This window comes from Molossus molossus, unplaced genomic scaffold, assembly GCF_014108415.1.
Source record: "Molossus molossus isolate mMolMol1 unplaced genomic scaffold, mMolMol1.p scaffold_m16_p_33, whole genome shotgun sequence".
NCBI classification, from domain to species: domain Eukaryota; kingdom Metazoa; phylum Chordata; class Mammalia; order Chiroptera; family Molossidae; genus Molossus; species Molossus molossus.
Genome location: NW_023425370.1, coordinates 1,243,902 through 1,361,134, shown reverse-complemented (window position 1 = coordinate 1,361,134; position 117,233 = coordinate 1,243,902). Strand labels below are relative to the sequence as shown.

The 117,233-nt window shown below is 64.2% G+C and overlaps 2 protein-coding genes across 2 annotated transcripts; one reads left to right on the top strand and one right to left on the bottom strand.

Moving 5' to 3' along the window:
* Window positions 1-24,868: 24,868 nt before the first annotated feature.
* On the top strand, window positions 24,869-84,499 carry ADGRB1 (adhesion G protein-coupled receptor B1). Its single transcript, XM_036281306.1, has 30 exons — window positions 24,869-25,643; window positions 34,960-35,121; window positions 35,995-36,105; window positions 36,509-36,673; window positions 36,842-37,001; window positions 37,267-37,445; window positions 38,138-38,302; window positions 38,488-38,589; window positions 39,182-39,288; window positions 39,495-39,689; window positions 39,870-39,938; window positions 40,537-40,645; window positions 42,588-42,731; window positions 43,050-43,125; window positions 43,258-43,360; window positions 44,298-44,341; window positions 58,482-58,623; window positions 63,944-64,047; window positions 66,467-66,569; window positions 67,220-67,370; window positions 67,756-67,825; window positions 69,065-69,131; window positions 70,939-71,024; window positions 75,477-75,648; window positions 79,511-79,606; window positions 79,829-79,868; window positions 81,779-82,470; window positions 83,055-83,090; window positions 83,202-83,306; window positions 83,787-84,499. The coding sequence occupies exons 1-30, from the start codon at window positions 24,869-24,871 to the stop codon at window positions 83,982-83,984; spliced, it is 4,728 nt and encodes a 1,575-aa protein (XP_036137199.1). The 3' UTR covers window positions 83,985-84,499.
* A 5,979-nt stretch (window positions 84,500-90,478) lies between these two features.
* Window positions 90,479-109,653, bottom strand: LOC118643263 (maestro heat-like repeat family member 5). The gene is made up of 22 exons (XM_036281224.1): window positions 109,578-109,653; window positions 108,948-109,123; window positions 108,733-108,855; window positions 108,563-108,639; window positions 107,647-107,776; window positions 103,196-103,291; window positions 102,489-102,593; window positions 99,758-99,893; window positions 99,534-99,628; window positions 98,164-98,313; window positions 97,479-97,633; window positions 96,413-96,557; window positions 95,934-96,118; window positions 95,446-95,583; window positions 95,205-95,316; window positions 94,829-94,972; window positions 94,206-94,382; window positions 92,929-93,084; window positions 92,235-92,357; window positions 90,878-90,980; window positions 90,658-90,732; window positions 90,479-90,579 (listed from the first exon to the last, which is right to left on the bottom strand). The coding sequence occupies exons 1-22, from the start codon at window positions 109,651-109,653 to the stop codon at window positions 90,479-90,481; spliced, it is 2,778 nt and encodes a 925-aa protein (XP_036137117.1).
* Between the last annotated feature and the right edge of the window lie 7,580 nt (window positions 109,654-117,233).

The following is a 117,233-nucleotide window of genomic DNA, read 5'->3' as shown; positions in this document are numbered from 1 at the left end:
GAAACGAGGCGTCCGGAGGCAGAGAGGTGGGCACATGGACACCCCAGGACCTGGTGGTGCTGTGGCCCCAGGGGCTCCCTGGCCCTGCTCTGGACCCTGGGAGAGATCAGGAGTCTCCTTCCAGAGCCCAGGGGAACCCCAACACCAGGGGGGTGCAGTGAGCAGATCCCTCCCCACATTCTGCCCTTGGCCAGGTTGGGCCCAGACCATGCTGGCTGCACCAGGGGCTGCGGGCACTGGGCTGCAGGGACCATGTGCTGGGCGGAAGGAAGTGCCAAGCACCTTCAGATCAGCTCTGGGCTCCAAGGGCCCCCATCCCGAGCCAAGGAGGGGCAGGGGCCGAGAGAAGGCCTGCACTTTCCTCCTTTGGGTGTGGGGAGCAGCCTCCCCGCCTGCTCAGGGCCTGGGGAGCTGCTGCTCATCACGCCTTCTAAATCTGGGGCCACGGGTGCCAGCGGCCATGGGCTAAGGAGGTCAGCCCAGGGGGGACGGCTCCACAGCCGTGGCCCCATTTGTGACCCACATCACCAGCCTGTCCCATTCTGGGCACCACGGAGGGCGTGCTGGTGTGACTCTGGGAGTGGGTGGGTGCAGGCTGACTGTCACCTCCTCACACCAGGCACCCTGCTGTGCTGCCCTCATAGCCACTGCCCGCTAGCCGCAGGCCCCTCCCCCCCACACCCCATCCAGAAGCTGGGCTCTGGGCAGCCCCTTTGTGGCAGGTCCCGTGGTGTCCCCCGGGGACATGCCTGGGACTCCCATCATCCCCCCGAGTCAGCATCACCCCAGCCCCTGAATGCCTCCTGTCCTCACCACCAGCCACAGTCACCCTTCTCTGAACGCGGTGTCACCTCCTCGGACAGCACAGCATCCCACCAGCCCCCAGGTCTCCATTCCCGTCCCTCACACACGGACCTGGGCGGTCACCATGCAGCAGCCGGCTCTCCCTCCCAGGCCCGAGGCGGCAGCACTGTGCCCGGGCAGCCGTCCGCCAGCTCTCAGAGCCATGACAGCCACACGGCGCGCTCGGGGACCTGCACTGGGGCCGTGCGGGCCTCGCCCTGCGACTGCCAGCCCTGCCCTGGCCCCACTCCCTGCCCAGGCTGCGCGGCTCCGGTGCGCCCAGCCCGGCGTGGCCTGCGGTCCCCGGCCGTCCCCCCTGCCCAGTCCCTGAGTGAACAGCACGAAGCCTGGCAGCTGGGTTCAGTGTTTGCCGCCCGTTTATTTCCCCTGCGCTGGCCCGGCCGGGACCCACCACTCACCCTCCTGGTCCCGTTTCGGCGGGCTCTCCCGCTGCTGCCTTAATGATCTAATTTGTAATATTTCATCTCCCCTCTCTTTCATCTTTCCCCAAACACCCCGACCGGCTAAAGTAAATATGTATTTTTAATTTTGAGGCGCCTAATTTAGTCTGGCAGGCAATGTTCCGCCACTCACCAGCACAGGTCTCTGAGCCGCAGCCCCGGCCACCAAGCGCCCGGCCCCCCGTCAGCGGCTGTGGGAGTGGCTCAGGGCCTGCACCCCGGGAGGCAGGCCAGGGTGGGAGGACAGGGCCCTGTGTCCCACGGGGGCCCGGGTCTGGACAGGTCATGGAAGAACACATGGAATCCCGCAGGAGACTCCTGGCCTGAGATCAGGACCCAGGTCAGCTCAGCCCTCCGACCCCCTCCAGTGCTGGCCCAGGCTCCAGGGAGGGGCTGCTGACAGGTGAGGGAACACTCCCCACATGCGAGGGGGCAGCAGGGGACAGTTCACCGGAAGATGGCGAGCACACAGCCTCGTAGCACTGCTCTGAGTTCTGTGCAAACGACTCATTCAGAGTCTGTGACACCTGGGAGTGGGGTCAGGGACAGAAGACTGGATAAAGCGCTGGCCAGCCCGTGATGGAGTGTCTGCACATCTAAGCCCCTCTAACGGGTTTAGGGAACCAACACCCAACCTTCCCAGGGAGATCTGACTCCACCTTCCATCTCCCTGGGGCACTGACCTCTGGCAGCTCCCGGGAAGACTCAGGCTGGTCAACACTCAGAAAGGATCCGTGTGCAGCCGCAGCTCCCTCCCTGAGAGTGTACCCATCAGGGGTCCCCGCAGAGGCTGGGGGGCACTCAAGGTCACCTGGGATGCAGCAGGGTGAGCAGGATCCTGGGTGCAGGAGCACAGACTCGGCTGAGCCCTCTCTGCCTGGCTATGTGATCCAGCCCCTGTGTGCCAGGTTGTGTGCGTATGCGAGTGTGTGCTTGTGTACTCAGTTTGCACACATGCGTGCTCACCCAGAGGCAGGGAGCCTGGCACCAGCATGAGGGCAGAGGAGGCAGGGGCAGGGGCCAGCCGGCCTGGGACAGGGTAGTGGGAAAGGGAGAGGGCTGCAGAGTGATGGAGGTTCCTGGGGACCGAAGGAGCTGTACCCCGTGTATCTTACTGTGTCCCCACATCTGGACCCATCAGGCAGCACTGAGCAAGGGGCTGAAATCGATACCAAAATAAGGGTGCTCCAGGCTACGCCCCAAGAACCGGGGGACGGACAGCACAGCCAGGAGGGAACAGTGCTGAGAAGGGAGCACCTCCCCACCCTCCCAGAGCTGCCGACTGGAGAAGGGCTGGGGAGTAACCCCTGCAGAAGGACATGGCATTAAGTCAGCCAGCCACCGGCTCTGGAACATTGAGAAAAAGCCACCAGAGTCTGGTTCCTGAAGCCGTGAGTCATCCAGACCAGGAAGATCTGTTCTCAAAACATCATCGAAATCACCTTGTCATCACCATCACCAACAGCACCATCATCACACCAATTTCACCATTACTACCACCACCACCACCATCACCATGACCACCATCATCATCACCACCATGACCAACTCTATCACCGTCATCACCATCATCACCATCACCATCATCACCATCATCACCATCATCATCACCATCATCATCATCACTATCACCATCATCACCATCACCATCACCACCATCACCATCATCACCATCACCATCTCCACCATCACCATCATCACCATCACCATCTCCACCATCACCATCATCACCATCACCATCTCCACCATCACCATCATCACCATCATCACCATCACCATCATCATCATCACTATCACCATCATCACCATCACCATCACCACCATCACCATCATCACCATCACCATCTCCACCATCACCATCATCACCATCACCATCTCCACCATCACCATCATCACCATCACCATCTCCATCATCACCATCATCACCATCATCATCACCATCATCATCATCACTATCACCATCATCACCATCACCATCACCACCATCACCATCATCACCATCACCATCTCCACCATCACCATCATCACCATCATCACCATCACCATCATCATCATCACCATCACCACCATCACCACCATCACCATCATCACCATCACCATCATCACCATCATCATCATCACCATCACCACCCATCACCATCATCACCATCACCACCATCACCACCATCACCATCACCATCACCATCTCCACCATCATCATCATCACCATCACCACCATCACCATCATCACCATTGTCATCACCACCATCCCCATCATCACCACCATCACCATCACCATCATCACCATCACCATCATCATCATCACCATCACCACCATCACCATTACCATCATCACCACCATCACCATCACCACCATCACCATCACCATCATCACCACCCATCACCATCATCACCACCATCACCATCACCATCATCACCACCCATCACCATCATCACCACCATCACCATCACCTTCTCCCCCTGTTAGTTTCCGGACAGAGGACTGTCTAAGTCAACCTGGGGCTAGTGGCTGAAGAGCCAGGCCTCCTGGGCAGTCAGCTGGGAGGAGCAGGAGGGGTTGCAGGACCCAGATCCTTGCTTGTCATGTCACCTTGCGCATTGATTGCCTATCGCTAAGCCTCACTCTCCCTCCCCCACTACCTCTCTACTTCCAATGTTATTTGACAATAAAATAATTTGAAATATTTGATTTTGTTATGTAAATTGTAAAGTGCTGAGCAAATGTTATGCGTTATTATCACCATGTAAAGTCCGTTCCCAGTCGGTCCCCGTCTCGGCCCCCATACATTTGCCAGGTCTTGGGAGGCTGCAGTTCCAGGAAGCAACCCCAGGAGCTGGAAGATTGATTCCACCTGTGACTAGAATGCAAATAACATGCAAATGCCATGCAGATTCCCTCTGCTCCTGCGGGAGCCCCCAGCCTGGTGCTGGGCTGCCCTGCTGCACTTCTGGCTCAGACAGGCAGGGAAGGGACAGGGCTTCGAGGCTGGAGGAGGAAGGAGAAGGTGTGGGAACATCAGCCCTGTGCTCCCGCCATGGCTCTGTTACAAAAAATGGCAACATGTCTTTACAGAGGTGCAAGCGTCCCTTCATTGTCTCCAATGTCAGCACCTGTTCCCACAGGTCCCTCTCTCCTCCTTCTCCCCTCCTTCCCTCCCTCCCTCCCTCTCTTCCTGGGCACTCTTGCAGGTCCTGGGTTCTGTCTCCACCAATAGCACTTGAGCTTCAGGAAGAGAGACAAACAAGAGGTGACCTCCACCCTCCCCATCCCACCCTCGCCTCCAGGAAAAACAAGAGTCCTTCCCGAAGGTGATATGGTCCAAGGAGTCCAAAGGGGGAGGGTCTCCCAGACAGAGGACAGAGCAGACAGGGGCTTCCCAGAACAGGAAAGGACCTGGCTCAGGCAGGCATGGCAGGAGGGATGGGCAGGAGGGATGGGCAGGAGGCACGGGCAGGAGGGGTGGGCAGGAGGGGTGGGCAGGAGGGATGGGCAGGAGGGATGGGTAGGAGGGATGGGCAGGAGGGGTGGGCAGGAGGGGTGGGCAGGAGGGATGGACAGGGCTGTCTGTGCTTGGGATGAGGCGGGTGGTACCCAGGTAGACCAGCACCGGCCTCAGGGCTGGAATGAGTTGGGGTTTCTTTGGAAGGAAACGGGGAGCCCCTGAAGGCAGTGGAGCCCAGGAAAGACTCTGTCACACCTGCCACTCAGAAGGGGGCACACCTGCCCTGGGAGGGGCCAGGCTGGCGGAGGGCCAGCGCTCCTGAGAGCCCTGAGGATGTGACCCAACCTTCACTGAGCACAGAGGGGAACTGAGGCCCAGGTGAGGAGGGACTGCCCACAGCCAGGCCTCAGGACTCCCAGGCCCCGAGTGCTCTCTGCCCCTCCGCAGGCAGAGGGTGCCTCCTTGCTTTGGCCCACGTCACCGAGGCCCGTCATCAGCCTCATCCAGCGGGGGTAGGGGGGGCACAGCAGGCTTGGGGCCTCCTGTGGGCTTGGCCACATGGGTCCAAACACCATCACTGGAATCCATCCTGCAGGTGCCACAGCTCACGTGGTTGGGGGGACACATGGGCACCTGTGGGAACGGTGCAGCCTTAGCAATGGGGGGCCGCTCAAGCACACAGACCCTGCTGGGACAGGTTGATGGGAGCTCAGGACCACTGAACAGCAGGGACAACTCAGGGCACAGAGTGGGCACAGTCCGCTAACCCAGGTCCAGCCTCTGTTCTCCCCAAGTGGGTCTCAGACCTCAGGGCTGTGAGGACCCCTGGGGCCCACCCCCAGAATGTCACCCCTATGGGGCCCAGGGGCCTGAGACCACCCTTGAGAAACCCTGGTGTGGAGGTGATGTATCTATTGCCCTGAGTATCTGGCTGGCTGGCGCCCACCCCCACCCTGGGCTGGGCTGTGTCCTGGGGTGCCCGGATCAGGCCCCCCACTCAGTGATAGCTGGAGATAGTGAGGCCTCCTGATGGGGCTGTGGGGTTCAACGTCAGGACCTGGGGTGTGGGGAGGCCCAGTGGAGACCCAGGCAATGTCCAGGGTCCCCGTGGACCCCTGGGCCTCTTTGGGGCTGGCTGTGCCGAGCACGCAGAGGCTGTGACCGTGCGGAGCACACCTGTCTCGTGGGGAGCCTGGGCACTGGGGGGGGGAGGGGCACCTGAGAGGCCAGGAGGCCACGTGGAGCCACCGTGTGGAGCCACCGTGTGGAGCGCGGCAGGAGCACAGGGGCCGGCGAGGCCACCTCCAGCCGCTGCTCCTGTCGGCTCCCCGATGTCTGACGGTCTGTATTGACTTTCACCATGCTGTTTATGAAATGCTTAATCTCCCACCACTAAAAGCTCCCAGAGTCTGCTTGGCATCTTGCTAAGCCAGAGGGAGGGCCTGGCGGGGATGCGAGGGCACCAGCCTGATGTCCACACAGCCTCTGCCTTGGGAACCAGGTACGAGCAGGTGCCAGGCCCCATAAGAGGGACTTGTGGAACTGGTCAAATGATATCCATCCTTAGGATGTGACCAGGGTCAGGACTCAGTCTGTGATTATGGATCAGGGCTCAGTGATCAGGAATCAGGATCAGTATGTGACCAGAGTCAGGGCTCAGTCAGTGATCAGGAATCAGGATCAATGTGTGATCAGGAATCAGGATCAGCACGTGATCAGGAATCAGGATCAGTACGTGACAAGAGTCGGGGCTCAGTCAGTGATCAGGAATCAGGATCAGTACGTGACCAGAGTCGGGGCTCAGTCAGTGATCAGGAATCAGGATCAGTACGTGACCAGAGTCGGGGCTCAGTCAGTGATCAGGAATCAGGATCAGTACGTGACCAGAGTCGGGGCTCAGTCGATGATCAGGAATCAGGATCAGTATGTGATCAGGAATCAGGATCAGTATGTGATCAGAAATCAGGACTCAGTCAGTGATCAGGAATCAGGATCAGTACGTGATCAGGAATCAGGATCAGTATGTGATCAGGAATCAGGATCAGTATGTGATCAGAAATCAGGACTCAGTCAGTGATCAGGAATCAGGATCAGTACGTGATCAGGAATCAGGATCAGTACGTGATCAGGAATCAGGACTCAGTCAGTGATCAGGAATCAGGATCAGTACGTGATCAGGAATCAGGATCAGTACGTGATCAGGAATCAGGATCAGTATGTGATCAGGAATCAGGATCAGTATGTGATCAGGAATCAGGACTCAGTCAGTGATCAGGAATCAGGATCAGTACGTGATCAGGAATCAGGACTCAGTCAGTGATCAGGAATCAGGATCAGTACGTGACCAGAGTCAGGGCTCAGTCAATGATCAGGAATCAGGATCAGTATGTGATCAGGAATCAGGACTCAGTCAGTGATCAGGAATCAGGATCAGTACGTGATCAGGAATCAGGACTCAGTCAGTGATCAGGAATCAGGATCAGTACGTGACCAGAGTCAGGGCTCAGTCAATGATCAGGAATCAGGATCAGTATGTGATCAGGAATCAGGATCAGTATGTGATCAGAAATCAGGATCAGTACGTGATCAGGAATCAGGATCAGTACGTGATCAGGAATCAGGACTCAGTCAGTGATCAGGAATCAGGATCAGTACGTGATCAGGAATCAGGACTCAGTCAGTGATCAGGAATCAGGATCAGTACGTGACCAGAGTCAGGGCTCAGTCAATGATCAGGAATCAGGATCAGTATGTGATCAGGAATCAGGATCAGTATGTGATCAGGAATCAGGATCAGTACGTGATCAGGAATCAGGACTCAGTCAGTGATCAGGAATCAGGATCAGTACGTGATCAGGAATCAGGATCAGTACGTGACCAAGATTGGGCTCAGTCCGTGACCAGGGATCTGGGCCAGCATGTGACCAGAGCCAGGCTCTGTCAGGACACTGTGAGGACTGGAAAGGGTACTTTGAAAGTGTCCAGTGCAGTTCCTGGCCCAAGGCAGGCACTTTTCACACAACAGCAACCCCTCCCTTTCTGACGTGTCAATCTTGAAGACCCCGCCCCCCTTGAAGGACAGGCCCATGATTCTGGGTCCCACCCTGGTCAGAGGGAAGGCTTTGGTGTTAATCCTAGTTCCTGGCTGTGTGACCCTGGACGAGTCACCTCGCTTCTCTGAGCTTTGGAATGGCACCGCACCCTCACCCTCTGGTAGTTGCCATGAGGGCCGAGGGAGACAGGATGGAGTCGGTGTGGCCAGGACAGCAGTCGCGGAAATGCCAGGAGACTACGCGCAGGGGGTCCCCAGGGGCCCAGCTCTGGGAGCCCAGTGGCACTGGCTGGGGCTGCCTTTGGAGAGCCTGGCTGCATCTCCTCCGCCAGGGCCCCAGAGGGTGTTAGGAAAACCCAACACTGACGCCTGGTTCTCACCCGGAGAGTTGTGAGAAGGAGTGGATGGAAATAACCTGAGACTGCCCCAACCTCACTCCCGGGTGTGGGCAGGGCCACAGGTCACATGAGCTCACCGGCCTGTGGCCTCGCAGGAGGCTGAGCCCTCAGAGTCAGCCACACAGCAGGAAGGAGGGCAGGGCAGAGGTGGCCTGGGTGGAGGTGGCCTGGGTACAGGTGGACTGGGCGGAGGGGTGCCCTGGGCGGAGGGGTGGCCTGGGCGGAGGTGGCCTGGGCGGAGGGGTGGCCTGGGTACAGGTGGCCTGGGTGGAGGGGTGGCCTGGGCGGAGGGGTGGCCTGGGCGGAGGTGTGGCCCGGGCAGAGGCCCCGGAAGCTCTGGCTGGCAGGCCCTGGCCCGTGGCCTGGGAGGGGCCTGTGGAAGACCATCTTTCCAGAGCCTCCCAGCTTGTCCTGGGGCCTGAGCACCTGATGGGAGAAACTCTTCAGAGCATTTGGTCCCAAGTCCCTGCTCCTCCACAGCCTGCCTGGGGTCCCACAGGGGTGGGGGGGCGGGGGGCTGGGGGGGCATGCTGTGTAGCCTCGGCCAGTGCCCTCCCTCTCCGAGCCTTTCCCACAGAGCTCAGTAGTGCCGCCGGCTCAGGAAAGGGCAGGTGCGGTCACAGAGGTGGGCTCGCAGAGTCCAAGGTAGGACTGGCCACTCCCCCCCCCCCACCAGCCACCTGAGCTCTCCCCTCACTGCTGACCTGTCTGGTGGCGGGGCCAACTCTCAGGAGGCCTGTGTGCCCCTGGGTGCCCACCCCGGGCGTCCCATGGCTGCGACACTATCCACAGAAGCAAACACCCTGCCTGATTGCAGGAACCTGTCTTTGCAGGCCTGATGTCCCCCAAGTGACCCCTTCAATCTGTGAGATGAGGTAACACCCCAGGACCAGGGAGGGTCCCAGAGTGTCAGACTTTGTGGCTGGGCCGAGAGAGCTGGCAGAGACACTGGAAGGGGCCATGCATGCCAACAGGGAGATGGGAGGGAGGACTTCCTGGAGGAGGGGGCACTTTTGAGCCTCCTCCTTTAGACTCTTGTGGTTAGCCAGAGGAGCTGGGAGGGTGGTCCTTCCTCAAAACCAGCCCTCCCCTTTTCCCTTCAGTCCCATTTTCACAGCCTGGAGGGACTAAAAACGAGGGGGGCTGGGGGGCCGAGTGCAGGGACATCCACAGGTAAGTGTTGTACTTGTGAATCAGGTACTTCCTCGGGTGTCCGGTGTCCGCACCTACACGCCCCCCCCCCCCCCGGCCTCTGGCCTGCAGATTCACTGAGAGATTCACTGAGGGGTTAGAGAGAACCTCAGGCATCCCCTCCTCCCAACCCCCAGGTGGCTGAAGACCCTGAAAAGAGTTGAGGACTCTAAGGACCCTCACTCCACCTCTGTCCCAGAGCCTGGGAGTCAGGGAGTTTGCTCCAGAACCAGCCAGCAACCCACACGATCTCAAACCCCCCCTCCAGAGCCCCCACTTCCTCTAGGAGACGGCCTATGTGAACACGGTTGGAGAGACAGACTCTGAGGTGTGCTTCCGCTGCTCTGCCCGGGGGTTCTCTGAGACCCTGTGTTCCTGTTCCCACCCTTTGGGGTGCCTTAGGGTCTACACAGCCTTGGGACTGAGCTGGGTTTGTGCAACTGTCATGGGGTCAGGGCTCAGAGTATGACCAGGACCAGGGCTCAGAGTATAACCAGGGTCGGGGCTCAGCGTGTGACCAGGGTCGGGGCTCAGCGTGTGACCAGGGTCGGGGCTCAGCATGTGACCAGGGTCGGGGCTCAGCGTGTGACCAGGACCAGGGTTCAGAGTGTGACCAGGGTCGGGGCTCAGCGTGTGACCAGGGTTGGGGCTCAGCATGTGACCAGGACCAGGGATCAGAATGGACCAGAGTCAGTGATTAATGGCTTCCAAGTCACTTAGAGGTCACAACTGAGTCAATGACTATGGTCAGGGATTGGTTTATGGCCATGAATAGGGCTCTCAAGGTGACAAGGGTCAAGCTCCTCTGGGGCTGAGTGAGGAGGTTCTAGTACCTAGTGTCCAGCTGTCCAGCAGGGCCCATCGACGGCCACTGCCTGTGCTGAGCCATCCTCAGCTCCTTCCAGCTATGGCCAGGCCCTGGTTTGGGTGCGAGACGGCAGAGTGGTGAGGCTCAGGGGTTGGACAAGTGTCGGTAAATTGGTAGAAAAATCTCAGGGAGAGTGGCCATCGGTTCAGGGTTCTAGAACCCTGGAGTATCTGGGCTGCAAGAAGCTTTCAGAACCTTTCAGTCAAGATACTCGTGTACCAACAGGGAAACTGAGGCTGCAGCAGGTACGTGTGACCCTCATCTTCTCCAAGCACTCAGTGGGAGCGGGGTGTGGGGTCCTCAGGCAGAATTCCCCACATCAGAGCAGGGGGCCGTTGGCTCTTCTCCCGCCCTAGGGAGGAGCACGGGGGGGGGGGGTCCTCTCTGCCTCTCCTAGTGAGGCATCTGGATTAGAAACTGGGGCAAGAGGACGATTTTCTAAAAGAAGCAAGTCCGGGGGTGGAAGAAAGGAGTCCCCCGAAAAGGGAGGAGGAAGGCATGGCCCTGTTGAGACGCTCCAGTTGCAGGGGACACCACTTCGCCCTTGGTGGCCGGTTTGGAGGAGCCCCAGCCCTGCCTGGTCCCACAGCAGAGGAGCCGGGCTGGCTGTCACCCTCCCCCACAGCGGAGAGAAGGGCGGGTGGCAGGCGGCAGCTGAAATCCTGACTCAGAGCTGCCTGCACCCTTGGCGATTCCTCGTGGCCTAATATCAGAGGCCCCCTGGTGGCCACGGGCTGCCAGTGCAGTGAGGAGCCCAGGCCTCTGGAGTAGCTGCAGTGAGGACCTGGGCACAGAAGGGTGGGCAGGCGCGCAGCTGTGGGTTCTGAGGCAGCCCCCCGGCATCGCCCCCACATCTTCCTCCAGACTTGGAGAAGTCAGCCCTTTTCCCGGAGGGAGAGGGAGCAAGAAGGCTGCCCAGGGGGTTGAACTGGGAAGGGGCCCTCTCCTGTTCCCTGACTGCCTCACGGTGTGTGCCTCCGTGGTCCTTGTGACCGGCCCCTCAGGTCACCCCTAGAGGTATGGGCCACAAGCTGGCTTATGAGAGCGACTGGTTTGACCAGCGCTCCACCTGATGAGATGACCTATGTGCCTGGGCGCTGGGCTGCCTTGAGTGGCCTTCCTCCTCCCCTCCCCCACCCGGAGGTGATTGGTGCTGGTGGTGGGGCTGCTGACAGGGACCGGCGATGGTGGGGACCCGCACCGGTTGGGGGTCATAGTGATGATCATGAGTAGAACAGAATGGGGATGGGCACCAACGTTCCAGGTGGAAGATGGTGACAATGACTGTGAGTTGGTGTGTGATGGTGACAGTGATGACTCCCTGATGGAGCCTCCTGCCGAGTCTCCTGAGAAAAGCCGACAGGTGGAGCTTGGGCAGCAAAGGCATTAGTGGGCTGCGAAGACGATAAGTGTGTAAAGTATTGGATATTCAGGCAGAGGCAAAGGGGATCTTACATTCAGAGTGGACCACAAGTTATGAAGAAGGAGCAAGGGTCTGGGAGGCAGAGCATCCTAGTAGAGAAGGATCCTGAGGTCATTTCCCTAAAGCCATTCCTCCAAGATTCTGGATTTCATTCCAGAGAGGCCCCCTCAGACAAAGAGGGACTATGGGTGCTTTAAGATGGGGGGGGGGTGAAGCAGATGAAAGGGCCATCTCCATCCGCTCATGGAAAATCAAATCCAAATAGGGGACTGGGTGTCCCCAACTGTCACAAGTCAGAGGATAGCTGGGGGATGGGAAGGAGGAGAGGGTGACTGAGACAGCCACAGGCAAACGGTGGGCTATTCCTCACTTTCAAACTCTCCTCCTTCTGGTTCTTCTACCACGTTCCTCCCTTAGCATCTCAGGAGTCCCCCTGAGGCAAGACTGGACAAACCCAACCTGGGCAGTTCAGGTGGGCCCGTCACCAACCTCTGACCCTCTTGGATGGGCTCTTGGATGGGCTCTGCAGTCTGTACCTCTGACTCCCCTGCCCATTGTCCAGTTCACCTTCAACCACTCACCCACCTATCCCCGCGCCACCCTTCCATCTGCACAGCCCTCCGCTCAGATGCCATTCATCCATTACCCACCCACCTGTCCTGGCCATCCTCACCGCCTCGTTCCTCCCTCCCAGCCCCTCCATCCAACACCCCACCGTCTCTCCAGGCATCTGTCCATCCATCCATCCTTCCTCCTGCACACCTCCATCCACACCCACTTACCTCATACCGCCTTCCACCCATCCCATCACCCCGTGCACCTATATTGCTGAAGCACAACCCCTGTAACTTCCCTCCATTCATTGCTGTTTGTCCATCCGCCCATCCCTCCGTCAGTCCATCCACCCATCCATCATCCAGCCAGCCACCAGCCTCTGCTTGGCTCCTGGAAGAGGCAGAGAGCAGAGAGCCCCAACTCCTGGCTTTCCTGCCGCCTGGGGCAAGAGCCGGGCTTTCCTCGGCGCGAGCGCCTGTGTGCATTTTTATCGGCCCCCCCACCCCGTTATCTCGCTCCCCTCCCCCACACCCCGCCCCCCGCTCGCGCTCCCCTCTAACGTGTGAGCTGGAAGCTCTATAAAGCCTGATGTAATCCGTAATGCGGTCTCTGGCTCCCGATTCGGGATCCAGTTTCAGAGAGCGAGAGATTGGGGAGCGCCGGCAGCCCAGTGGGGGAAGCAGCTCGCCTCTCTCCTCCTCCTTCTCTTGGTCCTCGGCCTCCTCCTCCTCCTGCCCGCGCCGCCCCGCCCCCGGCTCGGCTCGGCTCGCGCCCCCCCTCCTCGGGAAGGGGAAAAAAGGCGAGAGGAGCGGGGCAGGCGAGAGGAGCGGCGCGGCGGCGGCCGGAGAGGGAGCGGCGGGCGCAGGCAGCGGCGGCGGGCGCGGCGTTGGCGGCGGCCCCGGCGAAGCGAGCTGGGAACCCGCGAGCCAGGAGCACAGGCGGCCGCGCCGCGTCCTGGCCGGGCCCGGGCCCGTGCGCCCCGCATCGCCCGCAGTCCGGGCATCCGGACCTCCCCGGCGTCCGGGGGGCTCCAGTACACTGGGGGAGGGGAGGGGGCCTGCGTGCGCTGGCGGGGGCGCTCCGGGGAGCGTCCGGCTAGGCCTGGAGCTGGCCGGGGGCGGCGGCGACTGGAGGAGCATCCCCTCTGGTCGGGCACCCAGCTCGGCCGCCGGCGACAAGGGACGCTCCTAGGGATTTGCAACTCGCCAGATCAAGTCTTCGCCGGCAGAGCCGCTGCTGCTGCGGAAGGTAAGGAAGGCTCGGGCTGGGGGCTGGGGGCGCGGCGAGAAGGGGCGCAGAGAGGGTGGGGGCCGGGGGAGGGGCAGGCGCCCGGACTTCCTAACTTCGCCGTTTGGGGCTTCAAAGCTCTTAGGTTTGCTCTGAGAGCTCGGGAGTTTGGACCCCCTACCCCCACCCCCGGCCCCCAGCCCCTGCCTCTCCCAGCGGCAGCAACGGAATCTGGCAGGTCTCCTAGCGCCCGCACCGGGCGGGCTGAGGAGGGGACGACCCTGGACGTGGGAGAGGCCCTGCGACCTGCTCACCTCCCCTCAATCCACACGCACGAAGCCTGGCCAGGCTGACAAGCTGGGCTGGGGGAGGTGCCCCCTCCCATCACATGCACAGACCCAGGGCAGGCTGGGGAAGGCGTTCTCGTTGTGTCCCCAGCACAAACAGACACTGGCAGTATAGCGTCTTCGAGAGCCCCAGATGTGACCCCCACAGCCATACAGACCCAGATAGGCTGTGGAGAGACACCCCAGTTGTCCCCCTTCCTGTAGTCACATCCGGAGCCCCCTACAGACATTTTGTGGCCGGAGATGTCTTTCCCCCACGCACGGAGCCTGGGGGCGTGCGCAAGAAGCCCCCGGTTTCGCTCTCGCAGCCTTCACCCACAGACCGGGCATTGACGGTGGAGACTCCCCGATGTTCTCTTCACCCCAAATAGCGCCCCCATCCCCAAATACACAAACGCCCTGGCTGTTCCCTTGTCATCTTTTCCCCTCGGTCGGATAGGCCTCGCGGATAAGCCGCTTCGAACTTTGGGTCGGCCTTGTGCCCTCTCCACGCGAAGCAGAGAAGCCAGGCGTCGGGTGGTCCCATCCTCAGTGGGCAGAGGCCGCCGGCCCTCCGCGCCACTGCGTTCGCTCGGAGCTCATCGGAGCCTCCTCGAGGAACGGGCATGGCTCCCACCGCCTCCGGGGAAGCTGCGGGCTCCCCGCGGCCCCCGAGCCGGGCAGAGCGGGTCTCGAGCTTGCCTCGGGAGGGGCGGCGTAGCTGGAAATCGCTTGTCGGAGGCTGCGGCTCGGAGCCAGGGTCCCTGTGCCGGGCGCGGCGGCTCCTGCTGGTTCACGTCCCAGGCAGCCCAGAGAGAGCAGCGAGCCTGGCACCCAGACCGCGGTGTTGGGCACCTATCCCTTTTCACTTTTATTTTGAGCTTTCAAGTTTCCTGGAGCGCAGGGACCCAGGCTGGGACCGGACAAGCCCTAACCTCCTCCCCACCCCCAGCGCCCTTTCCCATCACGTCCCGTCCCCTGGGTCTGGGGCGAAGATTCCTTAGCGGCAACTCCGGACGAGTTGAAATGCGTGAAGGCGTGTAGGTGGGAAAGGGGCGCGCACCCCCGCCCCCAAGGAGCCGCTGGGCATGCGTGTTGGGAAGGGTGCTGGGAGGTCCGCGCTCCCACCCCACCCTCCGGACCCAAGGAGACCCTTGGCGCCCTCCCCCACAGACACAAACCCTCGCCCTCCCGGAGCAAGAGCCTCCGAGGGGGACCCGCAGCGGGTGAGAGGCGTGGGGGCGGATGCGAGGCTGGGTTCCCTTTGAATATCTCCGAGGTGTGTGGGGTCTGGGGAGGTGGCCATAGCTGTGTCTTTTAGAACCTTGGAGCCTTCAAACTCCTCTGTGACCCCGCAGCCGAGACGGCAGCGAGGCAGGTGGAGGGAGGGAGCCGCTCCCTCCTGACCGCAGGCAGCAGCGAAACTCTGCGCCGGACGCCCGGGTGCCGCCGGGTCCGGCTTTGAGTACCCGAGCAAGGTCAAGCAAGCAAAAGAGAGGGCGGGGGATCCTGGGCGCGTCCCTGCCAGCGAGTCGGAGCCTTAGGAGCCGGCGTGAAGCGTCCTCGGAGTCAGCCCCCAGCGCCCGCCGCCTGCGCTCGCGCCGGGTCCCCGGAGGCGGACGTTGCGCGCGTTCGGGAATCCCGGAGCGCTCCGCGCGGGATCCGGCGCCCTCCCTCCCCACTGGCCCGCAGCTCCTCCACGCTGCTTTCAGACTTGTTGCGCCTGGATCTGGGGGACGGGGCCGGCCCGGGAGCCCGGGAACCTCGGCGGCGGAAGCCGAGCCCCGAGACCGGCGGGAACGCGCCAAGGCGGCGCGCGGCCACGCGGGCGGGCGCGGCACTGGGGACTCGAGCAAGGAGTTTGCCGCCTCCTATCCTAGAGAAGGGTGCTCGTCCCCTTCGCGCTCCTGCGCGGGGGTGAGCAAGGCGATCTGCCGCCCTGGGCATCATGCCGCACTCCCCCGGACCCCAGGCTGGGGAGGGGACGCAGCCAAGTGGCCGAACCCTCCCAGTCCCTTCCTTTGTCCGCAGACTCGGGTCCCTAGCGGACCTCGGCGACAGCGTCTGTGAAATGGGAACGCAGGTTATGCTGTCGGAGCCCTTCCGTCCAGGCCCCGTCCTGGGATCCAACGTGCTGGGCCCTCACTGTGCTGGGCCTGCGGCGCCCGGGCCGGCCAGGTCGCGAGGCAGATCGGAGCTGCGGACACGGCCGCGGAGTCCGGCCGGAGGCGGCCCTGGCAGGGCCAGGAGAGAGGCCGGGGCGCGGCTGCCTCTCGTGGCGTTCTTGCCACCTAGCGGGTCAGCGTGGTTCGGCCCCGCCTCCCGGAGCGGATCCTGGGGGCCCTGGCCGGTTCCCTGGGGACGCCTCCTGCTCAGGGCCTGGGCAGCCCGCGCGGAGCTGCGGTGGCGACGGCAGAGGGCGGCGCGCTGCCTCGAACGGCCGGGAGAGGGCGCGCGAGCCCACCCGCCGCCCTGTCCGCCCCTTCCGCCTCCTCCAAGGCCGGTGGCGCCCGCCCCATCCTGGGCAGCCCCGAGGAGGCTCCCCTGTCCCTCTGCTCGCCCACCAAGGCCGTTCGCCCGCGGCTCTGGCGAAGCCCCGGTCACTCGTCTCGGTCCTGGCCCTGTCACTTGTACAGGCGTGAGCGAGCGTTCGTGTACATGGGTGCTTGTGTTACATGTGGGCCACTCACGCACGTGCTTGTCCTGCTGGCATGTGTGCAGGCATGAAACTGCCACGTGTGTGCGTGGCGCGGTGCAGGCCCCGTGTGTCCCCTGGATGGCAGTGTTGAGTGGAACCCCTTTTCCCTGTGGGCAGGTCCTGTGTGGAAGCCCTGGAAGTAAAGTCCTACCCCTGGCCTCGGGGTTCTATGAGCCTCCTGGGCCAGCAAACCCGCTCTCTCCCACTGTGCTCTGGGCACCCGCCCGCCTCCCTGCTGCAGCCGCGCCGGGGGACAGAGCCCTGTTTTCTGGGTAAATATGAAGCCCCCAGGACCATTGTGCACAGACTTCATGCACGCACATTCTAAACGTGCGGGTGCCCACGTGTACAGACTTGCACTGGGGTGCACCGCGAACGAGGCTGGGCATTGCCTCCTGCCCCAAGGCTGGTAGGAAGGTGGGAAGAAAGAGGCCCTGACAAGCAAGGGGAGCGAGCTCTGCGGGGAGGACAGCCGCCTGTAGAACAGAGGTGGGGTGCCCAGAGGCTTCTACAAGTAGGAGGGTGAGTGGTGGTAAAGGGTCAGAAGGTTCTCCATGGAGGGAACAGCGGTGCAAAGGGCCTGTGGCAGGTGAGTGTGCAGGTGTGAGGCCAGACAGGAGTTTGTGAGGAGGGTGACTGGCAGGACGGGTGGGGGAGGGGTGTTGGGGGCGGGAGGCAGAGGCCACGGAAGAACCTTAAACAAAGATGGTCATTCGGCCTGATGGACATGCCAACAAGATGGGCTCAGGGGCAGCAGGGTCCAGGGAGGCAGAATGCATGGGGCGTCCCACCCACCCCTGCACTGCACTGCACATTCTATTCACCCCAACAGAACGGCCCCCTCTGGCCCCCCATCAGCGAGGTGTAAGCAGACAGGGCGGCACACGTGTCCCATAGAGGAGGAAGGCTCCGCATAGGGCGCCACTGCCTGGGGTCGGGGCCCCTGCGGACGTCCACATCGCAGGACACCAAGGCTAACAGGGCACAGGAGAGCCCCTACTGCCCAGGACAGTTGCAGGGAGTGAGGGGGGGAGACCTGGGGGGAAAAGAGCTTCGGCAGGAAGTCTGAGGCCATGGCCTTGCTCTGCAGTGCAGGTGACGGGGCAGGACCCCTCCCCTGCGGAGACCCCAGGATGGAAGCTGGATCTGGCTTCTCCTGCACCTCAGGCTCCTAGGCTATGCGGTGGGGTCGCAGTCCCGTCTCGGGATGAGGCAGAACCAGAGTCGGGGGGTAACGACAGAGGCGCTGGGAGGGGCTGTGTCCTGCCCTGTGTCCCTGCTGTCCTTTCTCATACTAACTCATGTCTAGTGACAAGTGGCAAGTCGTGGGAATAGCACCAAAGGACTGGAGTGCAAAGGCCAGTCTCCTTCCGCCCTGCCCCCAGGTCCTCCCCTCCTGTGGAGCCTGTTCGTGGTTCTGTTGACCTTCCAGAATGTTCTGTGTCTCCCCAAACACAATCCTGTGTGTCTGTCCTGTCAGAGGTTTCAGCAAATGCAAGTGTTCTGTGTCCCAGGGGCCGCCTGGCTCCCCTCCTCCCCCCAACCGCACCGCTTCCCCCAACCCCACCATTGCCCTACCCGTCTCATCCCACCCCCACAACTCCCAGAACCCCCTCCCCTCCGGATCTGTCATCATCTTCGTGCTGGTCCCCCCAAGTCCTCCTGCCGTGGAAGTCTGCGGGTGTCCTTGAGGGCTGGCTCACGGGTGCAGACAGGGTTCCCGAGGCCCACTGAGCCCTGCTGGGTGACTATGGGGTCTCAGGGACCGGAAGAGGCCCCAGGGCAGATGGCCGAGTCGGGTTTGAGCCCAGGGGGTTCCCTGGGGACTCAGAGGCCAGTTTTGAGGGTGCTGATGTAGCTGACAGTGGGCTGAGGGTCCCTGACCCAGTGAGGAAGCAGAGGACCGGTGGGGAGGGGGGACCCAAGGGGCCCAGGCCTCGGAGGCCTGGGGGGTGATACAGAGGCAGCCTGGCCTGTCACTGATCCAAACCTGAGTGGGAATGGAGGGAACACAAAGGTCCTAGCCCCCCCCAAAGTCTGTGCCCCCGCCCCAGCCTAGAGCCCCAGGGGGTCAGACAGGAACCGCTCCGCCTGGCAAGGTGACTTTGACCAGCGACGCTGGCCTGCCCTGGCCCCCCACCGGGCCTGCCTTCCTCTGCACCACAGCAGGGCACTCACCCACACCGCACACACGTGCTGGGCACGCACGCTGGGCACGCGCACACTCCTCAGCGCCAGGCCTGTCCCAGCCGAGGGCCCCACCGCCCTGCTCTGGTTACAGGTCCTCATCCCTCTACCCCGGCCCAGCGCTGAGGGGTGTGGTGTCTGTGGCCCTGAGCCCCAGCCCTGCGCTCTGTGGATCCCCCTTGCCTCAGCCACCCCAGACTGAGGGCAAAGGGCACCCCGAGGGCATGGGGAGAGACCCGGGAGAGCTGCTCCCCTGGGTGCCGCCTCCAGCTGAGGAGCCTAGGCCCCTCTGAGCAGTGGGACAGGCCTGCCCTGCCTCCTGGGACTGGTCAGACTTGCTGTAGCCATGTTGGGGGACCTCGGAGCCAGGGAGCTGGGCTGTGTAAGTGCAGCCTGTTCCCATCCTCCACGTGCAGGGATGAGAACTTGCCCTCCTGACCCGCCAGGCCTGCCCAGGACCTCAGCGCCTCCGCCCAGGGCAGCCCCGGGGCCTTGCCATACAGCCGGCCTCTCCTGATTGCCTCTTCCGACTTTGACGCTGTGACCTTGGGCAGGTGACCTTGGATGAGCCCCTCCTGCTGGGGACCTCAGATCATAGCATGGTGTGGCGTGGGGGTGGGGGCGTGGCTCGCGGGCCAACAGCTGGGCAGATGCAGCAGCAGAGCCAGTGTCTCAGGGCACAGGGGCTCCTGCAGGCACCAGGCAGGGGGACAGGGAGAGGAGAGGACAATGATGTGTCACCCAGAATTCCAGGAGCCTCCCCTCCTCAGGAGAGGCCCCACCGCCGCCCCGTGGGGGCGGAGCCAGAGGGACGCTGTGGTCATCCTGCCCCGGGCTCTCACCTGCGTGCAGGTGCATGTGTGTGCGTGCTTGGGGGGTGGGAGCGCATGTGCCTCGGGGGCTCTGCAGGTGAGGTGAGGCCTTCCCAGGGGCCACCTGGCCTGTGTCCTGAAGCAGCAGTGCCAGGCAGGGCAGGCACAGCACGGGAGGGGGCACAGTCTAAGCACAGGCTCAGGAGCTGGGGTGCATGGACTGTCTTCAAGGCCCGAGCTGGTGGGGGGACAGGGCAAGAGGAGGTGGGATGAGGCCCATCAGAAGGCTGACGGTGGGCCCTAAGGCCAGGCGGTCTGGGCAGCGGGGGGGATGAAGGGGGACAGCCCATTGCTTCGAGGTTGCCTGGGGTCTGTCAGCCTGTGTGCAGTGCAGGTGGTTAGCACCCAGCTGGGCAGTGGGGAGGGTCTGTACGGACAGCCCGCCAGTGGGCTTTCCAGGGGTCTCCTCCTGGGCAGCCCCAAAGCCTTGCTGCGGGGTCAGGCAGGCAGGTGAAGGTCTCCCATAGGGCGGGCCTGGCAGGTGCTGGACAAGGTGGGCTTCTCGGGGGCCCGGCCCAGCCCCGCCCTGACGTCCTCTTCCAGCTCGGGGGACACCTCACAGGTCTGCCCCAGGTCTTTACCATGAGTGGAATGTGACCCAGGGGCTCCGTAGGGTCAGCCCAGGATGCCCACAGGTCAGCCAGGGTAGTCACAGGCCTGGTTGGCATGGATGCGGGGTGGTGCAGAGAGTGGCCATGGGGAGGGGCGGAGGGCTCTCCCAGGGCGCACCGGCTCTGTGCTCATGGAAGGAGGCCACCTGGGTCTCCTGACCCCTCCTCGTGGCCCCACGCCCCTGAGACCACGCAGATGGGCTGTCCTGGGCCCACCTCTGACTCCCAGGAGACCAGGTTGCCTGACCTGCCAGGGCCCGGGAGGCATCTGTGTGGCCTATGGGCACCTCAAGCAGGGCGTGGGGGACAGGTTGCCATGGGCTGGGGTGGTTGGTGCCTCTGGGGGGCCTCTCCTGCCTGCTCTCCCAGCCCCCGCCTGCCCACCAGCCCCTGAGCTGTCCTCGGTGCCTCGGTGCCCACCCACCCCTCCCCCAGAGCAGCCTCTTCCCAGGACACACAGGCGGGCACTGTTCAGGGGCCGGCAGGACAACAGAGCGCCTTTTGTGGCTGGTGTCTAGGGACGCCATTGGCAGCCTGGGGTGGGTGGGGAGGGATGCGGAGGCCAGGCCTGGGGAGGAGGGTCGAACGGATGGATGAGGTGAGCCTGGAGTGCCGGGCAGCACGCAGCCCCTGCCCTGGTGCCGGCAGGGAAACCGAGGCACGAGGGCTCTGACTGGGGCAGGGGCTGCAGCACTTGGCCCCTGTGGGAACACACCAGGGTCGGGGTGGGAGGTGGCCACAGCGTCCCTCAGCTGACAGTGACCCCGAAAGCCTTGATGTGGGGTCAGTATGCCCACCTCATAGCGACACCTGAGATTAACAAGGGGAGGTGTCCCGAAAGCTCTCAGACCTGGTGAGTGGTCAGTGCTTGGTAGATGGCGGTCACTGTCACCCTTTCTCCCTGGTAGCAGCTCTAGTGGCCCGCCCCCACCTGGAGTGGCTGGCTCGCACTGTGTCCCCTCTCTGTCTCTGGTGGCCCCTCCGTCTCCCTGCTCAGTGCTCCCTCCTTGCAGGCTCTGGGGCGCCAGGGGGCAGGGATGGGCACGGCTGGCCAAGGGGAGGGGGCCGGACACCAGGACGAACTTCCCGGCAGCAAGGACAGTTTGGCCTTGAGAAGGTGACGGCAGAAGCGGGCTCCCCAGGGAACTTGAGGGCTAATGGGTCGCTGTCCTTGGGCACCCAGGAGGGCAGTGGCTGGTGTAGACTGCAGTGACCCAGGTGGCCTGTGGTTTGGGGGAGGAGACAGTCACTGCATGAGTACTTACAGAGAGGAGTGACCAGCAGCCACGTGGACCCCTCAGCCCTAGGGTCAGCACCCCCAGCCTCGGCCAGCCCCTCACTTTTGGCCAGCAGACTTCTGACCCAGTGGGGGCCTGGGCGCTGGGTGTGGCCGAGGGGTGGGGTGTGAGCCAGCCGTCCCCTCCACCCACCTCCTCCTCTGGGCCCTGCTTTGGGCTCCTCAGGACTCTAACTTGGCCACTGGGCTCCCCCAACCGGTCCCCTTCCAGCAGAGCCTCCTCTCTAGCCCTGCTCCCCATTTCTCTGCCCCACAAGCCCAGCCCACACTGAGCGAGGCTCTCCTCCTGCCAGGTGACCTTGGACAGACATGCCGCACGCGTGCATACTCAGGCAGGTGTGCCACATGCACATGTACATACACGGGCACATGCCTCAGCATACATGTGCTTTGCGTGTGCACATGTCTGCTCCACTCCTCAGTGAGGCTCCCACTCCCCATCGCCCACTTGTCCAGGCCGGAAGCCCTGTCTCCCCTCTAACTGCCCTGTGGCCCAGACACCACCACGCCTGCTCCCCCACAGCAGTCCGAGGGCCCCTGGCCCCACTTGTCCCCCAGGACACTGCCCTGGCGCCAGTGGGGTCAGGACCTCCCCTGCGCGCCCCTGGCCCATCTCGGATTCCATCACCCAAGCCTGAGATGGACTCGGCTGGCTGGTCTGCCCCGGGCTACATGATCTGGGCCCTGGCACCCGTGTGCCCCCTGCCCACCCAGCGCGCTGCCCACCTGGCCTGTCTTGAAGGCGAGCCGGCTCGGCGGGGACCCTGTGTGCCCAGAGCCCCGTCAGAGGCTGGCAGGCAGGCAGTTGCTGTGGATGAAAGTGGGGGCCGGGAGGGTGGGTGACTGCTGGCAGATGCAGGAGCCGCGCCCTGGCAGCCCAGCCCTGCCCAGCTCTGCCCTGTGACCAGTCAGAAGGGCCCGGCCAGGTGCGCGGTGCTCAGACTCGTGGCTGGGCCGGCCTCTGGCCAGCAGTCAGGCCTCGAAACTGCTCAATCAGATGTCCTAGACCGTGCCAGGAAGTGACCTCAGCCCGGCTGCCCTCGCCTTACCCTGGCTCCTGGTGGTCTTTGTGGTCCCCTGTGGGGCCCCAGGGGTCTGTCCCACAGCCTGTCTCTCCTGCCCCCAGCTGCCCTCCTCCTGCTGCCCGGGTGGCCTTTCCAAGGGCTGCTGTCCTGCTCTGACCCTCACTGCACCTCATGCCCGCTGCAGGGCACTATGGGCGGGTCTTGCACCCCTGACAGACTCTCAAGGAGCGGAGTGAGCCTGTGACCAGGTCCGGCAGGGGTGCCAGGGCCTCAGCATCCAGCTGTGACCCGTCTCTCTGGGCATGAGGGGGAACCTGTCCTGGAGCTGGGCTCCACCTGAGGGTCAGGTGGCGGTCTGGGTCCCAGCCTGGGTTGGGAGGCGCTGCAGCCGGGGCCGGCTCCGGTGAGGTGGCAGACACACGGCCACCTCTGCAGCCTGGGCGGTGGCCACCTGGGTCGGGATGGGCTGTGGGACCCTGGCCAAGGCCCCGCGTCCTGTGCGGTGGGGGTGGGCAGCCAGGGCAGGCCCGTGCTCCAGCAGTGTCCACGGCTGTCCCCTGAGCGGTCCAGAGGCAGAAGGGACAAGGGTTTCCCAGAGGCAGCAGCCAAGTACAGGGCCTCCTCCGCTCTGCCCAGACAGGCCAGGACGAGAAGTTCACAAGTTCCCTCCTCCGGGGACCTGAGCCCTTGCCACCGAAGAGCCGCCAGCGAGCCAGGCCTGGCCACACTGCCCCGGACGCAGAGCCCCGGCCCGCCCCCCTCCTGCTGGAGTCCTGGCCCGGCTCCGGGTAGACCCAGTGCAGTGCTTACCCCGCTGCTGCGAGCGAGGCTTCACCCACTTGACAGATGGGGAAACTGAGGCTGGGAGGCGCGGGACTTGCCCAGGCCACGCAGCCACGCGGGGGCAGCCGAGGCCCAGGCAGGAAGGAGTCCAGGAGGGGACTCCGAGCAGTGGCTGACCGTGTGTCGCCGGCCAGCTGGCCCCGGGCAGAAGGAAGCGGCCAGTGCCCTGGGCTGCGTGCTCAGCAGAGCCGAGGCGCCGGCACCAGGAGGCCAGTGGTCTCGGGGCGGCTGCCTCCTCCCTCCCTCGCTTGCAGCTCAGCTGGACGTGGGACCCGCGGCCCGGCCAGCTTGGGGCGGAGGGGAAGTGAGGGTGGGAGGCAGAGGAATTGCCAGGCTCCCCAAGGAGGTGGGTCGGTGGCAGTACGGGTGCTCCTCACGTCCTGGCTCACACGTGCCCGGAGGGGCCTTCCTGTCCACGGGGCTGATGCCAGTGGCATGAGGTAGGGTTCAGTCCAGGGTCAAGTATGGGCTCTCCCGCCCTGCACTGTGACCTTGGGTAAGTCACTCACCCCTGTGAGCCTCGGTGACCCTCCCCTCATGCAACGGGAGTGGGAGGTAGCAGCACCGCTTTGGAAAGGAGGGGAGGGGCAAGGGGTCACTGCAGGCCGCTCGGACACAGGGGCTATGGTGACTCCAGCCCCCAGCCCTCCCCACCCGGAGCGCAGGGCCCCAGAGGCCAGTGGGTCCCAACACAGAAGGCGGGGAGGGGGCCTGAGAGGCTGCAGTAACCGGTGGGCTGGGGAACACAGGAGGACGTGGGTGGATGTTAGTTATGGCCTGGGGCTGGGGTCTGACCACCCCCCTGTACCTCTCAGAGCTGCCACTCCTGCTGTGAGGGGCCTGGGAAGGGGTCTTTGCACCCTCACCCTGGGTGAGTCTAGGGGAGGGCTGGAAAGACCTTTCTCCTCTGCTCCCCATGTTCCTTCCCGTCAGGTTTGAGGGGGAGGGGGGGGAGAGGAAGGAGACAGGGCCAGGCGCCCACCAGGGGCTCACAGCCAGCCACAGAGGCCCAGACGGACGATGGCCACTGGCCGTGATGAGCTGAGTGGGCAGGCAGCGGGCCCAGAGCCCCCAGGACCCACACGGGCTGCTGGCCACTCGGCCCTGGCCTGGTGCTGCCCACCAGGCGCTGCTCAAGCCTGGGTGGAGGAGGAGGTCTCCTGTCCCCTGGCTGGGCCCCTGGTGGGTGGCAGATGGGCAGGTGGACAGAGCAGGTGCCTGGCAGCAGCGCCAGGCCTGTGTCAGCTGCCCAAAGCCCAGGTGGGCACTGGCCCCGCCATGCCCTCAGCCCCGGTCTCCCCAGGGGGCTCACGCCAACCCCCTTCTGCCCCTTCTCTTCCAGGTGCTGCCTGCGGCCACGGGCAGGCACCGGGGTCCTGGACGGCAGGAGCCTCTGCAACCCTCTCGGTCATCTGAAGGCCACCCCTCCGGCCCTCGCTTGGAGCCCCCAGCCCCGGCTTGGTCCGTTCCTGCCGACCCTGGCATGTCCAGGCCTGGCCCGTGCCCGCCTGCCCAGCCCGCGGATCCCCGGCGGTCCCGCGAGCTAGGATGAGGGGCCAGGCCGCCGCCCCCGGCCCCCGCTGGGTCCTCGGCCCGCTGCTGCTGCTGCTGCTGCTGCTGCTGCTGCTGGGGTACCGGGCGCAGGCGGCCATGGGGGCCGACTCAGGGCCGGGGGCCGAGCCGTGCGCCACGCTGGTGCAGGGGAAGTTCTTCGGGTACTTCTCGGCGGCCGCGGTGTTCCCGGCCAACGCCTCGCGCTGCTCCTGGACCCTGCGCAACCCCGACCCGCGGCGCTACACGCTCTACATGAAGGTGGCCAAGGCGCCCACGCCCTGCAGGGGCCCCAGCCGCGTCCGCACCTACCAGTTCGACTCCTTCCTGGAGTCCACGCGCACCTACCTGGGCGTGGAGGGCTTCGACGAGGTGCTGCGGCTCTGCGACCCCTCGGCGCCCCTGGCCTTCCTGCAGGCCGGCAAGCCGTTCCTGCGCATGCAGCGCCAGCAGCTGCCAGGGGCCCCGGGCCCCGGGCCCCCGGGAGAGGACTTCTCTGTGGAGTACCTGGTCGTGGGCAACCGCAACCCCAGCCAGGCCGCCTGCCAGATGCTGTGCCGCTGGCTGGACGCGTGTCTGGCCGGCAGCCGGAGCTCACACCCCTGCGGCATCATGCAGACCCCCTGTGCCTGCCTGGGCGGGGACGCCGGCGACCCTGCCTCCGGCCCCCTGGCTCCCCATGGTGACGTCTGCCTGAGGGACGGAGTGGCTGGCGGCCCTGAGAACTGCCTCACCAGCCTGACCCAGGACCGGGACAGGGGCGGCGCTCCAGGTGAGTGACCGGCCAGGAGGGCCCCGGGGTGGTTCTCGGGCAGCGGGTGGGCCGGAGAGGGTCCTTCCTGCAGGGCTGTCCCGGCCGCCCACCCCCTGAGCACACCGTCGGGGAAGCCGGTGCTCAGACAGGCAGGTGCCTGGCCTGGGTGCTTGTCGCTGGCTCCCAGGGCCCAGAGCCTGGCGCGCGGGAGGTGCCAAGTTCAGTGAACAAGGGAAGGAACAGCGGGTCCGATTTCTCCCCGGGGAGGGAGTTTCACATTTCTGGCCCAGAGGGTCCTTCCTTTTTCAAAAGCAGGACAGTCTAATGGGCCAGCCGGCTGCTGTGGCTGGCGGCTGGGTTCGGCAGGGGCTCCGTGGAAAAAGCGTGAGTGGGGTGGGCTCTTTGGAGATGCGGTCAGGAGGGGCGATCTGGCCGCCGGTCGCGGATGCTCCGGGCAGTGACTGGGCACCCTCGAGCCGTCCTAGGCAGCAGGGACAGGGCAGTGCCGGCCACACCAGCCCGCCCTCACGGAGCTGCTTTGCAGGGGAGGGCGATGAGAAGGCCGCTCTGGGGTACAGCACCGGGAAAGGCCGCTGGTGCCGGAGGTCGGGGCTCTTGGACCGGGCCAAGGCCAGGGTTCTGGGAGAGGTGCTGGAGAGCCCCGCGGGCCCGCCCTGCCGGCCAAGGGCAGACTGAAAGCTGGGCATGTGCTCATCAGCCCAGCAGAGGCCGGGGCGGGCCCGCGGGCGCCGAGGGCCACGGAAGAGGGGCCACAGGTGCACGTTGTCTGAGTGGGGCTGGAGGTGGAGCCCCTCCGGGAGGCTGGGGTGGCGGCTGGGACGGGGAGGGCAGCAGGGACAGCGTGTTTCAGACGCCAGACAGGCAGCTGAATACGGTGCCAGGCGTCAGGGCCAGGCCGCTGTGCTCCATCTGGGCAGGGGACATTGTCCGGGGCCCTGAGCCCCTCCTGAGCCGGGGAGGCCGCAGGGCTGCTTCTCAGAATCACGTCTTCAGAGGCACAAAGCAAGCCCGTGGGCGACAAAGAAGCCCAGCTCTGCTGGGACCTAGCTCTGTCCATGGCCCCCGGGCCCTGGGTCCCAAGTTAGTTGCCTCCATGAGCTGTGAGGGTAGCTGGAGAGAGAAGGGGAGGGAGGGGCAGGCAGAGCCCCCAGAAGGTGGGGGTGGGGGCGTCCAGAAACCAGAAGAAAATGGCCCATCAAGATGGGGGACACCTCAGTTGCTTCATGCAGCCCCCCGCGGTGTGGCAGGAGGGTGGGAGCGCTGACTTTGGGGCGGGGCAAGGAGGAGGTCACTGTGACCTTGGCTGGGATAGCTTGGGGAGCAGAGACGTGGAGGGCAGCCGGTTGGGGGGGCGGTCAGAGTCGGCCACTCCCTGCGGTCACCTGCCCTGAGCCTCGGGTTCTTCAGCTACAAGCGGTGACAGCTGTGCAGGACGGTGCCCAGAGCCTGCCCGCAGGACAGCGGAGGGGCAAGGGCTGGTCTCAGGGAGCACCGCGGGCAGCAGCCCTGCTGGGACATGCCCGGCGCTGCTGAGTGCGGAGATGTCCCGAGAGGGCAGGAGACTGGGCTGCGTGACCCTCACGTGACGACCAGCACAGGAGCATGTGGAGGGAGCCGTGCCCCACTGTGGCAGGAGTCGGGGTGCAGGCCCCCCGCCGGGATTGATTTGTTATCTTAGAACAGAAGGGTCACTGGAGGGCCGTAGCAGGAGAGTGACAGGTGCCACCACTGCTGCCGCTCAAGCGGTGAGGGCGAGGGTGTCCAGGCCCAGGGACCAGGGCGGGGAGGGGCCCCCCGCAGGCATCCGGACTGGGGCAGAGGGTCTGGCAATGGGGGGTCACGGTGCTGCTGACGGACTTGCAGATGCAGGAGACAGGGTGTGGAGGAAGGAGGTGGCCAGAGCAGGCCCGGGCATGCCGAGGGGCGCACTGGGTGGCAAGGAAGATCCAGAGGTCGGGGTGGGACGCGAGGGTGACAACCACGGGTCATGCAGGCAGATGTCCTGTGAGCAGAGCGCTCGGGCCCGGAGCACCAGGGCAGGACCAGGGCAGGTTCAGGTCCCAGCCCTCACTGCCCGGCCGTCCCGGCAGCTCCTTTGTTCCTCAGGCCACTCACCTTGAACGTGGGAAGAGTAAAAATACCTTCTTTCCCGGGTCTGTAAGGAAGGAGACTGGGATGAAGTGTTTCTGGGCGAGAGTGCGTCAGTGACAGGCCGTCTGTACCCCCGTCCCTTCGTGGGCGGGGGAACCAGAGTGCTGGGCAGAGGGGAGGACGAGGGGCACTGGAGGTGGGCGTGTGCACGTGTGTCCAGGGATGGTACGCACCTGTGTGCACACCTGTGTGTGTGTGTGCCGTGCATCGTGTTCGTGTGTGTGAGCATCTGATCGTGTACGGTGTGTACATGTGTTAATACATGTGTACGTTGAGGCTGGGCACTGTGCAGGGCAATTTTCAGCAACTTTGACAAAGCACAGCGTAGAGGCCATGAAGGGGGAGCTGGTCTGTCCTGGGCGGGACGGGGCGGAGCGTGTTGTCCAGGCCTGGGGACAGCGTGGGCCCCAGCGCCGGCACCTGGACCCAGGATGCTTCTGGGAGCTGGGGTCTGATGTGATCTCAGTAGCCGTGACCATGACCATGTCTGGAGTGTTGACTGTAGGCCTGGAGCACCCGCATATTAACTGGCTTACTCCTCCCAGCAGCCCACGAGATTGGCTCCCCACCGAAGCACCCCCTGCCCCAGGAAGGCTCTTCCCCAGGCGTCCAGAGGGCTCCCCCTCAAGTTCTTGCTCAGTGGGTTCTCAGGGAGGCCCACCGGACTGTTTAAAACGGCAGCAGGCCCAGCCTCTGTCTCCACCCCGAACCCTGTCTCAGTTCCGCCCAGGTAGGACCTGCCCGTGTGTGGGGCCCCTTCCTTATTCTCGTCCCTGCTGGATGTAAGCACTGCGGGGCGGGGTGTCTGCTCGCCTTCAGACAGGACCTGGCAAACAGCAGGTGTCACACATGCTCCTTGAGTGGAATGAGCATCAGACAGTGGCAGGGTCACCCAGCCAGGAGGGGTCAGCTGGTGACAGAGCCAGCTCTTGACCACCTGCTGGTCCTGGACTTGGGGCTTCTCTCGGACTGAGCTCTGCTGGGAGGGTCAGGTGCACCTGTGTGTGCGCATGTCAGGTACACGTGTGTGGAGGGCTGGGGTGGCACGTGGACCAGAGGTCCAGCAATCATTCAGAAGACACACAGCTGAGCCAGGCCAGGCGCCAGACCCCAGATCTGTCCGCTGAGCCATGTGCCCGGGCGCTTCACCATGGGCTGCGGGAGCTGGGACCGGCCTGTGCTTCTCCTCCCCAAGAAGGCAGCGCAGCCAAGCCGGGGAGCGAACGGGCAGCCCAGCCCAGCCTGTGGCCCATGTTCAGCCCTGCCCCCGCCCGGCCTGTCCACGCGCCACATGGCCACGTCACGCGTCTGACTGGCCTGCGTTCCTCAGGCCACGGCCACTGTTCCTCCCACGCAGCTGCTGGCCAGCCGCCCCTCAGGCACATTCCCACCAGGGGTCTCCCCTCCCCATCTCTCCCCCGTCTCTCTCTGCGTCCCGCCTCTAGTGAGATGGGGCCGTTCTCTCAAGGGTGGTTTTAAATATTCATGTTTTAATTAAAGAATTTTATTGCAGAAGTGACATGTAAGGTAATGAAAAAGCAGTGTCCTGGGGTCTGGGAGCATATGTCTGTGTGTCTGTGATCCTCTGTGTCCCTGTCCCTGTGTGCGTCCCCATGTGTGCACGGGGGTAGGAGCTGAGCTGGAGCCCGCAGGTGTGGGTGACGTCTGGACACACGGGTCTGGAGAGCGTGACTCTGTGATGCTGGGCTGAGGGACCAAGACCCGCCCATGACCACCCAGCCCAAGGGAGGGGCTGGGTCCCCACGCCCGCCTGGCCCTGCCACGGCACACACCCTGCAGGGTTTTGACCTGTCCCAACCCTAAGAGCCCCACCACTTCCTCGGGGAGAAGCGTCTGGAACCTCTCCTCTCTGGGGCCTGCGGGGTGTGGAGAGGTTGAGCCTAGAGCCAGGGGGGTCCTCAGGTGTCACCGAGCCCGGGGTCCCCAGGTGTCACTGAGCCCGGAGTCCCCAGGTGTCCCTGAGCCCGTCGTGTGGCGCGGGGAGCAGATGAGGGCCTGGCAAGGGACTCTCGCCTGATCATCTCGGCCGGGGATGCTCCTCTTGCACAGAGACAGATTCAGAAAACTGGGAAACGAGGTCCAGTCTCTGCTGGAGACGAGACCCACTCCGGAAGCAGGGGCCAGCCCATGACCATGGTGCACGTGGGCACCGCCGCCCAGAGAGGTTCCCGCGCGAGGCCAGAGCCCCTGAGCTGTCGGTGGCCCTGTTTGGGTTCCACGTCCCAGAAAGACGAGAGAAGGGATGTCGGCCGTCCGGCCGAGGCCCAGGAAGGGACGGGACTCACCCCGGTCACCCAGAGGCCAAGGGCAGAGCGGGATGGGCTCTGGGCCTTCAGGTTTAAAACAGGACACCACTCCCCAGGTGGGAGCAGCCGCCTGAGGAGGGAAAGAAGCAACTAGAAAGCGAGTGACCCTGCAGACAGGGCCAAGCTGGTCAGCTCCGCGAGGGTCAGTTTTTCTTCTATGAAATGGGGACAGGACAGGCCTGCTCTGGGGTCAGTGTGAGGCTGAAGGAGCCTGCCCCTCTGACACAGTGCTGGGAGGAGCTCCCCTGGTCCTTACCTGGACAGGCATGGCGGTGGGCGGGGCCTCCTGGCCCCACCTGAGGTCCAGAGGCAGCTGCAGCTGGACCGGCTGCCGGCTGCTGGGCCCCGAGAGCCGGAGCTGCAGGCCCCAGGGAGAATGAGCTGTGGTGATGTCTGTGGGGCGCAGGGCCTGTGGACTGGGGGGCCAGGCTAAGGAGGAGTTTCAGGGAGCTGTCCTATCCCCTGATGTCCCCATTGGCACAGCCACGCAGGGGGCTCGGAGGACCCTGGGTGCCCTGGGACAGGCCCTGAATTGGTGGGGATGGGGCAGGTCCCCACAGGAGCTGGACTAGGCAGTGGGTGCCTGGGGAACCCGGCCTGGCTGGTGGGGATGAATGGGCAGGTGCTTGGAGACCTGCTGGACTGGGGAGACCTCTGCTGGAGGAGAAGGGAAGTGCAGCTCCCCTGCTCAAAGGGGACGCCCCACATCCCAGGAAGGCCCAGCAGGGGGAGAGCTTCCCCCAGCACCCCCACCCCAGCCGCCTTGGGGTGTAGGGATGGGGAGGTCACACCTCCAGGCTGGGGTGCCAGGGTGGGAAGAGGGTCCGGAGCCCCCTCTCGCCAGCCTTCCCTCCTGGGTGGCCAGGCTGCCTCGAGGCCATTAATTGGTTCTATTCATCCTGCAGTGAGATGGAAATGAGGCTTCCAGACAGAGGGGCATTGAGCTAGGGAAGAATGGCTGCCTCTCTCTGGACCTGGAGGGGCAGCCCACCCCCAGCCTTGCCCACGTCTCTGAAGCCCTGGAACCTCACCAGGCCCAGGAGCACCTTGGCCACCCAGCAAAGGGCGGCTGGAGCCCTGTGTCCAGCATTGCGGGTGATCCCCTGTCGTGGACACGCGTTTATCAAACGTCAGCGATGTGTGGGACACACATTAAAAATAAAAACCTAACAAAAATAGCAGCTTCCATTTCCTGACTAGTCATTAGAGGCAGGAATGTGGCCAAGGTCAGGCATGAGTCTGTGGCCGGGATCAGGGCTCAGGGTGCGACGGGGGATGAGGGTCATGGCTCAGTGTGTGATGGGGACGGGGATCCTGTGCCAGGGTCAGAGACAGCCTGTGATGAGGGTCAGGGCTCAGGGTGCGACGGGGGATGAGGGTCAGGGCTCAGGGTGCGACGGGGGATGTGGGTCAGGGCTCAGGGTGCAACACAGGATGAGGGTCAGGGCTCAGGGTGTGATGGGGATGAGGGTCAGGGCTCAGTACCTGATCAAGGGGACTCAGCCAGACCAGTGTGTGAGCAGGGTCAGGAATAGGCCTGGGGGGCGGTCTGTCCTCTGAGCCCATGGCCACCACCCCTCCCCCTCCCCCACCACATCCTTGCCACCTGGGTCACCAAGGTAACCAGCCCAGAAACAGTGGGTGTTTTGGCAGCTGAGGCCTAACCTGAGTCTGTCCTGAAAGACGAGCTCTGCAGCAGTTGCCATGGGAACCGAGTGGCATCCTCCGGTTAGCCTGGCTTGGACACCCTCTCCCACCCACTGCTGGCTTCCACGTCACGCAGGCTTCCGCGTGGGGGCTGGGCTGGGGCAGCAAGGGGTGGCCGGCAGGACGTGCCCAGCCTGGCCACCAAGCCTGTGTCCCTGGACTCTGGCCCTCTGTCCCTCTGTCCCCTCTGTCTCAGTGTCTCAGGATGGGATGGCTGGGCAGGTGCACTGCCGAGGCCTGGAGCGCCAGACTGGGGCCTGTGGCTGGTCACAGCTGGGGCCTCAGTCTGGGGGGCCCAGGGGAGTCTGTGAAACCCGACTGTGGGTCCCAGTCCCTGCTCCTCTCCTCGGCCCAGTGGGTAACTTGGCTGCTGTCTGCATCTGACAAACGGCTGTGGCTCTGGGCTGAGTCACCCGTGTGAGGGCGTGTGGAGCGGAAGTAGCAAAGGCCCCCTCTCTGAGCAGCCTGGCCGGCTCACCGCCCTGCGCCGAGCATGCGGACACGTGGAGGCCTTGCTGGGGGCCCGGTCTGCTCGCCCCCAGGTGGTTCCACGGGACCCGCGGTGCGAGAACGCGGCGTTTACGCAGTCACTCCGGAGCCGTGCCGGCGTGGGCACAGACCCTCCTGGTGTCTGGACGGCCCCTCTTTGAGCCTCAGTGTCCTCTGCTGTAAACAGGGTGAAAATGCTGCCTCTTGGGTGGAGGGACATAAGGTTGCTGTGCGCTGAGGTGCCTGACACAGAGCAGGGCCCACTGCAGGTGAAGGGGCCCTGCCCAGGACGCCCCTGGGAGAGCTGGTCACAGGGGGCGCAACCTTCCTTGGAGGATGGGGAGCCGGGCCGACAGTCTGGTGTGATTCTGCTCAGACTTCCTAGCTGGGGGAGCACGGGTACTCCTGCACCTGGGTTGCCTCGGCCTTCTCATCTGAGCAATGGGAGCAGGGAAGCCTCCTGCAGTAATACGACGGCTGACGGATGAGGGCATCACACCCAGGCCCAGGACAGGGCTCAGAACCAGGCCCGCCACCCCCAGGGCAAGGGTCCATGCAAAGCACAGCCCTGTGCCCACTTTGTGGCCCTGGCAAGCCCCTTCCTGGCCCGTGATGGACACCTAGGACCTGTGTGATTGCATGTGAGTGAGGGACAGCAGGGTCCATGCCCACCCACCGAGGGGCAGCCACTGAGGTGCGGCACTCTCCTGCCTGGTCATTGTCAGGTGTGGCAGCCTGCCCACCTGCCCCACCTCCTGCTGTGTCCCGCCTGGCTGGGCACAGAGGACAGGAGGCATGGCTGCTGTGTGCCCTCGGCAGAGGCGCTCCGCCTCTCTGGGCCGGGTTGGGGGGGATGGGGGGAACCCGTGCGTGGGAGGTGACCTCTGTGAGAAAGGGAGAGGGGTTTCTGCAAGGCTCAGGGGTAGAAAGCTTGCTCCCCCTCTCAGCTGTGCCCCGCATGAAGAATGAGGCCCTGCTGCCCACACTGGGGAGGTTCCAGCCCATCCATGCCTTCCATCTCTTTGCCCCTGGCGCCCCCTGCTGGTCGGCTCCCAGAACAGGCGCAGGAGTGAGGAGGAGGGCTCTGCAGAGCAGACCTGCCTGACCAGTCTTGCAGACTGAATCTGCTGCAACCAAAGCTGGCTCTCTGGGGTCAACTCCGACCCTCGAGACGAGGCCCACACCGTCCTTTCCCAGCCCTGTCCTGCCATGTGTCCTCGTGTGTCAATCCTGGGGAGCTGCACCCCGTTATCCTCAGATGAGAGGCACGAGGCCAGGGCAGAATGGCCCTGGATGTTGGGGCCACCACGTGAACCTGGCCTTGTGGCCCCTGTTCTTGCGTCCACCCTCTGGAATCACCCGCAGTCCTCATTGTCACCCCATGAGGTGGGGTCCACAGGCAAGCTAGAGCCCCAAGAGGCACAGGGGACCCTCTGCTGGGCCCTTTGTTACCTGCCCTTGGCCAGCCTCGGGAGGCAGTGGCCCAGCTCCAGGGCAGGCCCCTGCGCTGGACTTTGGCAATGACATCTTGTCTCCCGACTGCTTCCCAAGGGGGTGCAGTGTCAGGGTGCCCGGTGCAGGGTGCCCGCCCGGCCCACACCTGGCGCAGTGAGGCTGCCTGCCCCGCTCTGCTGACAGGGCAGGGCCCTGGCGTCCCTGAGGACAAACAGGACAGCAGTGGCCAGCTCCTCACAGTGGGAGCCATCTGGGTGGCCGTCAGCATGGCTTTGGAACAGAAGGCTCGGACAAGCAGCCCTTCCTCAGCCCGTCACTGCAGCCCCTAGGCTCTGGCCCGAGATGGGAGTGACCTCTGCCTCTCTTCCCTCGGTGCATCTCCAGGTCTTCCAGGCTGTCCTGCCCGGTGTCCTGAAACTAGGGCCACCAAGGGAGGGCAGGGCCAGGATGGAGGAAGAGCCATGAGGGGCTGAAGGGGGTGGCTGGGTCAGACCTGGGGTAGCTGGAGGGGCCTGGAGGCCTTGTTCCCAGGCTCCCTCCGCAGCAGGTGACTGGCCCTGGTGTGAGGCCCACTGGGCCATCAGGTATGTGACACTGGTCACCTCAGGTGGAAGATAGAGCACACAGGTCATGGTTGCGAGTGGGATAATGAGGAAACTAAGGCTCAGAGGAAACAGGACTGAGGACCGTAGGAGGGGGTCCCGCAGGGCTGGGGGATCTGGGCTCAGGAATGAGAGCCTTGTCAAAGGGCCCCCCTGCCCTCACCACGTCACTGGGACCTTATAATGGAGCCACTGGATGGCCCGGGTGTCACTCATTCATCCTTCAGACCCCTCTGGGGCTCCAGCTTTGTCTGCCCGAACGCGGGTCCGATTCAGAGCCAGGAGAGACCCTAACACAGCTGCCTGTACACAGAGAGCCGAGAGCACTGTGACCCCAGGGAGGCACCCGGGAAGGATGCATGCACCATGTCCCCAAGGCCCTCCCTGGGCCCATTCTTCCTCACACCCAGGTGACTTACCCTGGTCAGGCCTGCACTTGCCTCCTAGCGGGCCGACCCTCCACGTGCTGTGCCCGTTCCCACACGTGTGTGTCTCAGCTTCGGCCACTGTGCCCCATCCATGCCTGGGAGACCCCAGAAGTCACTCTGAAAGCCATGACCCCTGCCCTCTGGTTCTCAGCAGGCGGCTGGAAGCTGTGGTCCCTGTGGGGCGAGTGCACGCGGGACTGCGGGGGAGGCCTGCAGACGCGGACGCGCACCTGCCTGCCGTCGCGGGGCGTGGAGGGCGGCGGCTGCGAGGGCGTGCTGGCGGAGGGCCGCCTGTGCAACCGCAGAGCCTGCGGCGGTGAGTCGTGCCCGGCGGGCGGAGGGCGGAGGGCGGAGGGCGGGCCTGCGGTGGGGCCAGGTGGAGGGTGGAGACCGAGAGGAAGGAGGGCCCGGGGCCCAGGCCAGGCAGGGAAGGGGCCGGGCCTGGCAGGAGTGGGCGGGGCCTGGATGGGGCGGGGCCTAGTGTGAGAGCCGCCCCAGGTGTGGCGCCTGGCCTGGAGCGGGACGGGCGGGGCGCACCGGAAAAGTAAGGACTCAGGAGAAGGGGTGGGGTGTGGAGGGTAGATGGGACTGGGCGGGGCTTTCTCTCACCAGGGGACTGGGAATTTGGGCGTAGTGCCTCTCTCTGCCCCCCAGCCCTGGCCAGACCCCCTGCCCCAGCTCCACTCCGCTCCAGAACATCAGTCTCTAAGGAGACTAATGACCTCATGCGTATTTTAGCTCTTCCAGAAAGTTAAATCAGGTTATAACGAGACTCATTCTTCGGTTGGTTTTTCCTTGGTGAACTTTACTAGGAAGAGGGACTCATCTCAGAAGCCTGGAGAGGGCCCTGGGGTGGGTCGGGGTGGGGGATCCAGGCCACAGGAAGCAGGGGTGCTGGGCCGGGGCGGGCAGCAGCCACTGAAACGTGCTGGCCTGCAGGTGACTCCTGAGGGCCCCGGAAGAAGACGGGAGAGGCCAGGGCAGGGGAGATGGGACCCACAGGAATGGACCAGACAGGGTTGGCGCGAGGCCCTGGTCCCAGGTTTCTCCACTGCGGGGGCGGGGGGGGTGCAAGCGGCCCGGGTGCTGCCAAACCCGGCCCCGTTCTGGCTGGGAACTGAGGGGCCCAGGGCGCGGAGCAGGGCCCTGAGCGCCGGGGCGCGGATGCTGACCTGAGCCCGTCCTGCAGCCGCCGGGCGCACCAGCTCCCGGAGCCAGTCGCTGCGGTCCACGGACGCCCGGCGGCGCGAAGAGTTGGGGGACGAGCTGCAGCAGTTCGGGTTCTCATCTCCGCACACAGGTGAACCGTAGGGCGGGAGAAGGGGTGGACACGTGAGGACGGAAAGCTGAAGCGGGGAAGGTGGTTTCACGAGGCTGGGTCCTCGCACAGCTGTTTTGTTGTTAACGGCTCATTGTAAGACATCGTTGAGTCACTCCCATAATTAGACTGCCCTCTTAGGTGTCAGGCTGCCCTTTCCAGGCCGGCTGACTTTCGGGGCGCCAGGTCCCAGGGGCCCCAGACAGCACAAGCCCAGCCCACAGACCGGCAGGGGCTCAGCCCCGCTTCAGACGCCTTGAGCTGGAAGGCCTCGCGGCCACCACCCGCGGCCCAGCACGCGGTCCTCCGGGGTCCTCCTGAGGGCCTGGCCGAGCCCGGCCCGCGGCAGCGGCCGGCCCGTGATGCTGTAGGTCTGGGCCCGCAGGTGACCCCGCGGCCGAGGAGTGGTCCCCGTGGAGCGTGTGCTCCAGCACGTGCGGCGAGGGCTGGCAGACCCGAACGCGCTTCTGCGTGTCCTCCTCCTACAGCACGCAGTGCAGCGGGCCCCTGCGCGAGCAGCGGCTGTGCAACAACTCGGCCGTGTGTCCAGGTGGGGCGCGGCCTCGGGGCGGGGGGCCCGGGGCGGACGCAGGGTCGGGGGCAGGGCATCAGGGGCCAGGCTTGGCGGAGGGGCTCTGGGGCCGGGACGGGAGGTGGGAATCCGGGCCGCGCGCCCAGTGGCCGCCGCGCTCAGCAGCGCCCCCCGGTGTCCCTGCAGTGCACGGCGCCTGGGACGAGTGGTCACCCTGGAGCCTGTGCTCCAGCACCTGCGGCCGTGGCTTCCGGGACCGCACTCGCACCTGCAGACCTCCCCAGTTTGGAGGCAACCCCTGTGAGGGCCCCGAGAAGCAAACCAAGTTCTGCAACATCGCCCTGTGCCCTGGTAGTGAGAGAGAGGGCGCTGGGGGGGGGGGGCACAGGGAGGGAGCGAAGGGCCCAGTGGGTCACTGGCCGGCCCCAGGACCCAGCTGTGCCCACCCTAGACCCACCTGCTGCGGGGCTCAGAGGCTGAAGGTTGGGGCTTTCTCATCCGCGTACCCTTGGTATTGGGGTGGTGGTCCTCAGGGGTGTTCACGCCCGTGTCCCAGGCTGCATGGTGGGCGTGGGCCCTGGGTGTTCACACGGCCCCTGTCCCCTTCCTCCCCCGGGCCGGGCAGTGGATGGAAACTGGAACGAATGGTCGAGCTGGAGCGGGTGTTCTGCCAGCTGCTCCCAGGGCCGGCAGCAGCGCACACGGGAGTGCAACGGGCCTTCGTACGGGGGCGCCGAGTGCCAGGGCCACTGGGTGGAGACCAGAGACTGCTTCCTCCAGCAGTGCCCAGGTCAGGGCCGTGCCCGGGGCTGTGGGTGGGGGCCAGAGACTGCTTCCTCCAGCAGTGCCCAGGTCAGGGCCGTGCCCGGGGCTGTGGGTGGGGGCCAGAGACTGCTTCCTCCAGCAGTGCCCAGGTCAGGGCCGTGCCCGGGGCTGTGGGTGGGGGCCAGAGACTGCTTCCTCCAGCAGTGCCCAGGTCAGGGCCGTGCCCGGGGCTGTGGGTGGGGGCCAGAGACTGCTTCCTCCAGCAGTGCCCAGGTCAGGGCCGTGCCCGGGGCTGTGGGTGGGGGCCAGAGACTGCTTCCTCCAGCAGTGCCCAGGTCAGGGCTGTGCCCGGGGCTGTGGGTGGGGCATGGTAGGTGTGAGCCTGGAGGAAGGACAAGGCCCATGGGGCTAACTGTGGGCCCTGTTCTGTGGCCATGGGGACATGGGGGGGACCATGGGAAGTGAGGGTGGCCCCGGGGGACCGGTGCACACCAGGCACTTGATTTTTCTGTATCAACCTGAGCTCTGGTTTCTCCTCCCCTGGTCTCAATTTCTACCCTCCTCATGGATTCCTACTCCTGGGTCCCTGGCTCTGCGTGTCTGGCCCTCCCTGTGTCCCCATCCCTTTGTTGTCCTGCCCTCCCTGTGTCCCCTGTCCCCATGGCCCCGTGTCTCTGACCGCCGTGACTCCTGGACTGCGCCCTCCCCGCCCTGCAGTGGACGGGAAGTGGCAGGCCTGGGCGCTGTGGGGGGGCTGCAGCGTCACCTGTGGGGGCGGCACACAGCGACGGGAACGCGTCTGCTCGGGGCCCTTCTTCGGGGGAGCAGCCTGCCAGGGCCCACAAGAGGAGTACCGGCAATGCAGTGCCCAGCGGTGTCCGGGTGAGTGTCCTCTCACCGTCCCCTCGGCCGGGCTCCAGGCGGGCACGCCGAGTGACTGCGCTGGCGGGGGCCTGACTCCCACGTGACACAGGTCCTGGAGGGGCCCTGCTCCCCCACCCTGCTGCCAGCGCTCAGCACCCCTCCCGTACCTGTCCTTCCCCTCTCCCCATCTCGGCCCTTGGCAGAGCCCCACGAGGTCTGTGACGAGGACAACTTTGGCACCGTGATCTGGAAGGAGACCCCAGCCGGAGAGGTGGCCGCCGTTCGGTGTCCCCGCAATGCCACGGGTGAGGGCTCCTACCCGGGCCTCACAGAGCTGTGCTGGGGCAGTGAGGTGGCCCTGCAGGCTGGGCTGAGGGGCTGTCAGGACAGCAGGCCTGTCCCTTCTGCCCTGTGGCCCTGTTGGGTGACAGGGCTGCGGCCGTTCTCCAGGGTCATCCCCGCTGTGTGTGGGCAGCTGCACCTGGTTTCGTTTCCTGGCAGTAGGCGCTGGGTCACACGGTGTGCGTGACACCGACAGCCCCACAGGGTCCCACAGAACGCCTGTGTATGGAACTGGGCCGTGGCCAGGGCGCGGGCTCTCCCCAGGCTCTGGAGGGGGAGGGGCTATAGGAGAGGCCCTGGGAGGCACTTGAACCACACCCCACTTGGCTGGAGGCTCTGCCCCATGCAGGTGGGGTCCCTGAAGGTTTGGCTCCTGCTAGGTCCCTGCAGCAGCTGCTCAGAAATGTGAATGAGGGCCTGGCCCCCACACTGGCTCTGCTCTTGGAGGGTCCCAGCCAGAGGGGCTCGGGCCTGTGAGCTGTGGGCGGGATCCTGCACTGGAAGTGGGCATCCAGCTGAGAAGTGGGGGGCAGAGCTGACCCATCACCTCCCCAGGCCTCATCCTGCGGCGCTGTGAGCTGGACGAGGAGGGCATAGCCTACTGGGAGCCCCCCACCTACATCCGCTGCGTCTCCATCGACTACCGAAACATCCAGATGATGGTGAGGACGGACCCTGGTCTCCTGCCCGTCAGTCCAGGGTCTCCACCCTGTGTCCTCTGACATAACCCTGTGTCCCCCAATGGACACAAGGCAGCTGCGGCCAGTGGCTGGGGGCTGCAGAGGGTCCTCTAGGCCTGGGAGGTCCTTGGTGCCGGCCTTGATGTGTCCTGCAGAACCATGGTGCCCAACCCTCTCCGTCTCTCCAGACCCGGGAGCACCTGGCCAAGGCTCAGCGAGGGCTGCCCGGGGAGGGGGTGTCCGAGGTCATCCAGACACTGGTGGAGATCTCACAGGACGGGACCAGCTACAGCGGGGACCTGCTGTCCACCATCGACGTCCTGAGGAACATGACCGAGATCTTCCGCAGGGCGTACTACAGCCCCACGCCTGGGGACGTGCAGGTGAGCTCCCGAGGGGCAGCCTGGAGCGCGGCGGGGGAGCAGGTCCGGACCCCAGGCACACACTGAGCACGGGCCTGGCCCTGGAGGGGCCCTGTCACCAGCCTCAGGTGGAGCCCTGACCCTGGTCACAGGCCGAGCCCCTGTTCTCTGCTCACCAGCTTTCCTTCCTCTTCCTTCCAGAACTTCGTTCAGATCATCAGCAACCTGCTGGCAGAGGACAACCGGGACAAGTGGGAGGAGGCCCAGCTGGTGAGAGCGCTGGCCGGCCTCTCGTCCCAGGCGGCCGCGTGAGGCCCTGGGTTCAGAACCCATCGGCCGCTGGCAGCAGTGTGGCCTTGAGGAAGTCGGTTCCCCTCTGAGCTCGGTTTCCCATCCGTCAGAGGACAGTGACCCACCTCATGGGGCTCACTGAGGAGGGGTGTCGGCCTCAGCCCCGTGGGGTGAACAGGACGCGGTGGTTCTTTCTCATCTGGAAAGAGTGCTCAGCCTCCTTTGTCCCGACTGACCTGTCCCAGGGCGGTGCCCGGTTCAGGGACTGCAGGAAGCCAGACTCCGCTGTCCTCCCCAGCCTGGACCCCTGGCCGTGGGGCTGGAGCACCGCAGCCCCTTGGGCTCAGTGTTCTCATCTGCAAATGGATGGATGCCCAAAGGCCTTACCTGTGGTGCTAGAGGGGCCGGCAAGACCCGGGATCAGGGACAGGTGGAAGGAGGTGGGAGGAGGAGGGAAAAGGGGTGTTCCCGGCTGGGGGTGTGGGGCCTCCGATGACACCCTCATTGAGCTCTGGTGGTTGGTGATCTCGGGGCACCGCTCCCACTCTCTCTGAGGCCTGACCCCCCCCCCCACCAGATGGGCCCCAACGCCAAGGAACTGTTCCGGCTGGTGGAGGACTTTGTGGATGTCATTGGCTTCCGCATGAAGGACTTGCGGGACGCGTACCAGGTGACAGACAACCTGGGTAAGCCCACCCCCTGTCGCTGATTCCTCCGTGCTCTGAGGCCCTGGGCCGGGCCTTGCTGCCTCAGTTTCCACATCGGTGTACATGGGTGGGGGGGGGCCAGTGTCTACGGCCGGTCCTGTGAGTTCAGCTTAACAGACCTGAAGTGAGCCTGGGAGGGGTCAGCATGAGGCATCTCAGACCCAGACCAGGCCCTAGAGACCCCACATCCTGGGACACACCAGGACCCCAGTCGACAGCCCCAGGGCAGGGGCCCACTTGTACTGGTCACCCCAGTGCCCTCTCCGTGCTGGAGTGGTCTTGGGGACTTGAAGGCAGGACTGCAGCCCCACCCCCGGCTGCCCTCCACTTTCACCCACTGCCTGCACTGAGCGCGCCTGTCCCGTGGGCCAGTGACAGTGGTCACCTCGCGGGGACGAGACAGCGGTAAATGTGCCCAGGACCGGGCAGGCGAATGCCCGCGAGAGTCCCTGCCCGCGTGCCCTCCCGTGGGTCGCGTCGGTCAAGTCCTCCTGTCTTGGGGCTCCTCCCCAGACTCTCTCTGCACACCCCACTCACACCCCTGTTCCTGGACACTGACCCCAGGAATCCAAGCAGCCCAACCTCCTTCAGGTCTTTATCTGAAGTCACCTCGGGGAGGACTCCGGACCACCCCATTTGGAAGCGCGGCCCCCACACCCCGACCCGGATTGTCACTGCCTGTCTGTCCCTCCTCCGACTGTGGACTGTCGAGGCCAGGAGGGGTTTTGCCTGGCTCCTGCTGCACCCCACATGAGAGCGTCAGACGCAGTGAAGGGCTAGTCACCCTTCTTGGTGCTGCAGCCCTTGGAGGAGGACCCGTCCCTGTCCCCAGGCCCCCTCGTAGGGAAGATGCCGTGGTCCCCAGGGCTGATGGCAGGTGCTGGGTGGGCCTGGCTGGGGGCCGGGCACGGGGTGAGCAAGGGCCTGGAGGTGGCCTCGGCCAGGGTGTTGGGCTTCTGTTGGGGAGAGGTCCCAGAGATGGGCAGAGGCTCGCAGACCCCATGGGGGGCAGGGTGAGGGGAGCACAGTGTCTGCCCAGGTGGGTGGGCAAGGAATGAAGGGGCCTCGAGAGGGTGCCCCCACCCAGCGCTGTCCTCCCAGGACAGTGGCTGCCACTCACTGGGGACGCCTAGGTCAGGCCAGACAGAGCCTGAGGGGACCGGGTCTGCAGGCCTGAGCTTGGCTGGGCTGGCGGGGCTGAGGGCCTTCAGGGCGGGGCTGAGGGCTTCAGGGTGGGGCTGGGGGCCTCCAGGGCGGGGCTGGGGCCCTTCAGGGCGGGGCTGGGGGCCTCCAGGGCAGGGTTGGGGGCCTTCAGGGCGGGGCCGAGGGCTTTCAGGGCGGGGCCGAGGGCCTTCGGGGCGGGGCCGAGGGCCTCCGGGGCGGGGCCGAGGGCCTCCAGGGTGGGCTCCCACTGCTGCCCGCCCGCTGCCCCCACTCCGGCTCTCCCCGCAAGGCGGCATCTCCGTGTCCCTGCGCCCGGACAGAGGACCCTCCCCACCCAACACTTTTCTTCTGCGTCTCCCCTCCCACCAGCCCATCTGCTGTCTCCTTCCTGTCCTCAGGAGGTGGGGTCTGCCCCTCGCCCTTTCTCAGAGCCACAGTGGAGGGGCAGCTGCGCTCCAGCATGGGGGGTGCCAAAGTGAACCCCAGGGAGCCTGTGCAAAAACAGTGCATGTGGGGAGGAAATCAGTCTGTCGCTTGGCACCAGGGGCTTTGGTGAGAGGCCAGGAAGGTGCCCAGGCCCTGGGCCTCACAGGGAGAAGGCTCCAGGCAGGAGCCAGGCTGGGCGGCCCCATGCACCCCATGCCCCCTCTGAACCCCCAGGCCCGCTTCCCAGCTCCTCAGGGCCAAGGTTCCGCATCACCTAACTCCTCTGCTTGCCTGCCTGTCTGTTTCCTCTCGTCGTCTGTGCCCGCCACAGTCCTCAGCATCCATAAGCTCCCAGCCAGTGGGGCCACGGACATCAGCTTCCCCATGAAGGGCTGGCGGGCCACTGGCGACTGGGCCAAGGTGCCGGAAGATAGGGTCACTGTGTCTAAGAGCGTCTTCTCCACGGGACTGGCAGGTGAGGGGCCCCAGGGCACGGAGGGACCCTCACTGGAGACACGGGCCCCAGTGTCTGAGGGTCCAGCTCCCCTGGGAAGGTCCTCCTGGGGTCTGGCCTCCAGGTCCAGGGTGGCATCCACTCTTCTTCTTTCCATGGCCCCCTTCCTCCAGGAAGACCTCCCTGCCTCCCTGTGTTGGGACACTCCTAGGCAGAAAATGTGCCCTGCCTGTCCCCGGCTCCCGGGTCACTTAGGGGGACCTAGGCAGTCACCCAAGCTCTGCGTCCGTGGGGGGTGGGCACGATCGGGAGGAGAGCGCTGGGCACGCTGTCTTTCAGAGGCCCATGACTCGTCCGTGTTTGTGGTGGGCACCGTGCTCTATCGGAACCTGGGCAGCTTCCTGGCCCTGCAGAGGTGGGCACCGAGGGACCCATGGGAAGCAGGGGAGTGGGGAAGGCCAACCCGAGGAGGTGGGGTGGCAGGGGTGGCGGGAGTTCAGGGAAGGGGGTCCCGGACACCCTGACCCGGCCTGCTGACCTCCCCCAGGAACACGACTGTCCTGAACTCCAAGGTCATCTCGGTGACGGTGAAGCCGCCCCCTCGCTCCCTGCTCACGCCCTTGGAGATCGAGTTTGCCCACATGTACAATGTGAGTGCCCTCCGCGTGTGCCCGTCTGTGGGGCAGGACTCCTCCTGTCGGACCCCACATGGGGTCTCACCTCGGCCTCGAGAGAGCTGCTTCCACCCCGAACGACGGGTGGAGAAGCCGAGGCCGGAGGGTCACTGTGCGTTGCTCAGGGTCACGCAGCAAGGTCACGGGGGAGCCGAAATCCAGCTGGCCTGGCATGGCCGCCTGAGCACCAGCCACTGCACCCTGGTCTCCTCGGCCTGGCTGCTCCCTGGGAGAGAACCAGCCAGGTCCAGGGCAGGTCTGCCCTGCCTCAGGCCCTCCATGCCCATTCCTCGGGGCTGTCAGGCCAGCGAGATGCCCTGTGGCCCAGCCGAGAGCCAGGACAGGGCAGCACCAGGCCTCGAACCCCAGCCCTGCTCTTTCCTGTGTGACCTGCTTGACCTCTCTGCCACGGCTCCCTTCCTTGTCAAGCGTGAATTACGGGGTTGAGTGGGAGCCCCCCCATAGCCGCGGGAACCCCCCCCCCCAGCCTTTAGCAGTCCTATCACCCAGGACTATGCCCTGCGGCCAGCGGGAGGGTTTGCTCGAGCCCTTCCTGTGCCCGCCTGGCCCTTGCTCGCTTCCCCCTCGGAGCCTCCCAGGAGGGGCTTTCTGTCACCCCCTTTTGCATCAAGCTGACTGGCCCCCCGGGCAGAAGGGGGTTCCAGCCACGGCCGCCCGCCCTGCGCAGAGGGGACAGAACTGCCCTTGGCCATGGGGGGCGGGCGGGGCCGAGAGGGGTCTGCACCAGCCTCTGCCCTGCCCTGGGCCTGTCTCCTCCTCTTCAAACGCCCGTTTCGTGGAGGAACAGCGTGGGCAGAGCCCCTGGCCCACGTGTGGGGGGGTTCGGGCAGTGGCCCTCGGGAGGGGTCCAGGAGGGGCGGGTAGTGGCCCTGACCCCTCCCCCTCTCCCCAGGGCACCACCAACCAGACCTGTATCCTGTGGGATGAGACGGAGGCGTAAGTCCATCTGGGTTTGTGGCCTTGGGGCCTACAGGGTGGGCCTTTGGGGAAGCTACCCAGTGCGGGGGGGGTGGTGGACATCGTCCCCGTCCATCTGTGCCTGGCGCAGTTTGTCCCTGCCACGGTGCCCCTGCCCACCTCCCACCCCTCCAGGGAATTCCGCAGGGAAGGGCGGTGGGGCTTCATCCCTGGGCCAGGTGACCGCCCAGCCCCAGGCGGCTGGGGATCCGAGGCCGAGGTGATCAGGTGGGAAGCAGCAGCGGGGGCCCCTGGGATCACGGTCCAGGTCCCCACGAGCTCCTGCTGACGCTGCCTGCACCATGGGGAGAACACGCCGGGCCCGCCCTCGCCTGCAGGGGTGGGGCCCGACTGGCTGGGCTGTGATGTAGGGTCACAGGGCACAGGCACCCCAGAGCAGATGCTCCCCCATGCGGTGAGGCAAAGGGGGAGCTGGGAAGCCTTGTTCAGTCACAGGAAAGTTTGTGCAAAGGCCCCCAAGTGGGAGCAGCCCCCAGAGGGGAGGAGGGTCGGAATTTTGGGAGACGGAACAGGAGGAGCGTGGTGCTGGATTGCAATGGGCCAGATGGGCCTGGTGAGGGCTGGGCCTGCCCCCCAGGGTTTGGCTTCACCGGGGAGGTGTGATCGGTGGGTAGCTGGGAGTCCTTGTCACCACCCACCTGACTCAGCCCTGGCACCAGCCCCAGGCCTCTCTGTGCGCCTTCCCAGCCTGGCAGGAGGGTGAGTGTGCTCAGCTGGGCCCCAGGACTGGGGTTCGTGCACCAAGCCCCACCTGGTGCTCTGGGCAGCGCAGTGACACGTGTGTCCTGAGAGGAGAGGGGCGGCTGCAGGAGTGACCGCCCTTGAGGACAGAGGCAGAGGAGGAGAGCAGGAGGGTGGAGGCAGGGGGCGCTGAGGGGCGTGGGCGCTTCGCGGGGCTGGCGTCGGAGCTCTGGAAGTGGTTGGGGCGTCACCATCCATCTGCTCCATCATTGTCCATCCACCCCCCACCCCCGTGGTCAGTGCTGCAGGAGGCCCCGTCCTCTGTCCGCAGACCCCTGTGCATGTCCGCCCACCCGCGGCCAGAGGGGTCTGGTGCGGGAGGGCTGGGGTGCGGTTGGGGCGGGTCTGCCACATCTCCGAGGAGCTGACGTGTGAGCGGAGGTTACCTGGCGGGTGCAGAGGGCCATCTGGGGACAAGCGTTCTGGCAGAGGGAACGGGCGGCCCGAAGCCCCTGTGTGGTTGTGTGCACTGGCCTTTCCTGCGAGTCTGAGGCTGGACCCCAGGCCCTGGGACGCTGCGGCTCTGGCTTGGCGGCCGCCGACAGCTTTTCTCTGGGTCCTGCCGCCCACACGAGCCCGGTAGGAAGTGCAGCATCAGGAGGGCGTGAAAGAGGAAAGGCCACGTCTCACGGCACCCCGCCGGCCACTCCGCCACCAGGGCTGCTCGGACTTCGCCTTTGCAGAGGGTGCAGGTCCACCTGGCTGGCATGGCCCCTCCCCGCAGCCCCGCAGCCCCCCTCGGCTGCTCCAAGGCTGCCTGGCCCCCCAGCCTGCCCCCAGCCTGCCCCTGCCCGAGGAGCCTCCTGTCTCCTTCCCCCGCGGCATGGCTCCTTGCGAGGACGGCTCTGCACATTCCCCACGGTCCCTTGGCATCCGGACCCCAGATGGCTTTAAGCTCTTGGTAGTAAATTGCTCCCCAGGAAGCTGGGCCCTTCCCCTTGCCCTCCGTGGAAAGCGGGCAGTCAGGGACGCTATCACTGGAACCCAGGTTTGGCTGGGGGGCCAGGGGCAGAACCCCTCTGCAGGGCTCAGCTTCGTGGCCCTGTGGGGAGTCTGCCGCTTGCAGATAGGAGCAGAGTGGGGAGCGGGAGAGGGTGGCAGCCAGGCCCCTGGGTTGCTCACCACTGCTGTGGCCTCCACTTGCCCTTCTCTGGGGTGTAGAGGGCCCACCTGCCCCTGCTCATCTCTGGAGGGAGGGGACAGTTAAGATCTTTGCGCCTGGGGCCCGGATCCCAAGCAGGAAGGGTGTCTGGGGCCTGCGCGGGCAGCTCTCCGCACAGAGCTCCTGCCTACCCTGCCTGCGGCCCGCGGGCCTCTCAGAGGCCTGGGGTCCAGCTGAAGCTCAGGAGTGGGGTTGAGGCTGCTAGTCCAGAGCTGGGAAGCCTGGGGTCCCTGGTGGGGGCAGGGGGCTGAGCGGAGGAGAGGGAGGGAGGGCTCCCCAGCCCTCACCCCCTGCTCTAGGGGGCGGCTCCTCCTTCCATGGCTGGGTGGAGCCGGTCCTCCCTGGTCCTCCCACGAAGTGCCTCGAGGAGCCAAGGACTTCCTGGGTGGCCTGCTGTGACCTGGGGGCGGGGCCCCAGGAGTCCGCCTGTGCTGGGGGAGACCTGTGTGTGCTGCAAGGGGGGGGGCTCGCGTTCTGCTGGGTCCTGTGTGTGGGGTTGGGGTGAGAGTCATCAGTGACCGTCAGGTGAAGTAGTGATCTCAGATCCATGACTGTCTCCCGTCACTGAACCCTGATCACAGGTGGAGCCTGAAACTCACTCTCACTGACCCTAACTCTGGTCAGAGGCTGATCTCTTATCCGAGTGACACTCTGAGCCCTGACCCTGGTCACTCTGAGCCCTGACTCCTGTGTCTCCTCTGGAATGACTGCGTGTTCATACGTTATCACACATGTGCCCGCCTCGCCCCAGGCACACACACTGGCACACACGGGCTCAGCGTCCACACTGGAGACATCCTCTCACGCTCTGTGAATACCAGGCCCTGGCAGACCCCTTCCCCCAGGACCCCATGTTATGTAATCAGATCCCACCCTCTCAGTCCAAAGACACCAGATCATCCACACCCTAACCCAGCTGACAGCATGGCTCAGGGCCTCTCCCCAACACCAAGCTGGCCAGTAGCAGTGCAGGTCTGGGGAGCAGAGGTGTCAGTGGGGGGAAGGAGAGTCCTTACAGAATGGATAGATGGATGGATGGAGGATGGGTGGGTGGGTGGAGGGTGGATTGGTGGATAGATGGGTGGATGGAGGGCGGGTAGATGGATGGAGGATGGGTGGATGGACGGATTAGTGGATAGATGGGTGGATAGAGGATTGGTGGGTGGAACGATGGATGGATGGATGGATGGAGGATGGGTGGATGGATCGGTGGATAGATGGATGGATGGAGGATGGGTGGATGGATTGGTGGATGGATGGATGGATGGAGGATGGGTGGATGGACGGATTAGTGGATAGATGGGTGGATAGAGGATTGGTGGGTGGAACGATGGATGGATGGATGGATGGAGGATGGGTGGATGGATCGGTGGATAGATGGATGGATGGAGGATGGGTGGATGGATTGGTGGATGGATGGATGGATGGAGGATTGGTGGATAGATGGGTGGATGGAGGATGGGTGGATAGATCGGTGGATGGGTGGATGGATGGATGGAGGATGGGTGGGTGGATTGGTGGATAGATGGATGGATGGAGGATGGGTGGATGGATGGATGGAGGATGGGTGGATGAATTAGTGGATAGATGGGTGGATGGATGGATGGAGGATGGGTGGATGAATTAGTGGATAGATGGGTGGATGGAGGATGGGTGGATGAATTAGTGGATAGATGGGTGGATGGATGGAGGATGGGGTGGATGAATTAGTGGATAGATGGATGGATGGAGGATGGGTGGATGAATTAGTGGATAGATGGATGGATGGAGGATGGGTGGATGAATTAGTGGATAGATGGATGGATGGAGGATGGGTGGATGAATTAGTGGATAGATGGGTGGATGGAGGATGGGTGGATGAATTAGTGGATAGATGGGTGGATGGAGGATGGGTGGATGGATGGAGGATGGGTGGATGGATGGATGGAGGATGGGTGGATGAATTAGTGGATAGATGGGTGGATGGAGGATGGGTGGATGAATTAGTGGATAGATGGGTGGATGGATGGATGGAGGATGGGTGGATGAATTAGTGGATAGATGGGTGGATGGAGGATGGATGGATGGATGGAGGATGGGTGGATGGATGGATGGATGGAGGATGGGTGGATGAATTAGTGGATAGATGGGTGGATGGAGGATGGGTGGATGGATGGAGGATGGGTGGATGAATTAGTGGATAGATGGGTGGATGGATGGATGGAGGATGGGTAGATGAATTAGTGGATAGATGGATGGATGGAGGATGGGTGGATGAATTAGTGGATAGATGGATGGATGGAGGATGGGTGGATGAATTAGTGGATAGATGGGTGGATGGATGGATGGAGGATGGGTAGATGAATTAGTGGATAGATGGATGGATGGAGGATGGGTGGATGAATTAGTGGATAGATGGGTGGATGGAGGATGGGTGGATGAATTAGTGGATAGATGGATGGATGGGGGATGGGTGGATGAATTAGTGGATAGATGGGTGGATGAATTAGTGGATAGATGGGTGGATGGAGGATGGGTGGATGAATTAGTGGATAGATGGATGGATGGAGGATGGGTGGATGAATTAGTGGATAGATGGATGGATGGAGGATGGGTGGATGAATTAGTGGATAGATGGGTGGATGGAGGATGGGTGGATGAATTAGTGGATAGATGGGTGGATGGAGGATGGGTGGATGGATGGAGGATGGGTGGATGGATGGATGGATGGAGGATGGGTGGATGAATTAGTGGATAGATGGGTGGATGGAGGATGGGTGGATGAATTAGTGGATAGATGGATGGATGGAGGATGGGTGGATGAATTAGTGGATAGATGGATGGATGGAGGATGGGTGGATGAATTAGTGGATAGATGGATAGATGGAGGATGGGTGGATGAATTAGTGGATAGATGGGTGGATGGAGGATGGGTGGATGAATTAGTGGATAGATGGGTGGATGGATGGATGGATGGAGGATGGGTGGATGGATGGATGGAGGATGGGTAGATGAATTAGTGGATAGTGGATGGATGGAGGATGGGTGGATGAATTAGTGGATAGATGGGTGGATGGAGGATGGGTGGATGAATTAGTGGATAGATGGATGGATGGATGGATGATGGGTGGATGAATTAGTGGATAGATGGATGGGTGGATGGATGGATGGAGGATGGGTGGATGAATTAGTGGATAGATGGATGGGTGGATGGATGGATGGAGGATGGGTGGATGAATTAGTGGATAGATGGATAGATGGAGGATGGGTGGATGAATTAGTGGATAGATGGATGGATGGAGGATGGGTGGATGAATTAGTGGATAGATGGATGGGTGGATGAATTAGTGGATAGATGGATGGATGGAGGATGGGTGGATGAATTAGTGGATAGATGGGTGGATGGAGGATGGGTGGATGAATTAGTGGATAGATGGGTGGATGGATGGATGGATGGAGGATGGGTGGATGGATGGATGGAGGATGGGTAGATGAATTAGTGGATAGTGGATGGATGGAGGATGGGTGGATGAATTAGTGGATAGATGGGTGGATGGAGGATGGGTGGATGAATTAGTGGATAGATGGATGGATGGATGGATGATGGGTGGATGAATTAGTGGATAGATGGATGGATGGAGGATGGGTGGATGAATTAGTGGATAGATGGGTGGATGGAGGATGGGTGGATGAATTAGTGGATAGATGGATGGATGGAGGATGGGTGGATGAATTAGTGGATAGATGGGTGGATGGAGGATGGGTGGATGAATTAGTGGATAGATGGGTGGATGGAGGATGGGTGGATGGATGGATGGAGGATGGGTGGTGAAAGGGTGGACTGGTGATGACGGGGCAGGGGGCAGGGGGCGAGGAAGTTCAGGAGCACAGCCTGGGAGTTAAGGTTGGTGGTTCTGAAAGGACAGCTCCCTGGGTCTTAGACTTACAGAAAGTTGCATACGTTTTGTGGTCTTGTTTTGAAAATTAAGTAGCCCAGTGCCCATGGAGCAGAGAAGTCAGGCTGGCAGGATCTGCAGAGATCACCTGCTCTGCCTCACCTGGAAGGTGCCGCCGAGGCCCAGCACAGGGACCTTGGTGTTGGCCAGACCCTCCACAGTGCTCCGGCCAGGCCAGTGTTGACAGGTGTGAGGGTGCGATGTTCGCCCAGAGGCTGGCCCCATGAGGGCTCTGGGGAGGGCAGGGTTCTGTGTCCAGCACACCACGTGCTCCTGGATTCACCCACACATTAACCATAGAGGCTCTGAGAAGTCCTGCAGTAGAACCCTGTTCAACCAAGTTGGGGGTTTCTCTGACGAAGGGGCACTCAGCACCCTTACTTGGAGACTGGGACAAAGGGTGTCATGTGAAGGGCGACATTCCTCACACTCTGTGGACCCCTTTCTAGAGGCCTGACCGCCCCCCACAGGCACCTTCAGGTCGGCCTGCTTTGCTCCCACAGGCCTTCTAAGTCTGGCTGAGGAGACAGGCCGAGTGCCCGCCAGCTGCCCGAGGTCGCCGGTGGGTCACTGTGGTCTGCACATGAGGGCCCAGGCCCGGTGCAGCTGTCCGGGGGGACGCTCTGGACGGGCCCAGCCCCCTCCCTGAGGTCCTGCCCAAGTGCACATCCTGGTCCCTTTAAGAGCCTTGCCCCCATTCCCGGTCTCCTTGGAGAGGGCAGTGGGGGGCCGGCCAAGGCGGGGAGCGGAAGGGAGACTTGGCAGGGTCCTCAAGTCGCTGTCAGCGGCCGGTTCCCAGCCCGGTTTCTCCCACGCCAGCTGGTCCCTGATGGAGGCAGGGCCGGGAGGCCTCTTCAGTGAGTGTGGGGGAGGTGCTCTGTTCCCCCCTCTGCATGGGGGGGGCAGGGGGTGTGCTGCTCTAGCAAGGTCACCTACCCACCCTGGCCTCTGCCCTTCTCGTACTCCCCCCACTTTGTCCTTGGGAACAGCAGGCGCTGGCAGGGGCCCACTGAGGGTCCGCTGTCCTCCAGGGCTCCTGAACCGGGCCTGCCTGTCTCCACGCAGGGCTTGGGAGCGAGGGGACAGGCAGGGCACGACACAGGCCGCAGGTACCGCAAGCATCCGCTGCCCTGCCCTCCACCCCGGCCCCTCGCTGCCCGCCTTCTGGCACCAGCTAGAACCCTCGGCCCTGTCTGTCCTGTGCCCTCGTCTTCTCTGGCCTCGAAGGTCACCTGCTCAGGGAGGCCTCCTGCCCATTGTCCTGCTTTCTGCTCACTTCTCAGCTCGGCCTGTTTGGGGGCAGTCCACACCTCCGTGTCTCTTCCCGGTTCCCTTTCCCGCCTGAGGACAGGGCCGCGTCCGGTTTCCTGGAAAGCACCCACTGAAGGGGTCCTGCCTGCCCACGCTGGTTGTGGAAGCCCTGGCCTGTTTCCTTGACTGTGGTGGGACAAGGGGAGTGTCTACCCAGCCTGACCCCACCCCCCCAGCAGGCCACTGCAGAGGGTGGGCCGCCTGGCTCTGCCCAGCCCCGCCCCGTGCTCTCCTGCCCGGGCTTTTCCTCCTGGGGAAGCCGCTGCTTGGGCAGGGGAGGCACGTCCGCTGCGGGGCTTCAGCAGTGAAGGGGCCTGTGCCAGGAGCATGGGGGGTCCCGGCACGTTAGTGTGGCAGGGGCACCTTGGTGTCGGGGGTTTCCTGCTGGGCCCCTTCCAGCTGTCTGGCCCCTGGGCCTTCCCGCCTCTATGCCCCGTGTCTGGGTGCTCCCGCGGGGCCTGTGCTGAGCTCACCAGGCAGTGCCAGGGAGGGGGTGAAGGGCTCGGCCAGGGCACGTCCGTGCAGGGAGGGGCGGATGTGGGGGGGCCTGAGCCTGGCTGCACAGAGGTGCTCCTGGCAGGGTGTGTCCACCCATCCGTCTGTCCGTTTGTCTGTCCATGTGCAACGTGCCAGAGTCCTGTGTGTGCAGCAAAGCTCCACCGTGTCACACACTCAGCCGCACCCGCTACTTTGGCCCCGATGCATTCTCCCGGGAGGAGGGGTCAGAGGGGGGGCTGCCTGCTGCCCAGACCTGTGTCCGTTCCTGCAGGTGTGCTCAGGGGTCCCGGTCCTGCAGTGCCCACCAGTCCCCTTCACGTAAATGGCCCCAGTGCCCTTGAAGAGGCGGGGGGGGGGGCACTCGCTTCCCTCTGCTCCGTATCGACTGCCCCCCGACCCCCCTCTGTACCTGGGCTGGAGTGTGAGGGGTGTTGGCGCAGGGGCCCCTCCAGTGCAGGAGTAAGTGACAGGCCAGGCAGAACCGGGCGGAAGGTGCTCGGGGTGAAGTTCCGAGCGAGGGCGAAGGGCTCGGGTAGGACTTCTGGGTCTGGGCCTCTGAGCTGGGAGGGGTCAGGAGGTGGGGTGACGCAAGCAGGACCCCAGCCCTCCCAGGCCGATCCCTTCCTTGTGGAGTCGGGGAGCCCAGGGTCCCACCCTCTCAGGAGCTGCCCTGGACCTCTGTGGCCCTGCCCCGGCAGCTGGGCTGACACAGCAGGAGAACGGACCCTGGGGCGGGCCAGGCTCCCTGAGCGGCGTGGGGTGGGGCCGGGAGCAAGGAGCGAGGAGATTGGCATCTTGGACTGTGGGAACGTGAGAAGCCCTGAGGGCCCTGGTCACAGACCCAGGATGCTGAGCAAGCCTCAGACACTGTCTCCTCCAGGAGGCCCAGGGGCCTGAGGGGGCACGGGTCTCAGCCGGCAGCTCACTCAGCAAGGCCTAGGCCAGGCAGGCCCGCTGGGTCCCCTGGTCACGGGCATTGCTCCCAGACCTGAACCAAAAGCAGACAGAGCTGACCTGGGCCCGGCCCTGAGGAAGCAGACATGGTCTCTTCTGCGGGTTCTCACAAACAGGCAGCCAGACAGGGCTGGGCGTAGAGAGGGAAGCCCAGGAGGCTTCCTGGAGGTGGCAATGGCTGGGAAGTCCTGCAGGGTGAAGCCGAGTCAGCCACTGGACAGGAGGGCCTGTGGTCAGAGGGACCAGCCGAGAGCCAGGCCCTGAGGCAGGAGAGGCACCTGTGTCCCGGGTCACCTGCGGTCCTGTGGGCTTGCCTGTGCGAGCAGAGCCTGGGCCGGGCACCATGACAGCTGCTGGGTGAGGCAGGACCCAGGGTGGGGCAGAAGGAAGGGTCAGATGCAGTGGTCAAGGATTCACAGGTCATCCGGGCCGGCTGCCTGCAAGAGGAGGCCCAGCACAAGCCTTGACCTGTGGCTTGCAGGCAATAGGCAGAAGCGGGAGCCGGTACCCGGAGGAGTGAAGCGTGATGAGCGGGGCTTGGGCTGGGCTGGTTGGTTCAGGGAGTACAGACGGAGGCCAGCCCCTGGGGGCTCAAGGCCAGGCTGAGTCATCTTGGGGAGCTCCCAGCAGCCCCTGCTTGCAGACACCTTGCCCACTCCCTGTTCTCCCACTGCAGCGTGCTGTGCCCACTCCGGCATCGTTCTGCCGTGTGGGAGGACACCTATGAGTCATTCACACTCCAGTGTGAATTAGCCCATCAAACCGCAGGGGACCCTGGCGGCATAGTCCCATTATAGCACCTGCTCCGTGGGCTGGCAGGACGCATCACAAATGCGGTGAAGGCCCTGCTTCAGCAGGGGGAAGGGGCTCTTGGTGGCCGATGCCCTGTGAGTGTGCCAGGCCCTGCCCTGGTACTGTGTCCCTGTGGTCCCCCTGACCAGCATGTGGGTGAGGATCTGAGTCGGCTTCACCAGGGAGGCAGGTCGGCTCCGCGTAACCCGGAGGAATTTTCCCAAGAGTGGCACAGGCCTCCGCTGCCCAGTTCCTCCTTCTTGCACTGGACTGGACGAGCAGTATCTGGGCACTGGCCAGAGGGCAGGGGGGCCACAGGCTGAGCCTCCTCCCAGAACCTCCAACAGTCCTGGGCTCCCACCCTCCTGGGCCCCTGGGCAGGTGCTTTGGGGGCGCTGCCGAGTGGGGGCCCCGGCCTACTCTGCTCTGGTCAGCTGATGACGAGCTAGGCCGCCTTCTCTGAGCCACCCTGACCTGGGACCTGAGCGCGAGGCTGTGGCCCTGCAGTGGGTGCGGAGGGTAAAGTGAGGTGGGGTCTGCGCCAGGCTGGAGCCGCCGGAGCAGGGGAGCGGAGCTGGGCTGGACGCCTGCACGGGGCCAGAGGGGGCACTCGGGAGGGGGGGGCAGGGAGGTGTGAGCCCCTGAGGGCACGTGGCCTGGGCTCTGAGTGAGGTGGAAACTGGCAGACGGGGCCTGGCACTGGCCAGTCGCTGGCGCTGTGTGGAGGCCAGTGTGGCAGTGACCTCAGTGGCCAGGGACGCCGGCAGGGGTCTGGCCAGGGCGGTGACCTCGGAGGCGTGAGCAGCGGTTGGACTTTCAGTGAACTTGGAAAGGAAGGCCGTTCGGTTTGCTGCTTGGTCAGCTGCAGGTCCAAGAGGGAGGACGGAGGAGGCCTCCCGGGCGCTGGTGGGCGGTGGGAGGACAGGGGCAGAGGGGCTGTGCCCAGTCCTGGCTGAGCACCCACCCCACTGGTGTGCTGGCAGGAGGGTGAGCAAGCCAGGCCCGTCCAGACCTCCGGGGAGGACCGGGAAGCGGGGAGCAGAGCCGGACTGTGGTGGGAGGACCAGGCAGGAAGTGGGAGGGCTCTGCAGAGGGTGGAGGCCGTGGGTCCGGGACAGGCCTCCCGCAGGAGCTGGGAGTTGGCCATGGCCTGGGGGGGGGGAGCCAGCCAGGCTGGGCCCAGCAGGCCAGCTGGTCTGATGGGGCAGCACGGCCCTGCCCTTTAGGCCCTGTTCTGAGGGGCCCAGGCCCCCCTCGACCTTCCCTGAGCTCAGGCAAGGAGGGGTCCTGCTCTATCTAACCCCCAGGCCGCTGCCCTTCTGGTCCTGGAGGTCCACTGCCCCAGCTCCCTCTCTCACCCCAGAGCTAGGAGGGGAAGAGCAGGTGTCGCCGACCCAGATTCCTCGGGCCTGGTCCCGGAGGGGGGCTGGCTCCGTGACCCAGATAGTCCATGTTTGTGCAGCTCAGACAAGAGGTGGCAAATGGTGTCCCACGTGCGAGTGGTCACTGTGGGCAGGAGGGGAGAGCGACCTGCTGATGCAGCAGAGATGGGAGCAGGCGTCCCCCGCAGCAGGAAGCACTGTGGTCAGACTTGAGGAGGAGCCCCCGGATACTGCGGGCAGGAGATGGCGTGTGCTAGAGGTCATGTTGGAAGGAGGGCTGAGTCGCCTGGCCTTTCCCAGGTCACGGTGTGCCTTGGACGCAAGAGAGGGTCCTCGGGTCAGGGACTCCCCAGGAAGCCTCCTCTGACCAAAGTGCCTGTCCCGGGTTGGGAGGGGGCCTCAGGCAGGTCGTCCCTCTGTCTGGGCTGATGTCACCCTGGAGGGTCTCTCTCACATCTGTCCTTCGGGCCAGTGGTTCAGCTGTCATGGGCCTGAGGGTAGCAGGGGGCCAGATGAAAACTGGACCCTGGCCGTCTTGCTGTGTGACCTTGGGCACTCACGCCACCTCTGAGCCTCAGTTTCTTTATCCACATGGCTGAGCTGTGGGTTATGGCAGAGACTAAATGATAAAACGCACAGGAAGCCATTAATATCGAGGTAGGGGAGGGCAAAAGGGGGTCCCTTTGCCTGCACAAGCTTCCCCCCCATACAGGCTGCTGCAGAGACATTGGAGTCGGGGTAGGCGAGGCTGGGGAGCCCACCCTGCAGTCCTTCCAGAGGGACCAGCAGCTGCCCACCTCCTGGGCTGCCAGCCACAGTTTGTTCTGTGGACCAGGGGCGGGCTTGTCCTCATGCCCTCCAGGGCCAGAGGAAGGCCCTGGTCCCTGGTCAGCAGAGTGGGCGCCACCCACAACCCCTCATCCCCTCATTCTCCCCTCCTCTAGGAGGCTGATAAGCTAATTGGTGCCCACAGCAGGAGTCCTGCAGGGTCAGCCAGGCCTGGGCTGGCGTTCTCCCAGGAGGTGGCGGGCAGCTGTCTGCCTGGCGCCCTGCAGACCCGCCAACACCGGCTGGGAACCTGCCAGGCTATTGGTCCCAGCCAGCCTGCTCCCCTCACCCCAGGCCTCAGGGTGCTGTCCCCTCCTGGTCCTCCCAGCAGCCCCCAGGCAAGTGGGAGACCTGGGTTTGGTTCCTCCCTCCACTCAGAGGAGGAGGGCGGAGGCCGCGTCAGTGGCTGGATCTTGTTGTGAGTAGAGCGGGATTTGAACACAGGACTGGCTGGCCACAGAGGCAGCCACACGCCAATGCCATCGACAGGCTGGTCAGCCTGAGAGAGGGAGGGGCTGTCTGCAGACAGGAATGGCTGGACTCTTTCTTGGAACGCAGTGTTCTGCTGTCTCCTGGCTGTCCTGGTGTCTGGGCAGGGCTGCAGGTGGCCTGAGGAGAGGCCGCTGCCCGTGGGAGACGGCGGAGGTAGGCGGCGGGGCTGGGGTTAGCCAGGCTCAGGGCTTTGTGCCCTGGGTGGTGCTGGGGCAGGGAGGTGCAGCCAGGCGAGGCCTTGATAAACCTGTGGCCGAGGGTGCGGAGGTCCCGGGCTGCACCTCGGTGTCACTGGGAGGGCGTGCGGGGACTCTCCAGGACCCCACACTCCTTTTCTTTCCTTCCGCTGTCCAGGTCTCTGGGTCTGTGGTTACTGGGGCTCTCCCTTCTCCTGAGGGAGGAAGGGGAGAAGGGGTCTCTGCTGGGGCCTTAATGGGCTGTGACCTTTGCTCCACTCTGTGCTGGGTACCGCAGCCTGCTGGTGGCAGAGCTGGGGCCACACGGACAGCCGGGTTCCTGGCCTCCAACCCAGTGGCCCTGCCAGGCCCCGCTGGGCTGTGTGGTGGGGCACACCTTGGCTCCGCCCGCAGGGATCCAGGTGGCCCGAGGCTGGAAGGCTCAGAGGTTTCCTCGGAGCCACAGGCGGAAGCTCCCAGCCGCTCCAAGGCCGGTGCCTCCTGGGTGCATTTTCATGGAGGGTCCCAAACCCTGGCCCCCATGGACTCAGGGGCAGTGCCCGCGAGAGGGACGCCTCCACCTCTGGCGGCACTTCCGAGATGAGCACACGCACCAGAGGGTGGAGGGCCTTGGACGTGCCTTGCCCACCTGGGGCCTTAGTTTTCTCTCTCTGTGAAGTGGGGCAGGTCCTTCCCCACCGCGGAGACAAGCAGAGGTGAGGGTATCTGGCCAGACCCAGCGTGTCGCTTCTCCCTTGTGGCTGAAGCTCAGAGCAAGATTGTGTCAGGTCTCAAACTCAGCAGAGACTGCGGGGCTCGGGAGACCTGGCGACCACACTCGGACATCCCTAAAGGTGCTACGCACAGCACAGCGCGCTGAGAGCTTCCCGGCGTCCGTCCCCTCCCCCCTTTAGAGATGAGGAAACAGAAGCGGGGTTGGTGGGGTTGGGTAAGTTCCCAAAGGGGCACAGCTAGGAGGCAGCGAGTCTGGTGGCTTGAAAACCTGGGTGACGAGCCCAGGTGTCCCTCTGGGTGCCAGGCCAGGGCTCCCCTGCTCAGGGCACTGGGCAGGCAGCAGCCGAGCCCCCGCCCACCGCCGCTGTGGGTCCCGAGGTCAGTTTCAGGCTCGACTTCCAGGCAGCCAGGAGGCCCCGCCGCCTGCAGGTGCAGGGCCCTGGGGTGGGCCCTCCAGGGGCACCTTCTGCAGGCCAGGCCCAGCAGGCCAGGGAAAGGCAGGCTCAGCCCGGGGCTGGACAGCCCCAAGTTCCTGGATGTTCGGACTGGTCCTGAACGTGGGGGCTTTGGATCGATGAGGAGGGGTTCGCAGAGTTCGTTGCGGGTGCTCTGAGACCCCACGGAGCCTGAGTGTTTCACCGGCCTGGAGACCTGGGTCAGGCCCGAGGGGGAGGGAAGACTGTTCCCATCCTGGAAGAGGCGCCGGGGCGCCAGGGCCAGGGGAGGGGGCGGGGGCGGTCCCAAGGTCACCAGAGCGGGCGCCGGGCTGCAGGGGCGGAGGGGCAGGGGTGGCCCCTCCCCGCCTGGGCCCGCCCGCCCGCGCGCCCCACGCCGCCCCCGCCGCCCGGCTGGCACCCCCTCGGCTCGGGCTCGGGCGGCGCTGGGCGGCGCGGCGGGCGGGGCGCTCTCCGGCTCGGCCCGCGCTCCCGCGAGTCGCTCTCCCGTGGCTCCGCGGCAGCGGCCATGGGGCGCGGGGCTCCGGGGGCCGGCGGCGGGGCGGGCGCGCGGCCGCGGGCGCAGGTGCAGGTGCCGGCGGGCGGCCGGGCGGGGGCCGGGGAGGGGCCGCCGCTCACGCTGCCGTGTCTCCCCCAGACCCTCCTCCCCCGCCCCCCCGCAGCTCGGGCCCTGGTCGTGGCGCGGCTGCCGCACGGTGCCCCTCGACGCCCTCCGGACGCGCTGCCTGTGTGACCGGCTCTCCACCTTCGCCATCTTAGCCCAGCTCAGCGCCGACGCGGTGAGACCCCGGCGGACGGGCGCGGCGGCGGGCGGGGCGCGGGCTTCCGGCCGGACCGTCGCCCCGGGCGCGGGGGGCGGGACTGGCGGCTGCTGGGGAGGGGTCGGGTGCCCGGCGCCCCGGCCTGGCTGCGGGGCCTGGGCCCCCGGAGGGGCGGGTGGGAGCGGAGTCGGTGGCGGGAGGAGTTGGGACTGCCCGGCGCGGAGCGGCCCGGTCCCGGGAGTGACTGATGGGTGAGTCTCCCCTACTCTCCTTGGGGGCCTGGGACCGAGTAGGGGTCCAGTTCTCAGAGGAGCCAGACTGGGCCCCAGGCTGTCTGGGCTGGGGGAGGGCAGAGCCTGGCAGAGCTGGGCAAACCCCTTCACTTGGTTGGGGTCCCCGTCAGTCGGTGGCAGGTTCTCACCCTGTCTGGGAGGTGGAGGCAGGAACTGAGCCCTTCCCCATACACCCCAGATGAACCCTGTCTGTGGAGGAGGCCGTTCCCCAGGTAGGGGTCCTGGGGTGGCCGGGGTTCTGAGCCTGTCCCGGGCCCACAGCCTCCCCAGGAAGGCCCCATCATCTCAGGGGCCTCCTTTTTGTTCTGAGATTCTTGTGGGGGCTGCCAGTTTCTATGGTAACAGCATCTGGGGCCAGCTGGCTGGCTGGAGCCCTGGGTGCTGAGTCCAGCCCGCTGGGGCTGCTGGGCTCGCCCGGTCCAAGCTGCACTTCAAGGGTGGAAGGGCCTATGTTTGCTCCTTGAGTCCCTTGGCCCAGGCCCAGTGCGGGCAGCGGGCACGGAGGGAAGGCCGGGAGGGGGAGACGAGGGGTATGGCTTTCCCAGGCACTTGGGGTGGCTGGGCCGCCGGCCGAAATGGCTCTCCCCTCACGGAACCCAGGTTCCATGTGAAAGGCAGCTTCAGAGGATGTTCCACCCACCCCTTCTCCTCTGGGACACGGGTGGGGAAGGTGATGTTGTCACCAGGGTCCTCCACAGGGTCAGAGCTGGACGGGACCTTAGAGGTCATTACCACTAGACCCCTCTGCCGATAGACAGGGAAACTGAGGTTTGGGAAGGGGGCCTCCTTGGCCAAGGTCTCAGGGCCAGTCTGGATGGCCAGAGGTCTGGTCTTGGCCCTGATCCAGGTGCACCCTCCCCCACCAGGCTGTCCCTACGAGAGGCTGCTGGCCTTGGTTCTGGGAGCAGGGTGCTGGGGGCAGCAGCCAGGGCCATTCCGGGGAGCTCCCTGAAGAGGTGGCTCTCTGCGCAGATGGTCATCAGCGCCAAAGCAGCCGGCTGCGCTGCACGGGGGAGCAACCCATGGGCCCGGGGCTTCCTGGGTCCCCCAAGGGGCTGGAGTAAGTAGGGCAGGGCCGAGCCATGGGTCTCCGGGTGTGAAGAAGACCCCGGAGGGCTCTGCAGTGGGATGTGTGCCCCGTTTTCTCCTCCCCCAGCCCAGGGCCTGGCCCGGAGGAGGTCACTGTTGGTCGAATCTTGAAACATAGGCTCTTCCCTCACATGTGGTGAGCCTGGATTGGTCTCAGCTCCTCTGAGCCTCAGTTTCCTCCACAGTAGGGTGGAGGTGGTCCTGTGCCACTCAGGGTGGCAGCGAGGAGCAAGCCAGCTGGTGAGGAGCTCCTGGAGCGGGGTTGAGCATCCTCAGACAACACCCTCCTCCTCCCGGGAGGGCTGAGCTCGGTTGCGCCTGGCACGGAGCTCTGTGAGGGTGGTGCATGGACGTGTGGGTGATTGTGCTGGTAAAACTCTGTGAGTGAAGGGGCTTGATGCCAAGGGGGCCTCTCTAGGAAAAGCCAACCTGTGCCAGGTGCATGCAAAGGTGAACGGCAAGGCCCCACTGCGCAGGAGAGGGGCAGACAGATGCAGGGCCTGGCTTGGTGAGGGGGTGTGCGTCTTGGTTTGGTAGGGGAGCCTGCAACTGCACTCGGGCTTGTGGCGTGGGGCTCCCCCTCCATGCCAGGCACACACAGATGGGAGGCAGGTGGTAGATCAGGCGCCCGGTCCCAAAGTCCCAGGGGAGGCAGCTGAGGCCAAGGGCACAGGAGCCCCCCAGCAGTCACAGAGCCGCCCACTGGCCATGGGATTGAGGGCAGGCTGCCTGGCCTCTCCGAGCCTCAGTTTCCGCATCTGTGAGATGCGACTGTAGTCAGCCCTGCCTGATGCTGTGACCCCTCAAGGGCATGGGCACGAGCTCAGAGCAGGCATGCCAGGAGGAGCCAGATGGCCCTGTCCTCTGGGTGGCCCGGCCAGCTCTAGCTCAGTGAGAGGTGACCCCAGAGATGCCCGGCAGGGAGGGACCGAGAGCAAAGGTGAGACTGCTGTCACACACCCATGGCGCGGTGTGCATGACCCCTCTGAGCGCCTGTAGCTGGAGCCGGACCCCAGGCCTGTCCTCAGGGGGCGCAGGGTCTGATGGAGGAGACTGACCTGTGCTGAGACAGGCTGGGCAGTCCCTGCTGGGGGAGGGAGTTGCTGTACTTCCAGACCACCCACCCTCGGGGGGTAGTTTAAGGACGTGCATGAGGAGGTTTGGAGTGGGGCCCTGAGGGGTGCGCAGGAGTTCACCATCCGAGCTCAGTCGGGAGGAGTGATAGTCGCCCAGGGAGGTTGGGAGGCAAGCAGGAGAAGGGGTGAGGTCTGGAGGACAGGACAGGGCAGGTGCTCTGGATGGAGGTTGGAAGAGCTTGACCTGCACTCCAAGGGCAGTGGGCAGTGGGCAGCTGGGTGGCTGGGAGATGAGAGAGGATGGTGGTGGGACTGGGGCCCTGCAGGGATCCCGGTAGGAGTGAGGGCAGAATGGCCCAGCAGCAGGTGGGTTGGTGGCAGAGGTGAGCTGGGCTGGGTGTGGAGAGGGACCGGGGTACTGCTTGCCTTCCCGCTGGGGTTGGTATGTTGGACATGGGGTTCAGGTCTGAGCGGGTGCAGGCTGCAGGCACCCTGGGGTGTGAGGTGGCCTCAAGGGACTGCAGTCCAGAGCAAGGGCCCCAGAGGTGGTGGAGGTGGGAGCTGTGGTCAACCCCCCCGGAGCCAGAGGGGTGAGATCCCGGGCAGGGAGTGGGGTGCAGGGAGACAGGAGGGAGGAGGCCAAGTCAGGGCTGTGCTGCTGCCAGCCTGCTCTGAGTCACATCTGTGGGGACGGTGCCACCTGCCACGAGCTGTGGGCGTTGCGTGAGGGGAGGTCGACAGCACCGGGCAGCCTGGCGGGCAGCGAGCTGTCTGTGAGCACCGTTGGTGGTGGTGTTTCTGTGATGTGCCTGGAAGCGTCACTGGTCTGAGCAGGGTCGAGCCCGGCGTGGGACAGGGTTGGGGCTCAGCTGGAGTTGTGGTCAGGGCTCGTGTGTGGGTAGCTGTGAGCCATGGGTGGTGTTGGAGCAGCGGCAGGCAGAGGCAGTGCGGTAGGAAGGAAATCCGCACATAAGATGTGCAGAGCGTTCCAGAGAAGAGCGGAGGTGGGAGCAGACATGACCGTGTACACAGCAAAGGAGCCCGGGCTGGGTGGGCGCCTGGAGGCCTCAGCACAAGGTGAGGGGCAGAGGCCACGGGCTGTTCAGACTGGCCATTGCGATGTCACCTGTGAGGGGGTGACAGCTCTGCTGAGAGAAAAACTAGCCGTGTGAAGGTCAGGGGGCACCGGGCACATGCAAAGGGCCTGGAGCAGACCGAGCTGGGCTGGGGCGCTGTCTTCACAGGGGGCCACCTGCTCCTGCCTGCGCCAGTCTCTCGCCCTTGAGGTCTCCGGTTCAGCCCTCCCAACAAGGCCTGGAGTTTGCTGGTACCCTGGCCCACCTGTTCTGTCCCTGTCCCCTCTCTGTGTGGTCCAGAACCTGCCACGCCAGGGCTGTCAGGAATGACAAGTGAGCCAGGCGGAGGAGGAGGGAACAGCAGGCAGGGGGGCGAGCTGGTGGGTGTGCGGCTGCCAGGCCCGGTGAGGACAGGTGCAGGCAGATGGCCACAAAGGTCGGAGCGGGAACCAGCCATGAGCCACTGATTCGCCCGCCCGTGACCCTCGTGTCCTAGAAACGCTTGCCGGGGTCGCCTGGCCCCCCACCCCCCTCCCAGCCGGGGACCTCCGGTCTCCGTGGGTAAATTATGGGGTACTGGGACTGCAGTCCCTCAGAGCCCCCCTGTGGGGTCTGAGCTGTAGGGGACGGTGTGCTTCTCTCCCTTCGCTGGCAGAGTGCACGAGGTTGGGGCGGCTGAGGCGGGCGAGGTCACCGTGCTCCCCTGGGTGAGCAGGGCCTGCGTGGAGGAGGCCGAGCCTGGCGGGCCAGCAGCGCTGCCCATGGAAGTGGTGGCATTCCCCAGAGGACAGTGGGGGCAGGTGTGCCCGCGAGCACGGGGCCCAGCTGGGCACCAGGGCCGGTTGGCATTGTTATGGTGTGTGTGCCAGGTGTGTGGGTCTGCAGGACAGGTGGGCGACCTCCCACCACACCTTGACCTTAAAGGAGAGGGAGAGGAGGGAGTTCACAGGAGGGACTCTGTTCCCCCTCCACACTCACAGGGCTCAGCGTTCACACCCCATCCAGGGTGGCCAGGGCCTGCGGCCTCCCAACAGGCTGGGAGCAGCTGAGGCCAGCAGGTGGCCAGGGGGAGTGGGCCAGGGGGAGCCTCAGGCCTTGGGAGCACTGGCCTGCTCTGCCTCCTGCAGCTCCCTGCCTGGGGAGTGGCAGCCAGGACAGCCAATGGGGCCCAAGGGAGGGGCTCCAAGGTTGCCCTGGAAGTTCAGGCTGCTAGGCCCAAGCCAGGGGTGCTGGCCGTGGTCCTGAGCCCCTTCCCTGGGCCGCCGGCATCTGTGTGCAAACACATTTGTGTTGAGCTCCCCATGCCGTGTCCCCAGGGACAGAAAGGTGACACCTTTAGCGTGGGGTACTCTAAGAAGCTCCTCCATTTCTGGCCATGCTGTGCCCACAGTGTTTCCCAGAGCGTGGAGGGGTCTGCAGTGCGCGAGTTGTCCGGGTTCCGGTGGCATCGGGCCTTGATCTCTCGCCAGCACACGCTGTCCTGCGTCTGCCGGTGGGCCCTGGGCACGTGGGGGGCATGGCCCACGACGTGGACTGTGGGTTGTGTACTCACATGGGTGCACAAGCCAGTCTCAAGGGGGAGCGAGAAGACAGGCCAGGCCAGGGCTCCGCAGAGCCGGGAGGGCGTCTGACCTGGCTTGGGACTTGGGGGGAGGGGGGAGGCTCTAGAGGCTTTTTATAAATTTCTCTGGCTGCTGCTTAGAGAAGAGCTTGAGGGGCGGGGGACAGAGGCCCTGCGCAGGGCCCCATCTGCACGTCTGCCCGGCCCCTGCCCCTCACTCTGCTCTCTCCCTCAAATTCCCAGAACATGGAGAAGGTGGTGGTACCGTCGGTGACACTCATCGTGGGCTGCGGCGTGTCGTCCCTGACCCTGCTCATGCTGATCATCATCTATGTCTCCGTGTGGAGGTGGTGTCCCTGTGGGGCGCAGGGCCAGGGGTCCCGGGAGGGGAGCAGCTAGGGTCACATCTCATTCCTTCTCCTCCCAGGGCGGCCACGGGGGTGGGGTGGCCCAGAGCCCCCTCCCCTGCCCGCTGCCATCTCGGATGGAGGGCATCCCCACCTCTACCATGCACCCCTCACCCCTCCATCCTCCCCCCCCCCCCGTATTCCCCACCCTCGCCTGTCCAGTGCCTGAGCCGGTGCTGCCCCAGGGACACTGACGAGCCCGTGGTGGGTGGGGACCCAGGAGCCGGCTGGGGCGGACCAGCTGTGCCTTCGGCTCCTGCCTCACGCTGGGCCACACTTCCTCCTGAACGCTTTCCCTGGCGGGTTGGCTGCACCTGCTCCCCCAGGAGCACTCTGCCCCTGGACCACCAGGACACGAAAGGCCATGGCCCTCCTGGGCCCAGGGTCAGGGTGCAGGGTGGGGCCCTCCGCCCAGTCCCCACCCCCAGGCCTGTTGCTGTCCAGTTTGGGCCCGTGGGTGCAGGCAGTGTGGGGCTGTCTGAGCTGTCACCGGCCTGGGGTGAGGGACGTGTGTGCAGGTTCACGTCCAAGCCAGGCCCCGGAGGCCACAAATGTACGTGAGACTGTGAGCGCCAGCATGTGCCAGGGGCACGTGCCACCCTCCTGTCCCCAGTGCCCTGCTTTGAGCCCTGCGAGCAGAGGCTTGGGACAGGGAGGGTGAAGTCAAGGTCATCTGCCTGCCCAGTAGCCACCCACCAGGCCTGGCCAGGACTCCCGGTGTGTCTGGCTCCTTTGGCAGGGCAGTGCCAGCCGATAATTGAACTGACATCTCCCGAGGCCAGCGAGAAGTCGATATGGCGGTGGGGAGGGGTGGCCTGCGCGTTTCTGGTCACTGGGTGCCCTGCGACAGCAGCCTCTGCTCTGCCTGAGGGCGAGTCCCTGCGCCCAGCCCCTCCCCTGAGGCCTCGGCTTCCCTAGACTCTGGGGAGGGGTGCGGGGCAGCCCCGCTGCGGTTCAGACAGTTTTACCCACGATTTTCCGAGCGCCTCCTCCTGAGCTCTGCTGGCCATCACTGCCTCGGTGAGCCACAGCCAGGCCCCCACCCTGTCAGGAAGTGGGGACCTAGCACAGAGACATGACCTGCCCAAGGTCACATGTCGTGCCATGCCTCTGCACCGCCCCTGAGGCACGGCCCTGTACGCTCAGCCCGCCACCACCCGGATCCCGGCCACCCAGGCCCTGGGGACGCTGTGCTGGGAGACAGAGCAGAAGGGACGGTGGCCTGCGCTTTCTGTCCTTGTCCCCAGCCACAGCCCTGAGCAGCAGGTGCCGTTCCCTCCAACCGCCCAGAGGGAGAAGCCGAGGCACGAGGGCTGGCCCCCTGCCCAGGGTCACAGCCACTGGGGCGTGGCCTCTGCAGCCCTGCTCAGAGCCACTCCCCCTTCTTGCCTCACAGTCAGGATCAGACCGGGTGGGGTGGGCTGAGAGCTGGGAACAGGCTGACGGTGAGACCCCGGGAATGAGCTGTGTCTGAGGGTGGGGTGACGGGAGAGGATCTTGAGTGATGAGGAGAAGCGTGTTGAAGGATGAGCCGTCCCCTGCTGGAGAGGACAGCTGTGCCTAGGGGCTCCCCGGGGCTCTCCCTGGCTCCAGGCCATGTGCAATTCGGTATGTGGTACAGGGAAGGTGGTGATGGTGGCTGTGGTGGTGGTGATGAGGACAGTGATGATGATGGTGATGGTGATGAGGATGGTGATGAGGATGGTGGTGGTGATGAGGATGGTGGTGAGGATGGGGATGGTGATGAGGATGGTGGTGGGGATGGTGGTGGTGATGAGGATGGTGGTGAGGATGGGGATGGTGATGAGGATGGTGGTGGGGATGGTGGTGGTGATGAGGATGGTGAAGAGGATGGTGGTGGTGATGGGGATGGTGGTGGTGAGGATGAGGATGGTGATGAGGATGAGGATGGTGGTGGTGATGAGGATGGTGGTGAGGATGGTGGTGAGGATGAGGATGGTGGTGGTGATGAGGATGGTGATGAGGATGGTGGTGAGGATGAGGATGGTGGTGGTGATGAGGATGAGGGTGGTGGTGGTGATGGTGGTGAGGATGGTGATGAGGATGGTGATAAAGATGGTGGTGATGAGGATGGTGGTGGTGATGGGGATGGTGGTGATGAGGATGGTGGTGGTGATGGTGGTGAGGATGGTGATGAGGATGGTGGTGGTGATGAAGATGGCGGTGAGGATGGCGGTGAGGATGGTGATGAGGATGGTGGTGGTGATGGGGTTGGTGATGGTGCCAGTGTTTGTTGGGAGGGAGTAACGCCTGGTCTTGGTGCAGCCACAGGACCCCAGTACTTGTGAAGTGAGGCCCTCTTGGGCTTTGACCATGGGCCTCCCACTCTCTCTCACAGGTACATCCGCTCAGAACGGTCCGTCATCCTCATCAACTTCTGCTTGTCCATCATCTCCTCCAACGCCCTCATCCTCGTTGGGCAGACCCAGACCCGCAACAAGGTAGGTAGCCTGGGCTCTGCCACACGCACCCCTCAACCCCCAGATGGGGTAGGTGATGGGGTGACAGAAGCATAGGGAGGAGGGGACAGACTTGGAGCCCTTCTGGCGCCTCCTCTGGCCACAGCAGCTATGAGGCTTGGGCCCGGGGTGGGGGCAGGTCACCTGGCCAGGACAGGCAGGGGGACTTGGTGTCCAGCTGGACAGATGCTTGGTGATGAGCCAGGCCAAACCCCTCCCCAGCCCACTGCTGGGCACCAGGCTCTGTCTGAGCTCATCTGTGCCTTTTCCTATGGCCCCAGGGGGACTCACCCTCTCAGGGCCTCGGGGTCACCGCCTACTGAACAGATGAGCTTGAACCAGGGCTCTTGAGCGGGCTCCTGGCTGGCATCTGGTGCGTCGACAAATGGGTGGGTGAGGAGACCGGGTGGGAGGGGCGTCTGTCCCTGGCAGTTCGAGGGCAGGGTCACACAGGCGCCCACCAGGGGTCTTAGGTGGTCCACAGCCCGTCGCAGGGTGTGGACCGGGCGACCCTCGGTGGCTTCCTGCCCGGGGACTAGACCCGGTCACCAGTGCGGCCGCTGGGCCCACGGGCGGCGTGGGGCCCAGAGAGGGAGCGCCTGCCCAGCCTCTCGGCCTCGCCTGCCCGCCAGGTGGCCTGCACGCTGGTGGCCGCCTTCCTGCACTTCTTCTTCCTGTCGTCCTTCTGCTGGGTGCTCACCGAGGCCTGGCAGTCCCACATGGCCGTCACGGGCCGTCTGCGCAACCGCCTCATTCGGAAGCGGTTCCTCTGCCTGGGCTGGGGTGAGTGCCCCGCCCCCCGGCCCCCGCCCCCCGGCCCCCGGCCCCCAGGTGGGCCTCCCCGACCTGCCACCCGCCCTGGCCTTGTCACCTGAATCACTGATGCCGCTTGGATTTCCGATGATAAGGAGCTTTTTAGTATGAGTAGGTCCCGTTCAGTGTCTGGGATCTGCTTGTACCAAAACACGTTTCCTTCTGAACCTGGAATCCGGTGTGGCTGGGCCTCCGTGCTTGGCTGCTGAGCCAGCAGCCCTGCCCCCGCTCTGTGGCTCCTCGTCCCTGTGGCCCCTCACGCACAATGTCCCCCTCTGCACAGAGGTCTCGGAGCCCGTTCCCGTCCCCTGCCCTCCCCCGGCCCAGCCTGATGCCCTCTCTGGTCCTTCCCCAGGGCTCCCTGCGCTGGTCGTGGCCATTTCCGTGGGCTTTACCAAGGCCAAAGGGTACAGCACCATGAACTAGTGAGTCGGGCTGCGTGGGGATGTGGGGGAGGCCACGCAGCACCCCAGGCCCTCCTACTGCCCTAGGAGGGGAGAGGGGGTCCCCAGGAGATGGAGGCCGGGCTCCTCGGGTGGCCGCCTCCTTCCGTCAGCCAGCTCCTCCCTGGCTGTGGGCAGTGGGGTCCAGAGAAATGGTGGGAGCTGGTGGGGCCTCCCGCCTTCTTGGACAGGTCTGTTGGTCTCTCCTGCCCCGGTTCCCCCTCTGGTGGGGCGTCCACCCTGCACCAGTAGGACTGTAGGGAGGCCCGAGGCAGGGCTGGACGGGCAGTGGGGGGCCTGTTTCACCAGAAGTCACTGAGGCCCCTGAAGGATCTGCTGGGAAGAGCCAGGGGCCTGGAATGCCAAGCCAGGAAGCGTGGGGTTACCTAGGGGCGGCGTGGCTTCCTGGGGGGCAGAGGAGCCGAGGCCTGCGGGATGGGGAAGAAGCCGTACCGAGAGGCCGGAGGAGCGGCTGAGCGGGCTGGTCCAGTTTGGCTCACTGTGGCGCCCAGGGCGGCAGCATGTGGCCGGACCCTGGAGCAGTGCCCCGTCTGGGCAGTGGGGGGCAGGGGACCTGAATGAGGACCTAGTTACTGGAGGCCCCAGGGGGTGCGTGCCCAGAGGAAGGAGTACCCAGCCTGCTGGGGTCGGGTGGATCAGGAGAAGGGGGACATTGAGGGGGTCTGAAGGGTGCAGCGGAAACGACAGCACGGGGCCGAGGGAGAAGCACGGGACGAACGGAGTCCTCACTGGGCTCCAGACCCCGTGGGCCGCCGTGGGTGTGTCCAGAACATCTGTGGAAGTGTGGAGCTCACACTCGAGGGTGGCGTGAGGGAGGGCCAGGTGCTGAGACCGTGGGGCTGCATTGGGCGGAAGGCCAGGCCCCGGCCCCAGCCCCTGCCTTGGGCATCCCGTCAGGAGGGAGGGGCTCATGTGAGATTGGGGAGGGTCTAGGAGGAGACGGGCAGGGGGCAGCTGCGGGGAGGGGTGGGCCAGGGCCCCTGGCCCCCTGCCATGGGCCCCTGCTATCAGCTGCTCCTCATTCATAAGCTGGGGTACAATGCCACCTGAACCCCCAAAGGCTCTGAAGCTAGAGAATGAGTGTGAGGGTCCGGCATCCAGGGCCCTTCATGCTGGATCCCTTCGGCCCCTCTCAGGGCCTCACCTGCCCCCCGGGAAGCTGTGGTGTCCCCGCCAGTAACCAGCCTGCTTCCCTCCCAGCTGCTGGCTCTCCCTGGAGGGGGGACTGCTGTATGCCTTCGTGGGACCAGCCGCCGCCGTTGTGCTGGTATGGACCTGCTCACAGCGCCAGGCTCGGCCGGAACTGATGGTGCTGCCCTTGGGCGCTGGGGGTGGTGTCCAGTCCCCGATCTGCCCTCGGTCACCAGGGTGCAGAGGCTGGGCTGGGCTAGCGGCCTCTGATTTCTGTGAGCAGTTTGCTGGTTCTTGGGGACCAGCTGTGCACCTGCCAGACCTGTGTGCGTGTGCGGAGTGATCAGTGGGTAGGGACAGGTGGACGGGCGGAGGGCCTGGGCTGGGCGGGCCCCCTGGAGGGGCACCGCCCCTCACTGGGCCTCAGCTTCCCTTTGCATTTCCCACGCTCTCTTTCAAAGGGCCAGGAGTGCCGGGTCACGGGGGTGACTGCCCAGGCCCCTCCCTGAAGCCCAGCCTGGGCCAGCTCGGGCTGGACGGCTGTGGGCATTTCAAAGCAGCAGGCCAGTGGCCAGCAAGCTCAGGTGCCCCAGGAGGGTGGGAGGTGCCGGTGGCAGAGGCAGGAGCCTCTTCCCACCTGTGTCCCTTCCCAGGATGCACCTGGAGGGGAGGGGCTGGCCCGGACCCCCTGTGGGACCCCCGCCCCAGGGCCCCTCCGCACATGGGGACACGCAGGTGAAAGGCTGCACAGAGTCTGCTGCAGGCAGGTGGGGGTCGGGGTCCTGTCCACTGTCCCGGCCTTGTCAGAAAGGTCACCCCAGAAAGTCACCTCCACCCAGTCAGGCTGCGGAGCGTGTGGCCACTCTGTCTGGGACCTTCTGCTCACGGGAGGTGGAAAGCAGGGCCCAGGCACCCACTGAGGTGGGACAGCCTCCCCGGACATCTGAGCCCAGGGTCCCAGACAAGGGCTCCACGGAGGCCCAGGGGCCCCAGGCCACAGGAACGCGGCCGGGACACAGCCTCTGCAGGTGGGAGAGCCCGGGGCCCCAGGGCCACAGAGGTGTCGGGGGCACCCTGGGACACTGCTCCGGGTCTCACGTGGTCGTTAGGCTGCACCCTGGGAGACACCCTGGGCACCCAGACACTCCCGGGGCGTAGGTGGCTGGCTGGCCTGAGCCGAGGTCTGGGACGAGCTGGGCGGAGAGCGTGGGAGCAGGGCCCAGGCGGAGCCAGAGCAGAGGCCGGGGTGGGGGGCCCCTTCGTGGGCAGGAGACCAGAGCAGGGATGCTAAGGGGGGGGAGTGCGGGGCGCATCTGGGCGGGGCAGCAGCTGGACCGCAGGCCCCCGGAGCCCCTTGTGCTCTGAGCAGGGCAAGTGCCCGGCCGTGTGGGGGCAGGGCGGCCTGCGCACCTGCGCACCTGGTCAGCCCCTCCGGGTGGGGACGGACTCTCGAATACCTGTCCCCTGACCTCACTTCACCGACTGTGCTGACCGGTGATGATGGCAGATGGGCCTCTTGGCTGGTCAGCTCAGCCCACCAAGACCGGCCCCGGGGTGCCCACCCCACCCCACATGGAGAAAGACCTGCCACCCGAGCCCCAGCCTGGCCTGCCTGGCGTCCCCCCGCCTGACAGGACCCCCAGGTCATGGCGGAATCTGCTGGGTGGCGGGGTCACCTAGGAGGCTCAGGCTTCGACACCCAGCCTGCGGGGTGTGGGAGGGTTCATGTGGCACCAAGGACCCACCTAACAGCAGGGGGAGACGGTGGGGTGAAGGGGCATGAATGTGGGCCAGGCTGGCAAAGCCTACTCCGGTGGCTTTGCCTCTTCCCCGGCGCCCCATCCCCTGACCAGGGAGTGGGGGGCACAGCTGTGGGCACTCCAAGCCGGTGCCGCCCCGGCCCGTGTGCGAGCGGGCGCCCCACACCCGCCCTCTGCCCGCAGGTGAACATGGCCATCGGGATCCTGGTGTTCAACAAGCTTGTGTCCAAAGACGGCATCGCGGACAAGAAGTTGAAGGAGCGGGCAGGGTAGGACCCAGAGCTCACCCAGCCCTGAGCCCCAGCACGGGCGGGAGACTGAGGCCCGGGGGCTGTGCCGGCGCGCAGCCAGCCCTGCCTTGCCCTGTGCCGCAGTCTCTCCGTCTGGCCCACAACGGTGGTCGGTCCTCGCAAACAGTGAAACCATTGCTTGGGGAGACCACTGCTCTGCCAGCCCCCCGTCGGGGTTGGGTGCCTGTCCTGTGGTGCCTTCAGCGTGGGAGGAGGGGTCATAGATGGGCCGGGTGCCCTACCTGGGAAGCTAGCCCAGAGAGGACCGTGCCTGGCCAGAGGGCACACGGCACTGCAGGTGGCGGTCCTGAGTGGCTAGGCCGGGCCCAGCAGTGGGGAGAGGGGGCTGCCCTCCAGCCTGCCAGGGAACAGGAGACCCAGGTCCTGGGAGCTCCAGGGGACGGAGCAGCAAGTCACAGCCAGGGCTGACAGCGGGCAGGGACAGGCCCCCTCTGTCCTGCCCCAGCCCTCTGAGCCTCTGAGCCTCGCTGTACCTGCTCTGTCTGTCCCTCAGCCTGACTGGTGTCTGTGTCGGGGTCCCCACTCCCTCTCTCCCCTCCGTGCCAGTCTTGCTTGGCTTGTCTGTCTGTCCTCTCTCTCTCTCCCTCTTCCTCTCCTCCTGCTCTCCCCTGCGAACAAAAGATTCAGGACACCGATCCCTTGGGTCCCTGTGGGCTTTGGTCCTGGTTAGAAACCTGCCTGGGGGGAGGCCTGTGACCCTGGGGTGCCCGCAGTGGCTGGGAGCCTGGCCTCATGGTCTGTGGGTTGGGAAGTGGGGCGTCGTAGGCCTGCTCGGGCCCATCCCCACAACACAGCACCCACATGTGCCCCTGGACAGCATCACACAGCAAGGAGGCCCCGGGGCCACACAGACACGCATGCGCACACACATGCTCACACATGCACACGTGCACACGCACCCCTGGCTGCATACCTCAGGACGTCGTCGGACCTGTGCAGGGCACTGGCTTGCGTCCTGCCATCACCCTCGAGTGGGCTCTGTCAGGTCCCCGCCCTGCAGACTGAGGCTCCGGTAGGGTGAGTGGCAGGTCAAGCGGGCTTGGAGCCCGGTCAGGTAGGTGCTGGGCCCAGCCTGTTGACAGCTGCCGGCCTGAGGAGGCCCCGCCCTGCTGTGCACTGGGTGAGGGCTCAGCAGCACCTCAGACCCGCACAGACAGGACACCCGCACACGCCCAGGTCCACTCACGCACGCTCAGGATCACGGCCCAGGCAGCTCTCAGACGCCCCATCGGACGGGTCCTCCGCTCCCAGGTGGGCCGCACGTGGTCGGACCAGGCGTGGGGACCAGAAGGCAGGCAGTGGCCTCCACCCCAGGGCTTCGCTTCTTTGTGCAAATGGGGTGATGGCTGAAGGGCTGCACACCGGACGGGCTGCACCTCCTGGTCCCCGGCTCTGGGTGCGTCTAGTGGAACGAGGCCCTGAGGACATCTCTCCCCACAGACCCCAGACCTATCCGCACTCTCTCCCAGACCTCATCCCCCCAGACCCCTTTCTCACACCCCCTAGGACTCATCCCCACTGCCCCCCAGGACCCGTCCGGCCCCAGGAGGCTTGGGCGCCCCGCCCCCCGTGTCCACAAGAACCACATCCGCTTTGTCCCAGCCTCTGTTCCACCAGCAGTTGGCTGCCCCAGGCCCCCCTTGGGCACGCGCCCACATGTGCCGAGTGTGGAGCCCTGTCCGTGGTCGATGCCGCCTCCGAAGCCGCCAGTAACGCCCTGTTAGTGCCTCTCAGGCCACCGGCCAGGCTGTGCTGTGCTTGGGGTCCCAGCTGGGTTTAGGTTTTCCCAGTCATTTCTGCCCTCGCCGCTGCTCCTGCCCGCCCTCAGGGCCCTCGGGGCCGCCCGTGGGAGAGGACGCGTGTGTGACCACGCAGTGTACATGTGTGTAAGCGGGAACGAGTGTTCACGTGTGTGTGCACATGACAGGCAGTCACCGCCGGGGGCGGGCAGGCTCAGGGCCAGCGGGCTGGTTTACATCCCAGGACGGTGGGGGCTGCATCTGGAGGGACGTGGCTCAGCGGACTCAGCAGCGTCTGGGTTGCCATTTCCAGCATACACGCCCCTGACCCTGGGACCCTCCGTGTTCGCCCCTGAGCTGGACACGGGGGCCCAGAGTTGGAGGAGCCGTGCAGAGGGCAAGGCTGGTGTGGGCAGTGCATGGACAGCATGAGCCCGGTCCAGGGCACAGGCTGGTGTGTTGGGCCACATGCCTGGGGGAGGGGCTCGAGGGAGAGAGCTGCTCCCTCACGCAGGGTCTACGGGGCCCTGCAAGCAGTCCCGCCAAGGGGCCACTGCCCTTGGGCTCAGGCATGGCCCTCGCTTCACACTCCTGTCTCCGTGGAGGGCAGCACCTCCCCCTGACCTGGGGGGCCTGTACCCGGAGCCTGGGGGCCGCAACCTGGGAGGTCACTCGGCTCCTGGGAGGCAGCTGCCCTGCCCAGCCCCAGCCCACACTCAGGCCCCCCACCTAGGGGCCTCTGACTTTGCAAAGGGGGTGGATGGGGTGACTGCACCCCACCCCCGGCTGCGCCTCCTCCGATTACGAAGGGACTTGCATGGGATCCTGAGGCTCGGCGCAGGCTGTGGGGATTCGAGTGATTTCAGGTCCCCGAGCTCAGCTGTGCCGGCACAGACGCCTCTGCTGAGAGATGACTCAGCAAGGGGAGTTTGTGGGGGCGCTTGGCCCCCCTGCTCAGAACGGGGGGTGGGAACATCCAGGGGTCCCTGCTACAGGAGGGCTGCGCTGGAAGTGAGGAGAGCCTGGCACCCCCCCCCCCCCGTGACGAGGAGAGGCAGAGAACAGACTTGCCAGGCGGGTGTGTCCCAGGGGCTCGCTCAGGCCTGTGCACAGCAGGTGCGGAGCAGGCAGCGGCTCGGCGTCCGAGGAGGCAGGAGCGTCTGGGTGCAGTCCCACTGGAGCCCTCGCTGTGCGGCCTGCCCCTGCTGCCTCGGTCAGCCAGGGCCCTGGGTGGGTCTGGCCCTGCGCCCTGGGCGGGCTGCTGTTTCAGAAGGACCGTGAGGGGCCTGCGAGGAGACCTCAAGGCTGTCTAGGGAGGAGGGGTCTGTGAGGTCCGGTTCTGGGGCCCGCGCTGTGCCAGGACAGGAGGGCAGGCCTCAGAGTGACCTTTGGCTCCGGCCTGAGCCACCAGGTGGGTGGCCAAGGAGCTGTCTCTGAGCTGGGGAGGGACCTGAGAGGGGCAGGACCAGAGACAGGGACGAGCCTGGGATTGGGGATCCCGGTCTTAGAGACGGGCCAAGAGGAGGGGAAGGAGGAGGAGGAAGAGGAGGAAGAGGGGACGGGGTGGGGGGCAGGAGCAGGTGCGGCTGCGGTGCCCAGTCTGGAGGTGACACATGTCGGCCTTTGCGGTTGGTCCCCTACAGGTCCTGGGCTGCAGGGCACAGTGTGCGGTTGGGCGGAAGGTCCTGCCCTGGCCCCCGGCCAAGGCCCCACTCGTTTGGGGGTTCGTGTCTGGTTGGACCCTGGGCCCTCCTGGCCTCTTGTCCAGCTGGGGTCCCCTGCTCCCTCCTGGTGGCCCCGCCCTACACTCTTTCTCCTGACCCGTGGTCCTGAGCGGGGAGCAAGTAGGTGGTCTGGAAGCCAGGCCCCACCCAGTCGTGACTGGCCTCAGCAGCCTCTTGGGGGCCCTGCAGGCTGTCACCCACCCATGGGGGCAGAGCCCACCCTGGCTGGGTCCTCAGGCCTCAGTGGCCCTGAGAGGCTCCCCAGGGGCCAGATGGGCCGTGTTTCCCAAGCATGCCAAGTGCCCTGCGGACGCGCCTGTGCCCACAACGGCCCCTTGAGGTAGTGTGGTGTGCCCCCTGCATGGCCCAGGACGGGCTCAGGGGGCACACCTGTAGCCTGTGATGTGCAGGGATGGGCCTGGGCTGCCAAGGGCCACGCGGGGGAGGGGCTGTGGGACAGGCGGCCCCTCCCCTGGGGTGAGCAGAGCAGGGCTCGCCAAGAGGAAGAAGTGTCTGTCTGTCTGTCCCCGTCTGTCTGCCTGGTCCCCACCTGCCTGGCCTTGTCTGTCCTATCACCTCCCCTCCGGGTTCTCTCCCTCCCTCCCTCCCCCTGGCCGGAGCTCAGAGGCCTGGCCCAGCACTGCTCCCTGTGGCCAGCTTGCAGTGTGGCCCCGGTACCCCTGGCTTGGGGCCTGAGGGCTGCGTGGGGCCCTGGAAGCTGGGACCAGCAGGGGCCTCCTCCCCTCCCTGTGGCCTGGACAGCCGGGAACTCGCGTGTCCCAAAGCGCCCCCTCCCGCACCAGGCACCAGCCTCCCCTGGGAGCCCTGGTTATGGCAGAACAGCCCACCAGGCAGGGAGATCCCTACAGAGGGCTGGGAGGGTGGGGACCAGGGAGGGAGCGGGGCTGGGCGCCCCGGGGTGCAGCGCTGACGCGGCCTGTCCGCAGGGCCTCGCTGTGGAGCTCCTGCGTCGTGCTGCCGCTGCTGGCGCTGACCTGGATGTCGGCCGTGCTCGCTGTCACCGACCGCCGCTCCGCCCTCTTCCAGATCCTCTTCGCCGTCTTCGACTCGCTGGAGGGCTTCGTCATCGTGATGGTGCACTGCGTCCTCCGGAGAGAGGTGGGCACCTCAGGCCTGGGGTGCAGGGGTGGGGGGCTTCGTCCCCGTGATGGTGCACTGCGTCCTCCGGAGAGAGGTGGGCGGCAGGCCTGGGGTGCAGGGGTGGGGGCTCCGTCCCCATGATGGTGCACTGCGTCCTCCGGAGAGAGGTGGGCGGCAGGCCTGGGGTGCAGGGGTGGGGGCTCCGTCCCCGTGATGGTGCACTGCGTCCTCCGGAGAGAGGTGGGCACCTCAGGCCTGGGGTGCAGGGGTGGGGGGCTTCGTCCCCTGATGGTGCACTGCGTCCTCCGGAGAGAGGTGGGCACCTCAGGCCTGGGGTGCGGGGGTGGGGGGCTTCATCCCCGTGATGGTGCACTGCGTCCTCCAGAGAGAGGTGGGCAGCAGGCCTGGGGTGCAGGGGTGGGGGACTCCGTCCCCGTGATGGTGCACTGCGTCCTCCGGAGAGAGGTGGGCAGCAGGCCTGGGGTGCAGGGGTGGGGGACTCCGTCCCCGTGATGGTGCACTGCGTCCTCCGGAGAGAAGTGGGTGGCGGCAGGCCCGGGGTGCAGGGGTGGGGGGTTCCGTCCCCGTGATGGTGCACTGCATCCTCCGGAGAGAGGTGGGCGCCTCAGGCCTGGGGTGCGGGGGTGGGGGGCTTCGTCCCCATGATGGTGCACTGTGTCCTCCAGAGAGAGGTGGGCAGCAGGCCTGGGGTGCAGGGGTGGGGGGCTTCATCCCCGTGATGGTGCACTGCGTCCTCCGGAGAGAGGTGGGCACCTCAGGCCTGGGGTGCGGGGGTGGGGGGCTTCGTCCCCATGATGGTGCACTGCGTCCTCCAGAGAGAGGTGGGCAGCAGGCCTGGGGTGCAGGGGTGGGGGCTCCGTCCCCGTGATGGTGCACTGTGTCCTCCGGAGAGAAGTGGGTGGCAGGCCTGGGGTGCAGGGGTGGGGGCTCCGTCCCCGTGATGGTGCACTGTGTCCTCCGGAGAGAGGTGGGCGGCGGCTGGCCTGGGGTGCAGGGGTGGGGGGCTCCGTCCCCGTGATGGTGCACTGGGACCACCGGAGAGAGGTGGGCAGCTCAGGCCTGGGGTGCGGGGGTGGGGGGCTCCGTCCCCGTGATGGTGCACTGCGTCCTCCGGAGAGAGGTGGGCGGCGGCAGGCCCGGGGTGCAGGGGTGGGGGGGCTTCGTCATCGTGATGGTGCACTGCGTCCTCCGGAGAGAGGTGGGCACCTCAGGCCCGGGGTGCAGGGGTGGGGGCTCCGTCCCCGTGATGGTGCACTGTGTCCTCCGGAGAGAGGTGGGCGGCGGCTGGCCTGGGGTGCAGGGGTGGGGGGCTCCGTCCCCGTGATGGTGCACTGTGTCCTCCGGAGAGAGGTGGGCAGCTCAGGCCTGGGGTGCGGGGGTGGGGGGCTCCGTCCCCGTGATGGTGCACTGCGTCCTCCGGAGAGAGGTGGGCGGCGGCAGGCCCGGGGTGCAGGGGTGGGGGGCTTCGTCATCGTGATGGTGCACTGCGTCCTCCGGAGAGAGGTGGGCACCTCAGGCCCGGGGTGCAGGGGTGGGGGCTCCGTCCCCGTGATGGTGCACTGCGTCCTCCGGAGAGAGGTGGGCGGCGGCTGGCCTGGGGTGCAGGGGTGGGGGGCTCCGTCCCCGTGATGGTGCACTGTGTCCTCCGGAGAGAGGTGGGCAGCTCAGGCCTGGGGTGCGGGGGTGGGGGGCTCCGTCCCCGTGATGGTGCACTGCGTCCTCCGGAGAGAGGTGGGCACCTCAGGCCCGGGGTGCAGGGGTGGGGGCTCCGTCCTCGGGGCCCTGGGAGCCACCGAGAGGTGAGCAGCTTTCAGGGCAGCCGGGACTCCTGGGGTTCCCTGGACGTCTCCAGAAGGCAGCTGGAGAGGGTTTCCACCCAGGAGGTCCCGACTGCCCCTGGCGGGTGGCAGTGGTGGAGGCGGTGTCCCAGCCTCGGGGGGCCGCAGTGGGAGAGCGTCTCGGCATCAATGGACCTGGCTCAACAGCGAGGCCGAGCCAGGGCCGTGGTGGGCACTGACGGGCAGGTGCACAGCCGGCGCCCCGACTGGGGCGGCGAAGGGGGCGGGAGCGGGCGGGTGGATTCCCCCGGGTCCCTAGGAAGATGGCGCGGGGCATGTAGAGCGCGTGGACTTTGAGAGGATGAGGAGCGGGGAGGAGGCGCCGAGGCAGAGCCTGGGGCGGGGAGCAGAAGTCGGCTGCAGCTGCAGCAGGTCCCGAGCCGGCCGGCCACCAGGGCCTCTGGGCGCGAGGAGTGCAGCTGCTGGTCCTCCGTCTGTTTGGGGAGCACTTCAGGACCCCCTGAACTGGCAGCAGTGCCCTCACTGAACCCCCCACCTGGGGCTCCACTGTCTGGGGGGACGCCGGCCTGGGGGCGCAGTGCAGTGGAAGATGGGGATACACTGAGAACGTACTGGGGAACGTGCGTGCTGACCTTGGTCGCCCCGCAAGCCGAAGCCCCCCACGGGCTCGTACCTCCTGGGAGATGAGAACCCCCTTCTCCGGGGCAGTGACCACAGGGCGAGGCGGGGCGACGAAGTCCTGGGAGATGAGAACCCCCTTCTCCGGGGCAGTGACTACAGGGCGAGGCGGGACGACGAAGTCCTGGGAGATGAGAACCCCCTTCTCCGGGGCAGTGACCACAGGGCGAGGCGGGACGACGAAGTCCTGGGAGATGTGAACCCCCTTCTCCGGGCAGTGACCACAGGGCGAGGCGGGACGACGGTCCTGCAGCTTCTGCCGTCCGAACGGCCAGCCGGTCCTGAGCCCGCGGGCCTGAGGACGGCCTTCACCGGAAGCGCCACCGACCCTCCCTGGGCAGGGAGGTGGCCCGAGGGGACACACATCACGCACCCCCATGATGCCCTCAGAGGAGAGGCCCATGTGTGCCACATCCCGGCTTCTTGTTGGCTCGTACCCACGACCTCGCGACAGTCCCTCCTGTAGACTGGCAGCTGCAGCCCAACACGGGTCAGTCAGGGGTGTTGGGGTCAGCCCCGTGGGCATGCGCTGACCAGGCCCTAGGGCCGTGGCTCTTTGGTGGCCTGGCTTCTGTGAAGCAGGGACAGCAGGCCACAGAAAGGGAGCTCGGGGGATCGGGAAGACGAGAGCAGGCCCTGCCCGGTGTGGCTAGGCGGGTAGAGTGCCGGCCTGCAGACCCGAGGGTTGCGGGTTCGATTCCTGGTCAAGGGCACCTACCTGGATTGCAGGTTCAATCCCGGGCCCTGGTCGTGGTTATGCAGGAGGGAACCAATGGATGTTTCTCTCCCTCCCTCCCTTCCACTCTCTAAAAACGAATGGAAAAATACCCTCGGGTGAGGATTAACTCAGGAAATACACAGAGACAGGGCAGGAGCTGAGACGCCTGGACAGTAGGCGGCCCCTCGAGGAGAGGGCGGAGGCTGGAAAACGAGAAGGCGAACTGGGGAGGGCCGCCCGGCTGTCCCCCTCTGAAGAGTCGGGGCGGAGTGGGTGACGTCCCTTCGATGGTGCAGGCAGCTGTCCTCCAGCAGGTGCCTCACCCGCAGACACGCCGTCTCCCCGGGGACCCTTGTGGGCGCTCCGGCGGGGCGTCCCTGAGCACGTGAGGGCCAGGTGCTCGGCTGTGCGGACAGGCAGGGAAGTGGAGGCCGTGGTGATGAAGGGCAGGTCTGGACACCAGGTGACCCCCAGCCTGCGGGCAGGTCCCTCCAGGGAGGCCCAGAGCTCGTGCTGGGGTCCGTGGTGCCCCTGCTGGAGTTGTCCTCTCGGACGGCAGAGGTGGACCCAGGTGCTGGGCCTGCGTGAACGGCCCTCCTGGCACCACGCCGGGGCCCGTCCTCACCGGGCAGGGGCTGCTGCTGACGCCCGCGCTCCCCCCCAGGTCCAGGACGCCGTGAAGTGCCGAGTGGTGGATCGCCAGGAGGAAGGCAACGGGGACTCGGGGGGCTCCTTCCAGAACGGCCACGCCCAGCTCATGGTAGGGTTCGGAGCCCGGGGTGCGGGCTGCCTCTGCGCTCTCTAGGCCCCCAAGCCCCGCCAGGAGGAGCTGTGAGCCCAGTCTGAGGTTGGGGAACAGGCTCCCCGGGGCTGCAGCGGCAGTGTGGGCCTCCCGCCAGCCGCCAGGCATCGTGGTGTGTGGCGGCAGCCCGGCCCTGCCCGCTGGCCCTCAGGCCCGCCCCTGCCCATCTCTGTCTTGCAGACCGACTTCGAGAAAGATGTGGATCTGGCCTGTAGATCAGGTGAGCGCCTGACAGGTGAGAGCGACAGGTGGCCCTCGCCAGGGCCCACTTGCTTCTTTTCCTTTTCTTCGTGCATCTGTCTGTCCGTTTGTCTGTCCTCATCCTGCCCCGCCCACAGCCCACCCAGACCGGGGAGACGCTGTCCTGGGGGCCCGAGCAGGGAGGCAGGCCTCACACAGACCTGTCCGCACCAGTGCCCCTGCCTCCCAGCCCCACCACTCCCTGAGCTGCGGGCAGGGTCTGTGCTGGTGGAGCCGTAGCCCTGGAGAGGACCCCTGGGCCTCCGTCCGGCCCCGTCTCCCCACTGTGCCCCAGTCCTCAGCACCCAGACGCTGCCAGTCTTCCTCCAGCCTCCTCCTCATAGCAGCGATGAGGCTGGGAAGGCGCCGTCCCCCGCCCCACCTTCCTCCATCACCCACCCACCTGCCCTCCCTCGAGGGCTCACGTTCTGTGTCGCTTTCATTCCTTCATCGTTGTCGAGCTGCCGAGGAGGGGCTGGGGGACATCAGTGGGAACAGGAGAACAGGTAGAAGGACCCATGCGGAGCCCGAGGCTAGCGCTGAGCTTCCTGGAAGCAAGGGCAAGAAGGGAATTAGTTGCCCAATAAAAGGAAGCCCCCCCAAGTGTCATTGTTCGGGGAGCCAGGGGTCTGAGGCACAGGCAGGCACTTTCCTGAGGGGTCACCCTCTCTTTGATCTGTCAGATACTTGAGAAGTGTCTTCTCTAGAGACAGCCCTGGAGAGCTGCTGGGACGGCCCTGGGCGGGCGTGTCCACTGTTGCCAGGTAGACCCGGGAGGGCTTCCTGGAGGAGGTGGTCTCTGGGTTGGGCTGAAGAGGAGCTGGAGTCTCTCTGCTCTTAGTCTCGTGTTATTTGGCCACTCTCTCTGGGAGGTGGCCTGGAAACTCAGGGGCTTTGGGGGCCTGGCCCAGCCCTGTGGGGGCACTGGCCCCTCTCACCACCACCTCTTTCCTCATTGGGAAGACGGCCTGGCCTAGCTCGACCTCCTGAACGAGTGGCCCGTGGCTGTCAGGTTGGGGGGTGGAGGGGGTGTCACAGACAACTAAGCACTGAGACTGCGTGGGAAGCAGGGCCCTAGAGGGAGTCGGGTTGTCCCCTGAGTGCCTGGGAGGCACGTCTGGTCCCCGGGCTGACGCTCGCGCTGGGGTGGGCAGGGAGGAGCAGGAGGCAGCCCGGGGGGACCCTTCCCGACCCTGCGGGGAGCACAGGTTTGGCAGAGAAGATGGCGGTCCCCTGCTGGGCCACATGGACTGGAGGGCAGGGCTGGGTAGGGGCAGTGTGTTGGCGTCCAGAGTGTCGAGAAGAGAAGGGGCAGGGAGGTTGGCCCAAGAAGCCCCGACCTGTAGTGGGCACTTTGAAGGCTGTGTGCTGATGAGGCAGGATGCGGGGAGCCCTGGGGCTGGGGCTGGACAGAGGTGTGGCTGGAAGCTGGGCCCCTGGCCAGCAGGGGGCAGGCTGCGTCAGAGCAGGCCTCCCGAGGATGGGCCCTGAGTAGGGCTGGGTGGGCAGCCTGGCAGCTTTGGGCTCTCCTGGGGCCAGCTGAGGCAAATCGGTAGGATCAGGGTGGGTGGTGGGCATGCGGAACTCAGGTCAGAGGTCACACAGCCTGGGCCCCCAGCGACAGGCCGTCCCGCCATCGGGTTGCTGTGTGTCTGCACTTCTGGGCAGTGTGGGCCAACTCGGGGCCGTCGGAGGCCACCCAGCTTCTGGAAGGGCCGCGTGTGGGTGGCGGTCCTCTGTCTTGTGCGGGGGTGGACAGAGGGGCAACCCGTGTCCCAGCCTTGTTCGAAAGTACAGAAGGGTCCCTGGCCACTGCGGCACCACGCACGGGAGGGGTTGTGTCCAGTGGGGCCCCGCACAGGCCGCTCTGACCCCTGCCCTGTCCCTCAGTGCTGAACAAGGACATTGCAGCCTGCCGCACGGCCACCATCACCGGCACACTGAAGCGGCCGTCCCTGCCCGAGGAGGAGAAGCTGAAGCTGGCCCACGCCAAGGTGCCGCCCCCCAACTTCAACAGCCTGCCGGCCAACGTGTCCAAGCTGCACGTGCCCGGCTCCCCCCGCGGCCCCGGCGGCCCCCTGCCCGACTTCCCCAACCACTCGCTGACCCTCAAGAAGGGCCGCGCGCCCAAGTCCTCCTTCGTGGGTGACGGGGACATCTTCAAGAAGCTGGACTCGGAGCTGAGCCGGGCCCAGGAGAAGGCCCTGGACACGAGCTACGTGATCCTGCCCACAGCCACGGCCACGCTGCGGCCCAAGCCCCAGGAAGAGTCCAAGTACAGCATCCACATCGACCAGATGCCCCAGACACGTCTCATCCACCTCAGCATGGCTCCCGATGCCAGCCTCCCTGCCCGCAGCCCGCCCTCCCGCCAGCCCCCGGAGGCACCCCCTGCCCAGCCCCCACCGCCCCCACCTCCACCACCCCCACCACCCCAACAGCCTCTGCCCCCGCCGCCCACCCTGGAGCCAGTGCCCCCCAACCTGGGGGAGCCCAGGGAGCCCGCCACCCACCCAGGGCCCAGCACGGGGGCGGGGCCCAAGAATGAGAACGTCGCCACCTTGTCCGTGAGCTCCCTGGAGGTGAGGACCTTGGGGGGGTGGGGGGGGGTCCCAGCCAGAAGAGGAGGAGTCAGGTCCCGGGCCTCGGCTGTGGGCTGGCGGCCAGTGTCGAAGGCCAGCACCCTGCCCCGCCCGCTGGAAGAGCCTGGCTGTCCTGGCCCAGGACCAGGTGTCCTTACTCTGCCTAGAGGAGGGGCAGGGGCATCTCTGCCCCCGGCTGGCGCTGCTCCTGGCAGAGGGCTTTCTACAGCAGCCTCTCGTTAGTGGCCCCGAGGGGGGTCTCGCCCTTCGCAGGACTCAGGGACCCGCAGCCCGCACCTGAACCTCTTGGGTCTAGCCCTCTGTGGTCGGGCAGTCCTTGCGAGTCCCCCCGAGACCGCCTGACCGCTGGCGTTGGCCCCCCAAGCCGTGCTCAGCCTGTGGGACATGGGCGTAGAGACGGGGGCGGGGGCGGTGGAGAGCAACCAGGCCCAGCACCCCAAGGGCATGCGTGGGGTGAGGGGGTCTCTACCACCCCATCCTCGGGCAAGGAGAGGCCAGGACTTGTGATTGGGGAGGTTTTAGGGATCTGGCCACAAATGCACACAAACCCCTTCTCCCCGCAGAGGCGGAAGTCCCGGTATGCAGAGCTGGACTTCGAGGTGGGTCCCCGAACACCTGGGGCCTGGGGGAGAGGACCTGCCCCTGACCTGGGTCCACAGGTGTGCGGGGCAGGGCCGCCCTCCAGCTCGGGCCTCTGCCCCCCCCTGCAGAAAATCATGCACACGCGGAAGCGCCACCAGGACATGTTCCAGGACCTGAACCGGAGGCTGCAGCACGCAGAGAAGGACAAGGAGGCGCTGGGCCCGGAGAGCAAGGTCTGGGCCGGGGGTCAGCGGGTCGGCAGGTGGGACCCTGGGTGTGGGGCAGGGCGGCGAGAGCCCTTAGGTAAGAAAGACTGCTTTCTCCCTTCTTCCTCAAACCCAGTTCATTCCTGTGTTCACTTGTCCACTTTCCTTGGCGGGCTTGGCCCAGCTCATGCTGCACCCCAGAGGGACTGGGGCCGTCTAGAGGGGGAGCAGGGGCTGTCTGGGCAAGGCCACCTCTCAGGAGGGGACAGCCAAGCAAGGGGTGCTGAGTAGGCAGGGGCCCCCAGCTGCCCTCCCTGCAAGCCACCCGAGACCCAGACCCGGTAGGGGCCAGGGCCCTCGTGCAGTGGAGAGGCTCCTGCCCTCCCTGTGCTGGCCTCCTGCTGCCCTCGCTGGTCCCTCCTGCTGCTCTGACTCGCTCTCACCCTTTGCTCCCTCCCCGTCTGTCTCCCTCCCCACCCCACCTGTCCACCGCCCGCTGGCCAGCAGCCAGAAAAGCAGCAGACGCCCAACAAGCGGCCCTGGGAGAGCCTCCGCAAAGCCCACGGGCCGCCCGCGTGGGTGAAGAAGGAGCTGGAGCCGCTGCCACCGTCGCCCCTGGAGCTGCGGAGTGTGGAGTGGGAGAAGTCAGGCGCCACCATCCCGCTGGTGGGCCAGGACATCATCGACCTGCAGACTGAGGTCTGAGCGGGTGGGCGGTGGCCACACACCGGGCACAGAGGAGGGATGCTGCTCTGCCCGCTTCTGCCACAGGACGGGCACAGACATGCTCGCGGGTGGCGGGCCAGGCCCGCGTCCCGGCTCAGGGCACTCGGACAGCGGCCAGGCAGAGGTCCGCAGTGCTGGGACCAGAGCCAGACGGACAGGAGGCGGTGGCCCCAGTGGCACAGGGCTCCAGAGGCCAGAAGGTGCCTCAGACTCTGCCCTCCTCGGCCCCGGCCCCGGCGGTCAGATGGGCAGCCGTGGACAATGGCCAGGCTGGGTGTGGCCAGCATCCCCAGGATGCCCGCCTGAGCCACTGCAACAGAGGACCAGCCTGCTTGGCCCGGCCGGCCTGGCACCGTTTTTTAGACACCCCCACCCCTCGGGAAGCAGCCAGCCCCCACACCCTTCCAGGGCCCGGGCCTCCTGTCCCAGGCAGAGAGCACAGTCCTCTCTCCTGCCTGCCCCCGGGGGCAGAACTAGAGGCCCACTCTGGGATGAAGCAGGGGTGGGGAATCTATTTTTTCTCTCCTTTTCTTTTCTTCAATAAAAAGGATTAAAAACCTGTGTCCCCTCTGTGTGGCCTTTTTTCTGGGCAGCACCCAGGCTGGCTGGGCTGGGCTGGGCTCCACTGACCAGCCTTGGTCCCTCTAACGACCGAGAGGGCTGGGCCCACCAGAAGCCTGGTGGGCACCTTGGCTTCACCCTGCCCTGTGCCCTGCTTGGGTGCCAGGAGCCTCCCATCTCTCTGGGCCGTGGCCTCCAGGCAGTGGTCACATGGCTCCAGGCAGCTGCTAGTCTCCCAGGGGGCTGTGAGGAACCTGATGGGGAACCGAGGATGCGGGGCCCCCCCACCCCTCCCCTCCCCGACTTTGAGACTCACGGAGGCAGGCGCTTGACCTCCCTGGGCTGAGCCAGGCAGGAGGGATAATCTGACCCAGGGAAGGGGCAGTGGCAGACATGGGGAGAGGGAGGGAGCCTGGGGGCCCTGGGGTGCCCCCTCCCAGCTGGCCTTGGGGGCCCACCATCTCCTCCAGAACCCCTGCCCTCCTCTGCATCACCCGTCCACCCACCCCTCCCCTCGGTCCTGGAGCAGGGCGGGCAGGCTGGGCTTGGACCACATCCCCAGGACACCATCCCTGAGGCAGGCTTGGTGGTCCCCGCTGTTTAAGGAGCAGGTGGGAGACAAATGTGAGCACACCCACAGCTGCCTCCCTCCACCTGGGTGCAGGGTACACACCAGGCCCCCTTCCTGCCCCGCCCATCCTGTGCTGCGTCCCACCTCAGCTGCCTGTGACCCTGCCCAGTTGCGGAGCGAGAGCAGCCCCTGAGCAGAAAGAAACTCGTGCTGGTCCCGCCTCTTCTCCGTGCTTCCAGCAGGGGGCAGCCTGAGCCTCCGCAGGGAGCCCAGCTGAGGAGCTGGGAGGCTGGGAGGGAAAGTTGGCCAGGCCTCCCCCAGAGCTCCAGGCTGCCTGACACCCCTGTGGTCCCCAGAGGCAGTGGACAAAGGCCCCAGCCCAAAGAGGGGTGTGCAGATGGGCCATTTGGAGGCCCACCGTGTCGTCCAGAGTGAAAAGAATGAAGCCGAGCTGAAGGGGGTGCCTGGCACGGGGTTCCCAGGGAGACCGGCCCGTCACTCGTCACTCCCTGTTCCCCGTTCAGCTTGTGGGACTCTCGCAGGCGTGGACCCGTTTGTGACCCTTCCACAGAGTTTTCACCAGCAGGTGGAGCTGGGATAGGGTGGGCACAGTCTCCTTTGTACATGACCGTGGGTGATCACAAGTGACCTACAAGGATGCAGAGGGACCAGTGACTGCATGGCTGGCTGGGAGGGGCTGAGTGACCACAAGTAACCCTGTGTGAGAGGACAACAGAGTGCGGGGAGTGTGGCCTGCAGCTGCCGGAAGGAGCCTGCCGCAGCAGGAGGCGCACAAGGACCACTGCTTCCCGAGGGCACGGCCCAGGCACCACTCTGAACAAGGTCGTTGGTGAGACGTGGCAGCAAGCCCTGACCCAGCTGAGGCTGTTCACTGCAGCGCTTGTGACACGTGCACATTTCGTGTGGCCCTCCGGGAGGTTCCATCTCACACATGCGTGTTCTAGCTCTCGTGCCTGGGGTCCCAGTGAGGGCTGCGGCCTGTGCGGCCTTCTCACCCTCCAGCCCTCAGACAAGTGGGAGGGCGCCCAGGAACAGGAGGGCCAGGGGGAGCAAGTCCTGGTGGGCAGCGCGCAGCTCTGGGCCGGCGTCTGGGGCTGGCTTCTGCAGGACTGCCAGGGCAGGGTCTTGCCAGCTCCCTGACTCTCCTGTCCTGCTCACACCCAACTCTACATGCAACGGAAAAACTGAAAACAAAAAAACCAACACAAACAAGATGGACCCAAGACACACTCTGCACGCAAGGGGAATGATTCTGACTGTGAGCCACTGCGTCAGGGCCCAGAGTGTGGCCAGGGCCAGGGCTCAGAGCGTGGCCAGGGCCAGGGCTCAGAGCGTGGCCAGGGCCAGGGCTCAGAGCGTGGCCAGGGCCAGGGCTCAGAGCGTGGCCAGGGCCAGGGCTCAGAGCGTGGCCAGGGCCAGGGCTCAGAGTGTGACCAGGGCCAGCGTCAGCCTGTGACCAGACTCCAGTTTCTCCTTGACCCGAAAAGGCTGTGTCCTTCCAGAACAGCCCACACCCTGTCCTGCCTGGGCCCCATGCTCACAGCGGTTCAGTGCTCCATGACCACCCAGCACAGGGACTAGTTACAGAAACTGCTGTCTGCCCCTGGCTCTCAGTGCAGGGAGCCTGCCAGCAATGTTCCTACAAGATTCATCAGCACCCTTAGCCCTGCCCGGGTCTGCCCTCCATCACCTTCCTGCGATGAGCGGAGTTCTGAGCAGTGCTTTGGCCCAGAGGATGGGAGGTGCTCAGCTGGACAAGGCCGTCAAAGAAACCCAGACTCAGGGTGGCGGAGTGATGCTGCCAGTGTCCCGCAGGGAGTGAGTCTGAACCAGCCCCCCTGGCTCCAATTCCTGGACCCTGCCCTCTGTGGGTAGGTTACCCAAGGGCAGCTATGGCATCCACATCTGCCATTCCCTCCACCAGAAACCACTCCTTTCCAGAGCTGGCCAGGCCACCAGTGATGGTGATAGCCACCAGAGCGCTTCCTAGACCTTGTGTTCCCTTCATTGTCTTGACATCTTTGTACAAGTCACAGATTGCCATCCTTCTTGACTTGTGACCAATGAAGCTAAAACCATCTCCTCTGCCACCTTCATCTGCCATCAGCGGCAGCATCATGCCCTAGTGGGAGGTGTGGGGCTGCAGAGGGTGGTGTTCACCTGCTGGGCACAGAGATGTGCCACCAAAGGTGGTGGTGATGGTTTTGTGGATGGAGTTGGAGCTGAAGCTGCAGACCTTGGTGGTGACTGGTGGTGGTGATGGTGGTGGTGATGGTGATCATGGTGATGATGTGATGGTGGTAGTGGTGATGGTGGTAGTGGTGTGATGGTGCTAGTGGTGGTGGTGGTGATGATGATGGTCATGATGGTGGTGGTGATCGTGGTGATGATGTGATGGTGGTGGTGGTGTGATGATGGTGCTAGTGGTGATCATGGTCATGGTGGTGGTGGTGGTGGTGATAGTGGTGGTGGTGATGGGCAGTGATTTTGGTGCTGCTGATGCCCACATTGGCAGCCATCATGATCTACATTGCTGATGGTGGTGCTTGTGTGTTAAAAATAAGGATGTCACCAGGTCACCCTGTCCCTCACTCCCACAGACTAGGAGCATCTGGAGGGTGGATGATGACTCGATGGATGGGAGGAAAGTGCATGGGGATGATGACTAGAGTCTCTGAGTCACCGGAGGGGGGGGGGGCTGACAGGGCCATGCCTTTCATCAGCACCCACAGTCCTGAGACCTGGAGGCAGCTCCTCCTCATCTGCCTTCCACCTGCTCGTCATCAACGCAATAGTGCCAGGAGGCAAGGGAGGCCCAAGAAGCCTGGGGTCCCGCCTGGAGTGGCCCTGCCGCTAGGCAGGTGGAGGCTCTTTCTGGAAGGGCCTTCGCACCATCCTGCCCCCACCTCCTGGCCCCGCCCAGAAGCAAACACAGCTGCTGTCAGGAAGTCCCTCCTCTAGTCTCACCTCCTGCTGCAGTGTGAGAGGCTGTTCTCAGTTCCCTGGGCTCCACCTTCCATCCCAAGGACCACTGTCCTAGCGCCACCACCCAAGGGGCACCCCCAACCTCTGCTGGCTCCTCCCACCTTCATTCAACATGATGGCCGGATCCTCCCGACTCCCACCTCCCCCGGCCCTGCTTCCCACAGGAGCTTGTTCCCAGAGACGAGCACATCCACAGTATGCTTTGTGCTCCAGGACTTGTTCCAGAACCTTCCATTGCTGGGAGTGCCCTTCCCAGCCGGGCTCCACCCAGCTCCAGCTCACTGTGACCTCCTGCTGAAACCAGGGGTGTGCCTGGGGCTCAGAGGCCTGGAGGGCTATCACCTCCCTGTGGCTTCCTGAGTGTCCTGCCACCGAGGGCTTCCCCTGATGTCCCTTCTAAAAAGCCCAGACACTGCCACCCACCCCTCTTCAGCCATCCCTCTGCCCTGAGAGGTGACAAGCAGCCCTTTCGGACAGATGTGAAGTCTGGGGCCCTGGTGGCATCTTGGATGGAGGCATGATTCGGAGGAGGCCCTGCCTGGAGCTGCCCACAGACCTGGAGCTCACAGGTCAGAGGCAGGGGGCACACAGCCCCCACAGCCCCCAACTAAACTCCCACTTATACTCCCTGCCAGTAGTCCAGGGCTTGGAGCCGCTACACAGAGGGGGTCCCTGGGGCCCCTCCCTGCAGATCCGTGGGTGGTGGTAGGGGTATTTCTGGCCCCTGCAGGACCCGGGGTATAGTGTTGCCCGTGTGTCCCTGTCCCCGGCCGGGTCTGCTCAGTGGCCACAGAGGCCCAAGGGTGGGTGAGTCCCTGGCATAAGGCAAACTGACTGCGGCCTCTGGACCCTGCTTTTTCGCAGCACGACTGACTGGCTAGAGCAGGGGTCCTTGGCCTCTCTCAAGCCCCTCCCCGGGCCTCAGTTTCCTGGGGGAGCAGGGCCGGGTGACCGCAATCCCTCTGGGGCCAGCAGTCTGTGTCTCTGCATTCCTCCAGGCGTGGGGAGCAGCAGGCTCCCCGAGTATTTTTTCAGGTCCTAAAAATAACCGGGGGGGGGGGGGGGCCTGCCAGCAGCGGCGGACGCGCGGTCCCTGCCCCGCCGGCGGAAGGCTCCATATAAGGCAGAGCCGCAGGCGGAGCCACGCCCACTCGCTGGCGTCAGCGCCCAGCTGTGCGTCTGCAGCGCCCCCTCTTCCTCGGGGGCTGCGTGCGAGGCCCGGGCTGGGCGGGGGCGGTGTCCCGGTCGCTGGACGCGGCTGTACCCGGAGCCCGCCTGGGGACAGCCGTCCTGAACCAGCGCCGAGGGTCCCGAACCCACAGCTGACACCCAGGGTTACCCGAGTAGAAACTTACATTAACAAGTGGCATCTTAGGATGAATTCAGACCCCTCCCCGATGGTGCAGGCAGGGCCTCCCCTGGACGGTAGTGTGGGCTCCTGCAGGCCCTCTCCTGGCACCCCCGGCACCCCAAGCCAGTGAGCAGGGACCCCAACTGGGGGTGGAGCCAGCCGCAGGGTGAGGGCGGATCCAGCCATGCGGGAAGGAGGAGGAGGTGTTGCTGGGCTCAGTATGGCTCTCTGGGAACACCATCTGGACCCCACCCAGGAAGGGGGTCGGGAGGCAGCACCCCCATCGGCTCCCTCCTCTCCATCACTGGGACTTCTTTGGAAAGCAGATGGTGGGTGGCGGAGGCCTAGAAGTAGGGGTTCTGCGACAGCGCGGCGGCCTGTGGCCTCCCGGCCCCTGTGCTGGTCATCCTGCACAGGCCCTGACCACCCCTGCCCTCCTAGGCCCTTCCCAGGCTCAGAGCCCTCGATCGATCGATCGATCGTAGAGGGGAAATGAGATGAGACATCAGCCCCCAGCAGAGGCCGGCGAGGGCAGATCCCCCAGGGTCTCAGGGCCGCACTCCTTATGTGAACGCGATCTGGGGGGGACAGGCATGGGCCGGGCGGCATTTCGAAAGCACCGCTCAGGCTGGGGGAGGGAAGGGCCAAGGAGGGGAGGCTGGGGGCCTGGACCAGGGCAGGCACTCGGGGGGTTCTGGACGCTAGGCAGGAGCAGTCACGGGCTCTGGTCAGGCCAGGGTGGGTGGGGAGGCCCCCAGGAACGAGCCCTAAAGCTCGGGCCCCGCGCCACTGGGCGAGTGTTTGGCTCGAGCTGGAGGACGGAGACACCCGAAGGGTTAGTCTGGGTCAGGAGGGGAGGCCTCCCGGGCTTCCCGTGGGGGGGACAGGCAGGCGCAGGGCAGGGAGAGCCCAGGGAGGCAGGGGAACTCTGTCGCATTTAATAGAGAATCACGGACCCGACGCGGCCCGGCCCGCGGAGCCGGCTCACTGGACCGAGTATTGGTACAGCTCCGTGACGTCGTCCAGGAAGCTCCTGTAGAACCGGCGGCAGGCGGAGTCCTGCTCCTGCCTGAGCACCTCGAACTCTGCAGCAGAGACGGGGCTGAGTGCAGGGCCGCTGCAGCCCAGCAGGGGGGGCACAGGCACCCCGCTGCCGCGCTCACGTTTCCTGAAGAACTTCACGTCGCCCTTCTTCAAGTAGAAGCAGAGGTTGGTGAAGTAGTCCTGCAGGATGCCCCCTGCACGGGAGGAAGGGGGGGGAGGCGACAGGAGACTGAGCCTGGCTGATGGAACCCACGGTCCACCCTGCGGGCCGCCCACCGGGCAGCGCGTGGAGCCTGACGGGCCCGTGGGTGGGAGCAAGGCCGCTGGGCTGGCCCCTACCGATGAACTTCATGGCCGTCAGCTTCAGGTTCTTGTGGGGGCTCCTCAGGTAGACAGAGGCCTGCATGAGAAACTGGTGACACCTGCCGAAGTTGCTCTCCACCTGGGGATGGGAGACGAGGTCGGTGGCCAGCCTGGAGGCCCGTGGCTCCTGACCTCTGGCACCTGGCTCTGCCACCCGGCAGTTCCCAGGCCTGAGAGGAGGAAAGCCATGACCCAGGTCTGCGTCCAGGGCCCAGAAGCTGGGTCCCTGGCAGGGGTGAGGCAGGGAGGGCTCTGCAGGGCTGGGTCCTTTCTTCTGCCCCGTCTTGGGTGGGAGCCTGGGTCAAGGGATCCAGGGCCTTCCTTGTCATCACCACACACACACACACATGTACACACACACACACTGCCCCAAATGTCTTCCAGGAAGTTGCCTCTGCCCCTGCCCCGCACGCCTGCTTCCCATTCTACCCTCAGCTTCAGCAACAGGTCCAGGGCCCGCCAGAGCCCCCAGCATGCAGGGAGGTCACTGGGCTGGGCAGCATGCAGGGTGTGGGCCCAGCTGTCTGCACCAGGAGCAGGACGACAAGGCTGGCCTGGCTCCTCCTGCTGGGAGTGTGCCCTGAGCACAGGAGGGCGCAGGGTGCCTGCCAGCTGTCATTTCTAAGAGGGGAGAGCTGGTCCAGAACAGGACAGCCTCAGGGCCAGGACAAGGCCACACTAAGGAGGGGACAGGGGTCAGAGGGGTGGGCTGAAGCAAGCTTTCCTGTGGCCACGTCCTCCGAGCCTTTTCAGGGTTACAAACCAGTTTGTTTTACTGTCCAAGCTTGTTTGGATTGGCTTGTCTGCCACTTGCAATTGCAAGAATCCTGAGTCCCCCGCCTCAGCCTCCAAGCCAGCTGCCCCCCACGCTCCCCAGAGAGGCCCTCGGGCCCACTGCCGGGTTTATGCGCAGCCAGGCTCATCCAGGGAGGAGCACTAACTCGCCATCCATGCCCAGCGCCCAGCCCACAATGGCTGTCCTCACTCTGGAAGCTCCCTGGCCAGCTGACCCTCGGAGCTACCTCTCTGCCCAAGCCGAGCAGGGCTCCCTGGTCCAGGTGCGCATTGCGGGTGGTCTCCCACCTGGCCTACCTGGGAGGCCAAGCCCACTGCTAAGAGCACATCCTCCCTAGAGGCACAGAGCAGGCACTCGGTCAACACCCGCAGGGCCCAGGCCCATGTCACTGAGGGCTCCTGCATCACCCCATCCCCATCTGGGTGTCCCTCATGAGCTCTGGGGGTGAGCCGATACCCAGAGGACCCTGACAGCACACGGCCTGTCTCCACCTCCCTGGCACCCCTGCCCCTCCTCTGGGAGGGCGTGGCCTCTTACCATGCACATAAAAATATCATTTTCAGCACCCAGGCCTTGGCCCCACGCCAACTTGCTGAACAGCTGCTTCCGGAACTCCCACTTGAGCAAGATGGCGCAGCGCAGGAAGGTGAGCTTGGTCTTCTGCAGGTGCCCAGAGAGCCTGGTCACCGCCCGCCCCCTCGCACCTGCCCTCCTGGGAAGGCTTCCCTCAGGAGAGCACCTGGACAAGGTGTCCCAGCGGGTCAGAGGTGCCTCGCAAACGCATGGCCTAGGAAGCCTGGGGGCCCGTGAGGTGGCTGGCAGCAACGGGGCCGCCCATAAACCTTTGCGGGAATTAAATGCAGCGCCTCTCCCTGGGCAAGTGTCCTGCAGCACATGGTGTGCGTCCAGCCCCCAATGCCAGGCTCCCAAGGCTAATTTTACACGTGTGTGGGGGCCACAGGCTGCTGGATGGGGTGGAGGAGAACCTGGAGGCGGGTGGAGCCGAGGAAACCGGCCCCCTAGATGGGTCCTCTCTCGCTCTCCATCTGCACATTTGCCCGTAGCACTGGCCTGGCCCTCCCTGTCCGGCCTCTCCAGGATGGTGGCCTCGCCCTGCTCTCCACTTACTGAGGCTGAGTCCTCCCGAGCTGTCCTCCCCTGCCCATTACCCAGGTCACCCCTGCACTGCCTGAAGGATGCTGTCCAGCCAGAGGCTCAGCTGGCCACTCACCATGACCACTTCGGGGCAGGAGTCAGCCAGGTGGAGGAGCAGCGGCACCAGGGACTGGAAGGCGTGGCTCTTGAGCCCCTGCTGGAACTTCCTGCCACCGCTGTGGATGACGTCTCCGTACAGGGAGATGGCTCCTCCACGCACGTCTTCCTGCTCCTGCGAGACACAGACGCCTCCCCTCAGCAGAGCAGCAAGCTAGAGCCCTCAACCCCAACACAGCCGCACCTGCGCTGGCCACACGCCCTGCCAGCCGCCGCCCCATCAATCCCCTTCCTTTCCAGCCCCGGGACTTGCGGTGGCCGGTACCTGCCCTCACATCCACCCCCGTTCAGTTCAGGGCCAGCAGACTTCACCCCTCTGCCCTGCTGACCCTGCTGTCCAGGTCGCACCCCAGCGCCCGGCAGCACAGCCTGTCACACTAGCCGCTGCCTTCCCTCCCGGTTGTCCCTGCCCCCTCGCCACCCCGGCCAGTGGCTGCAGCCTTCTCCAGGATTGGTCCCTTCTCCTTCTCCTTGGCTTCTCTGCTCTGATTTCTCCGGGGGCCTCAGGCTGACAGCAGCCTCACCTCCACTCAGGCCAGGATGGGGTGAGAGCACAGACCCTGGTCTGTCACTTTCCAGCCCTGTGACCCTGGGCAAGTGTGTGACTCAGTTTCACCTTTTGTGAAAAGGGGTCAACAACTGCCTATGTCCTTGGGTTGCAGTGAAGGCTGGATGCGGCTGTGTGCTACCACCCCGGCCCCACCTCCTCAGCCCTGGGGACCCCTTCATGAAGGGCAGCTCCACCTCTCCTCACCTCCAGGAACCTCAGCATCCGCCTCCCACCTGCCACCCCACTGGGGCTCCGCTTCCCACAGAGAGCCAGCAGCCCCGAGCCCCGCCTGCCTGCCCGCCTGCCCTGGTTTAACCCTCTCCACCCTGACCTCCCTCATTCAATTGGAGCCCCTGAGATCATTTACCCAGCCCCTGACTTGCCACCACCCCACCCGTTTTCTGCATGGCCGCCCAAGGGTCCTTCTAAAGACAACCTGCCGCCCTGCCCTCTCGCCGACACCAGCCACCCCCAGAACCCATGTCCTCTGGGTAAGGAGCGCACATGGCTTGGGAACGGCTTGCAAGGGCCCAGAGCCCTCGCGGAACCTTCCTTCCCGGGGACCAGGTTCCCACCGGGCTCGTCCACCAGGCACTTCACCCACACTCCCGGGGGGAGGGGCAGCAGCTTTGGCTGCCCTGATTGGCGGGCCGGGCGAGCTGCTGCGCAGGCGCGCGGGCGCTCACGTCCTCGAAGAGCGGCAGCAGGAGCTGGGCGATCTTGAGGCTGACGGCGCCGATGCCGTTGTGGCCCAGGCAGTGCAGGATGTCGCCCACGATCTCCATCAGGCCCACGAGGCTCTTGGGCTCGGGCTTCTGGAAGCTGTCCAGGAGCCCGGCCAGCCTGTTCCGGAGCAGGACCACCTGCAGGAGACAGCCGCCCGAGGTCCACCGGCACCGCCTCCGGCCCACCTGCTGCCGCCCCGTCACGGTCCCCAGCGGACCTCAGCCCCAGCCCCCGGCCCGCAGCATGAGGCACAGACATGTACTGGGAGGCCCGAGGGCGCGAGGAGCGAGGACGCCCCATCCGGCGAAGCCCGCGTCTTCCATGTCCTGGGTGGAGCATGACCCACGGCAGGGATGCCGGCAGGTAAGGGATTCCTACCTGGAAAGGGGGCCAGATCGGTGGCCTCAGAGCTCCCTCCAGCTCGGACCTTCCGGGATCCCCAGGCCTGTCCAGTGCAGCAGGGGCCTCCGGACACTTCGACTCTCTCCTGCCCCATCCACCCTTCCAGCCCGCCTGCGTGGAGGCTCGTTTCGATGCCCCTCCTCCCAGACTCGTCCGGCGTGGGCGTGGCCTCCCCTCGCACCTTCTGAGGCTCCATCAGGATGCTGCCGAGCCCCATCAGGCTCATGGCCCGCACCATCTGGTTGGAGTTGCTCAGGCCCAGGCTCAGGATGCTGTGTATGGCTTTCCGAGACATGTACTGGGTGACCTCTTGACTGTTGAGAAACTGAGTAGGTGGGTACAGTGAGCCCCCGGGTGAGCACAGCTGCCAGGGAAAACCCGCCTACAGCAGGCGCAGCAGGAGGTAGCGGGGTGAGATGTCGGAAGACCTTTCAGACAGCACAGGTCTGACGTGGAGGGCACAGACTGGATGCCTTTACAGTGGAGGGCAGCAATGGAAGTCCCGTTGTTTGACCTTCCTCCTCAGGGCCAGAGGGGGAGGGGAAGAAGGGGCTGACCTCTGTGATGATGAGGATGGCCACGATGTTCTCTCGTTCCTCAGAGCTCTTCAGGGCGATGATTGCCTGCCCCAGGGTGGCCTTGATCTCACAGTCATAGTGCACCATGGCCCTGTCGGTGGGGGAAGCCAGCCCAGGGGCCCTGAGGGCTCACTGAGTCTGAAGTGCAGGGTTCCAATGTGGGGTGTAGGAGGGCAGGGGTGTAGTCTGGGGCCAGGCCCCTCCCAGGCTTGGTGCGTACCTGGCCAAGAGAGTCACCCCCTCTGTGTAGGTTTCCAGGTGCTCAAAGAGCTCCCAGCCCCTCTGCAACTTGAGGTAGGCGAACACCTCCCAGTAGTTGGTGGTCCAGAAGAGACCCTTCAGGGCCTCCAGGCATGTGCTAGGGGCAAGTGGGGTGTTGGAGGTGAGGCAGGCAAGGAGCTCAGGTCTCCACCCAGAGCGGGAGGTGGCGCCAGCTTCCCCAGCCTACCGTCTCCCGTCTGGGCCTGGCTGTCACCTTCTGAGCTCCCCCTTCAGGATCCTGACTCCTGACCACTGTGGACTGCTCTGCCCCTGCTCCCCTCCCTGGACGGCAAGCCCTGGGTGGTGCCAGCGCTCACTCCTTTCCAGGTCCCCAGCACTTGGCCCAGGGCTGGGTGCCTACCAGGGTTCTGTGGATGTGTGGGAGGAGCCAGGCATCAAGGAGGGCTGGAGTGCTGGGAAGGGGCTGGGCGCAGTCACATGTCTCACCTGCAGGGGCCCAGGCGCTTCATGTCCAGGACGTCCTCCTGGGAGTCTGCCGCGTCCTTGACCATGCCCAGCTCAAACAGGTAGTACAGCTGCGTGAGCAGGCCCAGAAGGATCCCCGCAAAGGCCCAGCGCACTATGGCCTTGTACTCTTTGATGTAGAGGAGTTCGTAAATAGTGTCCAGGGCCTGCAGGGGTGACAGAGCAGGGCCCTGGCAGGGCACCACCCTTGGTCCCCTCACGGGGCCTGGCACCAGTGAGCAGAGGATCTAGGGGCAGCAGCCACAGGGCTGTCCTGTCACGAGGCCCCACTGCCTGTGGCTGGCTGGGCCGGGAGAGTCCCAGTGGCTCTGGCCCCACCCCGGGACTTACATCAAGAGCCTTGGCTACTCATGGTGAGACCCTCAGCCAGGGACCCTGGCATCGCACAGGGCCCTTGGATGACCCGGTGGGTGCAGGGGCGGCAGGTATGGGCTGCTCACCAGCACTGACACAAGCTCCACCTGCTCCGACAGCCTGATGAGCAGCTGGGGCGGCCGCAGCTTCAGCTTCACATACAGCAGGGTGATGACCTTGCGGGCCAGCTGGTTGTTGCTGGCCAGGGCCTTCCACAGGGGTACCACCTGCCTGGAGAGGCAGGGAGTCCGGTCCCCCCAGCCAGCTGCTGCACTGGGCAGAGGGGCTGGCGGGACATGGCCCCAGGAAAGCAGGATGTTAAAGGGCACCGTGAGCCCCTCCGTCTGGGGCTCTAAGAGGCTGTGTTCTGTTGACCAGCTGGGCCGGACCCCTGAGCGCAGGCTGGCTTCCCCTGACGAGGGCCTCGCTCCCGCTCTCACTGCCTTGCCGTGCGACCCCAAGTAAATCCGTCCTTCCCAGACTCTCCGCACTCAGAAAGTGGGCCTTACCCCAGCAGGGCTCACCCCTTGGGCTGCCTCAGAGGTGCCCACAGGTCTGCAAACCTGAGAACACCCCGTGACCCCAGGACAGGCCATGCTCCCTGAGATGTATCCAGAGGCACCGTGGTTCCCGCGCCTCTGAAACTGAACAGTGTCCACACACTACTCGGTCTGGTCAGGGTGCGTGTGACTCAGCAGGGCCAGCCGGCCAACACCGCCCTTCTAACGTGTTGCATGTTGTTGCTGGTCCTGGGTCTGCAGTCCATAGGCTGCAGCTCAGAAACACCCATACGGGTGGCTGGGACTGTGAGTGCCTGGGGCCTGGGGCAGTTGGCTGGAGATGATTGGAGGCCAGTTTGTGTCTTCATGTCCCCCAGTTGACCTCTGGACCCTCTGCAGGTTGATGTCTGGGGCTCCCTGAGTCTGAGGGACACTTCCACACTGCTTGGGCCTCCCCCACAACCCCCGTGGCCCTAGACACTTTCGAGGACCTCTGGTTGTGAAGTCTAGGAAGGGGGCACACTAGGCTGAAGTCGGTGCACACTCCGTCTTTCCAGGAGCAGAGTCTGTCCAGGCAGTGGCCATGGACTGGGAGGCGGACCATGAATGATGGCCAGGTGTTCACCTCGGGGTCATGCATTAGGTGACCTACCTCTCTGAGGGGTGGCACAGGGACAGCATCACCTCAACTGTCTCCTGGGTGTGCTGGGTCCCCAACACTGTTACCGCCTTCATCACGGTCTGCAGGATGTCCTTGAAGATGATGCAGGGTATCTCCCGGAACAGGCCCTGCAGGATCTCAGCCATCTGCTCAGGGAGGGGTGGTGGGAGAGGGCCTCAGAGCAGCCCTCCAGCTGGGGCCGGGGTCTGCCTCCTCCACACGGGCACCGGCCCGCCCCGTGTGACCCCTGCAGCGCGCACAGGGCCCAGTGAGGACGGCGGGTCGGAGCAGCTCGCGTCTCCCTGGCAGACCCTGGGAAACTAGTGTCCTTGTGGGCCTGGGACTAGACTGGCCAAGCCAGGCCGACAGTTAGATCCTGAGTGGAGCCGATTCTCTCTGTCCTGCTGGGTCCAGCCAGACAGGAGGGTGAAGAAGGGACCCTGGGGCGTCCCTGAGGCTCAGCCCCACTGGCAGGTAGGGCTGTCCACAGCCAGTGGCCAGGAGCCGCACCCACCACCTCCCGGGCTTGGGAGCCCCCATGGAGAGGTGAGGTGTGCTCGGACATGCAAGGGCAGCCCTGGGCGCCTGGCCACCCTGCTCTCCTGCAGCCCATGCCTTCCTGTGCAGGGAGGCACAGGGCACCTGCCGGAGTGGAAGGCCTTGGCGCCCGGCCCACCTGCTCCGCCTTGACACTGCCGTCCTCAAAGACCATCAGGAGGAGGTGAGAAGCCAGGTCGCAGCACACGTGGTTGGGGCTGCAGAGCCCATGCAGGAGGGTGAGGATGAGCATCGTGTGCTGGGCCACAGTCAGGTTCTCATCCAGGGCCTGCGCCGAAGGGCCTGGGCTGAGCGGCGAAGGCAGGCTCCCTGCTCAGCAGCCATCCAGGCTCGCCTGCGTGGGGCTTGGAGGGGGGGCCGGGAGGCGCTGCTCCAGCCCAGAGGCTGAAGGAACACCAGGTGCACAGCTTCACAGGGACCCCTGCCCCTGACAGGCGTTGGTGCCCGCCCAGCTGGCCTCAGCAGGCCACGGGCCACCGCCCGGGACTACAAGTGTAGCTGCTGAGGCTCTCGGTCCCCTTCTCTGGAGAACTGCTCTAGGGGTGACGGGAGCAAGCAGCTTTGCCCAGGCCCGGCACCCCGCCCCCCTGCAGACCACAGCCAGCGGCTGACTTGGGGCACCAAAGCCCAGCCTGGCCTCCAGGTGGGACCCGTCCCTGGTGGGTGCACCCGTGCTCTCCCCGTGGTCAGGCTCAGCCCACGCCTGCTCCGCTCCACCCCAGCTTGCTTCCCTCGCTCCCTCCTCCTGAGAACAGCCTTGTCCTGGGTCAGCTGCACTGAAACTCCTGCCCAGGCTGCTTCTAGGGGACCCTCCTGAGACAGCAGGTTTGTGAACCCAGGCCCCTGGGAAGGACTCCCGGGGACGTCCATCTGCTCTGGGGGGTCACTTCCTATCGCAGCCTGTCCTGAGAGTGCACTGGATGTCAGTCTCAGGGACCCTCACTTGGAAAATGGGGAAACTGAGGTACAGATAGGTTGCCTGACCTATCCAGGCCACCCAGCCAGTTAGGCACAGAGCTTGGACTCAGGGCCAAATCCTCAACTCCCGGTCCAGTGTGAGGGGCCGAGCTCGAGAGGAGCACGCGTGGGCACAGTGGACGGGGGGGAGGGACCTGCTGTTCTGCGCGCCTGGGACGGGAGTGCTGAGATCAGGGCAAACTGAGGCCGGTCTGCACCTAGTGAGGCGCACAGAGGGAGCCAGAGGGGAGGTTCTGGAGGTGTAGTGAGACCTCCGAATCTGCAGTTCCAGGGGACCCAGTCACACCTCCATGTTGGGGGTGGGGCAAGGGCAGGAGCATAAGGGGAGAGACCCCGGGAAGAGCATCAGGCTCTGGCTCTGCCTGACTTGGTCCCTCGCACAGGTTGTGTGAGGTCCCCACTGGCGGGCAGGTAGGTGGACCAGCTAGATGCCATACGCGTGGGCAGTTACGGAGCTTTATGGGAGCACCCAGCCAGCTCCCCCCCACCCCCAGCTCTTACAGGCCCCACCTGCACCAAATGGTAGAACTTCATCTCCGATTCTCTGAGGGTCCTTGCTTCAGAATTCTTCATTTTATTTAGATACGTGAACTCTTTCAGGCTCCCTGTGGTGGGAGGGTCAGTCAGGAGGCCTGCGCAGCCTGGGAGTGGCACCCTCCACTCCAGACCCCCAGCGAGGCCCTGAGGGCACCGGCCTCTGCCAGCCTCTGCCACCCCCCCTACTCCTAGCCCACCTTTCTGCCGGAGTAGGAGCTGGAGGAGGAGGCAGACACACTGGCAGGAGTGGTTCTTGGTGGCCTCGTCCTTGTCTCGCCATAGCAGCATCAGCAGGCCCACCTGGTGACCCAGCATGGAGGGCGTGGCGTCCTCCTGGGGAGGGTGGGCAGTGAGCAGAGCCAAGCCTAGCTTCTTGGCAGCATTTCCACGGTGCCCCCCAGCTTTTCAATGCTCTCAATCCACTCCTGTGCTCAGTGTCTTGTGGGCAAGGCACCGGCTCTTGTTCCAGCTCTAGGAAAGCCCTTCTTTCTGGTTCACTGATGTTCTTGGAGATATGGGTTTATCTTTTTCATCAAATTGAACATTTTCAGCCATTATATCTTTTTTTTTTTTTTTTTTATCCTCACCCGAGGATACTTTTCCATTCTTTGTACAGATAGAGTGGGAGGGAGAGAGAGAGAGAAACATCGACGTGAAGGGACACATCAAGTGACTGCCACCCGCACGACCAACCAGGGCCGGGGACAAACCGCAACCGAAGTACGCGCCCTTAGCGGGAACCGAACCCGGGTCTCTCCGGACCGCAGGCCGACGCTCTAACCGCTGAGCCAAACCGGCCAGGGCTCAGCCATTATATCTTGAACTGTTTCTGTCCTCATCCTCTCACCTCTGCTTGTGGGGCTCTGGTTGTACTTCACAGTGTTCCGTAAGACACAGGGACTTCCTTTCCCTCTGTATGCTTCAGTTTTAAGAGGTTCAATCGTCCCATCTCCAAGTCCACTGATACTTTCTTCTGCAGCGTTTAATCTTCAGTGAAACCAGTGCAGTGAAGTTTTCATTTCAGACTGTATTTTGTAATTTTTAGAACTTCCATTTGGCTCTTTTTTTTTTTTATCCTCACCCAAGGATATTTTTCCTTTTTTTTTTTTAGTTGTTGTTGTTCAGATAGAGTGAGAAGGAGAGAGAGAGAGAGAGAGAGAGAGAGAGAGAGAGAGAGAAACATCGACATGAAAGGGACACATCAAGTGGCCGCCACCCACACCACCAACCAGGGCCAGGTACAAACTGCAACCGAGGCAGGTGCCCTTAGTGGGAACCAAACCCAGGTCTCTCTGGACCGCAGGCCTACATTCTAACCACTGAGGCAAACTGGCCAGGTCCCATTTGGCTCTTTTTTATAGTTACCTTTTATATATTGATACTTTGTGTCTGTTCTTTGATTGTGTTCATGTTTTCCTTTACATTCTTTAACATAGTTATGATAGCTGTCTTAAAGCTTTGTCTCCTTGTTCCATCATCATTCTCATTTCTGGGTCTACTTCTGTTGACTACTTTTCTTCTCCTCACGGGTGACCAGTACTGCTGCTTCACCGCACCAAATACTTTTTCATTATATGCTGGACACTATGAGTATTCTGTTGAATATTGTTGACAAACAGTTAATTGATCCTTTGGAGGCTTGGGTTTAAGTTTTTTGTTAGGGCATACTGAGAGTATTTTTCATGGATTTTTTTCCCTTTCTTTTTGATTAAATACTGGGAGTGGAAGTACATGGTGCCAGGATCAGCAGGGGTCACCTTGCTGAGAACTGGGGAAAGGTGTCCCAGGTGGCCTTCCGGTCTGCACTCACACCAGCAGTGCGTGACCTCCTTGCGGCTCTGCATCCCTGCCCACCTGTGGTGTGCTCAGTCCTTTTTCTGTTAGCCTCCCAGCAGTAAGCAGTGATGTCCCGTTGTGGCCTTAATTTGCATGACAGATTATGTTGAGCACATCCATTTCACGTGCTTTTCTGTTTGGCTTTTGCCTGTTTTAAAACTGGGTTGTTGATCTTTTGATTGCATTGTAGAAAATCATCCTTCTGGACACATGTCTTTTGTTAGACAGATGCACTGCAGACACTGTCTCCGGTCTGCGTCGACTCCCGATGGCCTTGGCAACGCGCTGGGACGGATGAAGTCCATGCTGTCCATATTTTATGTGCATTTGTTGCCTTCTGCATTCTGTCTGGGAAATCTTTGCCTACCCCAAATTACAATTGTACAGAGATTTGCTTTCTTCTAGACACTTCCTGGTCTTCACTGTTACGGGTGGCTCTGTGCTGCATCTTGAATGGTTCAGGTTTGTGGTGGGAGGCGGGGCAGTTCTGTTCTTTCGCCTCTGCTGATTTCAGCACTTCTGTGGAGAGTGCTGTCCTTCTCCCTCAGGGCCTTTGCTGCCTCGGCTGAGAAGCTATCGCTTGAACAGTAGGGACCTAGTTTCTGACCCTGTCTTCTTTCCAGTCAGTCTGTCTGTCTGTACTCCAACACCACACGGTCTCGGCTCCAAGAGCTTCCCGCTAAGTCCTGAGGTGTGGCGGTAGCAATCCTTCGCTCGTTCCTTTCCCGAGATGGCTTAGGTGGCTCTGGGTCATCTGAACACGAGATGCTCACCTCTGGGCCTCAACTGAATGCTTTTCTCCTGGCTAGCCACCCTCCTTTCCTCCCTAAAGTCTTGTTCACAGGCCACGTCACCATGAAGCTCTCCCCAGACCACCCTATCTGAGTTGTGACCTTTCCCCCAGGACTGGGGGCTCCCCGGGCGTGGCTTCTGTCTTGTCTCCAGCACTGTGCCTAGCAGTCTAGATGCTCAGTAGACACTGACTGCGGCTGGGAGGCGAGCCCCACGCTCCCTTTCTCCCCGCCTGCCTGGCGCCCCTCCCCCCGGTGCTGGGCGCCCCCCCCCCCCCCGGTGCTGGGCTGTCGGGCTCACCGTGAGCCCCATGTAGTCCACCATGCACTTCAGAAGCAAGAAGATGGACTGCACCGCGCGCTGGCGCTCGTGGCTCTGGTCCGACTTCAGCCAGGGCTCTGTGTGCTGGGATGGAGGGAGGAGAGCCTGAGGGACCGCACGGCCCCACTGACCACCTCGCCGCCCAGCGCACATTTGGCCTGGGCAGGCTGCTCTGGCTGGGAGATGGGAGGGGTGCTGTATCTGGTCCTGAGCCAGCAGACAGCTCACCTTTTCCTGCCCTGCCTGTCAGCTCAGCACTCTTGGGTGAGGCTGGTCTGGGGCCACGTGACAGCCCCCAGAATGCTCAGGGAGCTGTGGAGACTAGCAGTGTCTGGCAGAACCCTGGGCTTGCTTCAGTGGCCTTGGGGCTCTGACAGCTGTGGGGCGGATGGAGAGGGAAGCAGGGTGTTGGAGGAGAGAGCAGCTCCAGGCTGTGCGGGAGCCTGCAGACCGTTTCTGAGACTGTTTCTGCCCCTGCAGACACTGGAAGGTGAGGTCAGTGGACCACCCCTCTCCTCGCAGGGTCCTTGGCTCTTCTGAAACTCCCAGCAGAGCCTCTTGGAGAGGTGACAGTCCCAGGACACTGGGTCGGGATGTAGGACAAGCCTGCCAACCTGACACCCACCCTGAGGGGGGCCTGCAGAGTCCAAGGCCGGAGTTCTGCATCCCGCACTGCCCCCCCTCACCTGCAGCAGGAAGCAGACCTCGTCCATGCTCTTGTTCTCAGAAATGAAGGTCTGGAGAAGCAGGTTGAGTGCCTCCGTGGACTTCTGGTACAGCACCTACGGGGGCAGGCGGCCACCTGGTGTCACATGCCAGAGGGTAGCCTGCCAGTCCCGCTGTGGCCAACACCTCATTCATTTCTTACAAGGTGCCCGGGGATCCGTCCCAAGTGAGGGCTTGGCCACTCCTCCCTGCAGGGTGCTGAATGGCTAGTGAGAACGTCCACCCCAGGCCCAGCCCTGGTAGGGGAGCACAGGCTTCCCAGACATGTATCCCTCCTACCACTTCGGTGTCCCACAGGTCTCTTCTGCTGCTCATGTCCTTAAACACTTCTGTCTCTCAAGGGTTAGTTCTGTTCCTTCTCACCCTCTTGGTTCTCCCCGGGGACATGTTTTGGCAGAGACCCCCAGATATTCAGAACTCTGGCCCAAAGCCACGCACAGACCTGCTGCCCCATACTCACCATGATGGTGGATGGCAGACTAGCACAGCACTTGGCGCTAGGAGTCACTCAGTGGTTATTGAATAAATAAATATGTTAATTGTATGGTGCTGCAGATTGTGGGGATGACTGTGGCATGCACTCAATAAATGCTGGTCCGGTGAATGAATCTTGTTCTCTGCATAACAGCCCTATAACCTGCCCCCTCGGCTGTCTAAGTTCAGAGAAGATTATATATGCCATAAATGCTAATGAGAACAGTGAATACAATTGTCACCCTTTTAGTGATAATTCATTAGCCACAAATCTACTCTCTCCTTCAGTGGATATTCATTGAGCACATATGATACACCTCGCCTGTGGGGAGGGGTACAGTAGGAAACAGGCCTCGATCCTGACCATGAGAAGCTCCCAGTCTCATTGGAGAGAGGCAAGAAGAGCACATTGTAAAAATCTAAGAGTAAAAGTAAAGGTCTAAACAACTTTGAGATTGTGTGTTGCTACTTAAGTGCCCTGGAAAAGGAGAGTCATCAGAGAGATGGTGGAGAGCCACTTTTCTCTGATCCAAGGGTGACTGAGGGCTCGTCACAGACACACAGATCCTGCCCTCTCCTCCCACCCCCTTTCATTCTCCAATTTGTTAAATTGCTGCTGGAAGCCAAGGCAGCTGGAGTTCACAGGACAGAGACCTGGAGAGGAGAGAGATGCATGGAGAGGACTCTAGGAACCTACAGAGGGGTCCCCTCGAGTCTTCAGCTGAGTTCTGCTCGGTGTGTGGGTGCGGAGGAGCCTCTCAAAGCCAGAGAAACTGCAACCGAGAGGACTGGAGAGGAACAACCCCAGACCTTGAATGCTGGGACTAGTTCCTGTTCACACCAGCCCTTGTAGGAAACCTCATAATTCATGAGCATGAGGTACTCAGAAGGGGGCATACTGAGCTCTAGCATTAATGCTGCTCTGGTGCCCCTAACAACATTTTAAAGCAAGATCTGGAAAGGATCTGGTGCCCCTAACAACGTTTTAAAGCAAGATCTGGAAAGGATCAGAGTATTTACAAGTAACTTAACCATGTACCATAATGAAATCCGGGAATAATTATAGGAATACAGAAACACCCGAACCCAACACATTCTCATGTACAATGCACCCGAACCCAACACACTCTCATGTACAATGCTTGACGTCTGTTCAAATGAGATGCAAAGAAACAGGAAAAGAATGGCCCATAATGAAAGAGCAATACCAATCAATCTAAACCCATAAATGATACAAAGAATAAGCTGATAGACAAGTCAATTCTGCCATTCATCTCTTTGTGAAGTTGAAGATATAGCAAAAAAATTATCCAATATGAAATGCAGAATGAAAAAAATAAACGGAACATTGGTGATCAGTGGAACAACTTCAGCCTAAAATACGTGTATTAGGGTATCCAAGAAGCAGGTGGAGGGTAACAAAAAAATATGTGAAGAAATAATGGGCAAAATTTTTCCAAATGATGAAAAGTCTAAACACACACAGTTCCAAGAAGTTTAACAATGGCCTAGCACAAGAAGTGAAGAAAATTACGCCAAGGCATATCATAATTGACTTGCTTAGAAAATGTTAAAAAAAAAAAAAGAAAAAGAGAAAGAAAAGAAAGACCTGTTATATTTACATAGAAAAGCAAAGATAAGAAATATAGCAGATATTTGCATGAAACTATGTGAGTGAGAAGACAGTGGGTCCCAAGTTTAAAATACTAAAACAAACCAAAAAAAAAAAAGAATCTTTCAACCTACAATTCTATATCCAGTGAAACTACCTTTCATAAACAAAAGCTAAAGACCTTTTTGGACATCCGAAAGCCAAGTGCTAGAATGATATGAACTATTACCAAACATCCTCTAGGCGAAGGACATTGATGCAGCATGGGAACGTGAGCTGACATGAAGGAACAAGAGCTCCAGGAATGGCCGCTTATTGGTGAATATGGGACCCTTTTTTTGTTATTTTGTAAATCTCATTAAAAGATAACTGGCTCTGCCCTGCCAGTGTGGCTCAGCGGATTGGGCGTCATCCCGTGGACTGCGAGATCCTGGTTCAATTCCTGGTCAGGGCACATGTCTGGGTTGTGGGCTTGATCCCCAGTGGTGGCGGCAGCACCTGGGATGCACTATGACAGGCAAGGACGTCTACTGTGAGCCCTAAAACAACTAGTAAAATAGCAAAGAGCTCTGTCTAGTCCAGAAAAGCAGATACAATGGAACCATAAAGAAGTTCAGTTCATTGAAAAGAAGGCAAAAAAGAGGAACAAAGAGTTGATGGGACAACTAGGAAGCAAACTGAGGTGGTGGAGGGAGGCCGTGCATGTTAGCACTGGCCAGGAGACAGCTGGGCCAGATACGTCAGTATCAGACAGGCAGACGTCAGAGCAAAGAGCGGTACCAGCAGTAAAGACGGTCATTTCATGGTGGTGCTGGGGTCCGTTCATCAGGACATAGGATCCTGAGCATTGATGAGCCAACTCACAGTCAGAGTAGAGGAAGCAGCAGCCGGTGGAGCTGCGGCGGACAGGGACCATCCATGGCTACAGGAATGTGCCCGCCCTCTCGTCACTGAGGGAGAGCGGGCAGAGTGGGGAGCGTCTGGGCCATTCGAACAGCACCGCCAGGCAGCTTTACCTGACCCACGTGCGTGAGCAGCCGGGGCCAGGCGAGTGCAGAGGGTGTGCGCCAGCACAGCCCTGCCCTGGGCCAACACACTGGAGAAGATTCATGCTGCCCCAAGTATTTCCTCTCACAAGAATGGAATTAGATCAGAAAGCACCTCTAAATAACCCAGAGAGCAAAGGAAACATCAAGACTGGGTGAAATGGAACATATCAAAACTGATCGTCTCTGCAGACGTGGCGAAAGCACTGGATAGAATCTGACACCCAGCCTGATCGACACTCTAAACACACGAGTAACCGCAGGGACTTTCTCAGCCCAAAAAGAGCATCCGCAGGCCCACGACGGACCGCTGCCAGCAGCCACGTGAGGGTCAGGGCGGGACGCGGGATGGGCGTCTGCTGTCCCCTCGCAGTCGCTGTGCCTAGGTCCAGCAGGCGCAGGAGGGCAGAAAGGCATCCAGCCTGGCAAGGAGGGAGGGAACTCCTTTGGTCACGGAAGGCACCTATCAAGTCTACAGAATCTACAAAAACTACAGAAAGCTAAGTAAGTTCAGCAAGGTCGCCAGAAGGTACAAGATCAATATACCAAAATCAGTTGTACTCATATACTCCAGCAGTGGACGATGGGAACTACAATTTTAAATATCATTGGCAATATCATTAAAAATGTGAAATTCAGCCCTGGCCGGTTTGGCTCAGCGGTTAGAGCGTCGGCCCGCAGACCAGAGTTCTGGGTTTGATTCCGGTCAAGGTCACATACCTTGGTTGCAGTTTGGTCCTGGCCCTGGTTGGGGTCGTGCAGGAGGCAACCAGTCAATGTGTCTCTCTCACATTGATCTCCACCCCCCCCCCAACTCTATCTGAATCAATCAAAAATATCCTCTGGTATGGATTTTTTTGTTTAAAAAACAAATTTATAGAAAAGCATCTGACAAAAGATGGGCAGAGCGTGTACCCCGACAACTGAGGCAGAGGGAGCTGACGCTGGGAGGATGAGAGCTCACAGATCACGCCCCAAACAGTATCACAGTGTCAGTCACCCCCAAATCCATGTACACTACACAATCCCAGTGGAAGTCCGAGCGTGCTGAGGGGTAGACGCTGACCAGCTGATCCTACAAGTCACGTGAACACGCGAAGGCCCTAGGACAGTGACACGGTTTGGAACAGGGCGATCAGAGTTGGGGAGTTGGGGTTAAGAGCTCTGGCCTCTGCTCCCCTCACTCGCATACGTGGCACGGGCTTGACAGATTGCTCAGCATCCAGAACCCACCACCCAGAAAGACAGGATGGCCCCAGGGACAGGGCGTCACCATGACGTCTGGGGCCGACTCTAGTGAAGGTGAGCATCTCTTCATTGTCTCCATGGGTGGGAGCTGGTACAGGCTCTGGAAGCAGGTCTGCAGGATCCTGGACTTGACCATGGGCTTGAGGCTGGGCCTCAGGCTGCTGGGAGAGACGCAGAGAAGACCTTGGACTTCGCACAGCCCAGCACCCGGGGTGGGAGGCCTGGCTGTGACCAGTCCCAGCAAGGAGAGGCCCGTGCCACTGGAACCTGGGCGGGGGTCTGGACTTTAAAAAGGCCTTAGGGCCCAGCTAGTGTGGCTTCGTGGACTGAGCATCGTCCCGTGGACTGAGAGGTCCCGGTTCAATTCCCAGTCAGGACACAGGCCTGGGTAGCGGGCTCGATCCCCAGGAGGGCGCATGCAGGAGGCAGCCGGTTGGTGTTTCTCACGTTGATGTTTCTGTCTCTCTCCTCCTCTCTCTCTCTAAAAAGTCAATAAAAATATATTTTTTAAAAAAGGCCTTAGGCTCTGGCTTGGGCTGGGCGTGGGGTGGGGAACACAGCCCCTTGGGGCCCGGAGAGGCTGTCCCAGCCCTTCCACTCACTCTCTCAGATTCTTCAATATTTGCTGGTGAGAAAATGTAGGGATGACTCTGGGGTCATGGTCAGTACTGAGTGAGAGTGTGTCCAGTCTGTGGGAAGGGCCAGGCCTCAGCCTGCAGCTCGGGCTCAGTCTGTGCCAATGTCAACAACCTCTCATGGACAAGAAACAGAGTAAGTCTGTCCCTGCGGAATGTAGCCCCGCCTTCAGCTTGCCCAGCACCATTGTGGTCCCTGGTGCCAGCCCCCCCACTCTGGCCCTTCTACCCCCTCATCCCCTCACACACAGACCCTCGCCCCGCACTCGAAGGACCTGGCCTGGCTTTGCTCCTGGGACCGGGGGGAGTTACCTGAGCCCTGCAATGACCGAGATGACCTTGGGCCGGAAGAGGGTGGCCAGGCAGTTGGGCTCCTCCTGAAGGGTGCACTGGGGGCAGCGTGGGAGCAGGTGTTGGAGGCGGCCCTGCCCACTCAGCCTCCTGGTCCCCCTGCTGGGCGGCAGGGCCCTGGGCTCGCTCACCAGCAGACCTTGGATCAGCTCTGGAATCTGAGTGAACTTGTAGCTCTGGGTGCTGCTCTCCCACCTGAGCACCTTCGTGAGCATGGCAGCCGCCGAAAGGAAGCTCCTGTTCAGGGCCGTGTCCTGTCCGCGCAGAGGGACAGACGGCAGTCAGGGAGCCGGCGGGGTACACGACAGCCCGCCACGGCCCAGAGCGCACCCGCGGGGCGGCTCACGTGGCTGCTGCGGGAGTAGTAGTACACCATCCTGGAGATGATGTTGTCCACCCAGGGCAGGATCTGGCCACCGGCGTGCAGGGCCATCTGCCCGTAGCAGAGCAGGGAGGTGCTGCTCACCCAGTTCCCGTGCGCGCTGGGGTCCGGATGCTGCGGGCAGGAGGGCGGGGCAGAGCCTGGACTCTTTGGGAGTCCAGGTCGTGGGCGCAGGCCCAGGTCGTGGTCCTAGGTCCCGTGCCAGCCCCTCCTTCGGGCAGCACCCTCCTCCGAGTGTCTACGGCTCCTTGGCTCCTCCAGCGAGGTGCCTGGGGTGGGCTGGCTGGCACACGAAGCCGCTCGGCCCATCCCAAGTGCACAGGTGGGGCGACGGCCCGGGCCCTCACACCGCTCAAGGGCGGACCTGAGCCTGGGTGGAGGCTGGCCCTAGGCCTGGGGTCCGGGGACGAGGCTCCCCTCTGCGTGGCCATGGCAAGGACAGAGAAGGCGTGAGTCCCACACTGCAGCCCCTCGGGGAGAGGTCCGGACCGGGATGACCCCTTTGTTGCCAGTGAGCAAACTGAGCCTCAGGCAGGCAAGTGAGACTCTCCAGGCCACCAGCCCTCCTGTCCCCACTCACCTCTCCTACCTGGCTGTCTGGAGGTGTGCAGGAGGACCTCAGGACCCTGGTGTGGCCCAGCTGCTCCATCATGGCCCACACCACCTCCATGTGGGAGGCGGCCGTGATGCCAATGGCCAGCGCGATGCCCTGCAGGCCAGGGGACCCTGTGAGCCAGTCCGAAGCATCAGTGCCCACGTGGCCCACTCTCTCCTGCCCACCCCTCCCAAGGGCCCTGCAAAGGCAGGCGGGGAGCCCACCCCGCCCTGAAGAGTATGCGCCCGGGGTCTGCCAGGCCAGGACGGAGCCGGGGCACTGCACCGACAGGTCCCTAGGTTACGGCAGGTCAGCGCCGGTCCTGGTGGACCCCATGATTATTGACAACGTGCAGGGTGCTGGAGGGCCGCCGAGTCGCATGAAGGGTGGGAGGACCCTGGGCCGAGAAGCAGAGAGGTCGGCGGCCCCCTGAGGGGCTGTGTGAGCCCTGGGGCCGGGCCCCGGGCGGCCGACCCACCGAGCGCTGGCTGGGTGACTGGAGGGACAGCTGGAGGAGCACAGCCAGGTGCTTCTTCACCAGGTCCGCGCTGGCGAACTCCCTGAGCGTCAGCCCGTAGAAGCGGAAGAGGAAGGTCTGGGGGAGAGGGCAGCTGTCGGCACCGGGAGGGCAGTGGTGACGGCCGTGCGGCTGGCGCCTGGCCCAGGCCCACTGTCTGCGAGGCTGGGGCGTGTGGGGAACCCTGCGTGGCTTCGTGCTGGTCCTGGGGCTCCAGCTTTGTGACCCCGAATCCAGGGCCTCAGTCTTCCCCCAAATCCCTCAGCCCCCAGGGCTGAGCCCCACCGGCTCTGTGGCCCCTGGGCACACCCGCGCCACCCCAGGGGCTGCCCGTGGCCTGGCCTGCACTTCCCACCCGCTCCCCTCGGGCGCACCCCAACCACACTTCATGTGGGCACAGGAGGCCAACTCAGAATCTTCTAGAACCCCCCTTTATTTTCTCCTCATGAAATGTGTACTCTGGGCAACACGCCTGGCTGGATGGAGCGTGTTTCCCAGTCGCTTGCTGAAGTCACCCTTGCGGGTCCCCGTGCTAGAGGGTGAGGCCCGTGAGGCCAGGCACTGCTGTCCTGGCCACCGCCCACTGCCACATCCCTGGGCCCGGCCAGCCAGTGGCCAGTGCTCAGGACACCTGTGCTGAGCGAGGAACAGGGCTGGCACCCCTGAGGCCACCGTGCCCGCTGGCTGGCCCATCTGATCAGGGCCGAGGTCCTGGAGCAGCCCCAGCAGAAGCAGAGCCTCCGCATGCCCATGGCACCCCTCATGCCTTTCTGACACTTTCCGGGCACATGGAGCTGCAGGTAATGTCAGTCCCTTGGGGAGGGGCAGGGGCTGAGTGGTCACAGCCTGCCCAGGCTCTCCAGCCCCAGGAGGCCCCTCCCAGGTACTGACCTTCTCCAGAGGCTGCTTGAGGCCCAGGTTCAAGGACCCCAGGAGCTCCTGGGTGCTGACATCTGGCACCTCCCCCGCCTTCGTGGTGCGCTGTGGGCAGACAGAGCACCATGCTCGAGCCCGTGGCTCCAGCAGGCCGGCGGGTCAGAGCCACAGGACAGACAGGGCCTGCAGGGCTCACTCTAGGTGTGAGTCTGGCCACGCTTACCTCTGCTTGAACCCGAGCACCCCCACCCCTATAACAGAGACTGCATCCCTTGACCTGGCTGGTGAGCCCATGATGCCTGGCCCCTCCGGCATCTTCCGAGAGCACTCCCACCCTTCCGTGCTGCGTCTCGCTGACCTCAGGGCCTTAGCACAGGCTGTGCCCACTGGCTGGACAGCTCTCCTTTTACGTGCCTGGGTCGGCTGTGGGCCAGGCTGAGCATGTGCTTGGGGATTGTCTCCCTCTGTAAGCACACGTGCTCTGCTGTGGCTTCTCCCCCTCGGTCCTGTCAGCCCGGACCCCCAGAGAATCTGAAGCAGGGATATGGAGGAGAGGGGCCAGCCTCTGCCCCACCCAGAGCTCCACCACCTTCCACTGGACAGGGCTGCAGCAACGCACGGTGGAGGGGGCATCGGGAGGAGCTGGGCTGGGTCCCCCACGCAGGTTGGACAGCAATCACAGGAGGGCCCTCACGGGTCCAGGCTTCTTGGGGTGCAGCGGTGGGCTGGACACCACCAGGTCCTCTAGAGCCCCTGAGGCCTCAGGGGTGGAGCAAGGTGTGTCCAGCTCCCTATGGCACTCAGGCCCACGCCTGGCGGATGGGCACCTGTAGTGGCGTCTTAGCACCAAACGGAGGGGTCTGTGTGGCCCACTGGCCCCTCCACACACATGCTGGAAGGTCAGGGGCCTTAGGGACAGCAGAGGCTGGTGGGAGCCCCTGGGACCCCTGGAGCAGCAGAGAGCAGTGGGGTGAGGACCCCCAGGGTCCCACCTGGTTCTGGTCCTGGATGCATTGGCGGATGGCCTCCAGCAACAGCCTCTTCTCAATGACTGACATGGCTGCGATTTTGCCAACAAGTGCTTTCTCCCAGGATGGGCTCTTAGTCGGGGGCTCACCCACGGTCCGCTGACCTGGGAAGTCTGCGGGGCACAAAAGCAGAGGGGCAGGGCCCGCCCCCTGCAGCCGCGCGGGAGGAGCGCAGAGGGGAGGCCCAGGCCGCCCAGCCCCTGTCCTGCCGCACCCCCAGTTCACAGCCGCCCAAGCCGCTTCCTGCACAGGTGTCTGCAGGGTGGAGGGACCAGGGAGTCTGCACGCACAGAGGGCGGGCGTGGCGCTGGCGCTGGGCCCAGTCGGGAGGCTCGGTGAGTGGCAGAGCAGTGTCCCGGGACAGCGTCCGGAACCGCCCGGGAGAATTCGGGCCAAGGACTTGCTCATCGTCTGCAACGAACTCAACCTGTTCCTACCCCACTCCCCACACCCACGTGAACAGCAGGTGTTTACGTCTGAATTTCCAACTGTCGGTGGACCGAGCCGACCGCGGGCAGTCAGGCCTGTGAACCCCGCGGGAAGGCTGTGACTGCGGCACCAGGATGGACGCCACGGGAAGACCCTCTCGGGGTCAGTGACCTGGACAGGGAGCTCTGTCACAGTGACACTTCCACAGGCAGAATACTCCTTGATGAGGAAGTGGAGGCTGCAGAGCCAGCAGTTCCCTGGGTCAGGCGCAGCGTGGGTCGGGGCCCAGCGTGGGTCGGGCGCAGCGTGGGTCGGGCGCAGCGTGGGTCGGGCGCAGCGTGGGTCGGGGCGCAGCGTGGGTCGGGGCGCAGCGTGGGTCGGGCGCAGCGTGGGTCGGGGCGCAGCGGGGGTCGGGCGCAGCGGGGGTCGGGCGCAGCGTGGGTCAGGGCCCAGCGTGGGTCAGGGCGCAGCGTGGGTCGGGGCGCAGCGTGGGTCAGGGCGCAGCGTGGGCCGGGCGCAGCGTGGGTCAGGGCGCAGCGTGGGTCGGGCGCAGCGTGGGTCGGGCGCAGCGTGGGTCGGGGCGCAGCGTGGGTCGGGGCGCAGCGTGGGTCGGGCGCAGCGTGGGTCGGGGCGCAGCGTGGGTCGGGCGCAGCGTGGGTCGGGCGCAGCGTGGGTCGGGCTCAGCGTGGGTCGGGCGCAGCGTGGGTCAGGGCGCAGCGTGGGTCGGGCGCAGCGTGGGTCAGGGCGCAGCGTGGGTCAGGGCGCAGCGTGGGTCGGGCGCAGCGTGGGTCGGGCGCAGCGTGGGCCCCGCCCCGGCTCTCTGCCTCCAGAGAGGTGGCTGCCCAGCCTGCACGGACCAGATGGGCGCCTGTGAGCAGCCCAGCGAGCCCACCCCCGAGCCAGTGGCAGCCCAGACAAGGCGCTTGCGACCTCGGTGAGGCTTTGAGGGGCCGCCTGTGGCACTGGACCCCCCACAGCACCCCGCGCGGCGGGCACTCCCGGGCTCTGTGCCCCAGGCGGGGCGGGCGGTGCCCAGGCAGCTCTGGACCCTGAGTTCTCGGAACGGGGATGGTTCTGACCTTCATCGTGCTGAAAGTGGGGTGCAGGCGCATGAGGCCACCGCCGCACCCCTCAGCTGTCCCGTGAGGCAGAGGGCGGCGCTCTCCCTCCCCCTCCCCCTCTCTCTCATCAGGGCCCTTCCAGAAGTTTCCGTCTGCCTGCTGCCCCACACGTGTCAGGAGAGACCCCAGAGGGGAGGGTGTCCCTCTGCCTGGCAGACAAGTCCCACCCCCGTCGCCGGGAAACAAAGGCCCCAGAGGAGGGGCCTGCTCAGAGCCAGGGCTGGGCTGCGGCCCAGGCAGCTCCGTGGGCTGAGGAGGCTCCGCTGGCCCTGCTCACCAATGTCCAGCTCCTCATCCTCCTCCTCGTCGTCGTCGTTGTCCTCCTCCTCCTGCTCCTTCTGCTCCTCCTCCTTCTCCTCCTCCTGCTGCTCCTCCTCCTTCTCCTCCTCCTGCTGCTCCTCCTTCTCTTCCTCCTTCTGGGGTTCACAGGCACTTGGACCTTCAGTGTGGACGGCGGAAGCCATCCCTGGATGCGGCTACCACCCGGGGCGACGCCTCTTGGGACGGGGACCCAGGACAGTGTCACTCAACTGCTCAAGCACGGGCCAGACCACACCAGGCCCCCACCTCTGTCAGTCACCCCAAACCTCACCAGACCCCACGATCAGTCACGCAGCTCCAGCGGCTCCCTGCATGGCCTGGGAAAGGAGGAAGGACCAGGCTTTTCCAGTCCCCCACCCCCACCCCGACCAGCTGTCTGCTGCCTGGGGCTCCCCTTCCTGCTGCCCGCACACCCCTGCTCTCCCTTCACCCCAACCTGCTGACCCTCGCTCTGCCCTCCCACCCAGACCCACCTAGGGCTCCCTTTGCACCCCAACATCGGGTGCCTGAGCTGCTCCCTGGGCTGTGAGCTCCAGCAGGGAAGGGGCCCCTAAAGCCTGGGCCGGAGAAAGGCCTGGAAGACTCGGATTTGCCCTAAGTCAGGGGAGAGGCTGGGGCCTCGTAGGACAGCCCTGCACCGCTGAGGACGGCCGTACCGGGGCGAGTTCCAGTACGACAGCCCCCGGAGGGGGTGCGGCTCGGACCCCGCAGCGCACGCCAGCCGGCAAGAACCCACTCCTGGAAATGCCGTCTGTGGGGAAAATGAGAACTGATAAAGATTCACGAGCTTCTCCAGGGCGTTCAAAGCCAGACGGCCTGTTTGGAGCCTGCTGGAAGGTGCGGAGATGCCCAGGACCCCGGAGGGGACAAGACGCCATGCGACTCTAAGTTGCAGTGGAAACCGACGCCCAGGGTCGGGGTCCAGGAGCCTGTTTCTCCTGTATTCTTCTCAAACACGCCCCACGTGTGTGCACTGAGCACGGATGGCCTTTGTCCGGAAAAACGGCCTCATTTCAAACACAGGTGCTGGGAGCTTCCGAGAAACCAGTGAGCCCGCGTCCGCTCCCCGGGGCCCTGGGGCAGGGCTCTGCCCAGAGGGCTGGTGGCCTGGGGGACGGAGGAGGAGATGGAAGGGACCAGGCCTGTGTGCAGGTTGTGGACACCAGCCCCTCTGGCCTGTGGGCCAACATCTGAGGTCAGGGAGGCGGGGCCAGCCCCGAGGGCATTCAGCAACTCCTCAGGGTGGGCGGGTCCCGCTGGCCCTGGACAGTCCCGCTGGACGAAGGACAGCAGAGGGTCTATTCTCTGAGCCCGCGACGAGGCCGCGGCTGGAGGGGTTTCTGAGGTTTTCTCAAGGTTGTCTGGAGGTCGCCAGAGGCCTGGGGGCCGCTGGGAGACCGAGGGAAAGATGGGCAGGACCAGAGGCCACTGTCAAAGTCTTGGTGTTGACTGGGGAGGCCCGGAGCGAGGGGGGCCAGAGGGAGGGGAGGCGCCACCCTGAGTGCACCCGGCCCAGGAGGAGCATGGAGAGGTGACCCTGAAATCTGGGAGCATGGTGCCGGCTCCCCGGTGGGGGTGCTCAGGGGCCAGCAGGGGAGTGGATACCTCCTGAGAGCCCCCCGTGTGAGCGAGTCCTGTCTTCAGGGCTCCCTGGGCACTGGGCTCGTGCGGAAGCAGTCCACAGACCGAGGCCACCGCTGGCCCTGGCCCCAACAGCCACCCGGCCTCAGGGTTCCATCCTCCAACCGCCGAGCGGCAGTTGAGGGAACTGTCAGGCCTGCGGCCATCCGTTTGCCACCTGGCTTCCTGACCAGACTGGTCCCCAGACCGGGGCCACCCTGGAGGTTGCAGGGCCCCAAAGACAGGTCTTACCCCCTCGAGTCTCCCTTGGCCCAGCCAGGCCTCAGTTTGGGGGCTCCTCTTTCAAGGTGCTCCTGACTGCCACCAGGAAGACCCTCGGGGTGCATGCCCCCTGCGAGGGCGTGTTCCCAACACCACCCCTGGAGTGTTGCTCGCCTCAGTTCAGGCTATGGGTTTGGGCTCTCTGGGTCATTCCGGAGCCAGGGCCTCGGACTCCTGGCCCCTGGCCCCTGGCCCTGCTCAGCTCCCAGCTCCTGCTGCCCAGGCCACGCCCCGAGAGCCCCGAGAACATAAAAGGGCATGGGCGCCTAGGGGACACAGCGGCCCTGAGGACAGGCCATGTCCAGTGGGATTATCCTTCGCAAGTTACCACTGAGCAGAGGCCAGCTGGGGGCGTGGCCAAGCCAACCACGTGGGCTGTCCGGACGTTGCCCTCCCTGGTGGGCGGGTCCACCATGCATCCAACACCCACCCAGTGGGTGTGCACCCAGCCCCTTGAGTCGGCGGCTGATGACCTGGGGCACGCACAGGCTCTCCTTCCCCCCCACCCAGGAGGAGGCTCGGGGCCCGGACACGGTGGGCAAGACCCCTCTGGGGCCGGGCCAGGCCTGCTTGTCACATGGCAGTGAGGGAGTCCCTGAGTCCCTCCTCCCCATGATGATGGAGGAATGGCTCTTAGAGGGGACAGAATGGGACCCGCTCATCACAGCCACGGGGCGGCAGCTGTCTGTTGGCAAATTGGTGTCACTCCTCCGCGAGGGGTGGTGGGTGAGGGGCTGGAAGTAACCAACATGTAGACTAGTTTCTTTAAGGACCGGTTCCGGCCCTGGCCGGTTGATCAGCGGTTAGAGCATCAGCCCGCGGACCAGAGAGGCCCAGGTTCGGTTCCCACTAAGGGCGCGTACCTCGGTCGCAGTTTGTCCCCGGCCCCGGTTGCAGTCATGTGGGTGGCAGCTACTCGATGTGTCTCTCTCTCTTCCTCCCTCTCTCCTTCCCGCTCTATCTGAAGATAAATGCAAAAGTGTCCTCAGGTGAGAATAAAAAGAAAGAAAGAAGAAGCAGTTCCGCTCTGACGCATCAGGATGCTGTGTGAGTGCGGGGTGTGGGCTTTCCTGGCTTCCGCTGGGGTGCTCACACCCCGGGGCACGTCCTGCCTGGGAGTCCACCGTCCTTGGGGATGACCCTCTCAACCTGCTGCCTGTTTAAGAGGAAGTCCCAGCCTCTGGTCTGTCCCCAGTCATGGTTCTGGAGGGACACCTGTGTGGGGACAAGGTGAAATCGGCTTTGGGACTGGAAGCCACCGCTGCCAGGAGAGGGGTGGCCGGGGTGCAGGCTGCCCCCCCAGGGCGTCCTCCATCACTTTCTGGCAGTAACTGCTCAGGGCCTCGGGGTGCTGGACCAGTGCCTCTGAGCTGACCGGCCATCTCAGACACCGGGCGGAGCCCTTCCCAGACCACGGAGCCCTCTGAGGACCCAGGGCTCCCCGGTTGACTGTTGGGGCAA

Coding starts and splice junctions, on each gene's coding strand:
- LOC118643263 (XM_036281224.1), bottom strand. CDS start 109,653: ATGGAGGTGGTGTGGGCCATGATGGAGCAGCTGGGCCACACCAGGGTC. Junction 107,777..108,562: donor TCGGTCATTGCAGGGCTCAG/GTAACTCCCCCC, acceptor CGTCTCTCCCAG/CAGCCTGAGGCCCAGCCTCA. Junction 99,629..99,757: donor GCTCCTACTCCGGCAGAAAG/GTGGGCTAGGAG, acceptor CTCCCACCACAG/GGAGCCTGAAAGAGTTCACG.
- ADGRB1 (XM_036281306.1), top strand. CDS start 24,869: ATGAGGGGCCAGGCCGCCGCCCCCGGCCCCCGCTGGGTCCTCGGCCCG. Junction 43,126..43,257: donor AGCTTCCTGGCCCTGCAGAG/GTGGGCACCGAG, acceptor GACCTCCCCCAG/GAACACGACTGTCCTGAACT. Junction 83,307..83,786: donor CGCTGGGCCCGGAGAGCAAG/GTCTGGGCCGGG, acceptor GCTGGCCAGCAG/CCAGAAAAGCAGCAGACGCC.